Raw genomic sequence first — 144,179 nt, 5'->3', positions numbered from 1 at the left:
ATCATAGTGTCTAGGACAAGGGATTTGGGAGTCCTTCTGGATGATATTTGTTTTGTGAAGGTGGCTTTCTTCTGAGATCATTATGGAACCACATTGCGCGGCCATTCCTATGAGACAGAAAACGTGTTACTGTATTGTACTATTCTTGCACACTGTGGCTAAGAGGAAATGCACACTCACACGCAGGCTCACACACCTCCGTTTCTGAGCATCACTACCATGTAAACGACAGTGAATTCACATTGGGCTGCAGACATGTAGACGTGCCATTCAAGGTATAAATAGAGGAGGGTGGAGATGGAGTTCTGGCTAACAGGATGAAGTCTTTGCCTCTGGGGGCGAAGAAATTAGATTTTACCCACAAGACTCTCTGTTCTACTCAAAAAAGTGAAATGGTCCTAGGATCTTTGAGACCAGGGATTGGCATAGACTTTTCCGTAAAGTCTTCTGTAAAGATTTTCTGTTAGGTGTTGCAGTCCATGTGGTGTCTCTGACAATGACTCCGCTCTTAACCTTGTGGCTTGAAAGCAGCCACAGACCATCCCTAACTGAAGTTCCAGACACACTTGAATGACAGAATATGGGAGGAGATCCCATTTGTCCCATGGGTAGTAGTTTCCCACACCCCAGATCTGCAACATGATGGATGATGGGGGAGAGGGCTCTTCTTTTCTAGTGGTAGAGTGGGAATACACTAGGATCTATCTTACCTGACCCTGGTCCCTCCGTTTGAAAGGAGAAAAAGATGATAGTGAGATTGGACAATAATTAAGGTCTCAAGAATTCCCCCACATTTCTCTGTAGGCCTCGAGCTTCCCACAACACATTTGTCTGTGGTTGAATTCCAGGTAGGTGTTGTTTGGCTGAGTATGTTCCTATTGCCTGGAGGGTATATCTTGTGGGTTCTATACCACGCAGATGGTCATCTTGTTCAGGACAAGACCATGAGCATATTTAGGGTTCTCCTAGATTAACAGAGGATCTAGCACGTGTGGGTTTCAGGACGATTCTGATTCAGCCCTCAGCAATATTATGGATCACCTGGCTTCCTTGGCCCTCTGTAGCACTAACACAGGCTTGGCCTAGGCCACTTCTGCAGTTGGAATGGAAAAGCACCTGGCCTGGGTGGTCCACCCCATGCTTGGCTCGGCAGGCTGAAATATGAGGTTCCTCCCACCTCATTGGCTGGAGCCAGGTCACATGTCCATGGATGAGCCAATCCCTGGAGCCAGGGAGTGGAGCCATGGAGAGTGGCCCAGGTTGTTAGGACCTCTGTTGTAATGACTTTTCTAACGGCCATGGTGGCAAGATCTTCTGGGATGCATCTGTTAATAAAATGAATATTAATTTCTAATAGTAATTGGCTCTAAGATGCTGGCTTAGCACCTGGCACCTCAGTCCCAGCACCTCAGTACTACTGTAATACTCTGCAGAGACAATGGCTGGGAGTGAGCAAAGTGGATGGAAACTGGTCCGGAGTACACAAGGGAAGGGTCTGTGTGTGTGTGTGTGTGTGTGTGTGTGTGTGTGTGTGTAGGGGGTTGGGGAAAATAGCTCTGGCCAAGCTGTATCTCCTACTTACGTAGGTTCAAGAAGGTGTGGGGAATCCGTGGCGTTTCATTGTCCATCATTTTGCAGATGGAGAATATGCCTTTTGCATGGAGTATGGCAAGACTTGTTCCACGTATTGTCTCGCTGGTATGGAAGTCGGGGTGAGCAGCACTCTCCATCTGCTAGGATAGGTGTGGGAGGCTAAGTGCTATCAAGAAGATGTCTGGCTTTCGCAGGGCTCATTGTGAGCCGGCACACGGGATTGATGAGGACAGTTCACGGTTTTGTTCTCAGGATGGAGTATTGGAAGAACACGGTGCCCCGTGTAATCCCAGGCAGGGGACAGACCTGGAGTCCACTGTAGAGTTACTTCATGGGAGTGGTGGTGATTTGCAGCATCCACCTCATGAGATGTCTGTCCTTTATTGAGTCCTGGGTGTGGTTTCTTTGACTTTGTCCTAATGGCTGGAATTTCCAAGGAGTGGGGTTTTTTTGGCTTCACTGTAAGAGTTGGTCCACTGGGAGTGAGCAAGTCCTATTCTGCTGCTGAGAAGTGTGTCTCTAATGGTTGGAGTGTGTATTACAAACCCAGAGGTCAATGGTGAGGTGGTTACAGTGGTCAGCAGGCTATTGTTATTTGATGATTTTTAGGGGTGAATTCCATAGGATGAGACGTTAGATCCTATGGTTAGGGATCCTCATTAAGTGCCCATAAAGGGTGGTTTTTCTAGATTTCATATTCGATATCTTTTTATCGTTTCTAGTAGCCCTCTTTGAGCAGTGCATTACAACATTGCCTGCACTTTACCCATGTGTTGATGAGGTTTTGAGAAAGGAAAGTGTTGTCAGTGCTCCCACAAATTGTACACGGGAACAGCCAAATAATAAAATTTTATTTTGACACAAATTAGGAAATATCCTCCTGTGATTCTTAGTTTAAAGCAGGGGAGGGGGCCCTCTTTCAAGACTGGTAATGAGTACCATAGGCCTTCCTAGGAAACATTATCAGATTCTGTTGGAAACTTGGTCTTTGTTATTGTGGAAGAATCAGGAGTCGACCAGTTATTTGTCTCCTGTTTCATTTTCCATGAACATTTCCCCGATATTTGCTTGTGAAGTCATCCCAACTTTGGCAGCAGCTCACCCTTCTCTGCCAAGGGTATTTTTTTTTTTTAACACACTGGCACTTTATAGGTATGTTTGAGCCAAGACAAAAACGCTTCTGCGTGACTGGGAGACTCTAGGACCAGAATGCTGTTGGTAGGGAGTTATTGGGATCCTAAGTTCCAAACCAGCTCCTGATACCCAGACGAAATACATTTCAGATTTAGAAACTTTAAATAGAAATTTTGTATCCATGTTGACAACTGAAGAAAATTTGCCATCCCTAAACCTAACCTTAACCCCTAACTTTAACATTGAAACCTAACCTGACCTTAAAGCCCAAACTGGAACCCTGAATCCCAAATCTGAAATCAAGCCCAAAGCCTGGACTCTGAACCCAAACCCTGGATCGAAGCCTTGAACCACAAACCTAAACCCTAAACCAGAACTCTGAGTCATGAACCTTGAACCCAAATCCCAGCATGAACCCAAACCCTAAATTTGACCTTGAACTTTATCCTATAAGCCCTGAGTCTTAAACCCTAAATCATAAACCCAAAGCCCTAAACTCTAACTCTGTTTCCTTGCCCCTCACTGAAAATCCTCACCTTGACCCTAAATCCAAAGTCTGATCTAGAATTCTGACTGAAACCTGAACCTGAACCCAAATTCAAATCCTTCACCACACTTTGTTTATGCATTCACAATTGATAAATATTTGCAGTTTCTACCTTTTGATTCTTGTGAACACTGTTTGGGTTGGGGGCTAGGTTTCTGGTCTTGGATTGGGGTCAGGGCCAGGCTTGAGACTTAGTTGAGGTCAGAATGTGGGTCTGTACCAGGCCAGGGTCATGTTCGGAGCCACATGGACACTGAGCGGCAGGCTGTCCCTTCCAGCCTCCCCTTCTGGAGTCCCCAGTCCACTTTACTGAGGCTTCCTTCGTGCTTTTTCACAGTTCTAGCCAGGTTGTGGTAGAGTGTTGTAGAGAATTGGAATTCCAAATCCCTCCACTTCTACTGCACCCAAGACACGGGGGCCCCTGATTTAATCCTCCCACGTGTCTCTTGCTAAGATGTGGCCTCCTGCAAGGGCGAGTGGCCTCTCCATGTTAGGGGAACTGGATCTGGCAGGGCTTGGCCTCCATCCTGAAGTCTGATGTCCTCTCTCCTTCTGTAACATGGTGCTAATGTGGATGTTTGGAAGAGTCACTTCCTCTGCAGTTGTTTCAACGTGCAGTCAACTTGTTACGGTAGCACAAATGTGTTTTATCTCTACACTCAGACTCCCCAGCTGTCATTTCTTTACCACGTTAGCCACTTCAGACAGGATGCTTCAGTGCGTTTGACCCCAAACAGGGACAGTGTCCTGCAGAACCACCACATAACCTGAAATGAGATCATTACAAGTTCCACCTTCTAAAAAAGGCCAGAGGCCCACTTCAACTGTGTCCACCTGCCTGACTGTCTGAAATGTCTTCTACCATTCTCCAGATTTCTTCTGCTTAGGGTGAGGGTTAGGCATTAGAGGTTAGGAGATAAGGTTACAGTTGAGGATTTGGGATTAGGGTTAGTTTAGGGATAAGATAAGGGTCAGGCTCAGAGTTTGTGTTCAGGGGGTTAATGAAAGTAGGGGATTTCTGGGATGCACCTAGCTTTGCCTTCAGATTTCTCCTGCCCTGAAACCTTCCCAGGGTCCCGAATGGCAGTGTCCTTCTGTGTTGTATGTTTAGTCCTCAGGTATTGCTCAGTGGTCCGCACTCCCTGGGACATTAGAGGCAGACCCTTGGGGATGGACCTCTCAGAACACAACCTAGTGTAAGTGTTAGGGCCTAGAGCATGGCAGCACCAAAGTAAAGGTACATTTGTGAGCTTCCTGGGGTGGGGGAGGGGGGTTTGCAATAGGGCGTGGGTCAGGTTGAGTGTCAGGATCCAGATTTGTGTCCAGGGGTCCACTAAATGTGGGTGTCACCTCAGGTGGACATGCAGATTTCTCCTACGCTGAATCCTTATCAGATTTCCAATTGGCACAGGTTCCTTCTGGGTGTCAGGCAGAGTCCTCTGGTATTGCTCAGGTATCCCCAGCATGTAGGGCATGCATGCCAGGACTCTGGGGACAGAACCTCGAAAACCCAGCCTAGGGTTAAGGTTAGGGCATAGGGGCATGTCAGGCACGAACTGCCCAGGTGTTTCAATCTCTACTGGGGGATGAGCTGACAGAGAACATCAGGGTGAGTGTCAGGCTCCAGCTTTGTGTCCAGGGGGACGCTGAATGTGGGGGAGGCCTCAGATGGGCATGCATATTTTTCTCCAGCACTGGAATGTTTTCCAGAGTTCCAAAGGGCAAAATTTCCTTCAGTGAGGCTGGGTAAGTCCTCTGCTACTGCCCAAGTGTCCTGAACTCCTGCCCTTCGGAGCACGGCCACTGGGGATGGACCCAACCAAGAGTTAGGGTTAGGACCCAGAGCCATGGAAAGACGGACCTAAAGGTTCTTTTGGGAGTGTTCCCAGGGCTGAGTTGAGAGCATGGGTCAGGGTGAATGCTGTCTCTGGGTTTGTATCCAGAGGTCCACTAAATTTGGCCATGGCCTGAGGTGGGCATGTACGTTTCTCCTGCTCTGAAACCATTCTGAAGATCCAAATGGCATGGTGTCCTTCTGGCTAGCAGGCTGTGTTGTCTTGTATTGCTCCAGTGTCCCCAATCCCTGGGGATTAGAAGCAAAGCCCTTGGTGAAATTCCTCTCAGAAGCCATCCAAGGGTTAGCATTAGGGACTAGGGGCATGGCAGGTCCTCATCTGAAGACCCAATGGAGACCTGTCTGGGGGGCTAGTTGAGGGCATGGGTGAGGCTGAGTGTTTGGCTCTGGCTTTGTGTCTAGGGGTCCACTCAGTGTGGACATGGCCTCAGGTGGGCCTGCAGATTTCTCCTGCTATTCATGATTGCCGGAGTTCCAAATGGCATGGTTTCCTTCCGGGTGGCAGGCAGAGTCCTCTGCTATGGCTCATGTGTCCCCAAACTATAGGGCTTCTGTGCCAGACCTCTGTGGACAGAAACCTCAGAACTGAAACTATGGTTAGGATTAGGGCCTAAGGACATGGCCGGGCTGATCTGTTGGTGCTGTTTCCAACTTTACGGGGAGGAGACTTGGGGACTGAGATCAGGGCATGGGTCAGGGTGAGCATAAGACTCCAAGCTTCTGTCCACAGAGCTGCTGAATGTGTGGATGGCCTCACGCATGCATATTTCTGCTCCTCTGAATCCTTTCTGTAGTTCCGAATGGCGCTGTTTCCTTCTGGATGGCAGGCTGAGCCTGCTGGTATTCTCAGTTGTCCCCTATCCCTTGAGCTTTGAGGATAGGCCCTTGAGGATGGACCTATAAGAACCCAGCCAAGGCTTAGGGTTGGGGCCTAAGGGCATGGCAGGACCAATCTGAAGGCTCTGTGGAGAGCTTCCTGGGCTTCTGAGTTGAGGGTGTGGGTCAGGGTGAGTGACTGGCTCTGGGATTTTTTGGACAGGGGTCCACTCACGGTGGGAATGGCCTCAGATAGGCGTGCAGATTCCTTCCACTGTTCACCATTCCCAGAGTTCCAAATGGCCAGGTCTGCCGGTGCTCTACCATCTTTCTGGGGAGCGGAGTTGAGGAATTGGATCAGGGTGAGTGTCAAGCTCCTGGTTTGCGTCCAGGTGCAAATTGAATATGGGGGTGCCCAGAGGTGGGAATGCAGATTTCAGTTCATCTGAATCCTTTCTGGAGTTCCAAATGGCATGGTTTCCTCCTGAGTGGAAGTTGGAGTCCTGGGGTGTGGACCCTGTGGAACAACCGGCCAGGCCCAGGTGGCTCCCCTTAAGGCCCCTAACGCAGGAAGCAAGTTCACTGGGGTTTCCGCCAACTCACATGAGCTTTCTCCACATATCAACATTGATTTGGGTAGAAAGCTCATAAGAATTGTCCGGCACTGTGCGGCAATTCAGGTCGGGTGCACGGCTGGTGTGTAGAGAGATTTCTCACTAGGTATGTGTTGCGACCATCTGGGACAATGGGCCAGGCCACGCAGCTCCCCTGAGGGCCCCTGCTGAGGGGAGCTCTCCAGGGGAAGAGTTGAGGGAGGGGTCCAAGCTGAGTGTGAGGCGCCCAGTTTGTGGGCTGGGGAGGTCCAAAGATGGGGGTGGCCCAGGGGGCATGCAGATTTCTCCCGCTCAGTGGGTTTTGTGCGGCTCCAAACAGCATGGATTCCTCCCAGGTGGCAGGCAGAGTTGTAGGGTGGGGCTCAGGAGTCCCCAGTCTGGGGGGCTTGGGGGCCAAGCCTCTGGGGATAGACACCTGAAAACCCAACCTAGGGTTAGGGTTAGGATCTAGGGGTATGGCAGGCCTGATTTGCCAGCGCTGAGGAGGGCTCCCCAGGGGACCGAGTTGAGGGCAGGGTGCATCTGGCTCCTGAGTGTGTCAGGTTCTGGGTTTGTGTCCAGGGGGACGCCAAGCCTGGGGCTGGCCTCAGGGGGACATGCTGGTTTCTCCCATCAGAGGGTTCTGCGCAGCTCCAAATTGCGGGGCTTCCTCCTGGGTGGCTTGCAGAGATCTGGTGTGTGCATCAGCAGTACCCTGACCAGGGTCAGGTATCTGGGGACGGAAGCCTGGAAACCCAACCAATTGTTAGGGAGAGGACATAGGGACATGGCAGGCCCCACCTGCCTCTCACTGAGGTGGGATCCCTGGGGGGCTTTGTTGAGGATGGGGGTCAGGAAGCATGTCAGGCTGTGAGTTTGTGACCAGGGGGACTGTCAAATGTAGGGGTGGCCTCAGGGAGGCATGCAGCTTTCTTCCATTCTCAGGGTTCTGCGCAGCTCCCAATGGCATGGTTTCTTCCTGGGTGGCTGGTGGAATCCTCGGTTTTGCTCAGATGTAGCCAATCTAGAGGGACAGTGAAAGTGTGGCTTTAGACCCGTGGAGGGGTTGTGAGCTGCATTAGGAGACGCTGGAAGGCCCGGCAATGCCGGTTCACGCCACTGGAGGGAGCTGTGAGGTGCAGTGAGAGAGTCCTTGGAAGGCACAGTAATGCTGCTTGCCACCACTGGAAGCAGTGGCGAGCTGCAGTGGGAAACGCCAGAAGAGGAGTCAGTGCAGCCTGTTGGCTCTGAATGCAATGGTGAGGTGCTGGGTGAGAGACCCTGAAAAGTGAGGCACTGCAGCTTGGTTTTACAGGAGGGAGTGGTAAGCTGAAGATTCTCTGTTTCTCCAGGCTCAAGAGTGATGGTAACAACCGCTGGAGTTGGGCCCCCACTCAGCCTTGTGCCCCGTTTGCCCAGTTTGCTGGTAATGTGCTGTTGGGATGGTTCAGGAGGGTCCCCCCGCTGGGGGTCTGGAGCCGGGGCAGGGGTTGGGGGGAGGGTGAATCCCAACCCGACTCATGTTGCATTTGGAACCGAGGAGGCGAGTGTTTGTTTGGAAGAGTATATTTACTTCTCCAAAAAGGACAAGGGTATTGGTCAGCTTTTGAAGGAAGTTAATTACCACTTAAGAAACGGGGCTGCAAACACGGAGGCTGATGCTCAGCTGTACCCTCTCCCTCGGCTCTGCCCCTGGAAAGCTGCTCTGCTAGGGGGTCCTCACAGGAGCCACAGGAGCTCAGCTCGTGTTCCCAAATGGTCATGACACTCACCTATAGAGAAAGCATTCTAGAGCGCGGGAGCCAGCACAGCCCGAATCGTAGCCCAACGCTGGCCAGTTCTCACGAGCTTTCTGCTCAATACTGATTTGGGCAGAAAGCTCCTGAGAATTGGCCGACGTTGGGTGGCAATTCAGGCTGCACTGGTGGCCGCTGTCTAGACCACTTTCTCTCAAGGTGCATGTCCTGGCTCAAAATAGCAGGGTTTCTTCCTGGGTGGCAGGTGGTGACCTGGGGTGTGGCTCAGGGGTACCCAATCTGGAGGGCTTGGGGGTAGGTCTCTGGGGATGGAAGTGTGAAAACCCAACCTATGGTTAAGGTGAGGGCCTAGGGGCATGGCAGGTCTAATCTGCCAGTGCCAGGGAGGGCACCCCAGGAGGCTGAGTAGCGGGATGCATTGGCCTCATGTGTGCCTGGCTCCTAGAGGGCTTTCTCACAGGATTCGGGTCCTGACCACTCGGGACCTAAAGCAAGGCCCAGATGGCTGCCCTTTGTGCCCGCACTGCCAGAAGTGAGTTTGCTGGGGGTTTTCCGGCCAATTCTCACGAGCTTTCTGCCCAAATCAATATCCATTTGGGCAGAAAGCTCCTGAGAATTGGCCAGCATTGTGTGGCGATTCAGGCTTGTTCTCATGAATTCATCCATGGGATTGCAGTGGCTACTGTCACAACTTCAGCAGCATTCATCTGCTTGGTGTCCATCATGGTCTCCTTCATTCGCACCTTCTCTGCTGTGCTGAGGACCCCATCAGCCGAGGGTGTCAGACCAAATTCTTCACCACATGCCTACCACACCTGTTCGTGGTCACCTTTTTCCTCTCCACTGCAGGCTTGAGTTTCTGCCTCCCGCTTTCTGACTCCAAATCAGGTATGGACCTCATGTTCTCCATATTGTATATGGTGATACCGCCAACATTCAATCCAGCTATCTAGATATTCAGTTTACAGAATGAATCCATGAAGGCAGCTCTAAGGAAGGTGCTATCAAAATGAGAATTTGCCCAGAAAAAGATGTATGTAAAAGCCATTTTTAAATTCTAAGGAACCATAAAAATAAAAGCTACTGTCATTACATTTCAAATTATAAGAGTAAAGGCCTGATTTCCTCCCAGAACTCCCTTCTAACCTTTCTATTCTTCTCAAAATCTCATTCATCAAAATTTAATATATTATGCTACTAAGTATAGTGGCCTTGTTCCTCCAATTAAAGTGTTATTTTAAGACATCTTTTAGGATGTGTGAGAGAGAGAGAGAGAATGTAATAAGATTAGGGTTTGGCCAACATAATTTTAAAATTCATTTTTAAACTGTGGAAAGAGCTGAGATGCTCTTCAACAGACAAATGGATAAAGAAGATGTGGTCCATATATACAATGGAATATTACTCAGCCATCAGAAAGGATGAATCCCCAACTTCTACATCAACATGGATGGGACTGGAGGAGATTATGCTCAGTGAAATAAGTCAAGCAGAGAAAGGCAATTACCATATGTTTTCACTTACTTGTGGAACATAAGGAATAACATGGAGGATATTAGGAGAAGGAAAGGAAAAGTGGAGGGGGATAAATCAGAGGGGGAGATGAACCATGAGAAACTGTGGACTCTGAGAAACAAAATGAGGGTTTGGAAGGGAGGGGGGTAGCAGGGGTAAGTGAGACTGGTGGTGGGTATTAAGGAGGGCATGTATTGTATGGAGCACTGGGTGTTGTACATACACAATGAATCTTGGAACACTGCATCAAAAACTAATGATGTATTTTATGGTGACTAACATAACACAGTAAAAATTTTAATCAATAAATTAATAAATAAATAATTAAATAATTAAAGTTGATATTTAACAAATTCTTTCCAGACTGTGGTCAGATAGGCTGACAGTGTTTATGAAAGCACATTTCTGATACACATGTGTGCTTTCCAGTGGGCCTCCAACTTTCTTACCTATATTAAATATTCACATTAATTTCCCTTCCTATAAAGCATTTTTATATTTTCCTATAATTTACTCAGTCTCTAATAAATGTTGGGTGCATTATACACATTTTTCTTTTAACTCCATTAGGTAACTCTTCTAGCTTTACCACATTTTCCCCCATTCAATCGTTTAGGACACTAAATTTAGGAAAGATTCTTTTCTTGAGTCTTTTCAAATAAAAAGTAGTAAAGCTGTAATTAAAACTAATATTAGGATGACTGAAAGCTTCTTTTTTTGCCTCTACTTGTTGCAAATGTTTTGCCTCCCAGTGTGTGTGTGTAATTTGTATCATCTGTCAACATAAGTACATATTACTATAATTCTCTGAGATAGCCATCAGGCATCTGTTTTTCCATTACGATAGATGTTTGTATTAATGCATTTTATCTTCTGATACATAGAAGAGCTTGACAAGATGGTTTTTACAGAGTTAGGCAGGGGCCCTCCTAGGTCCGTGAAACAGAACAAGGATGAGTGGACAGGAACTGCTCAAACCTATGAGCATACGAGTCACAGGTCTTGTGGGTCCAAAGGCTTTACTCATTCTGGGGTAGTCAGTAGTAACTTTCTTCAGGAAGGACTCATAAGTAATAAGAGGACAAAATTGGACTGATTCCCTCAATTTTCTTTTTAAACTTTATTCATTTGACAGAGAGATCACAAACAAGGGAAACCACAGGCAGAGGGAGAGGGAGAAGCAGGCTCCCCGCTGAGCAGGGAGCCCAAGGTGGGACCCGATTCCAGGACCCCGAGACCATGACCTGAGCCAAAGGCAGATACCTAACCAGCTGAGCCACGCAGGTGCCCAGTACACATTCTAAGACCAGTGGAGATGAGCAATTGCTGAGTAATGGGGGAGTACTTTTTATATGGCTCTTTTATATAATCTCTTATATGGATTAATGGTTCTGTTTATAGTAACCTACACATGCATAAAGACATGAAGAATTTTTTGTTGCATATTTTAAAGGTCATGCATTTCTCTTCCAGTATAAAACTGGAATTGATGACAAAATCTTTATTAGTGTCATATTTTGCAATCCTGAAGCTAGGCCCAAAATTTGTGCGTGCGCGTGTGTGTGTGTGTGTGTGTGTGTATAATTTAAACAGATTCTTTATACATCTTGGATATCAGCCCTTTGTAGTGTCATTTGCAAATGTTTTTGCCCATTCTGTGGGTTGCCTCTTTGTTTTGTTGACTGTTTCCTTCACTGTGCAGAAGCTTTTTATCTTGATGAAGTTGCAAAAGTTCATTTTTGCTTGTGTTTCCCTTGCCTTTACAGACATGTCTTGAAAGAAGTTACTGTGGCTGATGTCAAAGAGGTTACTGGCTCTATGTTCTCCTCTAGGATTTTGATGGATTCCTGTCTCACATTGAGGTTTTTCATCCATTTTGAGTTTCTCTTCATGTATGGTACCAGAGAATGGTCCAGTTTCAGTCTTCTGCATGTGGCTGTGCAGTGTTCCCAGAACCATTTATTGAAGAGACTGTCTTTTTCCCACTGGATATTTTTTCCTGCTTTGTTGAAGATTATTTGACCATTGAGTTGAGGGTCCATACCTGGGCTCTCTACTCTGTTCCGTTGGTCTATGTGTCTGTTTTTGTACCAGTACCATGCTGTCTTGGTGATCACAGATTTGTAATACAGCTTGAAATCAGGCAATGTGATGCCCCCCAGCTTTTTAAAAAAATTTTCAACATTTCCTTGGCAATTTGGGGTCTTTTCTGGTTCCATACAAATTTTAGGATTGTTTGTTCCAGCGCCTTGAAAAATACTGATGGTATTCTGATTGGGATGGTGTTGAAAGTAAAGATTGCTCTGGGCAACATAGACATTTTAACTATGTTTATTCTTCAGATCCATGAGCACTGAATATTTTTCCATCTTTTTTTGTCTTCTTCAATTTCTCTCATGAGTGTTCTGTAGTTCCTAGATTACAGATCCTTTACCTCTTTGGTGAGGTTTATTCCAAAGTATTTTTACTTTGGTTTTGGGTGCTATTTTAAATCAAATCAATTCTCTAATTTCCCTTTCTACAGTTTCATTGTTAGTTTATAAGAATACAACTGATTTCTATGCATTGATTTTGTATCCTGCCACATTACTGAATTGCAGTGTGAGTTGAAGTAATTTGGGTGTGTAGTCTTTTGAGTTGTCCACATAAATTATCATGCAATCTGTAAAGAGAGAGAGTTTGACTTCTTCTTTGATTTGAATACATTTTATTTCTTTTTGTTGTGTGATTGCGTTGCTAGGACTTCTAGTACTACGTTGAACAATAGTGGTGAGAGTGGGCATCCTTGTCATGTTCCTGATCTTAAGAGGAAAGCTCTCAGCTTTTCCACATTGAGAATGGTATTCGCTGTGGGTTTTTCATAGATAGATTTTATGAAGTTGAGAAATGTTCCCTCTATCCCTATACTCTGAAGAGTTTTAATCAGGAATGGATGCTCTATGTTGTCAAATGCTTTTTCTGCCTCAATTGAGAGGACCATGTGGTTCTTCTCCCTTCTCTTATTGATTTATTCTATCACATTGATTGGTTTGTGAATGTTGAACCATGCTTGCATCACAGAGATAAATCCCACCTGGTCATGGTGGATAATCTTTTTAATGTACTGTTGGATCCTATTAGCTAGGATCTTGTTGAGAATCTTGGCACCAATATTCATCAGGGATATTGGTCTGAAATTCTCCTTTTTGATGGGGTCTTTTCCTGGTTTGGGGATCAAGGTAATGCTGGCTTCATAGAAAGAGTCTAAGTTTTCCTTCTGTTTCTATTTTTTGAAACAGCTTCAGGAGAATAGGTATTATTTCTTCTTTGGATGTTTGGTAGAATTCCGCAGGGAATCTATCGGGTCCTGGGCCCTGTTTTTTGGGAGGTTTTTGATCACTGCTTCAATCTCGTTACTAGATATTGGTCTATTTAGGTTGTCAATTTCTTCCTGTTTCAGTCTTGAAAGTTTATAGGTTTCCAGGAAAGCATCCATTTCTTCTAGGTTGCTTAACTTATTGGCATATAGCTGTTGATAATAAAATCTGATGATTGTTTCTATTTCCTTGGTGTTAGTCGCGATCTCTCCCCTTTCATTCATAATTTTATTAATTTGGGTCCTTTCTCTTTTCTTTTGGAATAGTTTGGCCAGTGGTTTTTCAGTCTTCTGTTTCATTAATGTGTTCTTCTCTATCTCTGGTTTCTAATTCATTGATCTCTGCTCTAATCTTAATCATTTCCCTCCTCATGCATGGGGGTAGGCTTAATTTGTTATTGATTCTCCAGTTCTTCAAGGTGGAAATAGGTTTTGCATATTCTGGATTTTTGTATTTTTTTGAATGAGGCTTGGATAGCTATATATTTCCTCCTTAAGATCGCCTTTGCCATATCCCCTAGGTTTTGGACTGATGTGTTTTTTAATTCATTGGTTTTCATGAATTGTTTAGGTTCTTATTTGATTTCCTGGTTGAACCCAACATTCTTGATCAGGATGGTCTTTAGCTTCAAAGTGTTTGAATTTCTTCTAAACTTTTTGTTGTGACTGAGTTCCAGTTTCAAAGTGGTCTGAGAATATACAGGCAATAATCTCAATCTTCTGGTATTGGTTGATACCAGATTTGTTACCCAGTATGTGGTCTATTCTGGAGAAAGTAACATGTGTGCTTGAGAAGAATGAGTATTCTGTTGTTTTAGGGTGGAATGTTCTGTATATATCTATGAGGTCCATTTGGACCAGTGTGTCACTCAAAGCTCTTGTTTCTTTGTTGATTTCCTGCTTAGATGATCTGTCTGCTGCTGAGAGTGGAGTTTTATGATCCCTTACAATTAACATATTCTTATCAATATGTCTCTTTGTTTAATTAATAGTTGCTTTATGTAGTTGGCTACTCCCATTTTGGGGGCATAGATATTTACAGCTGTTAGATCTTTTTGTTGTATAGACCCTTTGAGACTGATATAGTGTCTGGGCACCTGGGTGGCTCAGTGGGTTAAGCCTCTGCCTTCAGCTTAGGTCATGATCTCAGGATCCTGGGATCAAGTCCCACATGGGGCACTTGGCTCAGCAGGGAGCCTGCTTCTTCCTCTCTCTCTGCCTGCCTCTCTGCCTACATGTGATCTCTGTCAAATAAATAAATAAAATATTTTTTTAACAAAGACTGATATAGTGTCCTTCTCTATCTCTGACTACAGTCTTTAACTTAAAATCTAATTTGTCTGATATAAAAATGGATACCCCACTTTCTTTTAAGGTACATTAGCATGAAAGATGGTTCTCCATCCCTTCACTTTCAGTCTGGATGTATCTCTGTGTTCAAAATGAGTCTCAGGAGGAGATGGCGGAGGAGTAGGAGACCTAAATTTCATCTGGTGCCAAGAATTCAGCTACGTAGTTATCAAACCATTCTGAACACCTACAAACTCAACAGATCAAAGAAAAGAATAGCAGCAATTCTATGAATACAAAAGTGACCGCTTTCTGGAAGGTAGGATGTGCGAAGTGAATCCAAGGCAATATACTGAAAGATAGACCGTGGTGGGAGGGAGACCATCAGCTGGCTCCAGGCAAGTGACAGCAGTAGAGCATGAAATCAGAACTTTTAGAAGTTTGCTGCACTGAGGAACATCATTCTAGCGGCTAATCGGGGGGGGTGGAGCCCTCGCTGGGACAGTGTGGTCTCAGGTCCCTTGGGGTCACAGAAAGACTGGGGGTGCCTGAGTGTGGGAGGGTTCCCAGGTATTAGAGCAGGGAAGCCAGCTGCAAAGACAGAGCAAGAAGAGGGTTCTCAGCTCAGTGTTGCCATAAACTAGGATCCCTGGCACAGTTGGGCCACTGCTCTTTGAGGAGGAACCCCATAAGTGGCAGATCTGGGCAGACTCCACTTCCTTCCCTGCAAGAAGCAGTGTGGGATTGTGCTGCAGGAATCTGCTGAGTTTGAAGACTCAAACAGGTGGTGTGCCAGAGATAGAAATGCTCAGTCACAGGCCTAGGTGAGCATGGAGCATGGCCGGAGACCAGGGAGACAGAAGTGATTGATGGCTTTTCTCTGAGGGCTCACTGAAGAGGGGACCCCAAGTTCTCAGTTCCTCCAGGCTGGAGATTGAGAGACCACCATTTCCATTCTTGTCTTCCAAAGCTGTACAGAAAGCTTTCAGGGAAAAAAAAGCTACCAAGAGCAAACCCAAGAAGATTACTTAGACTGGCCCCTGGCAAGAGTGGTATAATTCCACCTAAGGCAAAGACATTTGAGAATCACTACAAAAGGCCTCTCCCCCAGAAGATCAGCAAGAACATTTAGGCAAGACCAAGTTTTACCAATCAATGAGAACAGCAAAACTCCAGAGCTAGAGGAATACAGCACATAGAATTCATGGCCTTTTTCCTGTGATTCTTTAGTCTTACAAAGTTAAATTCTTTTAATTTTCTTTATTTTTTTCTTTTTTCATTTTTTTGAATTTTTCCTCTTTCTTATTTTAACCAACATCTTATCAATAACTTTTTAAAAAATCTTTAATTTTCATTTTTATATTCATATTTTCCCTTCATTGTATTTAACTTTTTTTGTACACATATAAGTTTTTCTTTCATTAAAATTTTGGGGAACATTTCTTCTAACAGACCAAAATATACCCTAAATCTAGCATAAGTCTATATTCTAGTCTCCCATCTGATCACATTCTCTCCTTTTTTTTTTAATTTTTTCTTTCTTTTTTCAACCAACTTATCAATTCCTTTTTAAAAATCTTTTTAAATTTCCATCTTTACAGTCATCCTTCATCCCTTCATCATATTTACTCTTATTTTTGTATATATGTAAGTTTTTCTTTCTTTAAAATTTTGGGAGGCAGTTCCTACTAACAGAACAAAATACACCCAAAATCAAGTGTGTGGCTCTGTTCTATTTACCAGCCTGATCATATTTTTCCCCCTCTTTTCCCTCGTTTCAGATCTCTTCTGAGTTGTTTAGTGTATATTTTTTCTGGGGTCGTTGTTACCCTTTTAGCATTTTGTTCTCTCATTCATCTGGAGAAAAAGACAAGGTGGAAAAACTCACCTCAAAAAACAAACAAACAAACAAACAAAAAACCCCAAGAGGGAGTACCAACTGCTAGGGACCTAATCAATATAGACTACAGACGTTAGTAAGATGTTAAACCTAGAGTTCAGAATGATGATTATAAAGATACTAGCTGGGCTTGAAAAAGGCCTAGAAAAATACTAGAGAATCCATTTCTGGAGAAATAAAATAACTGAAATCTAACTAAGTTGAAATTTTAAAAAGCTATTAATGAGGTGCAATAAAAAATGGAGACTTACTGCTAGGATAAGTGAGGCAGAAGAGAGAATTAGTGATATAGAAGACCAAATTATGGAGAATAAAGAAGCTTAGAAAAAGAGAGATAAACAACTACAGGACCACGAGGTGAGAATTTGAGCGATAAGTGATATCGTAAGATTAAACAATATTAGAATAACTGGGATCCCAGAAGAAGAAGAAAGTGTGGGGTGGAATAAGGTATATTGGAGCAAATTATAGAGGAAAACTTCCCTAATTTGGGGAAGGAAACAAGCATCAAAACCCAGGAGGCACAGAGAACCCCCCTCAAAACCAATAAAAATAGGTCAACAGCCCATCACCTAATAGTAAAACTTAAAAGTCTCAGAGATAAAGAGAAAATTCTGACAGCGGCTCTGGACAGAGGACTGTAACCTACAAAGGTAGAGATATTAGATTGGCAGCAGATCTATCCACAGAGACCTGGCAGGCCAGAGAGGTCTGGCATGATATATTCAGAGAACTAAGTGAGAAAAATATGCAGCCAAGAATACTATATTCAGTTAGGCTGTCACTGAAAACAGGAGAAATAAAAAGTTTCCAGGACAAACAAAAACTAAAAGAGTTTGCAAATAGCAAACCAGCCCTACAGGGAATATTGAAAGGGGTCTTCTAAGCAAAGAGAGAACCTAAATGTAACATACATCAGAAAAGAACAGAGACAATATACAGTAACAGTCACCTTAGAGGCAATACAATGGCACTAAATTATTATCTTTCAATAGTTACCCTGAGTGTAAATGGACTAAATGCCCCAATTAAAGACACAGGGTATCAGAATGGATTAAAACAAAAACAAAAACAAAAACCAAGATCCATCAATATGTTGTCTGTAAGAGACTCATTTTAGACCCAAAGGCACCTCCAGATTTAAAGTGAGGGAGTGTAAAGCAATTTACCATGGACATCAAAAGAAAGCTGGGGTGGCAATTCTTATATCAGACAAATTAGATTTTAAGCTAAAGGCTATAATAAGATGAGGAAGGACACTATATCATACTTAAAGGGTCTGTCCAAAAAGAAGATATAGCAATTTTAAATAACTGTGCCCTTATTATGAACTCTGAGAAACAATACGAGGGTTTTAGAGGGGAGGGAGGTTGGTGGATGGGTGAGCCTGGTGATGGGTATTAAGGAGGGTACATATTGCATGGAGCACTGGGTGTTGTACCTAAACAATGAATCTTGGAACACTGCATCAAAAACTAATGATGTATTTTATGGTGACTAACATAACACAATAAAAAAAAAATAATAAAATATCTATGCCCCTAACATGGGAGCAGCCAATTACATAACCAATTAATAACAAAATCAAAGAAAAACATCAACAATAATACAATATTACAATATAATAGAGGACTTTAACACCCCCCTCACTGAATTGGACAGATCATCTAAGAAAAGGTCAACAGGTAAATAAAGGCTTTAAATGATACACTAGACCAGATGGACATCACAGATATATTCAGAACATTCAATCCCAAAACAACAGAATACATATTCTTCTCTAGTGCACATTGAACATCCTCCAGAATAGATCACATCCTGGATCACAATCAAGTCTCAACCAGTACCAAAAGACTGGGATCATTCCCTGCATATTTTCAGACCACAATGCTTTGAAACTAGAACTCAAACACAAGAGGAAATTTGGAAAAAACTCAAATACATGGAGGCTAAAGAGCAGCCTACTAAAGAATGAATGGGTCAACCAGGAAATTAAAGAATGTTAAAAATTCATGGAAAAAATTTCATAGAAACAAATGGAAATGAAAACACAACTGTTCAAAACATTTGGGATGTAGGAAAGGTGGTCCTAAGAAGGAAGTATATAGCAATACAAGCCTTTCTCAAGAAACAAGAAAGGGAAAGTTCTCAAATACACAACCTAACCTTATACCTAAAGGAGCTGGAAAAAGAACAGCAAACAAAGCCTAAACCCAGCCAGAGAAGAAAATTAATGAAGATTGAGGCAGAAATCAATGAAATAGAAACCAAAAGAACAGTAGAACAGATCAACAAAACTAGGAGCTGGTTCATTGAAAGAATTACTAAGATTGATAAACCTCTAGCCAGACTTATCAAAAACAAAAGAGAAAGGACCCAAATAAATACAATCATGAGTGAAAGAGGAGAGATTACAACCAACACCAAAGAAATACAAACAATTATTAGAACATATTATGAGAAACTATATGCCAACAAATTAAGCATCTGGAAGAAATGGATGCATTACTAGAGATGTATAAACTACCAAACTACTGGTATAAACTATGTATAAACTACTGAAACAGGAAGAAATAGAAAACCTGAACAGACACATAACTGGTAAGGAAATTAAAACAATAATAAAAAATCTCCCAACAAACAAGAGTCTAGGGCCAGATGGCTTCCCAGGAAGATTCTACCGTACTTTTAAAGAAGAATTCATATCTATTCTTCTGAAGCTGTTTCAAAAAATAGAAATGGAAGGAAAACTTCCAAAGACTTTCTATGAGGCCAGCATTACCTCGATCCCCAAACCAGACAAAGATCCTGCCAAAAAGGAGAATTACAGACCAATACCCCTGGTGAACATGGATGCAAAAATCCTCACCAAGATACTAACCAATAGGATCCAACACTACATTAAAAGGACTATTCATTTTGACTAAGTGGGATTTATTCCTGGGCTGCAAGGGTGTTCAACATCCACAAATCAATGTGATACACTACATTACTAAAAGAATGGACAAGAGCCATATGATCCTCTCAATAGATGCAGAAAAAGCATTTGACAAAGTACAGCATCCTTTCTTAAGACTCTCCACAGTGTAGGGATAGAGGGAACATACCTCAATATCATGAAAGCCATCTATGAAAAGACCACAGTGAATATCATTCTCAATGGGGAAAAACTGAGAGCTTTTCCCTAAGGTCAGGAACACAGCATGGATGTCTACTATCACCACTGCTATTCAACATAGTACTAAAAGTTCTAGCCTCAGCAATCAGACAACAAAAAGAAATAAAAACAATTCAAACCGGCAAAGAAGTCAAACTCTCTCTCTTTCTGCATCTTTCAAAATTAAATTCTGGTTCTTCACAAATGCAATATTCACATAGTTGTTGTCTAAAGACTGCTACCTCTGTTAAGCTAAAAATTAATCTCTTGGGGCGCCTGGGTGGCTCAGTGGGTTAAAGCCTCTGCCTTTGGCTCCGATCATGATCCCAGGATCCTGGGATCGAGCCCCGCATCAGGCTCTCTGCTGCCCAGGGAACCTGCTTTTCCCCCTCTCTCTGCCTGCCTCTCTGCCTACTTGTGATCTCTGTCAAATAAATAAATAAAATCTTTAAAAAAAATTAATCTCTTAAATTAACATTAGATATCCCTGCAGCCAGTGCCCAGGATAGGGTTTCTAGCCCAAAAAATAGTGCCAGAGAAAGAGTCTATTAATATTTGTTGGATAAAGGACACATTATAACTTCTATACAATCACATTTAATGACAATGTTGGCAAAAAAACACAATACAGAATCAAATCCAATGTTTCCACTTTCCTAAATTCCTTAAACTTTTTATCATAGGTAAAAGGCTCAGTTTTTACCGTTTTTCCCATTCTTTAAACAAGAAAATGAATTCCTATGCACACAATTAAGTGAATTCAGTTTTGAAAGCTCATTTTTAGCAAACTAAGTGCCAGGATTATGAATATTGTTATTTATAAAGCATTCCATACGTATTATATTAAAGCCATTGAAGAGCTGTTGTATATTGGCACTGCTAATCATAAAATTCATTCAGGTTGTAATGGACAAAAGGTAATTTAATCAATTCTTCAATTCAAAATCATTTCTATGGTACATCCAGCATGGCTATAGGTATTAGGGGATGATATGAAGGAAGCAAATATCATGGTTAATGTGCATAAGCCCAAGCCTGCAATCAAAATAAAGCCTATAATCTTGAACAAAACCGGAAACTTAAAATAGTGCAATGGCTGCTATAGATAGAATAGATTATGGGTTTATTGTTTACGCAGCCATTTCAAACTGCATCTGTTAGAAGACCTTGTGAAGGGCATTCTCAAAGGGAATTTAAGTAAATCATATTTGAAAACATGTATTAATTATTACCTGTCAGTCACTGATAACACACACACACACACACACACACACACACACACGGAAGTAAAGAAGTTAAAAGATTTGTCCATAGCCAACAAGTGGAGATGGAAGAATTCTTTTTTTAAAAAAGGTTTTATTTTTAAGTAAGTAATTTCTACATCCAATGTGGGCTTGAACTCACAACCTGGAAATCAAGAGTCTCGTAATCTGACCCAGGCAGGTATTCCCAGATTGAGGAATTCTTATCCTCATCGTTTATCAGAGGTTTTGTTGATTTAACAATTTCCAATTTTAGCCTCCATTTTAGATGGCAATATGACAAATTTTTTTTTAAGATTTTATTTATTTATTTGACAGAGAGTTAGTGAGCACAAGTAGATAGAGCGGCAGGCAGAGGGAGAGAGAGAAGCAGGCTCTCCGTTAAGCAGGGAGCCCGATGTGGGGCTCAATCCCAGGACCCTGGGATTATGACCTGAGCCAAAGACAGCTACTTGACCGACTGAGCCACCCAGGTGCCCCTCTACTATGACAAATTTAAATGACTCTCTGATCAGTAAAACTTTACTGTGTCTTAAGATATTAAAAACTTTGGGCACCTGGGTGGCCCAGTTGGTTAAGTGTCTGCCCTCGACTCAGGTCATGATCCAGGGGTCCTGAGATCAAGCCCCATGTTGGTCTCCCTGATCAGCAGAGTCTGCTTCTCCTTCTGCCCTTCCCCTGCTTGTACTCTCTCGCAAATAAAAAAATAAAATATTTTAATAAATAAAATGAACAAATAAATGAATATAAATAAATAAATAAGTAAAATCTTGGGTGCCTGGGTGGCTCAGCTGGTTAAACATTAGACTCTTGATTTTGACTTAGGTCATAATCTCAGGGTCCTAAGATCAAGCCCATGTCGAGCCTGCTTAAGAATCTTTCTCTCCCTCTCCCTTTGCCCCTTCCCACCCAATAAAAAAAACAAGATATTAAATGTTTCAAGAGAATCCATCCATCTTGATTCTCCAGATAATGTAAAGGCTACTAAAAGTCCATAATCCTTTTAATTATGAAAGATCTCCTGGGTTAATATCGTTGATATGTTAGGTTGGTAAATTATCATTAACTTGCCTGATTCTAATTCTCTGTAGCAGAAGAAAAATGCTAAACCAAACTCCACTAAATGCTACCTCATCAAATGCTAATTTCAACATTTTAAAAGCAAAAGTTGAGAATGGCACCCAAAGAAAATTGCATTCCTGGTGCCCTCTAGTGGGTGTAGATGGTTTTGAGAATCACTTGCCAAGTCTTAGTGAAACCTGCCACAGAGGAAGGAGACATTCCTTCTCCTTATGCTCAGTCCTCTCTCCTTTTTCCTCCTTTATTCTCTGGTCCTGTCCAGTTTCCCAAGATGTACTAATGATGTCACTTAGTTTTAAAACAAATAACACTTACCGTTCTCTTACTTACAGAAACAGGTGTTTAGTTATAAAAACAGCCACGCCCATTCATGTACAAACTGTGTTTGGCAGCCAGAGATTGTATGTTTCCCCACAGACCTGAAAGGCTATCTGATACTTTACAGAAAAAGCTTACCCATCTTTACTTTATGAGCATATCACTAGTTCTGAGAAATGCTTGACAAGGGAGGGATGATTCCTAGTTGAGTATGTTTGGGAAACTGCCATGAATGCACATGAGCAGTAAAGAAACCTCTAATTTTGTTTATATAGTCGGAGAACTTTTCTTTCTTTTCATCTAATATCTATTAACATCCTACTCAGTGGGAAACATTCTGGGAAATACCGTTTTATAATATTGTGCTTGAAGACTTAAGTCTTACTACAGTTTTGGTGTTGGTTTTTTTTTAAGATTTTATTTATTTATTTGGTGCAGAGAGAGAGACACACAGAGAGAGAGAGACAGAGATAGAGATCACAAGTAGTCAGAGAGACAGGGAGAGAGAGAGGGAGAAGCAGGCTCCCCACTGAGCAAGGAGCCTGATGTGGGGCTTGATCTCAGGACCCTGGGATCACGACCTGAGCCAAAGGCAGATTCTTAACCGAGCCACTCAGGCACCCCATTATTACAGTTCTTATCAATCTAAGAGGAAATATTCCATCCTGGTACATCTATAGTCATTTACTTAAATTACAACCAAACATTTTATTGAGTATAATTTACTTTAAAATAGTTCACCACGGGTGTGTGGGTGGCTCAGTTGGTTAAGGGTCTGACTTTTTTTTTTTCAAGATTTATTTATCTTGAATAGATATCAGGAAAGAGAACGTACAAGCATGGGGAGCTGCAAGCAGAGGGAGAGGAAGAAGCAGACTCCTCACTGAGCGGGAAACCCAGTGCAGAGCTTGAAGTCAGGACCTAACGATCATGACTTGAGCCAAAGGTAGACGCTTAGCCAACAGAGCCACCCAGGTGTCCCATAAGCACCCAACTCTTGACTTCCACTCAGATCATGATCTTGGGGTCATGGGATGGACCCCTGTGACAGCTCTGCCTTCAACAGAGAGTCTGCTTGAGATTCTCTCTCTCCTTCTCCCCTTCTCACTGTTCTCTCTAAATAATCTTAAAAAGAAATAAAATAGCTCACCAAAGGGTGATAAATAAATTAAGTTCATTTTAACCATCTAGGAGTAGTTAAAAAATATCTGAAGTTCCTAACCCAGGGGTAGTTATTTAGCCATTGAATAGCTTGTCAGTCCATAATCCAAAAATGGCTACCCAAACCTTTCAAGTATCAGCTGCCTCACTTAGCATGGGAGAGTATTACCGACATAAAGGTGATATAAGTGGTTCAAGATATGTGTATTGGCTAGAAATATTAAGTATGTACAAGTTCTTCCACAATTACATGGAAAGGTATAAGAATCTTAATAGGCCAGTAGCCCATACCCCCTGGAGTGACAATCTCCGCTTAGGACAAAAATTCAGTCCTGGTTCAGGCCACTTAAGGGAATTCTGTCACTGACTCCAATCTGAAGATTAGCTGAATCTTGCCACTCATCATCACATCTGCACTGAGTGAACATTTCTGCCAAAAAAGCAAGGAACTAGAACTTCTCCAAGCATCTAGGAATGAGGCTTATAGCCGCCTTATGAATGTGCAGTATTTGTACACGCAGCAGAATTCATTGTAATGCACCAGTCAACAAATAGCATGAGAGGAAGGAAACCCTACGCTAATATGAACACATATTAGCGTGCCTGGAAGGGACCCATTTATGTCTGTTTGTCCCACTGTGATTATTAATAGCGCCTCCTTTCAATCTCAAATTATCTCATTTTGGGTAAAGACTTACATGGTCATCCTATCTATAATCTCTAGCAGAGACTACAAATACCAGCCCAAAAGAATCCAGTTACTGTGAATAGCAAAACTGGAAACACCCAAATCTAGTAAAGATCTGATAGTTACTTATGATCAACAGCCAAGAAATAATAAAGTGACAGGCAAGCTGGGATTGAATGTTACCCGCAACCCCACTGTTCACTTTAATTGAGCAAACAGCTATTGTAAACTCAATTTTTCTTTCAGTATCCTTAAGTAGAAAATTAATCTTTGAATAATTTGTCACATTTTAGGGGCATATGTTTAAAACACTGGCCTAGTCACTTAGAACTTTTGAAGAAAAATAATTTCCATGATGTGACCAAAAACTATACAGAAACAAACTTAATAAAAATCTGCATCCAGACACAGTGCTTCTCAGGCTCCCAAAGGCCATGTTTCCAAAAGTGTACTGTACAGGTCCCCTCTTCAGTATCAGGGCTTGTTAAAACCAACAAACAAATAAACCTCAACAACAAAAACAAGATTCCATATTCAAACCAGACCAACAAAATTGATCTAGGCAGGTAGACCACCAATCTCTGGGGAAGTATCCTCTGGAGTTACATTTTTAGTAGTAAACGATTAGGGCTATACACTTTGCAAATCACTGCCCTATTGAGTCCTAAAGCCTGGAATATTCCAGAAGATGCTTCAGCTCCTGGTTAACTGCAATGTGGATGTCAGAATACTAAACTTTTTATGGTCTATGTCCGTACCCAAAGATATGCTGGTAAATGTCTATCAAATTGCAGGGGAAAAAAAAAAAAAAAAAAAAACTTTAAAAGCAGATATAAAGTCTTCATAGCACACAACTGACAAATAATAAAAACGGCAATGTTCTATATTGCAAATTCCATATAGCCCAGTGATCCTTACATAGGGCCCTTGTTGAGTTTTGCCAAGGTCTTGGACAACCAACCTATCTTGCAATTAACAAATGAAAATAATCCAGTATGACCGTTGATTGAGATTTTTGTTTATGTGAAGGGGGAAGAAAAAAGTGAGAAGATATGCTAATCCTCACCTGATGTTGTTCATCAATAACTTGAGCAACTTCTTTGCCGATCTGGCCAAATAGTTCTCAGATCCTGGAGGAATAATACTTCAAGTATTTGTGCTATTCGTAATTTAACAGCTACCTTCATCTAACGCTTTTAAACTTAATCTGCATTATTAACATTTTCTCCATTGCTTTCAAGATCTAGAGTAAACAGCAAAAAATCAATACATCAAGCCCTAATATGTAGTATTTGATGCCCCTGGGGTAAATATTCCACTACGGGCAATTCCAATTGCCAGTGCCAGACGTCACTGAATGCAGAGTTGGGGACAGCAGCACAAGACCCAACAGTGCAAGCAGCAGTGTCAGAGAAGTGCACAACCCTGCTCTTACCAAGAGCTGTTTTGCGCCGTTTTGAATCCTCAGTGTTTTTGAATGAGGTCTTTTGAGCTCTCCTCACTTCCGTGCAGTTCCCCCTAGAGGGTTGCTGGGATGCAGAGTAGAATAAACTATGGCAGCCCCCTCAGGCACAGGGTCTGCTCCACTGGCTCCAGACTTGGCCAAGCCTGGCTCCCTCCAGCCCACACCACAGCCTGTCCTCCTCTTGCAATTACAGAGGCCTCCCTTGGAAATGCCTCCTCCTCATCCTTTATCTGCCATGTACCAAGGTTCTGTAGTAAAATTAGATGTGCCTCTCCCAGCTAAATGTCCCTTCTCTGGTTAAAAAGTTATTTTGAAATCAGACTTTCTAATCAACAGGTAGTAATAGTCTTCAAAGGATAATGCTCCTGGAATGTTTACTGAAGCAAGACATTCTGTTTAAATGCAAAACAGAACATTTCATTTTTTTGCCTTTCACAAAAACATCTAATTCTCAGATGTGTCCCTTTCTGCCACCAAGTACAGCATAATTAATTCAATCACTAAGGAAGGGAAGAAATGCTGAAGTTAAGAAAGCGGACTTCTAGCACAGCTTACAAATCAAAAGAGAAACATGGGGGAGAAAGGGGAACATGACATGCAAACTCTTTTCTTGAGGCCAAATAATCCTGGGAAGGAGTAATAGAATATTACCAAACAGGGTTGACCCTAAGCAAAAGTCTGTAACAGGCTAAGTTTTTCTTTGGCCCATTCAGCCCCTTGACCCCATTTCTGCTCCTCCGGCGAGCACCCCTCACCTCCCTTCTAAGTAAAGTGTTTGGGTCCCATTCCAAGTAAAGCCTTGCTCCCACAAGGTGCTTATACTTGTGAAGTACTACTGATTATAGTAGGTTATCAGGGTATTTACAGGTATTTGCATTTAAGTAGGTTATTTAGTAGGTTGCAGTACAGTAGGTTATCAGGGTATTTACAGGTATTTGCATTTTAATGGAGTCTTCTGGAAATCAGGCTTAGGGGTATGAATCTTAAATGGAGAAATCTCAGTTGAGATTGAAAGTTCTTTCGAGACACAAGATTGAAAATACTCAATGCTCTTCTAAGTAGCCAATTTGTAAGATTACTCCTGTTAGGAGGCATTTCCTTAGCTGCCTGATGAATGGACCCTGTCCCTTGTTGCTCCACAAGGCCCCACTACAAAGCCTGTCTTTAGAGCTCTGTCAGATCACTTGAGTACTTTCACAGTTAGGGGAGAGACTTGCTTGTTTCAGAGTGACTTCAGATGGCCCTTAAACCCTGAGTTCTCTTACCGTCTCTCCACAATTCCTTCTGGATTCCTGTCTTCCCCACCTCCACTCTCTACAAAGGCTTAGAAGTACATGCTTGAGGCGGCTTGTTGACCTTCAGTGCTAAACTCTCTATTTACAGATAATTTGAAGTTACTAGTATTCTGTCTAGTTATGCCAGTAGTATGACTTAGGTGTAGCTTTATTTGTGCTTGGTGATTTGTATATTTAATTGCAGATGAATGGAATGATTAAGATTTTGTTAAACACCATTATCCTAGAGCCACCTGGAAAATAAACTCTGGTTTTGTGTGAAAATATCTTTGTTTTCATTTCATTCTTAAAAGGTGTATTTCCTGAGTTTAGAATTCTGGTCTAACAGCTCATTTCTTTCAACGCTTTAAAGATACCAACCCCATTTTCTGGTTTCCATGATTTTTGACAAGGAGTCTGCTATCAGTTGTGCTACCAATTGTCTTCTGTATTCAAGACTATATCCCGTTTTTAAAATTCCCAAGAGTTTCACTATGTGGCCTCCGACACAGTTTCTTTACATTTATGTTGTTGGGATTTACTTATGTTCCGAATCTGTAACTTGATGTCCGTCTTGAAAAATCCTCAGAAATTCCCTTCAAATACCACCTCTGCCCTACCCTCTCTCTCTCCTCTTTCTGGGACCCCAAATAACCATAAAACTTTTTCACTGAAACCAGTAGGTCCTTTATCTTCTTGTGACTATTTTTCCAAACTTTTGTCCTCTTGCTTCAGCGTACCTGATTTCTCCTGACCCGTATTTCTTGTTTCAGAGTGCATCAAATGTAAGGCTCTGCCTCTCAGCTGCTTCCTCCTAAGTAGATAAACACTCCCAGGGCAAATTAGCTCCAAACGGTGGTCTCTTCTCTCTAGACTTTCTTCTCCTAGATTCTGGTCCACTAATAACGGACTATATTGTTAACATTTTGTTTTTAGTAAGCTGTTTTCTTCTCTCTTATTTAGACTCTTTACTTTTCTTCGGCTGGAAGCTAAATCACCTGGTCTACCATACGCAGCAGCGCAGTCTGCCATGTGGTTATTTTCAACAGTTCAGTAAGCATGATCTTCCTTTTTCCCAGGATATAAAACAATTATCCAAATCTGTAATGGGGCATCAGACATGACACATCTGAAGACAAAATTCATTTGCTTGTGTAAAACACAGCCACTGAGGACTGTAGGAACAAAAACTGTACTTCATGTTTTCAAAAACGGTACTTCAAAGTTTTCTCAGGAAATTGGCTTGGCCTGCTATAATATGGTTGGCATTCATTTTAAATAAAGACTATGTTAAGTCCTTTGAATTAAATAATTCTAATAAATCTATACAGTGAATAGCATGTCTTTATTCTATTTACATTTGTTATAAATATAATACATTTCTGAAAAGCTTATTTTTAATTAACTTGAGTAGATTTATATTTTAAACAGATCAACTCAATTGTTAAAGTTACATAATAAAGAATATGATAATTTAAATGACAAAAAATTTTCATATTGTGAAATAGTGCACCCTATGCTGAGATGAATGAAGGAAAAAAAAGTCAAACTCCTTTCAAAACTATATTCAAAGCATCAGAAAAAATTTTTTTTCTTTTTACAAAGTTATGTATAAGCCATAGGAACCACCAGATACTGAAGTATGAAGACTCTATAACCAAAGGTCAAAACTGATTTTAGAGAATCGTGTGAAGCAAGACAGGAAAACTTGTATTTAACACTCTATAGAACTTCACAGTAAAGCTGGAATTTACAGACTAATGGCTTAACAGGAGTATTGCCAACAAGGCCTTTCCTTCCTCGGAATCATCTGGTAATATTCATATACCATCAGTAAGTTGTAACAGCAGACTTAGACACTGATTTTTAAGACAGGGCTTAATAAGGTGCGTGGAAATGTTGAAACTCTGTATTATGAGGATGTAAATTATTACCAGGGTTCAAAGAAATACAAAAAAAAAGAATGTAAGTAAGATTCTCAGTCCAACGTGCTTTGCATCATCAACACATTACAAAAAGTATTTTGCAGCGATCCGAAACCAAGCTCCATAACAAGTTAAGTATTTCAAATACTGCTGTTAAAACCCATTCAGTAAGATCAAACTGATTCTTGTGGATTTCAGTACAAATGTGCAAGTTGTCACACATTATTAATGATGATCAGGGCAGGCATGGAGTTTTGCTGACTTGTTTCAAACACTGTAACTTGGTCCGATAACTTGGCAAATACCCTAGGCGTTCCAAGGTTATAAACCCCTGTATGCACAAAGCATGCTTTCAGCTGCAAACTGTGAATCTCCTGGCTTTTAAGCTGAAGTTTGTATTGTGTTTGTCCAAGCCATGTAAATGATCCATGGATTTCCAATGCTTCTGGACTATGTGGGAAAAGGAAAATGGTAAGTTAGAGGGGTTTCTTTATAAAATTTTTCCCGAGGTCCCAGTAACACAACCCTTTCATCTAGAGACTCTACTTGTAGAAACTATTTCATGAAGCCAACTCTTTATTAATAATGACAATAATGGCAATAGGTAGTATTACTGTTGCTATAATAGCCGACATTTGTTGACCTTTACTATGTTCCAGGCACAAATGTTAACTCAATTAATGCTCACAACAGCAGCTAGTAAATGATGGAATCTGATTTCAAACCTCATCTTTTAACCAACTGGTTATTCATAACTAAAAATAGTTTGTATATGGGAATGCTAATAATACTGAAACTGTTTATAATGCTGAAAAATGGAAAGCAACCCAGTATCTACCAATAAGGCGTTAGTTAATTTTTGACACACATAATCAATCACACACAGAACATGTCTGGATTCCAAAGAGCTGCCCCAGATCCTATTTGGGGTTTTATACAATAATAGTCTGTATACATTTCACATTATTTTTCTAAAAAATCCAAAAATTTTTGAATTCCAAAAAACATCTAGGCCTTAAGATATCAGATATGGGAATATATGGACCCTGTATTTTTTTTTTTTTGTTAAGTATTATTTTATAAATCCAAAAAGAAACTTTAAAAAAAAACTTCCATTGCGAACTTGCTGATTTTCAATTTTAGAGTTCTTTTATCACCAACAGGTTTCATAAAAATTTTTGTCTCTGATAAAACAATTTGCTTTTTTTGGAAATTGCCTGTCTTCCTGTCACTATTGTAATGCTGAGACAATCCTTTGTGACTCCTCTGTAACATTTGTGTTATGGCAAACACAAATCCAGGGCATACCTGAGTAAACTTTTTCTATCCATGTTAGATCATTATGTACATAATGATGTACTAAATTGTACTAAATGTACTAATCGTTACCTTGTTGTTTTATGCCGAAGATCAACTATTACATCAACATCAGCCTTAGAACAGTTGGACAGTAAAAGGGTGACTGGTACTAAACAAAGGCTGTGGAAGGAAAATAGAGACGTTAAGCTGTGCATTTTCTTTTTAAATAAACTTTCTTGAAAATAATACAAATACCTAAAAAGCTCCTTAAAAACATTTAGATTCAAGTAAGGCAAAAAACTGAGTTCCAAAATTAATCAAGACACATTATTTGTGTAAATAACAAGGAAAACATGTTCCTAAAATACCTGAATGCTAAGTATCAGAATATATAAATCTACAAAACCATTTTGTTTCCATTTATTAGAGCAACTCTTAAAAAATAACCAAAGTGTTTCTCAGTGGTTATTTCTCAAAATGAAAGACAAAAGTTTATAAATAATCTCAACTAGGAAAGAGCAATGAAGAAAAAATAAATCATGAAAATACCAACAACTAATCCTGTTTTAGGTTTCCTGAAAATTACTTTATCTTGAGAACTTGGCCTTGACTGACATTTGCTTTTCTACCAAATCTGAATAAAAGCCACCATGTTTTGGAGAATGTGAAAATTACTTCTATACAACCAATTATGAGGAAGTCCTTTTTAAGTGGACACATTTACAGGTAATCCAGTTTCTGACATTGCTTTATAATTAATACACTACTAAAGCATTATTAAGCATAGAAGAGACAGTGACAGAAGAGGACACATAAACAGACTGGTATAAATTTCAAATCAAGAACATAATAAATGAAATAACCTAGGCATAAATGAGGCCTAGTTACACACTATTATTAATACTTTATAAAAAATAAAGAGATAGTAAAAAAAAAATGAAATATAGCAACCTTATAGGTTCATGCAAAATAACTTGAAAATTCTGCTGAGTGTATTTAATGCTTTCAAAAATTTTATAACCTCTTACTGAGAAATATTTTCCAAACAATACTGTAAATAAGATTTCCCTCAATCAAAAAGCTCAGATAATTTCAAAAAAAGCATATCCCTCAGTTGTGCTGGTGCTGTGCCCTTACCTCCCCCACAAACTTCTCACAAGGAAAGGAGGGCAATAGACTGAGTAGGTTTCCAGTCTGAAGTACCTCCTTAAGTTAAATCCAATTGCTTAATTTATAACACAAAGCAAAACCTTAGGAACTTCTGGTATTCTGTTCCCATTTGCTCCTCAAATGTCAAATTCTCTATGCCTTATCTAAAATGTCTCTAGAAATTAAACATCTAGATATTTCCTAGCCCCAAACCAAAGTCATTATCTTAATTCCTTCTCTTCCTCCACTCACTGTTTCAGTGGCTAGCACCCCCAATCGATCCCAGCAAACCTTAGGGATCATAGTAAGTACTTCTTAACTGGGAATGGGAGCTACTGCCTCACTTGTCCCCACTTTCAATTTTCTTTTATTCTTCACAAACTCCTATCAATTCTTTCTCCCATACAACTCTGAAAGCTAGTTACTTCACCTGATTTTCTTTTCCTTACAAGTTCAAGGCTGTTGTTCACTACAACAGCCTCTGGAAAAGCACCCTGATGTAAGCCATTCTTCACATGGACTGTGTCTCATATCTGACCTGTGCTTCCCACCTGAACATGGACCAGAATCAGCTGGTGGGCGTGTTAAAAAAAGAAAAAAAAGACTACGGGCCCCACTCCCAGTTTTGGTTCAGCAGGTCTGGGGTGTGACTCAAGGATTTGCATTTTAACAAGTTCCCAGATAATGCTGAGGCTGCTGGTCTGAGACCACATTTTAAAAATCACTTTATTCGACAGACTTTCAAAAGTGCTAATCTGATGAGCCACACACAGTACCTAGAAACCAAACTGCTGACAACTATCCCTGCCCCACCAGATTTAGCATTATTAAAGCCATGGGTTCTACATTAGACTAAAGTTTAAATATTAGCTCAACAATTCTGTATCTCAGTTTTTTCAAGTGTAAACTAGGAACAGTAACTGCACCTACTCTTGGGCTCGTTATGGTGATTAGGTAAGATCAAACATGCTAAGTGCTAAGAATAATGCCTAGCACATGTTCAAAAACTCCACAAACAACATCTAATACGACTTCTTACTTTGAAAGCTATGGCGGCTAAACCCAGATGGTTCACATCTTTGTTATCTCTGGTCACACTGTCTTCCTCATATTCTTAATCCTGGACAGTCTGTATACTACTGCTGTAATCAAACCTCCTACTGTCCCATTCCATCCCACAGGTCTATATTACATGAAGCATACTCCTCCAGGTCCTCAATTTCTTCTTTTTATGCTTCTATATCTTACTTTAACTGAAATTTGGCTGAGTACACAGCTTCCTCTATAGCCCTCTTGACAACAAATGCGGCTCCTCCACCATCCTCCACATCTCTGGTCATAATGTATCATTAACGTAGTTCTCAGTGCCACCTCCTGATTTCTTCCTCCTATCTCTTCTGTCAAAACACCCATTTTTTGGTCATAAACTTCTCCACAGTTTTTCTTTTTTTTTGTCCTCACACTGACCTACTAAAACCAGCAACAGTAACTCAGTACAGCAGATTCTTTGGGGGAAGAGGAAAGGATGAGTATTTTGAAGTATCTGAGGGAAACACTGCTTCCCTTCACATTCGTCTCACGCGTCTGTGAAGCAGAAGCGTACCACCTCGATGAGAAACACTGCTCTAGGCTTCTCTTCTGTATCATCTCTTGGCTTCAATTATTAAAAGCTTCAGCATGCATCTGCTTTCCTCTTTTTAATCCTGAGTCTTGTCATCATGTGGGCAACTTTATCGTCTAAGTAGACCACTCATTCAACATCGTCTCCAGGTTAGTAGATGCGGAACTCAGCCATCTACCTTCTAAGGCCATGCTGTGATTTGGTTTTTAGCCACTTAAAATAGCTACCTCTGAAATAATACTCTGTCACTCCACTCTCTAACAACTATCTCCCATCTCTCCAGCTCTCTCACTCAATTATACTTGTATTCTTAGTGTCACAGGGATGACCAATCACTTCGGCCCTCTATTTCAGTGTTTCTCAACTTCAGTTACTGTGGCCTAACTACTGGTTAGCAGTTATTCACTCCCCTCACCCTTCCCACTGGGGGACTGTGGATCCTCCTTGTTGATTGTGAAGGTGAGGCTAACTGGCCAATGGAATAGTAATGTCTTTGATGCAAACAAAAGCCTTAAATGTGCTCTCACAATATGGTTCACATTTGTACTCAAGATATGCCAGGAGAAGAACATATCCAAGGAGCTGCTGCCCATTTGGACTAAGCCCAAAATATATATGGTGCAGACATGAACCCACCCACAGCTTAAAGATGAGCTTCAAGCCAAAAAGTAGATGACCCGCAGATCCATGAGTGTAAGAATGCCTTGCCAGGCTATGGACTTCTGGAAAGGTTTGTTATGAAGCATTACTGTTGCAACAATGACTGATATGGATGCATGCTGCTATCATCTGAGGACTTCAAAAAAATAAGATGCCTGGGATCTACTGCCAGAGATTCTGACTGAGCTGGCATTGAGCACTGGGATTTTCTAAAAATTCCCCAGGTAATTCTAATGTGCAGCCCAGGTTGGAAAAAACTGCCACTTTTTATCCTTTTCTAACCTGTCTTGTTTTCATATACTTCCATGTAGTTATTATTTAACTCTGATGTTTTATTTTCAATCCATTACTCTACTTTAGCTTGATCATCTAGGAGGTATGCCCCTTCTTCACAGGCATGTAAGATGAATGGGAGGTGAAGTGATGATCAAACTTGTCCTGCTCCACATACTTCCCTGCACTGTCTAGCTTCTATGATTCTTTTTAACCCCAATAGAATCATGTGGAAAACTACTAAATGCCCTTGCCTCTAAAGCACAGCCAGGGTTTTAACTGCTAAGGTTAAAAAGAAGCACTGTGGAATCTACGATATTTAGGAAGTACGTGAAGCAGGACGGGTCCAGTGAACAAGAGAGAAAGTAGAACAATCGGTTAAAATGAAACACCAGGGAATCAAAACTGCTCATGGAAGTTCATGAAGTCAAGACAAATTCAACAGAGATAAAAAATAAAATTTTTTCCCTCAACTATGGCTGCACTTTAGAGCAACATTAAGACCTGAACAAAAAGGATTTTATAAATAACTTAAATGGTTAAAATTTTTAAAAATCTGGCAACAATGTTGGTAAAGGTATGGGGCAAAGGGAATTCCCATATACTGCTAGTGAGATGTACAAGTTGGTTAAACTACTTTGGAAGAATTCCTAGATAAGTATGCCCCCCCCCCAACAAAAAAAAGCAAGCACACATACACCAGGAGATTATACACAAGATTATCACAGCCGAATCCAAAATAGCTCAAATAGGGAAATAATCCAAAAGTCCATCAATAGTAGAGTAGATAAATAGATAAATTGTTCCGGCATGTTCAAACATTCATAAGGCAATGGAAATTCTATTGCTTCATGCAACGGTTGACAATTACTAACATATTATTAAATGAAAGAAGCCGGATGTAAAAAGAATATGCTCTATAATTCCATTTATATAAGAAGTTCAAAAAATGCCCTAAGCAAATCAAAATATAGTTGTGTATTTGGTTGGAAAAATTATAAAGAGAAACAAACTGACTACAATATTGGGGGCACACGGGATAGTAACTGGGAGGGAATACACAGGGGGCTTCTGTGATGCTAGCAATATTCTATTTCCTCAATAGAAGTGGTTATTTTGGAGTTAAATTTGTGGGGGGAAAAAAAAATCACCGTAGTCATACATGTTGTTTTTGAACACTTTTCTGTGTGTTAACCTTAACAAAGAAAGGGTTTAAAAGTGGTTAACACCATTTAAGTTACTTTTTAAATATGTCTGATGTTAATGCTATCAAGGTCTTAATTTTGCCCAGCAATCTGTGTGTCCTTAGCCAGCTTCTTCTAACTCTTCTCAGAAGTTACCCTAAATTTTATAAATAACTTAAAAACTTCTCAAAAATGTTCTTTCCTTTATTCTCTTATCACCTATATTACTTTGAGTAGCTAACCTTGCTCCTAGAAATACTCCCTAAAATGGAAGCAATTCATAGTGTGTGAAATGTTTCTCCCTGATTTCTTCTCTCCTTGTTTCAATAGTACGGAAGTCCCTTCTGCAGTCCAAAGCTAATCCCATCATTCTTTGGTATATCTTTCCATCTATTAAGGATTCTGTTATTCTCCCTGTATCCCATCATTTCCTTTAAGACCATAAACATAACCAAATCTTACTATTAAGAAAACAATACTGAGTGGCTATTCCCAGATCCCTGTTCATAGCCCAGCTTCCTGGGTGGTCCACGCTAGTAGACTGCACTTACTTACCTCCCAATCTCTCCTCAACCTATTATATCCTGATTCCATTCCCATTATATAGTAACATTCTTCTAAAAAACCACTAATAACCTCTTCATTGTCATATCCAATAAATTTTTTCATCCATTTCATCCATTTCTGCAGCATTTTAAACAGTTAAACCATTTTTCTTTCCTTGAACTGTTCTCACTCAGCTTTTGAGTGAGAACTTTCGCCTCCTTGGTCTTTTCTTCCTAATTACTTCTTAACTAGCCTTCTTTGTGGATTCCTTTTTCTTCAGCTTTTCTCTCAGATGTCATTGTTCTGCAGGTCACTGTTCTCTTTTTGTCCTATCCCACACCATCCCCACCCTTATCCAGGGTGAATTTTTCACCAGAATTCATACCTTCAATTATCACTTCAAAGTCTTGTTCTAATAGACATCTCTCCATCTTTTCCTATACCTGCAAACTAGCAGCTTTTTGAAGTGTCATCTGACTTAGGACTTCTTGTTTTTAGAAGCTTAAGTTTACATAATCAAGCTACTTACCAAAATTGCAAATACAGATGCCCCTTGAAGAACACAGGGGTTAGGGATGCCGACCTCCATACAGTCAAAAATCTGTGTACACCTTCTGACTACCCAGAAATTTAACTACTAATAGCCTACTCCTGACTCAAAGCCTTACCAATAACATAAACTGTCGATTGACACCTATTTGCTATGTTATGTGAATTACATATTATATTTTTATGATAAAGTGAGCTGGAGAAAGGAAAACGTTAAGAAAATCCTTAAGAGAAAATACATTAACAATACTGTATTTACCAAAAAAGATCATGTACAAGTAGACCTACATCGTTTGAACCACATTGTTCAAGGGTCAACTGAACATGATTCTCCAAGAAGTTTAGCACTTAGCACTTAATAAATCTTAGTAATGTTGTCTAAATTTGAACTGTTTGACAAGTCTATACTCTAGTCATTTCTTACATTTAATTTGTGTCTAAAACAAAACCAAAATGATAAAATACTTTTTCTTGGTTTTGACTTACTGATAAACCTGCTCACCTAGAGGAAACATTCAGCAACTGAGGTGTCGAAGGCAATATCCACCTTTAACCACAGCTGTAGCATACAGTAATCATAGTAAAGGGTAAATTATTTAAAAGCAATTTCCATAGACTCAGTATTATTCTGAATTTCTTCTTCAATACTGGGGTTAATGCCCTTGTTAAAATAAGTAAGTGTGTGCGTGTGTGTGCACACATGCACTGTAGAAAAATTTTAAAATAAACCTCAGACCTTTTTTGATGAAATGGATGATTAAATGATTCTGGATAGTGAAGACTTGTTTTAATGAGATTAGAAAGCTGCTCTACTGATGGTCTTAAAGGAACTGTAGTGTTTTCTGGCCTGAAAAATTTTAATAGTTCCATTTCTGGTGGCTCCTGAGAAAAGAAAAAAATATATTTGACAATAAAAACACTGTCTTGTTAAAATATAACATATACAAACAAAAGAAGTTAAAACCAGTTGAGATAAAGGAAAGCATGAACAATACTTTTTCTGCTCTTATTTACACTAACAGAATCATCTGTGATACAACTTGTATTCCTAAAGAATCTAGGATCAGAGTCATTTATTCATTCCCTATTTATTATGTGGAGTTATATTTGAGTTCTGGCAACTTCATGTATTAGCTCTGTGATCTTGGATAAGGTATTTAATACTTTTAAGACTGAAGTTCCCTACTTGTAAAAAGGGGTTCATAATTTCAAAATCTGTTGTCGTTCTCATTTGGTAAAATTCCTTATTACTTAGTACTTAAGCCACAGACACTGAATTGTATAGTACTCGCTTTAATTGTTGAAGAACTAAAATTGCCTTAAAACTTCATTTTGAAAATAGACTGCTGTGTTTTATAGATTATAGTACTTCATCTGTATTAACTGAAAGTTAAAATGCATGTAAAAGTCTCAATATAGTCAGTGTCAGGCACACCATAAACATTTCAGTATCATTATCACCTAAATGAAAACAGAGAATATCGCCCCCTTTCTACTATTATCTTCTTTAAGCTTTTTTTCTCCATTTTTCTTTACCATCCAGGAAAATTTTGATTTTTAATTTCCTGCTAGCCTTCTTGGGATTTTTGATCTGCACTAGGGATTGGCTACCTATAGCCCATGGGCCAAATCCAGCCTGCTTCCTGTTTTCGTAAAGGAAGTTTTATATCCATTTGTTTATATACTGCCTATGATTGCTTTTGGACTCCAACAACAGAGATGAGTAATTAAGACAAAGACCTTCTGGCCAGCATAGCCTTAAATATCATCATCTGGCTACTGACAGAAAAAGTTTGCTGATCCCTGATGTATACAGCTGTAAAAGCAAGAACTAAATTTGCTTTTGATTTAGAAGTCAGAGAAAAATAACTAAACGTTTACTTTGGAAGAAAGAAAAGAAGAGAAGCAGAACTTCTGGGGAACTAGTTATGTTCTATTTCTTGATCTGGGTTCTGGTTATACTGGAGTGTTCTTCGATTTGTGAAATTCAGAGCTACTCAACTATTCTGTATTTACCTTATACTTTAATAGAATGTTTAAAAAATGCATTCTTGTTTAAAATATTCTAAACATAAAAAAATAAGCTATTGTTTGAGGCTTCTAAACTATACTAAATAAATTTCCATATACCACTTAGCAGTGAAAAACACATGAACAATGGCCACAGAAGAATATCAAAGACCTGAGCTAATTTACTGAGAGAATATTTAAAAGTTTCCCCCCTCCCAGCTTAAAAGTAGCAAAAAGTATTTTCACAACCAGTGATAAATATTTGTCCAGTAATCTGACAGGATCTGATTCATACCTTATGACAGTTCCACCACAAGACAGGCAAGGAGTAAAGAACTATTATCTTTGTCTTATAAGTGAGTAGTATGTTATGTAAGTAATTTGGTCATCAATCTGAAAGTCTTTGGGTTCCAAATTTATTATTCACAATATTATGAAACTGCTTTATCTCCCAAGCTCAGTTAATCATATAAAGAGAATAAAAAATATTTCAAAGGTGAAATACAGAGAAATAAAAATGATATGCCATTCATGGTATATAAAATGACAATATAACAAGAATAAATTTTATAGAAATCACTTTTTCATTTTCTAAATGCTAACTTTGCCAATATTTAAGATGTTCCAAATTATCAGAAATTATGTAACATACATATACGACTAAAACTTGAGACTTCTGTATTAATCAAAGGTGAAGAAATAATTTTTTATTTAAGAAGTAGATTTGGGGTTAAATTTGATATCTTCATTAAAACTAATGTAATATTACCATTTGTAACCACTGAAGTAAAAACTGATTCAAGTTGGAGAACTGCCAATGGATGCTAAAACTAGTGGACCTAGGTTTGATAGGAAACCAGACATTTACAAAGGTCCAAATTATCTCCCCACAAATTACTTATTAGAAAAGGAAAGGAAAAACAGTAACTATACTGCAGAAAAATATGGGGATACCACCTTAATCAAATGATCCATCAATGATAAAGAAACAAATTAATAGCAAGTGCTTTTTGATATAATACACTGACAAGGACATAACATCAATTCTGTAGTATTCCTGCCAAAAAATGTATAATCTTAATCTAATCATGAGGAAACACAAGAAAAACTCAAAAAGGCATTATTTTATATTAAAATAAATAGCCCGCGCTCTTCAAAAACGTCAATGACAAAATGACAGGTCAAGGCTCAGAAACTGTCCCAGATTAAAGGAGACTAAAGAGACATGATAAGTAAATGTTAATACATGATCCTGGACTGGATCATGGGTAGGAAAAAAAAATTGTCAAGCATATATATGATATCTGAATATGGACTACATATGAGTGCAAACTTCCTGAATTTAATAATAGTGTCTGTGATTATGTAAGAATTACCCTTATTTTTCAGAATACTCAGTGAAGTAAACAGGGGTAAAGAAGGATGTCTGCAATTTACTTGGGAGTAATTACTTGGGGATGATTAAGAAAAAGAAAAATCAATGTATACATAAATAGAGAAAAAATGATAAAGCCAAGAAGGTAAAATGCTAAACACTGCTGAACCGCAGTGAAAAGTAGAAGAGTCCTTTATTCTATTCTTGCAGCCTTTCTGCAAGTTTGAAAATTATTTCAAAATAAAAGTTTTCAAAATAATGAGAAAGCTTGAAATTGAGATCCAAAACTCATAAATACAACACGAGGTCACTGTTCAAATTACTGGATGTGCTTAAAGTTTGTTCATATATACTATGAGAACTTTTTGGTAAGATGAAATAGTTTCTCATGAGAAATCAGAAATCACTGTATTAAGCACTATTACCAGCTGCTGCACCACTCCTCGGGGCATCATTTACATTTTATGTTTTGCCCTCCCTGGAGTTCTGCAGTAGTATTGGCATGGTCCCCTTCTTCTCAAGCAAATTATCTTTTTTGCAACTATGAATTCTAGATTCAATATAGAATATTTATTAGAAACCTCAAGATCACAAGATCTTATTACTCTTACGAGATGCTAATAAATTTTAATTTATGCCCAATTCTCCTTTTAGTGTTCTGCGACCAACCCCACCACTCAAATCTCAATATAAAAGCCTGATCAAACCAGACCCCTTCAAAAACCCAAAAACCAACCAAACAAAAAACTCCGCAATTCACAAGATGACCCAAAGAAAACTCTTATTACCTGTTTTTGAGGACATGAAAAGGCTTCTTTTCCTATAGTGTGAAGAATAACATGATGCTGACCTTCCAAAATAAGCTGCTTACTATCTTCCACTACGTAAGCCTAAACATACAAAGCACAAAAATGTTAACTTTCTTGGCAGTAACCTCAAAAGGAATGAACGCAATATTTGATAGAAGGTAGAAATATTACAGCTACTTAAAAATTATCAACACCATGGCTGTGTCAGAATTTCTACTTTTGTATATTCATTCAATCAATAAAGAATCTATCAAAATCCATTTTGCCTCAATGTAACACAGTTGGCCTGAATATGTTAGGGATACATCTTAAGATCTTTTTAAATTTTTTCTAAGAGAGCTCTTAAGAAACTAGCCCAAAAAACAGTGCTAGAACACAAGCCTTTTTGTTACTGGACTGCCAATATACAGGCAAAACATTTTTTCTCAGTTTTGCTTCTGAAATGCTTCAGGGTTTATCACCTAGTAGAACAAAATCCGTGAGTACAGTCATCAATCTTCTACGTGGAAACGTCACACCCTTGGATATCTTAAACATAAGTACATACATTTAAAAAAAAAAGATTGATTTCATCTATATCAAAACACTGGGCCCAGCATATGACTCATCACTGTCTTGAATGCTTCTGTTCCAGAGAAAATGTTATATGTATACAGCTTTGATATACTGTTATCATCACATTATGCAAATGCAAAGGCTTAAAAACTTTTTGTCAAGCTCAATTTTTTTTACTATCAGATTCAACAGACATAAAATCTCTCGGGCAAAATGCTATAGAAGTTTTAAAAGTTTTCATTTCATTATTTTCAATTTGTGATTTAATCATGGCTAGTTCTGCCACCCACAGACCACACTTGGAATAGTGCTGCATGAAGACACAGGACAGCCTGGGACCTGCTCAGTGCACATTAACACACAGCCCAGCAATGCTGGAGTTAAACACCTGCTGGGGTAGGCCTTTAGTGGAGAGGATGAATACTGAAGGGTAAGGTCTGAGACATATCCTATGTTTTTTCCAGTGGTCTCATGGGATTGAACAAAAATCACCCAAAGCCTTGTTGAATTCTCTAATGTCTTCTCCTCTCTGCTTAACTTTTTAAAACAAATCTTTATATTTTGTTAAGACTGGTCAGGAACTGTTTTGTACCCCTTTTCCAATTATTTTTCATAAAAATATTGTCTGTCCTCTCCATTTTTCTTCTACATCCTATTTTATTGAAAGACTACCATGCTTCCTGTTTCCTACTCCACAACTTAAATGACTTTTTAAGTTTCCTTTCATGTGGTGTGTCATTTTTGCATTATCTAGAGACCTCACTAAAGAAAATCTACCACTTTCTCAAATGAGATTTGATAACCTTATCTTAGATACTAGTCACTACCAATTTAATATCCTATTCTTTATTCTATTCAAACTTTCATTTTCTGGCCAAGGAGCCACATAATCTTAGCGTTCTTCTTCATGTAATCAGCAATACTAATAGTAGTAGGCTGTTTTTTCCCCCAGCCAAAGTAACTGTGGAGTACAGATACATTACTCAAAATCTTGTCTCTGACATATTACAAATTGTTACATGGCAGAAATCTGGGGAGTGCAGCCACATATCCCAAGGATCTAGTATACTTTTAATGAGGGGTTCGTTTACATTAAGGAGCAATATCGCTGAGCCTGAAAATAGAAGCTTCTTGATTTCTAAGCTTTAAGAACATTTAATTTCAAGCTAAAAATGTGTAACTGATCTTTTTAATAATAAATACCTAAATCAATGAAAGTATCAATTTTTTTAAGCAATTTAATTGAAACTCATGCAAAAAGATAAAGAAAAAAAAACTCACACCAGCTTGGTTTAAAAAAATGTTTATTTGAAAATGTATGATATAATTTAAAAAAATAGAATATCTGAAACAATTTAAAAATACGTGTATTGATCATCTACTATGGGAGTATCTCTATGTGAGTCCTTGTTTCAGACACCAGGAAATCAAACCTTTCCATACTATTCAGGTAACTATCCTTGGACAAGACCCTTAATTTCACTGTAGAATTGTCTTTTAAAAAGTAATATATAATTATACATTACATGTAACATAATTTATATATAATTACAAATTCTTATAATATATGCATAAAATACAAAAGGGTGCACTGTGAAAAACAAGCCTCCTTTGTATTATAGTAAGTAACTTCAAGGAAGACTAATGGCTAAACCATCTCATTCTGGTCTGCCATGTGCGGATCTTATCTGGATATGATTTTTAAAACTTAAAATATTTTCAAATACTCTGGAAAAGTGAAAACAAACCCAACAAAAAGATAATAATTCAGAATTATTGTTAATTTAGTTGGGTGAGATAAAAATACTCTGGGGTTATTCTTAAATAAGAGAGTCCTCATCTGCTAGAAATAAATATGGAAGCACTTAAAGATAAAATATTATGTTATTTTAAAAAATACTACAGCAAAAAATAAAGGAAGGTAAAAATAAAAGAAAACAAAGGAGAGGGGCTAATGGAATAGATGAAAAATGAAGAGCAACATATTAGTGACCATGGAGCCTGAGTAATGGGTACCTGAATGTCCATAAATGTTCATAGTGCTATTTTTTCTTTTTTGGTGTTTGAAAATGCCCATAATAAGGAGTTTAATAATGATACCCGTTGTCATGGAGCTTATCATATCTACAACATTTTCAGTACCACTAAGAAGTAACAATAACAAAGAAGAAAGTTATCTAATTTGAATGAATTCTTTTCTAAGTAAAAAAGTCATTACGGGGTGGGGGTGGCACCTGGGTGCCTCAATAGGTTAAGCTTCTGACTTTGGCTCAGGTCATGGTCTCAAGATCCTGGGATCGAGCCCCAAATCAGGCTCCCCAATCAGTGGGGAGTCTGCTTCTCCCTCTCCCTCTGCCCTTCCTCCTGCTTGTGCATGTGCACTCTCTCTCTTTCTCTCTCAAATAAATAAATAAAACCTCAGGAAAAAAAAAGATTTAAAAAATCATTATGGGGATGGGGGGACGGGTGAGCCTGGTGGTGGGTATTAAGGAGGACATGTACTGCGTGGAGCACACTGGGTATTATATGTAAACAATGAATCTTGGAACACTATGTCAAAAACTAATGATGTACTGTATGGTGACTAACATAGCACCATAAAAATTTTTTTTAAAAAGTAATTATGGAACTGTTAAAAAAAAGGTATAAATACTAAAACTGAAAATTTTACACAGAAAAATATAAATATCAGCTTACATTTGTTCTTTAGCTTAAGGCTCAAGTATCTACAAAGCAAGGCTTCTGAAATAATTTTATAACACATACCTTCCATAGTACGACAATATTCAAATCCACCTCACTGCACTTCTGAATTAATCTCACAGCATCCTCTACTGACTGTTTTTCTGCATGCACAGATGGCTGGGATTGTGGTTTCTTCAATTCAGAAGATAAACTTCGATAAAAGAAGTCTGCACATGGACTTGCTGAGCTTATTATCTGTTAAGAAAAAATCACTTACCTACATAAATGTTTTCAACTAAATATACCCTGCCAAAATGTATACTTCTCTCTATATTTCTATATTAACTAAAAGGCTAATTCAATCATTTCTTGTCAATGTGTCAGTACAGGGAGGCTGTAAAACACTAAGACAGTTAAACACCTAAAATATTTGGTACAAATTACCCTGAATCTTAAAGTTGCTATCTCAAAATAATTAAACTACACTGCCATGACATTAGTCCAAGTATTGAGGGAAGGTAATGGATAGTTCTAAGAAAATGAATAAAAAATAAATTGCTGAAAAGTAATATTCTTTGTACTATTAAAATAACAAATACCTCAAATACTTAGAACATTAGACAACATCTAACAAAACAGAATGCAAATGTAATTGCTAATCTTAATATGGCTTTTATACTTGAAGGGAGAGAACATGAGAAAAGAATTTTAAAAAAATTTTACATGGAATTGGAACTACAGGGATTTCCTTTAATGGAATATTGTTTCATAGTAAAATCTCTATACTTGTGATTCCCTGCATTATAGGCTATGTTATATAAATGCTAAGTTTCAAGTTAATTATTAAATAATAATATGTAAGTTTTCGCCTTTAAGAGTGAACTATTTTCTGGTAAACAATTGTTCCAATAGGTTTCTCATTAACCTATAGTGCTTGGTGAGTTCTATTTACTCAACCAGATTCATCAAAAGGGAAAATGTCTTTGTTTCTGCTTTCTTCAACAATACTATACAAAATTATTTGACAACAAATACAGTAAAAATTACAATCTTAATATAATTTAAGGGCCTTGATTTATCTCTAACGATTTTAAGTTTCAAAAAGAAATGAACAGAACAAACAACTGAAATCATGAAATCTAAATTCAATCATTCAAGAGGCACAATGTGGCTCTATTTGGAAATTACTGGGCTTTTGGTACTCTGGGATATTTCTAAATAACTATTTCTTCAAATAGTCAAAAGACAGCCACAAAGAATGTGGGAGATGAAGGCAAATGATAAGAGAAATACGAAAGTGTAAGAATGTCTAGGATTATCAAAGAAAAAAATACAAAGAAGAAACAGTAACTGAATCAGTAGCAATAATAACAGTAATAGGGCACAACTACATGGAATTTTACACCCTTGGTCCAATGTTTCTCAAAACAGATCACCAGATCACCTCTTCCGATTATCTCCAGAGCTGGCTGAAAATGCTTCCCCAACTCTAAAACTGTGGTTCATTACATCTTGGGTGGTTTGGGAAGTCAAAGCCCTCATTTTTACAAAATTTCCTAGATCAACATCACCTAGGAACTTATAACAATTCATTATACGTATTTTTTAAGTAAACTCTGTGCCCAATGTGGGCTTAAATTCATGACCCCAAGATCAAGAATCACATGCTTCACTGACTGCATGAGCCAGGTGCCCCACCATCTAGCAATTTAGACCCTCAGATCCCACCCCAGGCTAAGTGAATTAGAATCTGCATTTCAACAAGAACCCCAAATGACTCATACGCACAGTCTCTAAAAGTTTGAAAACCACTGCTCTAGGTGATTCTTACAAATAATTAAGTTGGACTATCACTGTCCTAGACAACATATTTAAAATCCCTCAAAATTTTTTATTTGGATGTCAGAACCATATGAAACACCAAAATCTACATGATTATCATCTTTATATTCCACTCTGACCACTTTCCCTAATAAATAGGTTCCCTTGTATAATCCGGTTTCATTTTTTAATCCCAAGGATTATACTTTTTACCTGTGATATCCTCAAAAGGAAGTTAGTTTTAAATAACTAATTAAAATGGTATAATCCATATAGCTTCTCCGCTTTGTTTTAGAACACGAAGGTAAGTTGTAAATCTGAACAAAGCTGACATGTTCATCCACAAAAGATTCTGTGGATTACAAAAGCAATAGTTTCGCCAAAATAGTGAGATATTCTAAAACTGTGACTTTTAAAATCAAATGCTATTGTGCTTATTTGCATACCTGTTCATTTCCAAAGATGATATCTGCAAAGATATATTTTTCTGAGAACTGTGTGGCAACTAAAAAACAGGGGAAAACAAACTAATCAATATCATTGTCATGAAATATAAAATGACCCTTAGGAAAGTGTGAAAATAAAATGAATTTACCTTCTTTTTCCCTACATCGTACTGCCTTGAAGCAAAATTTTCCCTTCTCTCTACTAGCAAGTTTGGCATCTAGAAAGAAAAGAAAAAATTTCTAAGACCTTTCTCAGCTGCTTTCTCAGGGTAAAACATAATTCATTATTCAAACTTCCTTAAACTGAAAAATAATTCATAGTTACAAATAATGTTTAATGAAAAACATCTCTTTTCATCTCCATAAAGCAAATTTCATTCAGCTCTTAAAAAGGAAGAAATTCAATTTTCTTGAAATTCATGTTCGTGCATGCACGCATGCGCGTGCGTGTGTGTGTGTGTGTGTGTGTGACATTACAGATAAATAGAAAAGTTTAAAAGATCAGAACCTGGGAACCAGGGAGCCCACATTCCCATCACTCTACCATTTCTTCATTTCCTTTCAGTATTTTTTCATATATATGATTTATATCAATATTAGTATATGCACATACTGTCCTATGATGCATTTTTTCACTATTGCAAACACTCTGAAAATGTTAATGTATTTTAATGACTAAAAAATAGTCTGTTATAATTTAATTCACATTAAATCTACACTGAATTTCTCTGCATTAAACATAACCTTGCAATACACTGCTCTGTTTTCAATGTATGGATTTTCATGTATTTTGAATTAATTTCTTTGTATAAATTCCAAAAGTAAGGATTACCAATAGACTAAATACGAGTTTAAACATTTTCGTATTTTTTGAAATACACTGTATAATTCTCCAGAAACAGCAAATATCATTCTGCCAGCTTCACTCCACTCTTAACAAGTACTTAGCATTCTCATATTACTGCCAGGATAATAAACCTAAAGAAATATTCTGGAAAACAACTTGTCAATATATTTATCACAAGTATGTATATTCTTCTGTTTGAGTGTTATATAGGTATGGAAATACATGGAAAAGTCAGTCACTATAGAGGTATCATCATCATACACAGAGAAACAGCCTACCAATGGCAAAGGAAACCAAAAGAAACTTCCATTTTCTAGTCTACATGTTTCTGTATTGTTTGAAATTTTGAAAGTAATCATGTACTTAGGCACTGATTTTCCAACTGAATAAAGAAAATGCAAACAGAAAGATGTGGAAGGAAATAAAAAGATGGAGAAGAATGGATTAAGAAAGGTAATTTGATTTACAGTCAAATAAACTACTGAAAACACAACTGAATGCTTAAAAAAGTTAATTATTATTTTTTGAAAAGGTACCAACAATCTTATATGATATTATAGTACTACTCTGATACTCTGAAGCCATGAAGATATGAAAATTTACTATGAAGAGGGAAAAAGTCACAAACCTACCTTTGTTTTCAGAGAGATTTACAGATTTCTGTAACTTCCAGTGTTTGCTACTACTTGATACTTGTACTATATGGAATTCCTTAACACCTGCTTCACTCTATCAAAAAGAAATAAGAGTCATTTAGGACTTAGGAGCACAAACTTAGAGTATAATGAAAACAATATTCTGACACTGCTACCAATGTAACATAAGATGAAATTTTTATTTTGAAATAAACAATATACATTTCAGAAAGTTTAAGTTATTTAAATTCTTCCTTAGACATTCTTAAGAATGCTCCACATCGAGCATGGAGCCCAATGCAATCTTGAACTCACCACCCTGAGATCAAGACCTGAACTGAAATCGAGAGCTGGATGTTTAACTGACTTTGCCACCCAGGTGTCCCCTCCTTAAACATTCTGAAAACAGAGAAGTCAAGATTTTACCCAAACTATATTTAACTATAATGTACACCCCATGGCAAATTTTAGAATATTGAACAGTATTCAATTATTAAACCCTATCATAATGAGTTACTGGAAGTATTTAACAGATCAAACATTATTTGTTATCAATTTTTTTTTTTTTAAGATTTACTTACCTATTTTAGAGAGAAGAGACAGAGTGTGTGTGTGTGTGTGTGCAAGCGTCGGGGGGAGAGGCAGAGGGAGAGAGAGAGAGAAGAGAAACTTAAGCAGACTCTGCCCTGAGCATGGAGTCTGACAGCAGAGCCTGGGCCTAAACTAAGAATCAGAGGCTTAACCAACTGCACCACCCAGGAACACCTTGTTGTCAATTTTGAATCAAAACTGTAACATTTTCTTTTAATTTCTTCTAATCTTTCTGAGGTATCTCATTCTCATTAAGGTAAAGACAAACAACAAAAACAAATCAGAATCCCAAAATATAGCCAATGCACATAAAGTTAAACTGTACATAATTTTTTATTCTCCTGAATGAGAACTAATTTGAAATTATTAAAATCTTAAAATTTTAGGAACACCTGGGAGGCTCTGGCAGTTAAGCCTCAGGTCATGATCCCAGAGTCCTGGGATAGAGTCCCACATCGGGCTCCTTACTTAAGAGGGAAGCCTGCTTCTCCCTCTACTTGCCACTCCCCCTGCTTATGCTCTGTGACAAATAAACAAAATCTTTAAAAACAATAATAAATAAAATCTTAAAATTTTATTTTTACGAATGTTACTTTCTTTGAAGATCACCAAAGTATTAGCAAATACCTTAAAAAGAAGCAACCTTACAAGTTTATGAAGCCAAAAGTAAAGGACATTACAGACTAACACTTCAAATAAGTATTTGAACTAAATCAACCTGAAACTAAGATGCTATTTTAATCATGAGATCTCATTCCCTTAATATTCAATTTTATATTTAGAGTATTTAAACAGGAATGGTGAAAGGTCTGAAATGCTTATATGAAGAAAATGATACTCTCAGAAATGTGTAAGTGAATGTTATCAATTTAATATGGAATGTGAAATCCTAACACAACTCTGTAAATTTAGTTATATCAATAGATTCTCAATGGTTGAGACAGAAAGCACTTTATCTCTGTGGTACTGAATTACTCACATCTAGAGCTATGTATTATCATATGAATATATTAATACCACCAGATCCTTTTTAGACCTAAAATTATAAAGCTAATGGAAAATTAAGATGTTTTCACACTGTTATATATGAACATTCCTAAATTCCTAGCTTATGCTATCTTGTGGGGGGAAAAATCCTTTACTAAAAATAAAGCAAACCCTTCAAATATAATTAAAAATAAAATTTAGTTTTAAACCAACTTACAGTATTGGTATTTTCCACATCCACAAAGACTAGCATATTGCCCCCTCGGCCCTCCTCATCTTCAAGAGAATTACTTCTGCAGACAGTGGCTCGTACATTCAAAGATCGGCTGGTACAAATAACTGCGGTGTGTCTTAATATTCTGTGCCTGAAGAAATACAAAATTGCAAATTTAATGGAAGAACCTCTCCATTTCTTATGATTCTCTAATTCCAAACAAAGCTTTTAAAACCTAATTGCTCCCAGGGCTATTTATACTCTAAAACAAAGACAAAAACAGAGTGTAATACAGTAAAATTATCTAGTTAGCATAACTTCATTTCAATTCTTTCTTCTCAATTTGGAAGGAAACTAATAGTCTCCCAGACTCCAGGCATGTCTGCTCACTAAACTCATCAGTATAGCACATGAAATAATTTTCATGTAACAATGTCCTAATTATGCTACTTCTCTGATAGTGGTTCCAAAGCAACTGATCCCTTATCAAGTAAACCCCAAACTTTCACCTGGCCTTGAAGGCCCTCCACAACAGAGCTTTTTACATTTCACTATTAATTCCCCTTTACTACTTCTTTTTTCTAATATTATCTCCTAAATTTCTTTTTTTTTTTTTAAGTACAACTGAAATACAATGTCCTAGGAGTTTCAGGGATAAATCATATTGATTCAGTATTTGTATACACTATGAAATGATTCCTTTGTTAAATCTAGTTACCATGTCATCATACAAAGCTTTTGTAATATTACTGACTATAGTCCCAATACTGCAGATTACATCCCCATGACTTTAGAAATGGAAGTTTGTACCTCCTAATCCCCTTTACCTGTTTCGCCTGCATCCCCCCAATCCCCTCCCTACTCTGATAACCAGCAGCTTCTTCCTTGTGTTTATGAGTCTGCTTCTGTTTTGCTTTTTTAGATTCCACATATAGGTGAAAAAATATGGTCTTTCTCTGTCTTATTTTACTTAGCATATACCTTCTAGGTCCACCTGTGTTATTACAAGTGGCAAGATTTCATTCTCTCCTATGGCTGAGTAACATTTGTATGTGTGCGTGCGCACACATGCCCCATCTTCTTCATCCTTACAGATGGGACACCTAGATTGCCTCAGTGTCTTGGCTATTGTAAACAATACTGCAATGAACATAGGGGTGTATATCTCTCTTTGGATTGGTGGTTTTGTTTTCTTCAGATAAATACCCAGAATTGGAACTGCTGGATCATATGGTAGTTCTATTGTAGGTTTTTTTTTACTGTTTTATGTAGTTCTATTGCTGTTTTCCATAAGAAGCTGTACCAATTCATATTTCCACCAAATGTATGTGGGTTCCTTTTTCTCTACAACCTCACCAACACTTACTATTTTGTCTTTTTAATAACAGCTAATCTGACAAGTACGAGGTAACATATCATTGTGATTTTGATTTTTCATTTCCCTGATTAGTGATGCTGAGCACCCTTTCATCTGTCTGTTGGCCACCTGTAGGTCATCTTTTGAAAAATGTCTTAGATCCGCTGCCCATTTTTAAATTTTTTATATTAAATTGTGTTAAGTTCTCTGTATATTTTGGATTATAACCCCTTATTCAATGCATGATTTGCAAATACCTTCTCCCATTCAGTAGAATGCCTTTTTGTGTTGCTGATGGTCTCCTTCACTGGGCAAAGGCTTTCTAGTTTAGTGTGATCCCATTTGTTTTAGCTTTTGTTGCCCTTACCTGAATAGACCCCAAAAAACCATTGCTAAGATCAATGAACGTCAAAGAGCTCACTGCCTATGTTTTTTCCTAGAAGTTTTATGCTTTCAAGTCTTACATTCACATCTTTAATCCACTTTGAATTTATTTTTGTGTATGGTATAAGATAATGGTCCAGTTTTTCCAATATCATTTATTGAAGAAACTATCTTCTCCATCACATATTCTTGCTTCTTTTGTCATAAATTAATTGACCACATGCACATACATTTATTTCTGGGCTCTCTATTCTGTCCCATTGACCCGTGTGTATTTTTGTGTCAGTCTCGTACTACAGTGATTACTATAGCTTTGTTGCACAGTTTGAAATCAGGGCATGACAGCTCCAGCTTTATTCTTCTTCCTCAAGATCACTTTGGGGTCTTTCGTGGTTCCATACAAATTTTAGGATTCTTTGTTCTAGTTCTATAAAACATGACATTGGTATTCTGATGAGGATTACACTGAATCTGTAGAGTGCTTTGCTTAGTCTGAACATTTTAACAATATTAATTCTTCCAATTCAGGAACACAGCATATCTTTTCATTTGTTTGTGTCATCACAATTTCTTTCATCAGTGTCTTATAGTTTTCAGAGTACAGGTCTTTTACCTCCTTGGTTAAATTTATTCCTAGGTATTCTTTTTTATGCAACTGTAAATAAGCCTGTTTTCTTAATTTCTCTGATACTTCATTATTACAGTATAGAAATGCAATCAATCTCTGTATGCTAATTTTGTATCCTACGACTTTACTGAATTCATTTATTAGTTCTAACAGTTTCCCCTTTACTTCTTTTACACATTTTTTACACTGTAACCAAACTAATTATACTCCGTTTATAATTCCTAATTTACAAATCTTCATTTACATACAGTCACTCCCTGGAATACCCACTACTTTCTTGCCCATCCCCCTTGATATCCAAATTCTGAAATCCTTACTTTCTTTGGAAGCTCATTTCACCACTACTGTATTCCACAAAGCCTTCCCTGACTGCCTCGGCCAGAGTATGCTCTATTGTCTTCTGAAGGAGAATTAATATTTACTGAGTATCTAAAATGTCCCCCATTCTTATAAATACTGTTATTTTGCCCTCACAATAAGTCTTATAAGATATTTAAAATACTCCATTAATAAATGGAGTAACAAGGGGCACCTGGGTGGCTCAGTGGTTTAAAGCCTCTGCCTTCAGCTCGGGCCATGATCCCAGGGCCCACATCCGGCTCTCTGCTCAGCAGGGAGCCTGCTTCCTCCTCTCTCTTTCTCTCTCTCTCTCTCTGCCTACTTGTGATCTCTGTCTGTCAAATAAATAAATAAAACCTTATAAAAAATGGAGTAACAAAATCATTCCTAGTTAATTTTATAAAAATGATAATGGCATTATCACAAATAAAATAATTGCTGTTTAATAATATATAGGCCACCAACCCTTGTGAGCACCAAGGTTTGATTTCTTCGGTGAGCCTCATTACAACCCCACCCTAATCATCTGTTCTACAAATACATACTTTTTTCCCCACACATTCTTAGGAGTTAGGAGAGAGCACAAGGGTTAAGAAAAGGTGAAACACAATAATTTTCTTCAAACAGGATGACTATAGCAGGTTGTCTTCATATACAAATGGTACCAGTGAAGTTCATTATTATGTGATAACTTTGGCCAGAGTACTTGATTTTATTAAAGAATCATGAAGTTTGTAAATAAAAGCCACTAAAAAGATTAGGTAGCCTCATTTTTTGTACTTTTGGCTACTTAGAACTTACATTAGGGACAGGCTCAAATATAAACATCATGCATAATTTGGAAGGGGATAATTTCTTAAGAAACAATGATATGTTAACAAATATCAAAATGTTTATTTGAATTTGTACATATACATTAAACACAGGTTAAATCTAGAAAGTTTTATAATACTCACCGTATTTTAGGCTGCTTTTGAACACTTTCATAGTAAAACAAAAAGTTAATTTCATGGACACCTTCTTCATCTGGCCCACGTAACCACATTGGTAGCTGAACTGAAGCTCCAGGTAGAAGAACAGCATCAGGAAGGGGAACAGGAATCACCTCCGGCTGACTCCCTATGCCAATGCCAAAGTCTACAGAGGAAGCTGATGATACGAGTGCTGTACACACAGAGGTAGAATCTGTCACAACAGTCTTGTAAGCACTACAGTTCTCAGAAGCTGAGGGACTTAGTGGTGTTAGAACAGCTGTGTTACCACCAAAAGTAAAGAACTCTGGACGTTTAGAAACAACCTTCAATCCAGTAAGAGGACATTTGCTGACGTTGACAAATTCTACATATGCTTTTCGGATTTCTCCACAGAGGAGCCCTGTAGGAAAATGTATAAAGAACACCTGCATTGGAGGGAAAAAATATCATTATATTGTCTGTTAAAAATTCCAAACCTCTAGTGAGTAACAATTTAAGATGCTATATTTCTTTACTAAAGGTTTACAATTATTTTATTAATTCTCTTTGATATCTCCCTGAATATATGGCAATTAACACTCCATTTTACAAAAGATGAGAGATCAATGCTATTCAGTAGCAGATTGCAGTTATGAATTAAAAATAAAACATCAGTGACAAGTGAGCTATGAACAAAACTTGGCCAACTGTGTAGACTATGGACAAGTTAGTTACAAGTAATTTAACATGGCTATGTGAATTAACTATCAGTTGAAAAGTCCTTATTCAAGGTCAACTTCAAAAATAATTCAACTATTTTTTACACATCATTAAGATGCAAAAATACACCAGAGATCTTTTAAAAGGAAACAATGTACAGATCCATGATTCCATATCCATAATTTTAAAACCTAAAAAGCTCTGAACAACCTCAAACTTTTAGTAACTCACATGGGAGTTAAACCTGATCTGACTTAACCTTTCCCATTCAGTATGACATTCATGTGGTTCATTCACACAATATTAATACGCCTGATTTCCAGATGCTACCACAAACCCAGTAGGGGTTACATAACACTTTGGATATAAACACACACACACACACACACACACACACACACAATTTCTAAAAATTAAGGATAAAAAATGATTTCCAACACACATCTGGCCTCAGGATTTCAGATAAGTGAATGTGAAGCTGTACTGGAGAAGGAGAAATATGGGCTAACAAAATCACCAAGTAAGTTATTTGCACTTAAAAGATACTTAAGCGTAAATGTCAGATACTGACAATATCTAAGAAAAAAGGAATAGAAAGGTACAAGTATAGAAAAAAATGTTCTAATAAAGTTATGGCTAACAGTTCCACAGGAGTTATTAAAATCTAGTGGAAATACTTATGTTTCTTTTTTTTTTTTTAAAGATTTATTTGAGAGAGAGAGCAAGAGAGCATGGGGGTTGCGGGGAAAAGCAGCCCCCAACACAGGGCTCAATCCCAGGACCCTGGGTCCACAACCTGAGAAGAAGGCAGACACCTAACCAACTGACCCATCCCCAGAAATACCTATTCTTCTTAATCTAAATTTGAATGGATATTCACTATGGCCACAGTCTTAAGAAGCAGATAAATTCTGCAGACATCAGAAGCTTTAAAAACAGGTATGAGAAAATAAGGAATTAATGTAGAAATCTAAAACACAGGTTAAGAAGGAAAAAAAAAACAGGCATAGGGTTATATTAAAGACACTGACTATGTACTGATTTAGCCAGTGTCAAATAAATTTAGTCAAATAAGTTAAAATTTGTGAAGGAATGTAAATTTTGAGATAATATGTCAAAAACAGTTGAAAGAGTACTACAAAGACACAGTAAAATACGCAGACACATGAATACCGTCAAGGCTAAGGCATTAGTAAAATGGGAAGGGTGCTGGAATTAGCAGAATAGTGATGCATCATGTGTAGATACTCTGTAATGTACCTTCAGAACAAAAATTTTACTAAATATTGGCTCTTTAAGAATAAGCAGTATATCTAGCCTTTACTTCAAACACACAGATGCTAAAAGTCCTTTTGGTGACAGCTTCAAATTTAAATGGCAAATAAGATTAAGACTCAGGACTCTCATTTCCACTAATTTATCCTGAAGCTGTGAGTGTGTGAGTAGAAAATGATAAGCATAAGGTCATTCACTATGGTTTTATCGGTTAACGGTGAATGACTGGACACAAATCAAATGTCTACCACACAAGTCTCACTGAATAATATATACAACATAATGCCTATATACACAACATACACACAACATAATGCTTACACCATGGGGACTCAAAGAGGATTGCTCTTCTACTTTTGTTTTTTTAAGATTTTACTTATTTATTTGACAGAGAAAGAGAGAGAGAGAGCTCACACACAAGCAGGGGGAGTGGGAGAGGGAGAAGCAGGCTCTCCTTTCCAAAAAAGCCATTAATTTTAATAAACAAAGTCACTGGTTTTAATAAAGTGTTTCTTAAATGTATTTTCACAATTTCCATTAATAATCTGAGGTTTATATATTATAACCTGGTTGTGATTTTTCTTTGTGAATTAGATCTATTTAACCTAGCTTAATAATAATTAAAAAGTATGATTCAATGTAGTATAAGTAACTTCAAAGTCTAAAATTAATAGACTGAAAATATTATGACCTTATAGATAATTTATTAATCCATGAAATTTTAAAAAGTGAAATACCTCCAAGAGCGGCATTTCCTCTGTGATAATGGGATCTAAACGTCGATCAGGACCATATTTAATAGATGTTTTCTCTTCTTTAGTATTGTTAAGTCGAGGACCTTGAATTTCTAAATCCTGTCTCCCTCGGACTGACATACTCAAGGAATGTTTTCCTGAAACAAAAGACAATCAATGCCCTAAAATAATTTGATGTGTTAAATGACACCAATTTAGCTTAAATACTATAGCTTTCAGATTATTTATAGAAAAATCCTAAACAATTATTGAGTGGCACGGTTAATCAAAGAATTAAGTGTATTTTATTTTTATGTTTAACCACACCCCTATATGTGGATTAATTTCTCATTAGGATTTATTTGTTTTACACATACAAAATACATTAGAAGGGAATAAATTTGTTTATTTTTGCAGCAATGGCAGAGTTTAAAATAACCCAAATAACCTAAGTGCCTTTGTTAAGGTACATTAAACCTATATTTAAAACACTTAATTTTCATTCCTTTATTTACGGAGACTTAATTATTAGTTTTGTATCAGTTTAGTAATGCTATAGTTTTACCTGTGTGACATCCAGGAAGAGCACCAATGCCATCTACTGTCATGTAGCCCTGAATAGTGCCAAGATTATAAACAACTCCCAGAATATGCAGCTCCCCTATGTGATGGGGAAAGAGCTTTAGTCTTGCCTGTGGAGATATTTAAGCCACTCTTATTATGTTTTCATAATATCTTAAATAGCGCAATACCTAAATTTTGCAATACTGTAAAAATATAAACTCATGACCTAAACTTTTGAATAATCAATTAATTTCTTATTTTGAAAAGCATCTTCTTCAAAAGAAGATACAGGCTTGGATCTTCATTAACACTTCAAGTCAACAAAAAAACAAAATATTCTGGTCAAGCAAATGTTACATGAAATTACCACACTGACCACCTCCAAAAAAAGCAAAAAGTTTTCATCAGGCTTCTTTGGAAATTAACAAACCAAAGACCTCTGCAAATCTACTCTTTCCACCAATTTCCTCTTATGCAATTCCTGTTTTCTAACCTTCCAAATTTTAGCTTTTAAGAAAACTAGGCTATAAAATAAACTGAATTGATTTTTAAATTTGTTTGCATCTTACTTTTTGAAAGGCTTAAGACAAAAAAAACAATAAAATAGTTACCACTTTAGATTCTTCACTATTAATTAAAAATTCTGAAATAACTTCGGTTCCAATCATTACAGGTTCACCTGTTACCTGAAAAATAAATTATTTTGTAAAATATACACTCCAATAAATAAAGTACCAGAATATTAACATTCCTATACATCAATACTTAAGAACAATAACAATAATTATAGTTAGCATTTATTAGGTTCTTCCTATGTGCTAAGCAATAAGCAAACTTTCACACCTGGAGTAAAGCCACGCAGTAGCAGAATGCGTGCTATATACATTTTTTCATTTCATTCAGTCCAATTCAAGTGAGGGTGGTAAGTGAGCTACTCAAAGTTGCAGCCACCAAGAGGACAAAACTTCAACAAATAAAAGTTCAGTTACTAATCATCAACAGTGGCTGAAATGGACACTTAATCTTGCAATCAGAACAAATTTCTCCATCTTTTACTCTGATTAGCCTCATTTTCCAAATTAGCCAATTATAAAAAAAGTAATGACACCTAAACAAGACACACAAAAGACTGGTAGCCAATAAGGGCTGTAAGAGAGAGCAAAAAAAGCCTGTGTCCTCCAATTCAAGGACTTGTGTAAGAGGTCATGTAACAAAGCAGAGTTAACTAATTTACACTTGGGCTAAAGCTGGTCCTCATAAACACTGGTTTACTTTTACCATGAAGTTAGTTACTTCACACAATAAATAAAAATTACATTTCCCTAAATTCCAGGTCAGCATCTTAATCCATCAGCAGAAGCTCATGAAGAAATCCAAAGAGTTTGAAACTTACAGGAAAAAGTATAACTTAATTATACAAAATGAAAATTTTCACTCAATTTTAATAAACCTCCTTTAAAATCTAGCAGTACACAGACTAATACACTTAAAAAGCTAATGGATCTTTTAAAAAAAACTTTCCCAAGAGTAAACAGTTTATAGACTTCTAATTTATATTCTAGGCATCTAAAAAACATTAGAAAAATTCAAGAGGTTGCTAAAATTCCAGTCAGAGTATGAGCCTACAAAATCTCAATCTTTCAAACTATTCACAATGAGTATAAATAATCACAAAACACCTTTAATGGACTTAACCGACAAGACTTTATATAAGGCAATCCTTAAATATCAAAATACTTCAAGAGAAATAATTTATACTAAAGTTAGTATGACATACATCTTCTTTCAAGTTCTCCCTCCATAAATCAGTGCCAAAATGTTGGGATATTTCCCAGATATTTCCCAGATATTTCCCAAAATAACATTTACCACATTTCTAAAGTATATAGCAAGGTAGTATAAAAAAAGTAAAAGTTATATAGTAAATATTGGTGAATAACCTAATAAATGGGTGAAAAATGTACCATCCCAGTTATTTGTTATAATCATACAATCAGTATGGTACATATTATGTACATACATACAATCAGTATGGTAACAAAATATTTATTCAAGTCATTGCTGTTTCAAAAATAACTTATCTCAAATAAACAGCTTATTAACAGAAATGACTAAGAAAAGAAACAGATAATGTATATATAAAGACAATCCACAAAAAGGAAATACAAGAACTTCAACTTCACCAGAAATTAATGAATGAAATGGAAAATAACAAAAAAGCATTTTTCTTACCTATTGAATCAGTAAGCTTTTTTTTTTTTTTAATAAGTAAGAACACTTAATGCAGCAAAGATGACATATGCAATCCCATGTGCTGTTAGTGAAAAGCCTATTGGTATGACCTTTTGGGAAACTAATAGAGTACTAAAATACTTATTCCCTAAAATGTTTTAACTTCATGCCCAGGAATCTTTACTATAGAAATCATCAGGATAAAATACTATAAACACAAATTTTTACCATTGTATGATGATGATAGTAAACAAAAGGAAACTTCTACAACAACTATCAGTGGAGAGATACTAGAGGAGCTTACAGGTCATCCACGGTGGAATATTATACAGAAATGAAATATTGAGACATTTTACTATCAAAATATGCATATGAATCAACACAATAAAAAAAACAACATACGCAATATGAAAGAATCCCATATATGAGAGAAAATTTAAAAATGGAAATGACTGGGAAGATACAGAAAAGCATTAAAGTGGTTATTTCTAAATATTGAGAAGACAGTTTTACTCTTCTTTATATTCTTTGTACACTCAATTTGCAACAATAAGTGTATGTCATACTTTTTATAACTACGGAAAATAAGCATAAAAAAGAATAAGTATAGCTCACTGAACAGAAAAAATTGAAATGTTAGCAACTATTACTGAAACATGCTTATTACAAATACCTTTTAATAACTTACTAGTTCTTTAACTTCTTCATTATCCTTTCCACTACTATCTTTGGGTTGAAACTTCCACAGCAATGACAAATCAGTCAACAAAAGTGGAACCTTCAAAGGATTTCTAAAAGCCACTTCCACTGTTATTGGTTCTACAAAAGAAAGGCCTAAATTAATAACTAACAAATCCCACCTATTACCCTATGCTTCAATTCTCTAAACACACCTTACTTTCACAGCTCTGTATTTCTGCCTAGACTATCCCTTACCACCTTGTACATGTCCATGGATTCAGTTTTAAAATGACTTCCTCTAGGGGAGCCTGGGTGGCTTAGTCAGTTAAGCGGCTGCCTAAGCTCAGATCATGATCTCAGGGTCCTGGAATCAAGCCCCACATCAGGCTCTCTGGTCAGCAGGAAATCTGCTTCTCCCTCTCACTCTCCCTCTATGCTCTCTCTCTCTAATAAATAAAATCTTAAGAAAAAAAAAAAAAAGACTTCCTCTAGAAGATTTCCCTCCAATTTCTATGTGCTAACAAATGTCATTCTCTTTGTATATTCCAATAGCACACTATATGTACCAGTATCAGAGCCCACAATGCCTAGTTTTATACACGCAGCTCACTAAGTTATGTTTCCAAATTTATTTTTTCATGCCTTCCAGTCTATCTGCTGTAAGTAAAACAAACAAAAAACCATGAATAAAAATTCAAGTATATCACCTTCTACAACTGCCAGTGGAAATCTTGAGTTATCTGAGTAACTATTCAAACAGTATTGTGTGGGGTAGAAATTGGTTGGAATTACTCCTCTGTTAACCACAGCTACAACCTGTTCTTCAAGTTCTCGCCACTGCTGAGAGGACTCAGAATCATACTCCTGATCAAGACTTACATGAGTGGCTGCTTGCTTTTCACCTAAAAAAAAAAGTCACAATTAAGCACATGTATACTAACACCTGCCCTCAAATGAGACATATTTTAAATAAAAATCCAAGGTAGCCAAATAAATATATATACATATACACTCACTCGTGCCTGTTTAATTACCTGAGAGAAAAATATTCTCTTACTAACCCTAGCCTAAATGGAACTTGACTTATAATATTCTTGTTCTTTTCTTCTTAACACTGAAAGAATATATTTTTCTTAATATTTCACAATTTCATATAAAATACTTCAAACATACAGAAACACACGGAGAATAACAAATATTTATACACTGAAATTTAACAAAATGTCAATGTTTGTCATAAAATCCCAAATATTCTTTATGTTACAAATAATTAGAGTCCTCTGTGTAACCCTCCCAAATCCTATTTCTCTCCTTCATCTCCACTAGCACTTCTTGCCAGAGCTATTCCAAAACTGAAATACAGTTTTTTCATCCATATTTTTTACTTTGCCACATATTAGTGTATACATAAACAATGTATGCATAGTATGAATTGGTTTGACACTAGAAATTTATATAAATGGAATTACATTTGATTGATCATTCTGTAACTTTTTTCACTCAACATTATGGTGTATTATCCATACTGAAACATGTAGAACAATTTCATTCATGTCCTACAGCATGAATCCATTACATAAATATGCCAAAATTTATCAATTCATCTCCTCTATCATTCTAGTATTTTTTACTATTAAAACCAATCCTGCCATAAACATTTTCATAAATATACATATATATTTTTTTTAAAGATTTATTTATTTATTTTAGAGAGAGAGAGGAACAAGTAAGGGCAGAGAGAGTCTCAAGCAGACTCCGTACTGAGCACAGAGCCCAAACACACAGCATGATCCCAGGACACTGAGACCACAACCCAGCCTGAAACCAAGAGTTGGACACTTAACCAACTGCACCACCCAGGCACCCACTGATAAATATTTTTAAATTTTATACTAAATCTCAAGGAGAAACATATTAATAAGTTCAAATATAAGAATGCTTAGAATTCCAAAGTTTACTTTAACATATTTACACTTTTGGCTCAGTACGCCATTCTAAGGCTCAATCCTAAGAAAATAAGCCTGTATTTTAAAAAGTCTTACAAGAAGAACAGAATACTGGCAACTGTTCTCTGCTACTATGTATATTTGAAATTTCTATAACAAAAAGTTAAGAAAACAAGTTTTAGGGGCGTCTAGGTGACTCAGTGGGTTAAGCCACTGCCTTCAGCTCAGGTCATGATCCCAGAGTCCCCGGATAGAGTCCTATATCGGGCTTCCCCTGCTCTGCAAGGAGCCTGCCTCTCCCTCTCCCTCCGCCTGCCTCTCCCCCTGCTTGTGCTCTCTCTCTTTCTCTCTGTCAAATAAATAAAATAAAAATCTTTAAAAAAAAAGAGTTTTATCCACAAAAATGTCCATCAAACATAACTTTATATAAGGAAAAGAAGGAAACAGTCCAACTATTAGCAAATATTAAAGCAAATATTAAAGTACTTCATTTATATGTATTGAATAAAGTATCTTACAGCCATTAAAAATGTTCAGTAAGACTATGTGAGAAAACCCATTATAATTGTAGCTATTTTGTTTTTATATTTAGCTTTTAGAGCTGGAAGGAAAACCCTGAAGTACTGGTTATCTTCAGTTGGCAGGATGGTAAGTGATACAGTACAGAGTTATTTATTTTCAAATATGCTTTAGCAATTATAACATCATTTCTTAAATAAAGAAAAAAAACACTTAAAAAAATAGTCACTATGCAATAAGGCCAAATAAAATTTACAAACCATCCGCTGGTCGTCTGTCATGGCCAAAGAAAACACGTGTTGCTGAACTGTTAATATACGGTAAAGGTAGCTGTGGTAAAGGACCATCTGGTGATAGCTGACTTACATTCTAGGAGAAATACAGAAGAAGAATTTTTTGAGAAAACTCCACTTTCTTTATATTTGCCTTCTCATTTTTTAATATGTAAGGAATTAAAAATATGTTAAGCAAGAATATTAAAATAATTACTAGTTTTACTTAATATATCAGCCATAAACTTTTAAATAACATTTATTCTAGCCAAGAGAATCTTCCTAAAGTTCCTCAGCTAATTGGCTCTCTTTGGATGTGAAAACTTCCAAATACTATTGTATGCACTTTACTTCCTGTGACTCTTTACAGCATCCTATCTGTCAAAATTCTAACCCATTTGATCTCAAATTAATAAAGAATGAAAGCATTATTTTCTGCAGGATAGATAAGATATTCATTATTCACAAATCTTGAAGAAAAAATTTTTAAATTTGAAAAAATTCTAAACTTAAAAAATTTTAAAGTAAGTTTTTCCCTAAAACAATGTTTTGTATTTTCTAACCTCCTGTCTCAGTGAAGTATTTTTCCTTCCTATGAATTTTTCTGGGTTAGACTATAATATGGCCACTTCCCATAGTCACATACCTTTTCATCTTTCATAGGGAAAAGAAAGGAATGTACTTTTTCCAAAGGATGGTATGAGGACCCAATATGTCATAAAATTTGTTATGATTCAAAAAAAAATAATAATGAAGGAGCCTAGAAAGTCACGGCATCTCTTCCTTTTTTTTCAAGTTCCAAGAATAGGCACAGATCAGATGTTTATGGAATATTAAAATTCCCTTTTAAAGATCTGTAGAAGGGCAATGGAACTCAGATCTATGGCCGAAGGGCATAATGCCACATTTTATTATGGCACATAATTACATAAATTCTAAGAAAACCATTTTATTGAACTCCTACTAAAGGAGTTTTTTTTATTATTATTAAAAATAATGACTTAAATTTTAATATCTACTACTAAAAACAAGTATTCACCTTGTAAACATAAAGATACTCTCTGAGGAAGGCCCCTTGTTGAGCAGCAGATTGTTTACTTTCATTGATTAAAATATGCCTAAAAGCAGACACAGCATTGTCCAGTTGCCTAAGGGTATACGACTGGCGGCCAATAGTGAAGTTAATATGGTCCTCTGCAAGAGACCAGCCTTTTCCCTTGTAAACTTGCATGGCTTGACAGTAACAGCGTAAAGCATGCTTTTTCTGAAAGAAAATAAACAAAAAGTATTAAAATCCAAATTTCTCTTGAACTAGAAAAAGTAAACACATACATAATCACGAACCTGGTAACTGGTGCTTCTAACAAAGACTAGAATGATGAAACAATGAAACTAACATTTATGAAGACCCCTTTGCAATTATTACTAAAAAATAAGAGGTCCTGAAGCAGGCAAGTGACTGCTTTGTCCAAGAGCAGGAAGACTAAGATGTCAAAAATAATCATGACTTTATGAAAAACCATCTGGGAGTTTTCAGAGAGTAGCATACAGAATCATAAATTAGGTTGTTATTTTATAACTGAGAACTATCTTACTGATTGTGTTACGGTCATCTCTATACCACTGCACTGGGCTGAATGCTAACTAAACTACGATTTCATTTGGTAGTAAGAGTATGGTATATTCTTTTCTTTTGCCCACTGCTACATTCTGCCACACTTGTGAGCAGATATTTGGCATTAATTGCCTATTACTGACACCCTCTGAACTCAGACAACCTCTATCTTAAAACTGGGATTTGGTACGAAGGAAGAGGCTTCACTCCACTAACCCTGCTTCAGAGTATACTCTTGTACCTAACTCCCCTCTCCAGGGTAGATTACAACTTTGTATCCTGTAGAGCCAGAACTGCTTGTTTTTTTTTTTGTTTTGTTGTTTTTTTTTTAATGTTTTCCTGGTAAAAAATTAAAGCAAATCAAAATCATCTGCCACTTAATAGCATGCAATTTAAGAACTCAGTCTCTCTTCTGTGATATTCCTACAAAGATACCCAATCTGAATCTCATTGTGAGGAAACACCAAACACCAAACAAATTGAGAGACATTCTATAAAAATAATTGGCCTGTAATCTTCAAAAGTATCAAGGTCATAATGTCAAAGGATCCTTCTGAACAGGATCCTTATGCTATAAAGGATATTTATGGGACATTGGTTGGATTAGCTAGTGATACTGTATCAGTATTAAGTTCTTGATTTGATTGCTGTATTATGTTATATAGGAGAAAAAGTCTTGTTTCTAGAAAACGGGAAATACGTCCTGAAATATTTGGGAGTAATGAGGCACCAGGTAGATAACTATCAAATCACTCAGGTAAAGTTTCTGAACTGTACTTAGAACTTTTTTATAAGTTTGAGATTGTTTCAAAAAAATTTTAAGTGATATTTCTTGATCTCCATACTTCTTTTAGTAAAAAGGAACACAAACATTGAGTCTTAAAAACTGAGATACAAGAAATAATATGTCAAAATATTGAGTTCAAGTGCATTTTAACGATTTCTTGGAAAAGCATCTAAAGAGATCTAAAAGGTAACAAGGATTTAAAGTCTGCCTTTTAAAGTAAAAATTGAAATAGGGGTATACTGTGTCTAGGGGTATATGGGACACAAACACATACACCCTCTCTAGCACTTTCTTCAATTATTTTTACCAATTTTAATCTTTGGAAATGCCAATTCCTTTTTTTAAATTCCTTTTACCTGTTGATAATTCTTACTGGAAAACTAACGGTAAAAAAAGGAACTATTAAAAAATGCTGGGGACAAGAAAAGCAATTTGGCACAAACTCTCAAACAGAGAGGACTGAGAAATGGCCTTTCTATATACACATAATCTTCTCTAACATCCTCTAATCTCAGCCAACAACACACATTTTAATGGAAATGTCATAAAAAGTGCTGCTTCTGAGGAACAACTTGTCCTCACTGACAACCATTTTTGTTCTATGTCCCACCTTCCAAGGAAGATACTGTTCTTGACCAACTACAATAGGACATATATTTATTTTTCCAACAAAAGAGCATTTCTAGTTAAACTTTTAGTTTCTATATACTGTCTGAGAAAGAGATTTTCTGGATGCAGGGTTATATACAGAATGGTCACAAAATACAGAACTAGGTACCCTGGAATCACTAACTCCACGAGATAACTAGAGTTAAAGATGATTACTAAGAGGGTGCCCAGGTGGCTCAGATGGTTAGGCATCTGCTTTTGGCTTTGGGTCATGATCTCCAGGTCCTGGGATCAAGCACCATGTTGGGGGGGGGGGGTCCCGGCTCAGCAGGAAGTCTGCTTCTCCCTCTCCCTCTGCCGCCCCCTGCTTGTGCTATCCCTGTCTCTCTCAAATGAATAAATAAAATCTTAAAGAAAAAAAAAGATGATTAATGAGCCAAATAGTAAATGTATGTCAACCTACTACAAAGGTAGTATTTTTAATTTGCATGTATTTCCTAGAAGTAACATGTCCTATAATCTCAGAAGATGAAATATGAGTGGTTGTTTCCAATTCCAATGACATCATCATGTTCATAAATGAAACCATTCATAAAAGTGGACAAAGATGTGGAAAAGGATGACTTATTTTTAATAAGAGACAATGGACCATTCCTAATGGGGTATTTAATTTTCCTCCCAAGCAAAGGGAACCACATGCTTATTACATTTTGAATAAAACATTTTTAAATGACAATAAACAATGGGATAACATGTTTCAGATGCATTTGCATTTACTATGGAAAAAGAGCTGTGAGAAATAATACTTTAAAATTTTGTTCCCCTCTAGAACCTGAGAAATTCTAGTCGATGGAGTGTATCAATTATTATAAATTGATATATTAAAAAGATATTTAATTTTAGAAATATTTTTATAGTTTTGTATCTAATATAAAGCAAATTCACCTATTTTCTAACTTGCCAGTTTCCAAAAATAGAAGGAGGAACCCAATCTTGAAATACTTTTTTAAAATCATGGCATTTTCACATGAAATTGAGAGTAATTTTTGAATGCTTTGGTTTCTTTGCACCGTTTTAATAACATATAATTTAAAATACTGACATGTTTGTTTAGCACAGACTTTGAAAAACAGAAGTATGTTCATAAAAATTCATTATTAACCAAATTTTTTTAAGTCCTCGTATTTCCCTATGATATAAAAAACTCCTTAAGAGGTAAGACTATGGTTTTACGGTACATACTAAGCTTGTATAGTTCCAGGAATTCAGAGATGATTCTTCAATCCATACTTACTTATCTATATTTACAGTAAACCATGACTTACTGCTGCTACCACTCTGCCTCTAACAATTCTCCCTCCAACTAATAATTAAAGGGGCAACTGGGGCTGGAGAATCGATCTAAAATAATAAAGATCTCTCCAACCCAACTGCTTCCAGGGAAAAGAGAGACAGGATTTCTACTCATTAAATATTTAGTAAATATCATTATAAGGCACTCTGAGAAATAACAGAAGACCAGAACTGAAGCAGAGAGCCCAACCACTGTAAAGGATAATTAAAATTGCTTAAATGCATTCAGTATATCCAGCCCTTCATATGTATGATTTGTTTTATCCCCACAAAAATTTGGGCAAAACTCCAAAATCCCAAAATAAATACAAAAACTGAGGCTCAGAGAAGTAACTTAAACCCAAGTCAAGTTGTGAGCAGATCAAAATTAAAACCCACATTTATCTAAATCCAAATCTCATGCCCTTACCAATACAACACATTACCTCAGAACAAAATTTGCTTCCATTTTTAAAATTAATTTTAAAATCATAAAAAATTGATGAATGGCAAACATTTATAAAATAAATAATAACAAAAATTAAAATAATTACTTTTTTTTTTTTAAAGAAAATACACTCACCTGCCCAGCTTTACTAAACCGATGGCCTGCCAATATCATATGAAATGCATATTTTCTAACCATGGGACTCTTCATGTTTATAAAGCAATGTGCCGCCTGTTCCAAAAGAAGTGCACTTCGAAGATCAGAATCCTATTGAATGTTTAAAAAAAAAATAAGGTTAGTTTCACAAAATTAAAAGCAAAAAGATAACTGGTAAAAACCATTTACTTTCTAAAAATAATATATAGCATATTCACTATTTAGCATAAGAGTATTTGAGGGCAGAAATCAAAGGGCAATCCAATCTTGATGATTCTTTCTTCCAGTAAGCACAAATTTTTCTCGAAATCCTTCAAAAAAGTCCCTACTATTAAATATTTCCTTTTGTTTTACATAAAGCCAAATGTCTGGTTATAATATGCAGCGTATAATAAATCTCTAAAGAAATGCAATCCCTTTTCAAATGGAAAAAAAAAAAAAAAAAAAAAAGTACATAAACTGAGAATACAGATATACTGATTAAAGACAAACCAGAAAGGAGAGCACAGAAAACAACAGATTCACACAATTTCTTCAGGAAATTGATCTGAGATATCCAATAGCATATTTCCATTTACCCAAGAAAAAAGGGGAAAATAAAAGAGAATGTATGTAGATTATGAAATAATCTAATCTCTGCTTTATCCTCTATTAAGTTTACTGTATGTAAAAGCAATTTTCAATTTTTGCTTAATTCAAGAATACCAAAGTGACTGCTTTTCATTAAGAAGTTCAGAAGGTTTCCCCTTCAAAGATTATCCCGGCTATTAGCATTATTAGTAAATGGTACAACTCAAATTAGTTTCCACTTCAAGGGACTCTTACATTAGTGTCTACAAAAACCACATACTACATTTACATCCTCATTCATAAGGACAACCTTTCAAATGAAAGAGCCATCACCACTTTACAAATAACAGAGAAAGTAGTGAAGGGTGCTGATCAAGTATCAACAACATTTTCACCAAAACTTTCTCTAGGTTTTCAGCTATTCTCAAGCTGAACTTACCATGCCCTTCCATGTGTTCTGCTGCCATTATTTTCCCCAGGGAGAGTTGAAAACAGAAAACATTTACTTTAAATGCAATAATGTCAACAAATTATAGTTACATCAAAAAAGTGCTCATAGATCATAGATTATTATAACTCATCTTTGCAGCAATCACAAAATTAGAGTAGAAACAGATCTGAGGAAACAATCTAAAAAGCATTCAGTAAATGGTAGATATTATTACCTAGTTCAACTCCCCTATGACAAAAACTTAATGATCAAATGTTTCTGTCCAAGTAAGATCCAAAACCTAGTTAAGTGGGAAAATCAGGAATGTACAATTGACAAACAGTTCTTATCCAAGGGTTAAGGGAGCGAGGGAGTGCATTTTTCATTTTTAGGAAAATGTTTTCTTCTTTAAAAAATAATTTTTTTTCCTTAAAGAATAAATGCTTGAAGAAAAAAAAAAGGTGAACATCTTTCTGCCCCATTCCATGCCTCATCTAACTTGCCAGACTAACTACAATCACCAGCGTGGTGGTGGTGTCATTTCTCCCTCTCTATATTTGTGCTTTTATGTCAAATATATATAGTTTTCTAAAAATAAACATAATTTTTCATACAGAATATTCTTTATCTCATTTTTTGGACTTAATATAGTATCAAGGACATCCTTCTAAGACATCTATACTTATTTCTTTTAAAGCTACACTGTATTCTGTTATATAACTATTCCACAATTTGTTAATAGGTCTCAATTGACTAATTTAGTATTGCTATTAATTAATATTGACTAATTTAATATCATACTTTTACTACTTTTGTTACTATAAAAAAGTGCTTTGATAAACATCTTTATAAAACCATTTTTGAGTAATTATATATTTTTATTAGACACATTCCTGGAAGCAGAACCACTCAGTTACTGAAAGCTATATATACAGTTCAAATTCTAATCAACAGAGCCAAACTGCTACCAAAAATGTAGTAACAATATATAATCTCATTCAAGAGAATGAGAGTATATGTTTTCCACTTTACTCAGCCAAAAATTACTTTAAAAAATTTTTACCTCTTTCATTAAAAAAAGATGACACTTTGCTCCTCAACATACATTTAATAGTAAGGGTGGTAATCTCTTCATACGTTTAAGGCTCTTTGTATTTTTTCTGTGAATTGATCATTTATATTCTTTTGTGAATGGGTTTTTGTGATTATGTGGTTTGTAAGAGCCCTTTGTACACTTAATCAGTATTAGGCCTTTGTCATACATTTGCAAATAGTATTTCCCAGTTTTGACATGAATGAGTTTTTTCAAGCATACTAACTTTTGCCTCTACAGCTTCAAGATACTGCGTCAAACTATGAAAGAATGTTATTCCTAGACTTTTTAAAAAATGCTTTCCTATATATTCTGGTGTATATAAATGTTTCATTTTTTCATATAACTTAATCAAGCTATAATTATATTACCATGTAGCAAGTAAGCTAGGAATCCAACTCCAAATAGCTAGACGTCACAATACCATTTAGTGAATAACCTAACGTTCTCCACTAATTTTAAATGACACCTAATTATATGTTATATTTAAAATCTCATTCTACTCCATTACTCTGTCTTATCACTGTAAACAGTTTTAATTTCTGTAGCCTTATAATACAACTTAATATTTGGAACAGGTAATTTCCTCTAAATACTTCTTCTGTTTCCAAATTTTATTTAGGCTTTTCAATAGCATTTCAGTCTTTTTCTTAAAGTGCTATAAATTTATTCCTAGTATGTATACACAAGCACATGCAGTCACATACAGATATAGAGCATAAATACATACATATTTTTTTAATTGCTTATGAGGCTTCATTAAACTAGAAAACTTGGAAGGGCAGCAATCCTGGGCATTCTAATTAAGATAAGGAACATGCCTTAGATATCTTCGATGGCATATAAACGATTCTAATGTACAATCTAATTGAGACCAGCACAGTAAACCCTCAGCACTGTCAAATTTAGTACTCAAGGGCTGACCAATTTAGGAGACCAGGAGGTCCATAGCATGTATCATTTCAGCTGAAGTAAAATTTCACTCTTGCATCCATATGGCAGTTGTCTGAGAAAGAACTGATTTGCTGAGCTGAATGCCCTACTCCCGTGACTCCTGCAACTTTGTTCTTCTGCAGTCCCTGTCTCTTACAGTGACACCTACAGTAGAAAATATATTGCTTTAAACCAAAAAATAGCCCTGAAAAAAAATGACAACTGCCCTCAGTGTTGATGGAAGAAAAATGAAAGAATTTCACAAAGTGACAGTATTATCTAGAAAGCAGAGGCTTTTAATGAGTTGAAGAATAAAGTTTTATTTTAGTGTTAATTCATATCTATGATATGACAAGTCTATTACATATGCTCTACAAAGAGCTAAGAAAAAAAATCTGTGATACTATTTCAACAGGAATTCCAGCCTATGAACTTTGCCTGTAACCCAAGAGATAATTTTAAAAACTGCTACATTAACTTGAAACATGAGGATAAATATCGGGGAGGGGGAATCATCTGAGGTAGAGGATTCAATAAATACTTCCATAAAAACACAATGGATGTGGGCACTGGTTGCACAGACTTAAATAAATCAAATCTCAAGGATGGCTTTCAAATTTTTTCCTTGTGTAACTGAAGTTAGTAAGAAAGATGCTATGAGCTGATCAGTTCACCACAGGAACAGTTCCTCCCAAGGTGGAGAAACTTGTAAAAATTGCTATTACTACCCCCAATAGTAAAAAAAACTCATTTACTGTGTTTTAATGCAGTAACAGACAAAGGGGCTATTAAGACCAGAATAAATGTTCAGCACAGAAACAGACACAGCAGGGAAAAAGTATCACATCTTAAGCACCAAATTCAAACATACTGTCCTATATGGTGGTGACTGTGACGTGTTTTATCATTACTTGGGTTTGCTCTGTCATCCTGAGAATCCCACCACATAACATGAATAAGATCCACTTGCCTATAAATTTACAGTCCAAAAAATAAAGCCAAAGTACAATTCTGTGCACCCAGACCTCATAGCTATCTTTTCCAAAACAGTGCTATCAAAAACCTAGGAAATCTAATTCACTAATATCAAGAGTATGTAACTCCGTTCCCTATCCACAAAGCAAGTGCACTTTTCACATATTATAAGCCTTTTTAATTGATAGAATGCATACAAAAATACAATTAGTAGTTAAAATTTAACATAATTTTATACACACTATACCCAGTAATCTTTACTTTCAATTTATCTGAAAGGTATAGCACAAAAAAACCACAGGAATGACAATTTCTAGGGAAATGTACCACCACTCATCCCACCTCTCACCCCCAAAACAACGATTATAATAAGTTTCTTCAAATTTGATGACAAAACAAACCATCCAGGTTTGAAAAGTGAAAACAAACTTGGAAAGGAAAAAAGAATAATGACAGAAAATACAAGGTTGCAATGCAGACAGAAGAATTTGCTTCAAATAATTTTTATTCAAACTCCTAAAACCATAAATTGCCTTTACATTCACTGATAGTCCTTAGATTGCACTTGATCTTAGCCAAAAGGCCAAGAAGCTATGATAGTTCCTTGATTCAAAAACAGCAATATATTCAAACTGAAATTAAGATTATTTATTACAATACAAAACATAAACACACTCAAGAATCTATAATCAGCTCTACTAAATAATTTATGTCTAGCAACTGTTCATTTTGGTCAATGTCCATGCAGTATCAATTACCTGACACTATTAATATCATCCCTTAACCTAATTAGCTATCTTACGGAAATCTTTTAGAATAATTAATGGTTCAGTTCAACAAACATGTAAATTACACACCATGTGCCAAGGCCAGTATCAGGCACTGAGGATAAATATGCAGAAGACAACACAATTTCCTCCCCTCAAGAACTTAAATATAATTTCCAATATGTGACAAGTCAGGTCTTACAGCATTATAGGAGAGAGGAAGATAGATACTTAGGATAATCTGGGGTACTGAAGATGACTATCAGAAGGACATGACTGATATAAGGACTAGTAGACAAGGGAACAAAGAGGAAAAGGTCCACAGTCCAGAAGGACATTACGGACATGAACCAAGACAGCAGGAGGAAGGATTTAAAGAGGCGGAGGAGGTGGAAAGGGAAGTAAATTATTTGGAGATACAGAAAGAAAACATGGTTTAAGAAATTAAAAGAAAAACCTGGATTACTGACAGAAGACTACAGGCACATCTCAGTTTCTGCCTTGGCAGATGAGAAACTAGCTGGTTATAATTTTAAGATATGATCAACAAGATATGCAAGTTTATGACTTTAGTATAGGTATGTTGTGAAGTTGCTTTGGAAGCACCCAAATAAGTAAGTCTAAAAGGCAGCTCGCATTACGAATCTAAAGTTCAAAGAGAAGTCAGTGTTGGAGATAGATTTAAGAGTGAAAATCATCCCTAAGAAATGATCACCCAAAAAATGTATAGAGTATGGGACGCCTGGGTGGCTCAGTTGGTTAAGCCGCTGCCTTCGGCTCAGGTCATGATCCTGGGGTCCTGGGATCGAGTCCCGCATCGGGCTCCTTGCTCGGCAGGGAGCCTGCTTCCTCCTCTCTCTCTGCCTGCCTCTCTGCCTGCTTGTGTGTACTCTCTCTCTCTGACAAATAAATAAAATCTTTAAAAAAAAAAAAAATGTATAGAGTAAAAAGTATAGTGATCCAAGGATTAAAACCAGAGTGTATTAACATTTAAAAGGCAAACAAAGGAAGTATTTGATTTTGTTTTTGTTTTTTTCCTCAGGTATTCATATAAAAAATCTGTCTTTAGCCACACTTATTAAAAAAATCACTACCATTCTTTATAGGTCCAGAGTTGACACAATTTAGTAACATCTGCTATGGTGTACATATACAATGGAATATTACTCACCATCAAAAAGAATGAAATCTTGTCATTTGCACAAACAAGAATGAAAACTAGAGTGTGTTATGCTAAACAAAGTCAGTCAGTCAGAAAAAGACAAATATCATATGATCTCACCCATATGTGGAACTTAAGAAACAAAACATATGAACATAGGGGAAGGGAAGGAAAAATAAGATAAAAACAGAGGAGGCGGCAAACCAGAAGAGACTTTTTTAACTATTGAGAACAAACTGAGGGTTGCTGGTAGGGAGATGGGTAGGGAGATGGACTAAATGAGTGATGGGCATTAAGGAGGGCACTTGCTGGGATGAGCACTGCGTGTTGTAAGTGATGAAGATGATGACGGAGGAGGAGAAGGAGGAGGTGGTGGCTCTTCTGGAACTTTCCATCTACACACAGTCTTTGGGGCACCCAAATGGCTGAGTCAGTTAAGAGTCTGACTTTTGATTTTAGCTCATGTCGTGATCTTAGGGTTGTGAGATGGAGTTGTGAGATCAGGCCCCATGTCAGGCTCCACACTCAGTGGAGAGTCTGCCTGAGATTCTCTCGTTCCCTCTCTCTCTGTCCCTCCCCCCTTGCTCTCTCTAAAATAAATAAATCTTTAAAAAAAATTTTAAAAACACACTTTTGCCCTTGTTTAATATTGGTGTATTACCTACCAAATTTTATCTATTAGATGCTTTTACTACCAATCAGATTCAAAGTAGGAAGAGAGTAAGTTAGATACTATAGAAGTAGCTTTGAAATTGAGCCCTAGCCAACAATCCATCCCCTTAACTAGACCTTTGAGTTAACAAGGTCAGAAACATCTGACCCTAAACCACCTGGCATGCTGACATCAGATGTTTATTCTTTGAGATTAAAGCAAATGTGCAAATACTGTTGGCCAGTTTGGAGATGGGGTAGAAAAGTAATACATTACATACCTATTAGTGATGCAAAATAATAAAAATAATATCTGCTGTAAATTTTCAATAGCAACTATAAATGGATTGCTTTTTCCTCTTCTAAAATATTCATAACAAAGGTTATTTTAAATGCTTAAGATGATGTTTTTACAAGTTCATACTAATGAAACTAAGATTAAAAATTCCTTAATAATTACTCACTTTAAGTATCAATTTAATATTATAATGATGCACATACATGTTGCTTTAAATATTATTATATGTAAGAAAATAATTTCATTTACAACTGCACTAGGAATAAACTTAACCAAGGAGGTGGCACAGCTGTACTCTGAAAACTATAAAATGCTGATAAAAGATATTGAAGATGACCCAAATAAGTGGAATGATATTCCATGATCAGAATTACTATTATTATTACTATTACTATTATTAAAATTACCATACTTCCAAAGCAGTCTACAGATTCAATACAATCCCCACCAAAATACCAACTGCATTTTTCACAGAAATAGGGCAAACAATACTAAAACTTATATGGAACCACAAAAGACCCCAATGCAATCTTGAGAAAAAAGAACAAAGTTAGAGGTATCACAATTTCAGATTATAAAACACACTACAAAGTTGTAAAAATCAAAACAGCATGGGACTGGCAAGAAATGAGTCACTCTGACCAATGGAACAGAGTAGATCTAGTCCAAAAAGAAATTCATCCTTATATGATCAATCCATCTATGACAAAAGAAGCAAGAATATATAACAGGGAAAAAAGTCTCTTCAATAAATGGTGCTGGGAAAACTGGAAAACTACATGCAGAAAAATGAAACTGGACGACTTTCTTACATCATACACAAAAATAAGCTCAAAATAAATTAAAGACCTAAATATAAAGACCTAATGTCATAAAAATCCTAGAAGATAATACAACAATTTCTCTGACATTGACTGTTAACAACATTTTTCTAGATGTCTATTAAGGAAAGGGAAACAAAAGCAAGAATAAACTACTGGGACTAAATAAAAATAAAAAGCTTTTGCACGTTGAAAGAAACCATCAGAACAAAAAAGGCAACCTACTGACTGGGAGAAGATATTTGCAAATGATACACCCAAAAAGGGATTAATAACCAAAGTACATAAAGAACTTAACACCAAAACATAAACAATCCCATTAAAAAGCGGGTAGAGGACCTGTATAGACATTTTTCCAAAGAAGACACACAGATGGCCAACAAACTCATGAAAAGATGCTCAACATCACCCATCATCCGGGAAATGCAAATCAAAACTACAATGAGATTATCAACTTGGACCTGTCAGAATGGCTAAAATAAAAAAGAAATAATAAATATTGGCAAGTATGTGAAGAAAAAGGAATCCTCGTGCCCTGCTGGGAATTCAAATTGTTATGGCCACTGTTGAAAATAGTATGGAAGTTCCTCTAAAAACTAAACTGTAAGTATCATATGATCCAATAACTCCACTAGTGGGTATTTACCCAACGAAAATTAAACCACTGATTTTAAAAACTATATGGACCCTTATGTTTATTGCAGCATTACTTACAATAGCCAAAATATGGAAGCAACCCAAGTGTCCACTGATAGACAAATGGATAAAAAAGATGTGGTTTATGTATCTATATATAACAGAACATTCATAGCCATAAAAAAGAATGAACTCTTGCGATTTGCAACAACATACAGATGGTCCTAGGTGGTATTATACTAAGTGAAACAAGTCAGACCAAGAAAGACAAATACCATATGACTTCATTCATATGTGGAAACTTAAAAACAAATGAATAATAAAAAGCAGAATCAGACCTATAAATATAGAGAACAAACTTAGGTTGTCACAGGGAAGGGAATAGGGAAATGGGCAAAACGAGTGAAGGAGAGTGGGAGATAAGAGGTCTCCAGTTATGGAATGAATAAGTCACAGGGATAAAAGGCAGCATAAGGAATATACTCAATGATCCTGTAATAGTGTTGTATGTGAAAGATGGTTAACTACACCTGTGGGGAGCAGAACCTAATGTATACAGAAGTTGAATCACTATGTTGCACACCTGAAACTAATTTAATACTGTATGTCAGCTACACTCAAAGTAAAAAATTAAAAACCAAAAAAGAACTTAAGTAGATCAATATTGCTATGCATAAGTCAAAATCTAATTCATAAAAGATGTACATGTTTGTAGTTAATGTAGACTTAAAATAGAGAAATAAATTCATAAAATATTTCTAAAATACATTTAAAATTAATTCAACAAATAAGTAGCCATATTGTAAATTCCTAAAAAGAAATTGCCTTCTACTTTCATGTTTTGCATACACTTTTAAAAATAAGACATTTTTTTAAATTAATGAAACATTACTAAAGTAAACACTACACATTTTCAGTACCTCGCTAGTCAACCGTATTAGGAGAGCTGCAGCCTCTGAATATTTGCTTTGGCTTTTTAAGATTTCAGCACTAAGCAATACACATCTCTCAGCCAATACCATATTCCTAAAGACAAAAAAGACAAGAAAAATATAATTAGCACTACAGTAAAACTTTAATACATCACAGTAACCATGTGTTCTCACAGAGGGCTGTATCTGCCACCAGAATCTCCAAATACATTCTAGAACAGACTGTAAGGTTTAAGAGGTGGGATCCAAAACTGGCTCCATCACTTATTAGCTGCAGCCCTAAGGCAAGTTAAACTCTTTTTTAAGTTTCATTCTCCTAATCTGTAAATGAAGACAGTAACAGTACCCACCATTTCACAGATTTGTTACAAAAATTCAGTAAGTGTGTAAATTATTTTGGCCTAACAGCAAGTGGTGGGCACACAAAAAATGTTAATGATTATTAGTACTGTGTTGTAAACGCACTGCTATTACTATTATCCCTATTCCTTAATATTATAAGAGAATGAATTACCTCTATTTATCTGTCTTCCAACCCACCTATGCTACATAGAACAGTCAGAAAAATCTTTCCGAAAAATAACTTTTATTATGTCAAAGGATCTACACAATACTCAAGAATTCTCCATTTGCTACTACATAAATAACTACAGCTTAGCAATAACAGTAATAAATGAGAATGAGGTTTCCACAAAACACTATTTCACATGCACCCTGTACTCTAGCCAGGGCTCTATTCCCTTTCACCAGCGATGATGCATCCAAAACATTATTTCTGCCAATCACAATTCCTGAAATGTCTTCATGGCTGTCAAATCCCAACCACCTTTCTTTCAGATCCATTCTTCAAAAATCCTATGAAACCTCCTCTGACCACTTTCTGGATCAGTCTCCTCAGAGGTGGTGAGTTCTAACTCCTATGGAGTTCTGACAGAGTTCATTATGTGTATAAAACACTTTTCATTTTCTTCCCTGGACTACTATTTAACTCTTTGTGCTCTACCTATTTAACAAAAAAAAGTTCAAAATGGCTAACCCTTGGCTTAACAGTTAATTTAGGTTAGAAATGTCCACACAAAAAGATCACCCTCACTATACCATATAACCTCAGAATTACACATAACAAATTCCTAACCACAAACCCAAACAAAATAGAAAGAGAAAGGACGTAATAAAACACTAGTTTTAAAAATCACCTAATCTTATCTCTAACTGTATTAACTTGATTCAGGAGCTTGTTTAAATTTAAAGCATGAAAAACAAAAAACCATTTATACCTAGGAACAATATGAGTGTTAAGTTTACCTCTAAATGGATAGAACATAAACATTCTAGTCACCTACTTGCAGATATCCCTGTACGTCTGGATTGCCGTGTCCATGTAATGCGCAGGATATGGCCGAGGTGCTCCTGGCTGAAGGAAAGCTGACACTGCTGCCATTTCCTAAAGAAAAAGACATTATTTGTACTACTTCAAGAAGAGAAACAGTCTTATAGTTAAGCATTTGGAAGCCTACAAATTGGACTGAAGTTTGCTGATGCTTTTTATATATGCATACATATAAATTTCATGGATTAATGCAAACTTGAAAAATGTATTTATATACTTTTAGTTTTTAAATTATCGAGTCAAATACCAAAGTCTGTCATTCAGTATTTAAATAGCACTTTTCAAGAAGACCTGATAAACACTTTGAGTTATGGTATATACAACTAGCAATCCACCTAGCTGAAGACTCTGCCACCACCGTCTCCCTGTTCTTCTCTATCCCTCAATGAGTAAACAGACCCATAGACAGAGACAAGGCAAAGTACATCTTTTCTTAATCACTAGCATCAGAATATGACAGCAGAGCTCACAACTTACACTTTATGTATTTTAGCTACTTACACACTATTTTACATCCTATACCATACAAAAGGCACAAAAACCTATTTCTTAGATCTATATTACTGTTAATTTTCTAGGTCTTTTTACTTGGCTTCTAAAAGCCATTCTATTGTCGATGTCTATGCTTTTAGTTAATAATGCAAATAATATACAATGGTGCTAAAGAATTTAGAAGTGAAGACTCAAATACAGGGTTTTGGCCTTCTTGGTAAAATATACTACTATGACCTCTTATAGACCAAGCTTCAAAAAAATTTTAACTAGAAAAAAAGAACCTTTTGTAAATTGGGAGGGGTGGACTTAATGCCAATCCACTTTTAGAATGAATAAATGTATTTGTCTGCAACATTTTTTAAAATAGAAAAACATCAGATAATTATCTAAAAATTGGGAGAATGATTAAAACCTTTAACCTGACAAGCTATAGGTTCCATGATAATATAAACTGCATCTGTTTCAGAATGCATTTCTATCCTTGGTGTCCAACAGTATTTGCTCTAAAATTTAATGAATTAGCTGAATGAAAATATAGTATATCCATGTGACAAAATATACTACAGCCCTTAGCATGTTTTAACTACTTTATATTTTAATATACATAATAAATATACATATGCTTCTACATGATACAAAAAAGCAAATACATATTGAATATTTGGCAGAATTATATATTGTACAGAAACACTATTTACTATATACAATATATTACATATTAATACATGAATAAAAGGGTACTGAGACTATATGATAAAATACTATATTGTACAGAAACACATATTTGCTATATACTAATTATATATATCATAAAGCAATACATTAATAAAAAGATACTAAGAAAAAAATCCTGTAAGAAAAATATGTCCCCAAATTCTACATTATTTTCTAATTTATTACTGCAAGAAATATTAAATCAATATACATTCAAACAAAACTGACATAATTTCTACAGATCTGGTGAGAACATTCAAAATGATCACCCCAAGTTACCCTATGGTGTTCAATAATCCATTAAACCATTAAATCATGTCTTAACAGTCTTTGATATGGATTAATACTTTTTACAAAGATTTTCATCAAGGAGTGATCTACTTACCCTTCAGTTAGGTAAGGTAGTTATGACAGATTAAATACAAAAATATATATATTTAAGAACTCTTATTACTGGGGGAAAAAAAAAAAAGAACTCCTATTACTGGGGAACCTGGGTGGCTCAGTTGGTTAAGTCTGACTCTTGATTTTGGCTCAGGTCATGATCTCAGGGTCGTAAGATCAAGCTCTGCGCTGGCGTGGAACCTGTTTAAGATGCCCTCTCCCCCTCTCTCCTCCCCTCCAACTTGCATATGTATGCATGCTCTTCCTCTTAAAAAAAAGAAAAAAATCTTATTACTGGTTTTGCTATGATATATATTTTAACTTAAAATGATTATAACTAAATATCTTCAATTTTTAGCTAAAGAGGCAGGCAGTACGGTGAAAGGAACAAGCCCTGAGCTCAGCTGTTGCACAGGCAGGAGCTCTTTCCATCTGTATGCTCAAAAAACAAAACAGAAAACAACTGCCTACACTTTGGTGCACTCGGACCCCTTCTCCGGAGTACACACCCAGTGTACTTGCACAGTTCTTGGCTCAAAGCAGCTGCACTTCTGTCCATGTCTACTTTACGGCATGTCCACTGGTTAGGAGCTACTCTCTCCTCCACCTCTACTTCCAGCCAGTATTTACATGTTGGTTTTGTGTATGTTTTTTATTCCCTGAGGTAACTTCTAGCCATGCTGGAGGAGCCTCACTACATTACATAGATCTCACAAGGTACAAACACACTTTATGCTTTTGTTTGTAGTCTGGTTTCAAAGATACATATATATCTTTTTTTTTTTTTTTAAAGATTTTATTTTGGATTTGACAGAAAGAGATCACAAGTAGACAGAGAGGCAGGCAGAGAGAGAGAGAGAGAGAGAGAGAGAGAGAGAAGCAGGCTCCCTGCTGAGCAGAGAGCCCGATGTGGGACTCGATCCCAAGACCCTGAGATCATGACCTGAGCCGAACGCAGCGGCTTAACCCACTGAGCCACCCAGGCGCCCCAAAGATACATATATATCTTAAGAACTGTCCCAACCCTAATTTTCTCCAAAGCCTTTTGTTTTTAGGGCAGTTTTTATAGACTACAAGAATTTTCAGGTATTCATATATTATGTTATAGGAGATATGACTTTATTTTCCAGTACATAACTATCTTCTCTCATATAGTTGCTACTAATACCTCTACCTAAATGGTTTAAATATGATATTTATTAGAATGCAGATAAAAATGAAAAAGCTTATATACCATAAAACCACAGAAATCTTTTCTCATACCTTTATGAGATTCTACGTCTATACATTCAATTAGCAGGTACACAATGTACAAGTTAAAAATTCATACCTGTGTTGTAAAGTATTTATGAAATAACACTGAGTATTTATGATTTTATATCCATATAGTCATTATTTTACACTGTAATATTTAGAGTATATTATTTAGACTATAATGAAAGATTACAGAATGTCTAGCCAAGGACAATTCATGTAAGTTTTCAAGTACTTCAATTCATAAAGATTTCAGTTCCTAAACAAGGTTTTCAAAAGTTAGCAGGCGTTTTTCATTAAAAATAGTAGAGAAATAAAAAAATAACTTTGCTATTTTAGTTTTACATTGTTATTTTAGTTTTATACACATTTATTAAAACAAATGCAAAATAAATGGCAATTATTAAACAAATGTCTAATTTCCAGTGAAATATTTACTCTTACACATTTTTGTTCTTCACATTTTTGTTTACAAACATATATTTTTAAAGTGATTATGTAGAAAGGAACAGTGTTAATTTTACTCTTTTCTACAAAGAGAAAGCAGATTATGGATACACGTATGACTTTTAAAGAACTTAAAATGTTGTAAGGCATACAAGTATAGAAAATTCTTTCTGGGAGGCACCTGGGTAGCTCAGTCGGTTAAGCATCCAACTCTCAATATCGGCTCAGGTCATGATCTCAGGGTCATGAGATGGTGCCCCACATGGGGCTCCCTCTGGGCATGGAACCTGCTTAAGATTCTCTTTCACTCCACTCTCTACCCCTCCCCCCAACTCATTTTTGCTCTCTCCAAAATTTTTTTTTTAAAAAGCCTTTCTGACACACAAAGGTTTACATATCAACTATAAAAACTAACACAGTTGTGGCTTATAGCCCTTTATATACAAAGCAATGTGCTAGGCACAGCACAAGCCTTATACCATATCTAACCCTATGCCATCAGGATTCCCATTTAACAAGCAAAAAACCTGAGGCTTAGAGATGTTCAGTATTTACCTCAGATGATAGTCTGTCTCACACCAAAGTACATATTCTTAACTGATATATAGTCATACATCAAAAAAAAAAAATTGTTTAAGCAATTTTAAAGTATTTTTCAATAGGCCTAAAACCATCTGCTAAAAATAAACTACACTCAACATAATAACTGAAATTCAAATTAAATTTTGCATACACAAAATTAGAAGGTACTAACTTGTGAAAGCTAAGACATCAACTCTCATATATGACATATTTAAATATACTAGTTTGAGGAAAATCCATCAATTCAGCATAAACTAATTCAAAATCTATAATGCATTACATCCTCTTTGAGTACGACTTCATCCCTAGGTATTTTGCTTGCCATTTCATAAATAGAAACTTCTAAATCATCTATGATAACAGAAGTAAGAAATTATACTATTACAGAATACCAACCAAGGCACCAGCTGCATAAAGCATTGCTTGATCATTAAGAAAATCTTTCTTTGCAGTATGATAGCAACTATAAGCCAAATCATAATGCTGCACCAAAAAGCATAAGTCAGCCATTTTTCGGATCTGAAGCTCTGGTGCTTCTGGCGGATACCTGTAAATATAAAATAAGTTAAGAAAGTATTTTATAATTTATGACCCCTAAACCATTAAATACTATAAAATGTCTAACAAGCTGTTCAATTGTCTAACACATTATGAAAACTAATCTGGTCTTACAAGAATTCTATCTCCAACAAGAGACTGTTATTTCTCAGAGATATTTGGAAACAAATTATATTTATATAATTTATAGCCCTATAACTGGGAACTTCTCAACAGCAGGTAAGCATTTTCTCCGTGGTCAAATTATGAAGTAAATGGTTAAGTCTGAGTGACTAACTTTATATATAACCATGAAAAACATAAAAACCCAAGATGAATTCCATTTTCTCCTAAAACAAGATTTTATATTAATGACAACTGTCTAATTGTATGCCATAACTCAGAATCGCTAGACCATAATATTTTAATTCAGATGAGTTATTAATGAATACTTCATCTAACTCCATCTTTTTACAAATAGGGAAAGAAACCCCAAGCAAGGGACTTTCCCAGTTCTTTTTTATTTTTAGATATCTAATTACCTAATGGTTTAAAAGAAATTTTTAATGTAATTAACTTAGAGTCACTGGTCTTATCTACCTAAGTTTTAACCAATATGAAGTTAAAAAACTAAAACAATAATCCTTTTTTGCCAGACATCACAGAGTCAAACACCAGTCAGTTAAATGCAGGAAAAACAAAAACAACATTTTACTCACAGCAGTCCAGATGTGTTTTTCAGTTCGTTAATGCCTTTTTCTGGAACTTTACTGCCACTAAACCATTTTTTAGTTGCAGAAAATAGAGATCGACTTAAACCTTTTCTTGATATTAGCTACCAAAAAAGATTGTTACAAATGTGAAAAATTAGTATTTTATTTTTATAAACAAAAGAATTCTAAATAATTAAAAATCTTTAAAAGTGAGCAAATATTCCTTTTAGTAACACTGATTTAAAGAAAATTGTTCAATAAGCTAGCAAAATCCCTAGCGTAAATGAGTAAGTATCTTCCAGAATTTAACAGTATATCATCACTAATAGTGACACCAATAAATCCTAATACTGGTCTACCTTTTAAAAAAAATTAAATATTTTTAAATAACTTATACTACAATGTTCCCAAGTTTACTCTTCTCTGAAATTAAAAAAAAACTAATCCAAACAATTAAAGCTTACCTGATCATTTAATTGCCGAATTGTTTTTTCTATATGTGGCAAAAGGCCCCGAAATGTGAACTCTTGTATAAACTGTCGAATTCTATCATGATCAGTAAGAGTTAAACATGCACCATGAATAATTCCAGTATTTGCTTTCTTTGTTTCATGTAATGATGAAGCAAATTTTACATGATCTGGGCCATCAATGCTGTTAGAAGGGTCACTGGATGAGTCCAACTGAAGTGGGTGAGCTCTAAAGTTATTTGGTAAGCCATCTACTGAAAAACAGATCTTTCTTTTACTCTCAGAACCAACAGAAAATTGTGATATTACTACCATACTGCTAAAGAAAAAAAAGAACAATGTTGAAAGACTTTATCTTTCTGTATATAAGTCTAAGGTACAATAACCTTAACATTTTCCCTCCTAAAATTACAGGAGTTGAATTAACACTTGTTACAGATAGTAGAAATTTAAAGATTCATGTAAATTAAAGAAAAATAGTGTTAAAATAATACACTTTAAATAACACAGCTAATAAGAAAAATTTTTAACAAAAGAAATTTCAGAGATATCACTATCAAAACTATAATTTAAAATACAAAAATAAAGCTCTCAAGATCATGTCAACTTTGGGAATAATTAATGCTGCACATAGTATCTTCCCCCTTGCTTTCTACAAATTGTTTAAAAGAAATACATTACTCTTACAAATTTTTAAATGTCAAAAAAAAAGTGAAACTCAAATGATTCAAAAAATTCTTCAAAAAAAAAAATGAATCTCCCATTTTCTTTTTTTAATTATGAAAATTTCCCCCATCTTTTATCTGTAAGGATTAGCATGCTTTGAGAACACTGCATATTTTCAATCAAAAGAGGAAACTTAAGAGAAAGTAGCAAGACCTTTGACTTCGTTATCTAATCCATCCAATGAAAGCAAGTTACTATCAGAATTCTTATTTGAAGTTATAGTACAAGGGCCATCTTCATAGGATTCCTATCAAAATAAAATAAAAAAGCATTAGCAGTTATAATTTATTAATCATGTTTAAGATACTACCAAATCCATCAACAATTTCTTGCTATCAACCTTGCTATTTTAGCAAGATACCTTGTTTTCAGTCCTCCAAATTCTTAACTTCTTCCATATATATCATTCCAGTCCACACCTCCTGTATTCCTAACTTCCCTATCACATTCAATCTATTACCCAAATTCTTCTGAATCCAAATGATCTCTGTTTTCCTGTTTATATATGGTAAGCACATGCCTAAATAAGTACCTGCAGAAGTGTCTGAAATAAGAAATAAATGCAAAGAGAGATGGACTACCAGTCAGGAAGGGGTAAATAAGAGGGATGGTGTGGAATCTCCTGGGTCATGGATACGGTGTTTACAGGCTGGAGTAAATTCTGAATCCACCATAGGGTAAAAATACCAATACGACGTTTATCTGTACAGAGGTGCTGGTTTCCCAGTCAACAAAAAAACTTAAAATTAAAATACCCAGATGAAAAAAAAAAACAAAAAACAAAAAACAAAACCCAGACTACTCTATGAGAGTAGTAAATCTGAGGCATTGTGCCACGTGTCTTACTTTCAGGGAAATATGTAAGCTGAAACTTAACAAGATAAAAGTGATCGGGACGAGAAACAGTCTGAAACCACCATTCAAGAAAGAGTTAAAAAAAAAATTAGGTATAGTTAGCCTGGGAAAAAGATACAAGGGAACATGAGAACTCTAACTATCCTATTTTGAAAGTTGACTAAATGAAAAACTGGTCCCAAAGGACCAATGAATAAAAGCAAAGGGAGACGACATTTGGTTGATCCTCCAGCTGGTGAGACACGGAACAGGTCACTTGAGAAAAGAGTGAGCACGGATGAGGTTGTTCACAGGTAAGGACATTAGATTAGGGGGTTAGATTTGATGAGCTTTAAAACTATCCTCCAATCCCAGGCTTCACTATAGAATTTCTGATACCTCTGCCTTCTGTTAAAAGTTCTCAAATTGGACAATCTGACTTCTGCTTCCCTTCCTTAGGATGACTGGACTCTAAATTCCTATTTTCAATATTGTTCCTATTCTGAGTGTGCCCAGAAAGACCATATTTTAAAATAAAACTCCTTCATATTCAATTTGGTTCTTTTTTTCCTCACTTTTCCCCATCATTACCTTAAAGTAACTATCAGTATAGCACTATATCTGGATCAAAACTTTCATATATAAGATAGAAAAATAAGGGAAATAAATAGATTAAACAATATTTATATTAGGACATCAAAAATTAATCTATAACGGATATTTTTTAAAAATTAAAGAATACACATGTAGTTTAAATGTACAAAATATAAGTTTTCCATTTCTTTACAAAATCCCCCTTCCACAGAGAAAACAGTGAACTCTCGATTATCTTGAACTAAGCATAGGAAATTGGCATCTGACTACTACCAGGTGGCATACAATTCTATCTAAAAGTTTGATAAATCATGAAACCTTATACCTACCCACTTCAACCAACAGACGATTAACATTAGTCTAGAATTCTAGATTAAGAAAGGAGCAAATTAGGAAGAAATAACACTTCCTGAAAATTCAGAAGGAAAGGAAATCAAAGGAAAGTTAGGGAAAAAAGCCCACCCACCTAAAAAGTATGAGCTCCAAAAGGTGGCCATAAGAACAGCAAGTTGAAAATGAAGGAAGGCAACCCCAGAGCATGTGGATAATAAAGAATTGACTGTAAGCATTCATAAGGAATTAAACGTGCAAGTAAAAAATTCTATTCTCTACAGTAGTCTAGCCAATCTAATTCAATTCTTACGTAATTCACTTTTCACCTTTCAATAAAAGATCTATCAACACTGATATTATATACCTGAAAAGAGTACACATGAGGGATTATGTGTTAGTTAAAACAGTATTAAACCACTGAATTAAGAGCTCACATGCTGATGGATCAGAACTAGCCACATTCCACAAAATAAATATTAACAATTCTAGTTAAATGAAGACATAAAAAAAATTCTCTAGTGATATCAATATGCCATAAAACTGAAATACAGCTTTTGTGGTTTGCTTCATTGTTGTTTTTCACATATACCTGGTTTTGAATACTATTTTTCTGGAGATACTGACTCCAAGGATCTGGTATCTGTTCATCTGATGCTCGATTAGATGTTCGAGAATTAATTTTAAGTAAATAGCAACCCTGAGTTCCATATTTCTGTTTCATTTCTTCATAAATTGATTCAGCTCTAAAGTAAACAATGGAAAAAAGGTTTGTAGTAAATGGAGAGCATACCTTAGGCAATAATAGATAGTAAAGTAATGTGAAAAAAATCCCCAAAAAAGGCAGAACAGAAAATCAGAGATAAAATAGTAAAAATATTAAAACAAAGATCATGATCCTAACTGAAATTTAGCTAGCTTAGATAACCTTAAAACAGTTACCAAATTGTGCTTCATGGAATAAAGTTTTGCAAGATACTCCTACATTATTCAAAGAGAGGGTTCTGGTAGTCAAACTAGTTAGAGAACCACAGTAAACAAAGCCAGGAGACCACGCCCAAGCCTCCTGTTTGCAAATAATATGCACTGTGAATTTCCCAAAAATGGCTTCAAATTTCTAGATCAGGAACTCTTTCAACTCTGAGAACCAGGCTTTGGTTAGTAAACTTTTGGGAATTGCATCTTAGACAACAAACATTTATCGAAAAAACTAAGCGCTAAGCAGAAAAGTATAGCACCCCAAAACTTCAAAAACATCTTTCACTGCCCATAGTTTACCCTTCCCCTACTTGTCTTCAAAGGGACACAGTTTGAAGGAATAAAGGAGAAAAAGCTGAAGATTTTTTTATTCCATAGGTTTTATTCCATAAAATCCACCTTTTCTTCTTGCAAAATTTTTAACAGCCAGTTCCATGAGTTACATCTCAGATGCAACAAAAAGCATTTTTATTTCCATATTTTACCTAAACTATTAAAGTTAGTAGGTGAAAAGATAATTCAAGTGATAAGACAGCCTAAGAACCAAACAGCATATTCTGATGAAAAATGAAATTTTAGTACACACAGCTAATCTAATTCAAATGGTATCTTTTTTTAGTCAATTAGCCATCTAGTGCAAAAAACAAACAAAAACCCAAAACCCAGAAATCTTATATCGTATTCAAATGTAGAAGATAGTACTACACAAACAGCAGGCCTGACAAACTTATTAAATCATATTCATATACTATAAAATTAAGACTGAATAAGTTATAAATTTGTATAAACAGATATATGTGTATATATGTATATATACTTAAGTACAATAAACTGCTCACTTTACCAATGATACTGCTAAACATTCAAACAACTGATCTAATATCTGAATTACTTAAATATCCTAGTTATAACTATTCAATATGAAAGATATATACCATATTCAACTGATAGAAACTAATTTTAATAGTTCAAATTATTTCTATTTATACAGGAAACTTAAAAAAAAAATCCTAAATAATAATTATTCCGCAGAAAAATTTTTTGGCTATAAAGGAAAATTTAAGGGTGCCTCGCTGGTTCAGTCAGTACAGCATACAACTTTTTTTTTTTTTTTTAAGATTTTATTTATTTATTTGAGAGAGACAGAGAGCATAAAGAGGGGGAGCAGCTGGCAGAGGGAGGAGGCAGAAGCAGACTCCCCACTGAGCAGGGAGCCTGATGTGGGGCTTGATCCCAGAACCCTGGGATCATGACCTGAGTGTAAGGCAGACACTTAACCGACCGAGCTACCCAGGATCCCCAGAGCATGGACTCTTGATCTCAGGGTTGTAAGTTTAGGCCCCACACTGGGTACAGAGATTACATAAAAGTAAAATATTTTTTAGAAAATGAATAAAAATAAAAAATAAAAATAAAGTAATATTTATTTAACAGATAAATGGTATGTGCTCAGAACAAGGGCAAGAAACGATTTGACTGCATTTCCTAAATGGCATTGAGAAATCACAATAACAGCTTGAAACAAGATTAATTTGACCAACATCTTGAATCAAAAAGTCAAAATAAACTCCAAAATAAAACTGCACATTTTTCAAGACTTATGTTTAAAGGTAAGTTTATATCATTTGTTCCAACGATAAAAGGACTATGGCAACTCACTAATAATGATTATTAAAGGGCAGTAAGAAAGAAATGTCTGGATGTTTCTGAGACTGTGAAAATATCAAGGCTAAAAATATAAAGTGACAAGAGGGTGAAGAGTGAAAAAAGAAGTACCTTTAAAAAACAGTCAAGAAGTGAAAAGTAAGAAAATAACTAGGAAGGAGAAAAGAAAAAAATAGGAAATTTAAAGTAAGAAATAACAGCTAAGACCTATAGGTATAAAATGGCAGGCACTTTTGTACAAAGATTGTAGCAACAGAGAAATATATATTGAATGGGAAGTCTGGATATCCATACGAAATCTATAATAAAATGACTTAGTTGTCGAATATAACTCTGGAGTAAAAGATAGAGTTAAATATTTAATGAATAAGCTTTTACTTTCTTAGATCAAAAATACATCTACAATTTAAACAAGCCAGTCCAAACCAATGTTTAATCATTTAACAGGGAAAATTTTAAATTAAAAAAAAAAAAAAAAAAAGCTTACCTCTGTTCATCTCCTGCACTTACATCATGTAAAAGTACATAATATTTAAGTGTATTTGGTATAAACCACTTGGGGTAGGAATAGTCACTGTTGTGCTGAATCCGATGCTGTTCTTGCGATAACTTTGAAAACTGTTCCACAGGTTCAGCTTCACTAGATGATGCTACCAACATACCTTATAAACCACATTAAGGTAATTACCACTTATCACTAAATGATAAATATTATCCTATTAAAATAAAACTTAAAGAAGATTTTTCAAGCTAAAAAAATCTGATTTCTTAGATTTTTCACTGCAAACACAAAATAATTCCTCCAACATTACCAAATAACTCAAGGTTTTAAATCTTAGTTTTTTGCTAACAGTTTTTTAGGTCATTTATATACACACATACATACATAAGGGAACCCATGAACATAAAAATAAACATATCAAACTATACATCAATATCCTCAACAGCTCTGCTGAATCCTGTTCCTCTCCAATCAATCATCTCATTGCAATTTCATACTATATCCTACCTCTCAACTTCTCTCTGCAACTTCATTAAGAAAACTAAAAAGCCATAATGGTCAGAAGAGGTTAAAAGCTGTAAAACAGGTTACTAGAAAAATGGAAAACTATCTTTAAATATGAGCTTTTGTATAAGTAATTAATTTTGAGGCAATCAGCAAAAGCAGTTAACACTGACAGTTTACCTTTCCTCTTCGTAAAACGCTTAGAAACTCATTAAATGTGGAATATGTGAGCTGGAGAAAAAGGAGAAACAATAAGCAAGCCCTCAGTATTCTTACTTTGTACTAAAAAATTAATTTATTCTAACCAGTCTTGTATCTAGGATGCCATTTAAAAAAAAATTATCAAAAACTTGAAGCATCATCAATAAAAAATTTCTCCATTCTCCATGTCCTCTCAACAATTTTGCCTTCATAGAACTATTTCTGAGACTGATAACTTCGAAAACATTTCATTTTAAGAAAACACAAAGGTCAAAGGATACATGCTAAATAGTGGTTCAGAAATTCATGATCTGATGCTGGCATCGACTGAAGAAAGGTCTCTCTATAAGACTCAAACCATGGAGTAGTAGCTAAAATGAACAATATTATATAAAATAGTTAAAATTGCTCAATAGAAATCAATTTACAACAGACAGTATTTTAAATCCATACTCCTAGAAGGTGTGAAAGATAACTCCCAGAGGTAAATAAGCACTTTCACTTGTACTTAAAGATATAAAACATTTTTCACCTCTTCTTTAAGATTTACATATATATGTATTTACAAAAATAAAACCAACTACTTCTAAACTTATACAATGCTCCCAGAACCTACTTACCTATTAATCCTTTAAATACTTCCTATATGAGTAAAAAGATTCTGGAACTAAAGTTTTGTGCTTCTGCCACTAGTCACGTTGTCACAAGTGGCTTTCTTCATATAAATATCATTTTTCAATCATTAAAATATTTTAATATGAAAATTTAAAAATACTACCTTCTTCTATCTCAACAACTCCCTTGACAACTATTTTGAGGAGATTATTTCCATTCAAGTCTTTTCTAGAAAAATCAGCAAAAATCAAAATATTCTAAAAAGATGTTTATTTATGCCCAATTTTTAAATTTTAAACTTTTCTAACACCAGAATGGAAGATTTTTTTAAGTAAACTGTCCTCTTTTAAACTATACTCCTTTTAACCCTTAGTATATCAAGAAAAAAGTCACTGTCATTTACCATTGAATCTAAATAATCCTTGATATTTTATTGTATTTTTTATTTACTTTTATTTATAGAATTATGAATAAAGGCACAGTAAAAAAACATTATTAGAAATTTAAGTAAGAGTTTAAACATAGCAAACTCAAATTTGTTTTCCCTGATTTAAAGACATACATGCCTCAATTACACAATGTCCCTTGAATACAACTAACTGTTCAACGGTCATTCATTAACTTGGAACACACCCATCTTGAAAACACTGATTCCAGATTCAAATACATCTCTAAGTTCTAGTTTATCATTACTTCTGTTCCTTCTTGCACTTGCATCTTGAAAACTTTGATGGCTCATAATTTGCTGAAGAGAAAAAGTTCATTTTATTTGCTCCATCACTACAAAACATCATTTTTAGACCTCTAAATAACAGAAGATCAATAAACCCAGTGAATTTTTCATTTCTACGTCATCTAATCCCTTCCAATCCCCTTCATACATGCACCTACCTGCCTATCTGCTTCAGCATTTGTCCACGTATGAACTGTATTAATTAATTTTGTTATACAAACACCATATAGCATGAAAAAATACTGTGACATGTCCTTTAACAAAAGAGAATGTTCTAAGTTCTTGTCTCAAAATACTGTGTGAAGTCCTTCTTGTTAAATTACTGAGTAGTTAGATGAAAATGGTGTATTTCTTTTTTTGTTCTTATTCATACATTGCTCACTTATTCTTGAGCTTGAGAAAAATCTGTATTGGATACTGTTATCTGAAGACTCACTGACTAGGATTTCGGTATATTTTTAAAATTCTGATTAATTCCATCATTGTCATTAGAGTTTAACACTATGTCTTCCACTAAAGTCAGTAGTCATTAGCCACATATGACACCTGAAATGTGGCTTTTCTGAACTAAGATGTGCTGCAGATATAAAATACACATATGATTTCAGATAGTACCAAAAGAAGAATTTTACAAGGATTACACGTTGAAGTAATATTTTGTACATACTGGGTCAAATAAAATATATTCAAATTAATTTCACCTGTTTCTTTTCGCATTTTTTTCTGGTTTATTTAATTTTCTTAATAACCTCTATTTCCAACATGAAGCTTAAACCCACAACCCCAGGACCAAGAGTCCAGTGCTCTTCCACTAAGCCAGCCAGGTCTCCCTCTCTTTACATACTTTATTGTATTTACAAAACATTGAAAATGACTTATGTGGCTCATATATTTCTACTGGGCAGCATTAGTCTAGAATACTGCTGTTTCATTGTATTCACCTTCTGATTTATCTATAAATGAAAAAATGTGTTTTCCATTGTCTATTTTCTTTCTGTTGCCAATGTGGACTAAAAATGAAAAATTCTCAACTATGCTCAATGAAAGAAAAAAAAATGAAGACAAAGACAGATTACAAAGATGGTATGTTCCAGACTTCTTTTATACCTTCTTAAAGGAAAATACAGTATTTTGGTCAATGTGAAATTCATAAAGGATGATAAAATAACAGTGACTATTTCACCACTGCAACATCTTTCTATACAATTTCACCATTCTTCTACTTTCTTGTAGCTTGGTGTAATTGATAAATAATTCCTAGGACTATGAAAAACAGTAAAGGAGTTCAAGATACTAGAGAAACTAGAACACTAAGTTCCTATTTTCTACGAGTCATTTTTAAAATAATTGCCACTATTGGGGCGCCTGGGTGGCTCGGTGGGTTAAGCCTCTGCCTTCGGCTCAGGTCATGGTCTCAGGGTCCTGGGATCGAGCCCCACATCGGGCTCTCTGCTCGGCAGGGAACCTGCTTCCCTTCCTCTCTCTCTCTGCCTGCCTCTCTGCCTACTTGTGATTTCTGTCTGTCAAATAAATAAATGGAAATTAGGGGAAAAATAAATAAATAAATAAATAAAATAAAATAATTGCCACTATTTTAGAGTGTTCTTTATGCTTTTTGTTCTTAAGTAAAAACTTAAGAGAAAATATTACAGAATAAACGGGGCACCTGGATGCTCAGTCAGTTAAGCGTCTGCCTTCGGCTCAGGTCATGATCCTAGGATCCTGGGATTGAGCCCTGCATTGGACTCCCTGCTCAGCAGGGGCCTGTTTCTTCCTCTCCCTCTATCTGCTGCTACCCCTGCTTATGCGCGTGCTCTCTCTCTAATAAATAATAATTACAGGTACCTGGCTGGCTCAGTCTGTAGAGCATGTGACTCTTGATCTCAGGGTCTAAGTTCAAGCCCCACACTGGGCCTAGAGCTTATTAAAAAAAAAAAAACAAAAACAATTACTAAGTCCTAAAAAAAACAAAATGATAAGAATAAACTAAGCCAAATATTTGGCTTTGAAATGAAGAAGTGAATAATATTTAATCTTAATACTGTAAAGAGTGAATGTTAACCAAAAATTTTGAAAACTACACTAGGAAGATGGGGAAAGAAGAAGAGGGAATAATTAAGCTAACTTTTCATCAATTATAGGGCACCTGGGTGGCTCAGGTCATGATCCCAGGGTCTTGCGCATCAGGCTCCCTACTCAGCAGGGAGTCTGCTTCTCCCTCTGTCCCTCCCAATACTGGTATTCTCTCTCCTTCTCTCTCTCAATCAAATAAATAAAATCTTTAAAAAAAAAAAAAAAAGAACAAAAACTTCAAAAAAAAAATCATCTATATTGAGAAATCAATAAATAAAATTTAAAACTAATTAAGCCATAGTTAGCCATATACAGATATTACCTAAAAACATAAATCAGGGATGCCTGGGTGACTCAGTTGGTTAAGCATCTGTGTTGGGCTCTGGTTACAATCCCAAGGTATTGGGATCCAGTATCGACCGCATCGGGCTCCCTGTTCGGCAGGAAGTCTGCTTCTCCCTCTGCCTGCCGCTCCCCCCGCTTGTGCTCTCTTGCTCAACTCGCTCTCTCTAATAAATAAGTAAATAAAATTTTTTAAAAATCTAAAAAAAAAAAACAAAAAACACTACATCAAGGGACACTTAGGTGGTTCAGTCAGTTAAGCATCCAACTCTTGATTTCGGCTCAGGTCATGCTCTCGGGGTTGTGAGATCAAGCCCTGCATTGAGGACCACACTGGGCTCTGCACTGAGTGTGGAACCTACTTGAGATTCTCTCTCTCCCTCCCCTTCTGCCCCTTCCCATGCTCGCACTCTCTCGCTCTTTTACTCTCTCTCTAAAATAAATAAATAAATCTTAAAAACAAAACAAAACAAAAACCACTTAACTAAATACCAGAGGAATTGGTGGGGGAGGGGCGCGTGGGTGGCTCAGTCAGTTAATCATCTGCTTTTGGCTCAGGTCATGATCCCAGTGTTGGGAAACTGAGCCCCGAGCCTGGCTCTCTCTCAGTGGGGAGCCAGCTCCTTCTGTTTGTGCTCTAACAAATAAATAAAATCTTAAAAGAAAAAAAGGAACTGGTAGGGCAGAGACTCAGGGAGCACATCATGGTTTTTTCTGGTCTTTTCAGCATTTGATCTATGTGCACACCTATCATTTCAATAATTTTTTTTTTCTCATTTCGATAAATTTTTTAAAAGTAAAAGGTACTATGATTTCAGAGGTTAGGAAGATATTTGCAGTATAAAAAGAGACATTTTGTTTTTTAAATATGATTGCTAAGTCCACTCTGTACCCCTTAGAATTCTGGCATATCAGATAATGCCACATCTCTGTCATAATGCATTATGATTATAAGGTATTATAAATTAGAATGTATTATGACTACTGATTTAGAGGTTTATCTCCCCACCAGATTATGAACTCATATAATGTCTTATTCATTTCTATTATTGTGATGCAAGGTACATAAAAGGAAATCAGTATTTGTTGTATGAATCACAGAAGTGTTAAAGACGCTGGGAAACACAATCACAGGATTAAATTTCTAGGAAAGGCCTTAAGAAAGAATGTAAACAAATTCTCTTGAATTTGAAACCAAGTCTTAATAAGTGACTTATCCAAATTATCCAATTAACTAATGACTAAGTAGTATAAAAACTTGAACATTCTGGCATTTATTGTCCTTCACATTTCAACATGAATTTCCCATGGTAACAGGAAAACAACAGGTCAAATTCCAACACATACTCCCAGAAATATCCAAAATTTGTCTTGTGTTAAAACATATTATGCCAGGGGGTGCCTGGGTGGCTCAGTGGGGTAAAGCCTCTGCCTTCGGCTCAGGTCATGATCCCAGCCAGGGTCCTGGGATCGAGCCCCACATTGGGCTCTCTGCTCAGCGGGGAGCCTGCTTCGCTTCCTCTCTGCCTGCCTCTCTGCCTACTTGTGATCTGCCTGTCAAATAAATAAATAAAATCTTAAAAAAAAAAAAAAAAAAAACATATTATGCCAGGAACTGCTCAAAATACGTTAAGTTAAAATTCAGATTCTTTTAATGTGTAAAAGATAACCATAATATTCTAAACTTAAAATACTCGAATTAACTTTTGCTGGAATTAAAGCTAATAACATAGAAAGACATCTAAACAAAATAATTCTACAAACATTTCTAACTATATAAGTGAGACCAATTAACTTTGTGACCTAAAAGACATTACTTAAATTCTCTTTGAATGTTTAAGGAAATCTTTAAATATGTGATTAGGTGTTAAAATATTAGATTATAAATTATACCAACCTAAAAAGGTTATTTATTAAGTTGCTGAAATATCCTGATTAGATGATGTACTTTTAATCTTTTCCCTCTAAAGGTCTATTCCATGTCTCTAGTCTTTTGCATTCGAGAAGAGTCACACCAAACACTGCCAACTCATTTTACATATTAATATATTTCACCTACCAATCTTACTAAGAAAATACCATGTAAATCAGATTAATAAACACTTTAAAAAGATTAAATATTTATTCACATATTATAAAAATTTCTTCAACTTAAGAGCTGGATAAAAAATAAACTTAATGCTTTAGTATTACTTATGTCATAAAAAACATTTTTTGTCTACTGCTAGTTCTTTCATTCAAGAAATATTTATTATGCATATGTTTTAGACATTATTTTAAGCCCCAGAAAGAAAATAAAGAGCCAAAGTCCCTGCCCTCATGGAGCCTTCTATTAACTTTTTAAGGAGAACTATAAAAACATTCTCATTATAAAAAAAAAAAAATGAAATCATGTAATTCATAGTTGGCTGCCTACTTGACTATAACCTCCGTAAAAGCAAGTACTATTTTTTTCCACAACTGTATTCCCAGCCTCTAGCACCCAGTAGGCATGTGTTTGCTGAATGATTTCCAAGATACAGAACTGCTTTTCTAACAAAAGAAAACTTCACTTAAATAATAATTTAAAAACTTATTACATACCACTGATGTTGAGGTCATAATCTCCTGCTGTAATTACATTAGCTACTAATCCTTCCGCAGGTTGACTGCCAGAAACAACATCATTCAAAAGCTTCCGAATGGCTCCAGGCTGAGGTGGTTGGGTGATAATGTTGCTTACTGCTATCTTCAGATTTTTTATTACATGGAGCTGATTATTAGGATCTCTCATATGAACTTAAAAAAGAAAAAAAAACCTGAAATTAATTCTATGCAATACATAACAACCCAAGTATAACAACGACAATAAACAATTGAGTTAATACTTCACAAAAAGAATGCTCAAATCAGAAACCAGAGGGGACACCTGGGTGGTTCAGTCAGTTAAGCATTTGCCTTTGGTTCAGGTCATGATCCCAGGGTCCTGGGATCAAGTCCTGCATCTGGCTCCCTGCTTAGTGGGGAGTTCCTTCTCCCTCAGCCTCTCCCCCTTGCTCATGGTTCTTCTCTCTGTCAAATTTAAAAAAAAAAAAAAAATCTTTAAAAAGGGAGGTGGCACTTGAGTAGCTCAGTTGGCTGATCATCTGCCTTCAGCTCAGGTCAAGATCCCAGGGTCCTAGAGTCCTGGGATCCAGTCCCGTGTCAGGATCTCTGCTCAGCAGGGAGCCTGCTTCTCCCTCCCCCTCTGCCTGCTGTTCCCCCTGCTTGTGCTCTCTGTCAAATAAATAAAATCTTTAAAAAAAAAAACAACCAAGAAACAAGAAATTCCAAATGGAACAGCTGAACAGTCTTCCACAAATACCACTGACTTAGAACACTTCCTTATATACCAAAAGGACTAGCAAGACAGTCTAACCCCCCACAATGCTAACTGCTCGCAACTTTCTGATTGTGGGTTCTTCCCTTCTCCCTATGTTTGGAATCACCAGGGACCAATCCCCATCAATACCAAACCCCTAATTCTCACCTCACCCTCAGGCCAGTGCAGGGTAGTGTGACCTGTGAGATCTATGGTACCAATGCTGAAAACAGTAAAAGAGAAGAAAGGGAAATTAAGTGCTGCCTGTGGGCTTCCTCTGCTTCTCCTAGCATACTGCCTGCATTCCCAGCCCTATTCCACAATCAGAAAGTCAGTGGCCACCCTGGTCCAGGATGTTGATAGTGGGGAGGCTGTGCATGTGCTAGAACATGAGGTATACAGAAACTCTGTATTCTCTGCTCAATTTCACTATGAACCTAAAACTGCTCAAAAAAAAAAAAAAAAGTCTACTAAAACAAAACAAAACCAACCACAACACGCAGATCCCTTCTCCAACCCCAATACCTCCTGACTCCTCCAACTGCTATAGGCCTTGCCTTGGCCTATAGGATTTATAACCAGTGGTTCAAAACTTTTGAGAGAACGGATTTGCAGGAGACTGTAGCAAGAAGACAGTGTCCACAGTGCACAGTAGGAAATGCGAGCATATTTTTTCACATAAATATAATCAGACAAGAAGATTAGTTTCCAAAATAATATTAAAAGCACTCCATCATATTAAGGACTCAACTGTCAGAGTCAGACTTTCTTTAAATCCTAACCTCCCACGTGTTAACTGGGTTATCCTAAACAACTTTTTAACTTGTCGATGCTTCAATTTCCTCATCTCTAGCATGTAAATTCATGCCTCCTTCACGGGTTTATTTTTTAAGAATTTAGATGAGCTATTTTTAGATGAGACAGTAAGTATAAAGCAATGAGTACCACACCCGCCACATACATAATTCTACAGATAGGCACTCAAGAACTGATGAAAGCAGCAGGTATCACAAATACTATTTCAAGTATGGCATGGATCATTCTATACAAATAAAAGGCGACTTGGAAAACTGGCTCTGGGTACCTACCCGTAAAAAACTGACACTTTTTCCTCAGGGGAGAATCTTTATATCAAGCTTTTAAGTTCAGGCCTGCCTGTATTTTAAATAAAGTTACATCAAATGTCTTCCTCAATTTCCTAGATGTCTTCTCTGTTGACATCTAATTTTTAAATTAACAAACATAATCTTGTAAAAATAGTATATATGGGTGCACCTCAGTGGCTCAGTCGTTAAGCATCTGTGTTCACCTCAGGTCATGATCCCAGAGTCCTGGGATTGACCCCAGCATTGGGCTCCCTGCTCAGCAGGAAGCCCGCTTCTCCCTCTTTTACTCCCCCTGCTTGTGTTCCCTCTCTCACTGGCTGTCAAATGAATAAAATCTTTTAAAAAAAATTAAAAATAAAAATAGTATATAGGTATAAATATGTGCACTTGTAAGACTACACATATAGAAAGTATACATGCAAATTCCATTATAATGATTGCCCACGATGAAAGAAACTTCAAATGTATGTTTGATTTCTTGTTAAAGGAAAGGAAAAATTACAATGTAAATATGACATGAAGATTAATATTAGTTGGTTCTGCACAGTAGGGAGCTGGGTAGTAGGAAATTCACTTCTCTCAATTCTTCATTGTTTTCTAGTTTAAATAAACACACGCAAGCCTCTCTCCCTAATTAAACTTCAAAGACAGTCCAACTATGAAATAGAAAAAAATGAAAAATACAAAAATACCGTGTTGTATTACTGATATTTTAAGAAGCTATTGTGTAAGTATTCTCCCCAAAGTTGGTCTATAATTGTCAAATAATGTAAGTAGCTAGGTGTGTATTAAATGTCTCTCAAAATTTTAAATTGGTTAATTATTTTTTAGTATTCCTAAGTGTTAACCCCAAAAAAGACATTCTAGTGGTACCTGCCTGGCTCAGTCCATTGAGCACCTGACTTTTGGTCCGTGGTGGGGAGGGAGGGGTTGTGAGTTAGAGCTGCACAGTGAAGGTAAAGATTACCTTAAAAAAAAAAAAAAAAAAAGCATTCTATTTTTGCCCTTTGTTCAGAGGTAATTTATTAGGTATCCTACTAATAAATCCAGAAATGAGTTAACAGATGTGGCAGCCAGCTTCTGAAATGGTCCCCAATGAACCCATACTTTATGTTATATGTACTCTTGTGTAGTCCCTTCCCACATCCCAGGGTTGGCATATGTGACCAAAGAACACAGCAATAACAAGGGCATATTACTTCTGAAATAAGGTTACAAGAGTACACTCCTATCATGGGTTCTCTCGTCACTCCCTTTGAGAGAATCTAACTGCCTCACCATGAGGAAACTCAGGGAGTCTGTGGAGAGTCCTACAGGGCACAGAACAGAGGTCTCAGGACAACATCTAGTGAGGAAATGAGACTTGCCAACAATCACAGGAGTGAGCCTGGAAGCAGATCCTCCAGCCCCTGATGACTATGGTCTCGGCCAATAGTTCCACTACAACCTCAAGAAAGATCCTGAGCCAGAGCCACCCAGTTAAGCCACTTCAAGATGCCTGAAAAACTGAGAGATAATAAATGCTTTTTTCCCCACCAAGGTGCTAAATTTTGGAGTGATTTGTTATACAACAATAGATAAGTAAAACATGGGAATATCACAAAACTAACCTAATAAAAAGGAAGATAAGAGCTAAGAATGATTAAGAGAAAAGCTCTTAAAAAAATCACAGAAAAATTCAAAAGCTTGGCTTCATTAACAGTACAGGATCACAAAAGCTGACTTTATAGATCACATAACACCTCAATTTCAAAATAAAATTCAGCTCTGTTACCGTCTTAATTTTTATGTTGCCATATAATTTCTTGAATACTGTTATTATAAAGTAACATTTCCCAGTATGTGCAGTTCCATGGAATACTCTTTCCTCAAGCTAGTTAAGAGCTGTTTTAGAAAAATCAATTCCATATAAATTTGAGAAGTATAGAATTAAGTTTTTAAAATGTCTCTTTATACCAGGTCTTCCCGGAGCTTTTAATACGTTAAATGACACTGTAATTCTCCCAAACACATTTATTAGGAAACTTATTTGATCACAAAATTCATTTCCAGAGAGTATATAACACTTCGGGTGTTCTATGGAATATATTTTAAAAATGAAATAATGATATCTTTTATGTTTTTACCTAGCACAAGAAACTTCACCTGTTTTATCTCAATTGCTGGGGAAAAAAAAATCCTAACTTGTACAAAAAATGACACAAACAATATATACATGTATCTAAATTTTGAAAACTTGGCTTGAATTTATCATTTGGTACTTGAAGTAGTTAAGACTGATGAAATATTTTTTGATGAATAACTTTTTAAAAGAAACTTAAGAAAACTAGAGGCAGTGAGTATCCTTCAAAGGCCCTTCAGAAAATATTCAAGATTTACATAAAAACTACATTCTATTCTTTTTTAAACCCTTAAATAAATTTAGTCAATTTAAAATAATATATACCTTTTGAAAGCAAAAACCAAATACTTTCAAAAGCTGGTGTTTAAGTGAAATTTCCTTATAAATGTCTGAATGATGTGCTGAAAACCGCTCAGAATTATTGAAGAACTATCATTATGACAGCAAAAACAGTGAGGTTTGGTTAAGTAATACTATCACCATTATTCGTTGAAATGGCTGGCCAGTGGAAATTTCTCAAGCAGTATTATGGTTACAAACTTTGTGTTGAAATGACACAAATATATTCTTTAAATCTCAAATATAATGAGACTTAAATGAGATCTAGCATAATGATCGTAAAATTATAACACTATTATTTAATATAAAGAAATACTTGTTGGGTTTAAAAAAATTTATCCAAGGAATCTAGAATGGTTCTCCACTGCCTAATACATCAAGGTGTATTTGAGGTGCTACACATGCACGGCATTCAAATTTGTTTTCTCAACCCTCCCATTACAGCTTTACACCATGTTTTTCTACTGACATCTTAAAAAAGAAAAAAGACAAAAAAAAGTCCCCTGGAAATCCTCAACAGTGTACATTGCTACCTCCGTAGTCAAAGCAAGGTTTGACCTCAAATACCTGCAGGTCAGAAATGGAGTCCAATTTTTTTTAACATTCCTTTCTCCTTCTAAGGAAATTTTAGCTGTTGTGGTTAGTTGTATTCTTAAATTATGTGCTGAAGTTATATTCTCATGCCTCATTGCCTAAAGATAAGCTAACTTAGAAGAGTCCCTACACTTGAGACCAAAAAAAAAAAAAAAGTAGCCTTTTCCGGATGGCAAAGAACCCCAAAATTAATTCACCAGCAAAAAAATTAAACCACAGAAAAATTAAGTCCTTTTCACCGGATTGCTAATACCACCACCAAAGTCTATGTCTAATCATTTTAAACTTTGAAATGGCTATCAACTCCTACTTACCCTTAAATACCAAACAATTCCAATCTCCCCAATTTGCTACCCTTGCACAAGAATCTGTCACTGTCATACACTTAACAATTAGATATGAAATCCAAAATCTCTTTCCTAGAATTCAAGACCCTCCCTTGTCTAGGAATCTTCCCTTAACTATCTTACACTCTGATAGGGAAAATTTCCTCACTGTTCCCCAACCACTCAATCATAATTTATACCTTTTGCCCATGCTGTTCTAACTTCATTCCCCTCCTCAACAGGGAATGCTGGCGCTTTTCCTTTCCATCAACTTTCTACTTAACCATGAAAGTCCAATTCATTGTATTTCTTCCCTAAATCTTTTGCAGTTTACAAAAGGAAATCAGAATGCTGAAGTGAGCCCTTACTCACTGCAGAAGGCAGAAGCCAGATGTGGCCATTGGGTAACTGAAATGTCTAGTCCAAACTAAAATATAAATAATAAAAATGTTTAAAAGCATACCAAAGTTCAGACTTGGCAACAGAAAAAATGTAAAATACAAAGATGTTATATACTGATTACATGTTGAAATGCTAGAATTTTGGAAATATTAAAACTAATTTCACCTGATTTTCTACTTTTTTTTACAGTGTGACTATGAAATAATTTAAAATTGTGTATGTGAATACCATTGTATTTCTACTGGACAGCACTGTTCTCTAGTGTGAATAAACGATCCTATTGCCAGGAGATAAGATGACTTAAGAACCCCTTGAGTCACACCGCCTGTTTTTAAATCTTTCCTACGTTGAATACTGTGGACAAATTAACATCTCTATGCTTCAGTGTTCCCAAATTTAATATGGTGATAAGTTAGCTACCTCACAGGATTCAATGAGAACTAAAAGAGAAAAGCTAAATACAGCAGGTATCAAGTATTAGCATTATTATTCTTTATTAACAAAGCAGGAAAGGGCATACACATCAAAGTCAAACAGATTCTCACATTTTTTTTTTTAAAGACTTTAAGAATGTAGGGCACTTTGTTGTTCTTGTTGATTTAGTGCAACACTGGAGGAGCTGAGACTGATGGCTAAGGTACAAGCTGAAGAAATCCAAGGGTTCCCAAACTTTTTTTGGACAGCTCCTGCTCTCCTTTAAATAATAAAGTGAACTTATGGAGCTATTCTCCCAAAGAATACACACCTGCGGCATGTAAATACATAAATTTATGGCACAGCATATTTTGTGGAAAAATCATCATAACCAAATAATAATCATAGTCGTTCGACTGACAGAGCCTTGTTACAGAACACTTCATTTTATACAGACCTTAACAAAGAACTTCACCTATACTTTATGCTCTGTTCACAAAGAAAGATATATTATTGGTTAAATACTCAGGAGTTTTATTATGCTTATTTCTCCCTAATAAAGAAACTAAAGGTGGAGAAAACAGGTAACTCTTAAATAAAAGACACGTTTCTCTTGTTGATTAAACTTTTTTATCTGAAAAACTAAATTTTAGGACTTTTCCATTCCTATAAATCTATTCAACACCAACTATCTAGATTAATCACAACTTGTCCTTACTTTCTCGTCCATCAAAGCTATTACAAGTTATTATTTTCGTAAATTTTTTCGGAAGAGATTAAGTATTATATACCTACTAAAATGTTTATATTTTCAAAGAAAATACATAAAATAACTGATGAGAAGCTTAGAAAGAGTAAGGCCCCATTACCCGAAGAATGTGATATTCAAGACAACTTTGAAAGTCCAGTTTAACACCCAGAGGAAGATGATTCGTCTTCTTTAGTAAGACCTCATCGGTCTAAGAGGCAGCATCTTCCTACCTTCACTCGCCTTGCAACTTCCTAATTCCCTCTTTATGGCCGTTGGAAACCGTCTCAACGCCCTTCTCCGGCGCTCGTGTTTTTCTTTAGACTAGTTACCGAGCAGCCCGGCTTGTCCCGGGAAGAAGGAAAGTGCCCAGAGTAACTGGAGGTTAGGACCGCGCAGTCTTGACAACCTCGCTCATGGCCCCTCCCCCAGCCGCCGCCGGAGACACCGCGGGGCCCCAGCCCCAGACGCCACTCTACCTGCTCCAAGATGTAAACATCGCCCTTTTCTTCCCTGCCCGCTCCCAACTTCCTTCTCCCGGCCCTGTTTGAGGGAGCACAGTGAAAAAGGGAGGAGACCACATACCCTCCGAAGTGAGGCGAGAGAAGGGCTTAAGCAACTCCGCGAAGCTAAGGTGATTGAGACGAGTGAGCCGCTCGGCTTCGTCGCTGCACAGAGCGGCGACACAGGGGACGAAGGAGTCCGGGATTAGCTCCTGCACTGATTGCACACACTGGGCCATCGCGGCGGCGCCCGCCCTCCGGCCCACTCTCAGAGGCTGATCCTGCGGCTGCAGCAGCTACTGCCGCCGCCCGCCGGCCTAACCCGGCCGGGCGGGGCCCCACACTGAAGCCTTGAGACCCACAGAAGGAACAGACGCCGCTCCCTCGGCTCCCGGCCACACAGCACCGACCCCTCCCCGGCACCGCCGCTCCTCAGGGCTCGCCCCGGCGTCCTCGCATTACACCCCGATAGCTGCAGACGCCGACAATCGCCAGTTAATCCTCCCGACGGCAAAACCTTGGTCACTGCCCGACCGGAACCGCCATATTGAGGCCGAACCCTGACCCACCGGCAGTACCCGTCCCGGCAGGCCCCGCGCTCGCCCCTCACGTGACGGTATTAAAGGAGGCGATGGGGGCGGGGGGAAGAGCCGAGGAGAGGGAAGTGAAGAGCGACAGCGGCCGGTAGGAAGGCTGGCGCCGGAAATGGTGCGATGGGTGGGCCTCTACGGGGAGGGGCGGGGCTACCAGCGCGATGGGCGGAGCCAAAGAGGAGACGAGCCACTCTAGGCCCGGTTCTCACACTGGCGCTTGGCAAAGCCAAGGGAGGTGCTAAGGGCGAGCGTATAGGTCAGCGTTCGAGATCCGTGCAGTCACAGTGGAGGGGGCGCTCGCTCGCTTTACGCGCGAGCCGGGTCTGTTTGGAGCCCCAAAGGCTCTCCCTAAAAACAATAGGCAAATAATGTGGCTGTTCGCTCTGCTTCCCGAGCTCCGGGTAGAACAGCAAGGGGCACCTGCTCACGGAAGAGTGGTTCCCGTGGCGCCGGCCTGAACAGAGCTGGTATCGCTTGAACGCAGCCATGCTTTTAGAAACGGACTACCACGAACGAACGTGGACTCAACCAGTGAGCAGAGCTGTGTGCTCTTGTGGGTGCTGCAGTTAACGCGAGTGTAAGGGGAAGCTGCGCTGCTGTAGAGTGTGCTTGCAAACGTCCGTGTCTTTCGTCCGCAGCCGCGTCTCCTTTATTTCACTATGCTGGCAGGTTTTCTTCGGAGCCATGGAGGTGTGGGAAGCCAGTAATTACTTATCAAATGGAGTCCTAAACTGGCTTCGGTTCTTAGCGTTCCCTTTTAGAGATTGTTCCTTTACATAAATAGAAGTGAATGAAAGGGATTCTACTATCGTGTCACGGAATTGCTTGAATTCCTTCTGAGTTGTTTGCCAGAAACGTAAAGCAAGGAAAAATACAATGCTCTATCGCAGTTTTATGGTACCTTGATTTAAAGGAGGCTTCCCCAACACGGGTATCTCAAATCGTCGGATCATTTGGCGCCTTGAGGTTTTTACCGTAGTAAGAACTTAACGACAGGCAAGAGGTATCCTTCCTCCTGTAAATTGAGATGAGAGGTAGGAAAGGACAAAAGGACGTAATGACTTGTCAGCTTAGCCGCAAACCAATTTAGAAAAGATAACGGGCAACTTGAGGATTTGGAAATTCATTTTAAAACTATTTGTGTCTGAGCGCCTCTTGGAAATTCTTCTTGTATCCCCAGAGTACACGTTCCCTTTTGAATACCTCAGATCTCAGTTCCTTACGTGAGAATCCGTACAAGTGAGTATGACTCAAGTTAACGTATTTTTCTAGTTAAGAGGGCTCCTCGGTGCACGCATACTACTTTATTTAGCACTCAGCTCAAAGTAAGAGTTAAAAAGGCGACATACTTTTTACACTAAAGTTAAAACTCGTTGTATTAGCCTCTCTGAGAAGGACTTTCAAGAGTAATTTAGCCCAAATGAATTTTTTTGAGATAGTGGACTTTCAAGAGTAATTTAGCCCAAATGAATTTTTTTGAGATAGTCACATTCAATAAAATTCATCCCTTTAAAGTAGACATTTCAGTGGCTTCTATTATTTTTGAAGAGGAACAACAATTGCTTCTATCTAATTCCAGGACATTGTCATCACCCTAAAAAGAAGCTTGGTACACATTAGCAGTCACTCTATACCCCTCACCTTTCCACCCCTGGAACTCACTAATCTACTTTCTGTCTTTATAGATTTACTTATCCTGAACATTACATATAAATGGAATCATACAATATGTGACTTGTGTCTGGCTTCCTTCCTTAGCATAATGTTTGGAAGGTTCATTCATGTTGTAGCATGTATCACTATTTCATTCCTTTTTATGGCTGACCCTAAATGGATTTTTGTCTTATGCATTGACTTTATAGTCTAACACCACATTCACGCATAGGGTTTCCAGTGAGTAACTCACTGTAAAAATCTATTTCTTCCCTAATCTCTCCTGGTCTTCTAAGGTGTTCATCTTCTAAGATGTTCTCATCTAAAGGTTAATGCTGAGTCACTGCCACATCTGCTTTCCAGGCTGCAGGAATGGAAAAAAGAGAATGGAAAATCACATGGTTTAGGATCAAATTGTATTAATGGCATTCAATAATTTCACTCACATCCCACTGGCCTCAGTGAGTCTCACGATCACACATATCTCCAAAAGAGACTCCAAAACATAGTTTTCTCTTATTAAACGAAGAGGAGAGGGAATATTATTTAAAAAGTCAAAGGTGTCCACCACCACACTTTATTAGGAATGAGGTATCCTGCAGAATGTATTTGTATGGGGTCCAAGATACCACACATCTCTCATTTCTCTAATTCCTCTGGACACTGTCCCATTTTCATCACACGTCCTCTGGACTATTCACTGTGTCCAGGAAAAGTGAGATGCTATGGTTGTCCAGGCTTTGGCCATTTGTCCCCCCTCAAATTCAAGAGGATAGGGTCTATCACTAAAAGAGAGGCAACTTGTTGGACAAAAGAGTTAACAATAACACAAACAACTAAGGACCTCTTTTTCAATATTAAATATGAGAAGCAGCTTCCTTCTCTCCCCAAAATAAGAGAATGCCATAAAATTTATGCTAAGCCAATGGGCTTATATTTATCTCTATACTGTGTTATCAAACATTCATCGATTGTTTTATTTTGTATGTGGTATTGCCAGTCTCTTCTGATGGCTGGTGAAGTCAAGTTTAAAGAACACAGACACTGAAGTCAGAGAGGGGGTCCGAAAATAGTGCTACCACTTGTGGATAGAAATAGTATCACCATTATTGGTCACTATCTACCAAGCATAATTTTTTATATTCTCTGCTGCTTCTGCTTCTCACATAAACCCTGAGAAGTGCATGCACTGCCAATTCTCAGATGTAAAAACTGAATCACAGAACAGTTATTTAATTTCCCCAAAGATAATCACACTGGAGTCAGGAAGAGAACCAGCACAGTTTAACCCTAGAGATGTGATCACTAGGATAAATTGTTTTTCCTTGTTTTCTTCCTTTGAAAGCACCTACAGAAATTTAGCAAGAAATCTGTGGATTTGACAAATCACTTATATTTTCTGAGCCTCACATTCTTTACCTGTAAGCTTAGAAAGTTGGGGCTAGAAGATTTCTTGTATTCATTTCAACGTGAAGATCTGAGAACCTATTATTCTTTCCATTATTATTAAATTTCATTGTGTCAACGGTAGATGGCGCTATTGAGTATTGGCTTTAAAACCTGGTTAAAAAAACCACTCTTAATTACATAGTTGCATAGTTATCACATAGGTAGTAGTAATATCACATAGGTAATAGCTACCTGTATATCCGAGTGTGGGAGGTCAGGGGATACCCAGCATATTTATACATTAAAAGTTTTTTAAGCTCAAAGCTTTTACATTATGGGGGCACCTGGGTGGCTCAGTGGGTTAAAGCCTCTGCCTTCGGCTCAGGTCTTGATCCCAGGGTCCGGGGATAGAGTCCCGCATCCGGCTCTCTGTTCAGCAGGGAGCCTGCTTCCCTTCCTCTCTCTGTGCCTGCCTCTGCCTACTCGTGATCTCTGTCTGTCAAATAAAATAAATAAAATCTTTAAAAAAAAAAAAAAGATTTTACATTATGTTTCTTTAAAACTCGAGGAAGGGGGTGCCTGGGTGGCTCAGGGGGTTAAAGCCTCTGCCTTCCGCTCAGGTCATGATCCCAGAATCTCAGCAGGGAGCTGGCTTCCTCCTCTCTCTCTGCCTGCCTCTCTGCCTACTTGTGATCTCTGTCCAATAAATAAATAAAATCTTTTTAAAAAAATTAAAAAAAAATCTAGGAGGAAAAAATGACTTAATATATAATCCATCTATTGGCCCCCCTTTTTAATTTTATTTACTGCACTGGAATGTTTTAAAATTATTTATTAATGTTCTAAAATTAACATGACATCCATTTCCTGATTATTTTAAGGGTAAATCATAGCTACAATTTTTCACTCCAAAGCCCATAATTCTATTTTTTTCATTTATTTATTTTTATTAACATATATTATTTGTTTCAGGGGCACAGGTCTGTGATTCATCAGTCTTACACAATTCACAGCACTCACATCGCACATGCCCTCCCCAATATCCATCAGCCCCCCCACCCCATTTCTCCCACCCACCTCCTCTCCAGCAACCCTCAGTTTGTTTCCTGAGACTAAGAGTCTCTTATGGTTTGTCTCCCTCTCTGGTTTCATCCCATTTGATTTTTTCCTCTTTTCCCCCATGATCCTCTCTGCCTGCTTTCTCAAATTCCACATATCAGCAAGATCATATGATAATTGTCTTTCTCTGATTGACTTATTTCGCTTAGCATAATACCCTCTAGTTCCATCCATGACATTGCAAATGGCAAGATTTCAATTTTTGATGGCTGCATAATATTCCATTATATATATATACACCATTTATCCATTCATCTGTCGATGGACATCTAGGCCCCTTCCACAGTTTGGCTATTGTGGACATTGCTGCTATTAAACATTGGGGTACACATGCCCCTTCAGATCATGACATTTGTATCTTTGGGGTAAATACCCAGCAGTGCAATTGCTGGGTAGTACGGTAGCTTTCCTTTCAACTTTTTGAGGAGCCTCCATACTGTTCTCCAGAGTGGTTGCACTGGCTTGCATTCCACCAACAGTGTAAGAGAGTTCCCCTTTCTCCACATCCTCATCAACGTCTGTCACTTGCTGACTTGTTAATTATTATCCATTCTGACTGGTATGAGGTGGTATCTCATTGAGGTTTTGATTTGTATTTCCTTGATGCCAAGTGATGTTGAGCACTTTTTCATGTGTCTGTTGGCCATTTGGCTGTCTTCTTTGCAGAAAAGTCTGTTCATGTCTTCTGACCATTTCTTGTTTGGATTATTTGTTCTTTGGGTGTTGAGTTTGATAAATTCTTTATAGATTTTGAGTACTAGCCCTTTATCTGATATGTCAAGTGCAAATATCTTCTCCCATTCTGTCCGTTGTCTTTTGGTTTTGTTGATTGTTTCCTTTGCTGTGCAAAAGCTTTTTATCTTGATGAAGTCCCAATAGCTCAATTTTGCCCTTGTTCCCGCTGCCTTTGGGGATGTTTCTAGGAAGAAGTTGCTGCGGATTGAAGAGGTTGCTGCCTGTGTTCTCCTCAAAGACTTTGATGGGTTCCTGTGTCACATTCAGGTCTTTCATCCACTTTGAGTCTGTTTTTGTGTGTGGTATAAGGAAACAGTCCAGTTTCATTCTTCTGCATATGGCCGTCCAATTTCCCCAACACCGTTTGTTGAAGAGACTATCTTTTTTTCCATTGTCGAAGATTAGTTGATTATGGAGTTGAGGGTCCACTTCTGGGCTCTCTATTCTGTTCCATTGATCTATGTGTCTGTCTTTGTGCCAGTACCATACTGTCTTGATGATTACACCTTTGTAATAGAGCTTGAAGTTTGGAATTTTGATGCCACCAGCTTTGCTTCTCTTTTCAACATTCCTCTGGCTATTCAGGGTCTTTTCTGATAACATATAAATTTTAGGATTATTTATTCCATTTCTGTTGATGGTATTTTGATAGGGATTGCATTAAATGTGTAGATCGCTCTGGGTAGCGTAGACATTTTCACAATATTTGTTCTTCCAATCCCTGAGCATGGAATGTTTTTCCATTTCTTTGTATCTTCCTCAGTTTCTTTCATGAGTATTCTATAGTTTACTGAATACAGATTCTTTGTCTCTTTGGTTAGATTTATTCCTAGGTATCTTATGGTTTGGGGTGCAATTGTAAATGGAATTGACTCCTTTATCTCTCTTTCTTCTGTCTTGTTGTTGATGTATAAAAATGAAACTGACTTCTGTGCATTGGTTTTATATCCTGCCACTTTACTGAATTCCTGTATTAGTTCTAGCAGTTTTGGGGTGGAGTCTTTTGGGTTTTCCACATAAAGTATCATCATCCTCAAAGAGTGAGAGTTTGACTTCTTTGCTGAATCAGATGCCCATAATTCTATTTTATACTTATTATAGGTATTTAAGCTCCATATACATCTTCTTTAATTAAATCTGTAGGTAAAAAATCTTTTATAATTGTTTTTCTCCCTTATGCTTCTAAAATAAGAGATAATATTGATGCTTGCTTTTTTTACTATTTACTTTTAAATTATGTATTTTTACTTCCCAAAACTGGGTAAAAATGTAGCAATAATCCATATTATACTCAATGGTGAAATATAAGAATCATTTACTTTAAAATCAGGATAAAACAAAGATATCCATTATCACTGTTTCTATTCAGTACTTTTCTAGCTTTCTATAAGAGCAGCTAAAGAAGAAAAAAATAAGCAAAACTTATAGGATTTCAAAAGGAAGAAACAAGGGGCACCTGGGTAGTGCAATCAGTAAAGCTTCCGACTCTTGGTTTTGCCTCAGGTCATGATCTCAGGGTCATAATATCAAGCCCCATGTCAGGCTCCAGGCTCAATGAGGTGTCTGCTAAAGTTTCTCTCTCCCTCTCCCTCTGCCCTTCCCTGTGCTAGCTCTCTCTCTCTAAAATAAATAAATAAAACTTAAAACATAACAAAACAAAAAAAGAAAAGGAAGAAACAAAATTGTACTCATTTTAGGGGTGCTTGAGTGGCTTAAATGGTTTAGAGTCTCAGTTTGGCTCAGGTCATGATCCCAGAGTCCTGGGATCAAGCCCTGCATCGGCTCCCTGCTCACCGGGAAGCCTGCTTCTCCCTCTCCCCCTCCCCCTGCTTAGGTTCCCTCTCTCATTGTGTTTCTCTGTGTCAAATAAATAAATAAAATCTTAAAAAAAAAAAAAAAGAAAAGAAAAAAGAGTTGGATGCTTAACTGACTGAGTCACCCAGATGCCCCTAGGAGGGACAGATTTCTTAAGCAAGATTCCAAAAGTGCTTATCCTAACAGAAAAGATTAGTAATTGAATTTAAGATCTTTTTTTCATCAAAAGACCACAAAGATAGCAAAAATACAAGCTACAAATGTGAAAGATACATATCTACACTAAAGAACTATGATTAATAAGAAAAAAAAAGGAAACAATACAATAGAAAAATAGACAAGTGACAGAAAGTCATTTCACAAAAGAGGAAACTTGAACTGTCAATAAACATTTAAATATTCTCAAGGTTAAAAAAATGGGCGAAGGGGCCCCTGGGTGGCTCAGTTGGTTAAGCAACTGCCTTCAGCTCAGGTCATGATCCTGGAGTTCCAGAATCGAGTCCGGCATTGGTCTCCCTGCTCAGGGGAGAGTCAGCTTCTCCCTCTGCCCTTCCACCATCTCATGCTCTCTCTAACTCTCTCTCTCTCTTTCAAGTAAATAAATAAATAAAATCTCTAAAAAAGTGGGGTGGGGGGGCAAAGGATATGAATAGAGTTCTCCAAAGAAAGATAATAGTCAATAAGCACATGAAAGGATGTCCAACATCATTAATCATCAGCAAAATGAAAATCAAAGCCATACTAAAATGCCACCTCACACCCACTAGGATGTCTATATCAAAGAACAAAGAATAACAAGTGAGACAGGGATGTGGAGAAATTTGAGACTTCCTATACTGCCACTGGGAAGGTTGAAGTGGTGCCGTGGTCTGGAAAACAGCTCCTCAAACATTGAGTTTCTCAGCTACTAAACATAGAGCTACCATATGATGCAGCACTTTTCCATCTAGGAGAAATGAAAATGTATGTCCACATAAAAATTTATATATGAACATTCATAATGGTATTATTTGCAATAGCCAAAAAATAAACAGTCCCAATGTTCACCAACTGATGAATAAGTATATACCATGCAACAGAATATTATTATTAATATTACTGATACATGCTACAACATGGATGAACCTTAAAAACATGCTACCTGGAAGAAGCCAGTCATAAAGGACCACATATGATTCCACTTATATGAAATATCCAGAATAGGTACATCTATAAAAATAGAAAATAGGTTAGGGCTGGGGGGGCAGAAGTGGCGGGGAGGAGTGGAAGAGTTGGAAGGTTATGGCTATGGACTGCCAGGCTTCTTTTGGGGGGTGATAAAAATATTCTAAAATAATTGTGATTATCATGCATAACTCTGTGAATGTGCTAAAAAGCCACTGTATTGTATGATTTAAGTGAATGAATTGTATGTTATATGAATTATATTCATATAATATAATATATATGTATATATGTATATATATTCATATAATATATATAATATATATGTATTATATCTCAATACACTTGTTACTTAAAGAAAGTGCAATTGCAATAATTTGCAGTTAAAAGATTAGAGATGAGGAAAACCATTACAAGTTGTGTTGTAAAGTTTGATAACAACAAAACCATAAATGGAAAGAAATTCTAGTCATGGTTCTTCCACTGTTTAGTTCTAAGATCTTGGAATACTAGTCACTTAACCTTTATGATCTCAAGAATCATCTCCTGTAGATTAAGGGTTGTATGAATGCTAGTAACTCATGATTCTAAACAATGGTTCTTAACTTTTAAGATCACAGCTGATAAACATCAGAGGCATTCTGGTGTAAATCAGGAACAAAGTACTGTTAATTACTACTAATATTTAGTATTATTCTGAAAATTTGGGCAAATGAAATAAAAATAAGTAGTATAAATATTGGGAAAGAAAATCAGGTTGTTATATACTCAGAAAACCCAGACAATTTTGCTGAAAGAAAAAAAAAAAACCTCTGAGAATAAAAGTATTCAACTCCTAAGTTCATATACATATACATATATATATGTATATATATATAAAACATTCAAATCCACACTCCTGAATTAGGAGGTTATCTCAAATAATGAAAATTTCAGTTATTTTTCAAATATTTGGGATTCTTTTTTGATTTGTTTCTATTATTGATTCATAATTTAATGCCATCGTGGTCAGAATATACTTTGTATGAATGTATAATTTTAAATTATTGTGAGTTGGTTTAAGGCTCAGAATATGGTCTGTTTTGGTAAATGTTCTGTGCATACTTGAAAAAAGTTATGTATTCTGCTCTTGTTGGGATGATGTTCTCTAAATGTTCATTAGGTAACTGATGGGTCATGTTCTTCAAGTCTTCTACATCTTTGCCTTGTATTCTTATATCTGTTAAATTTATCTGTTATCTTATTATCTGTTTATTCTTAGGGCTGCTGTAACAAAAGATTGTCACAAACTGAGTGGCTTAAAAACAACAGAAATTTATTTTTGCATAGCTTTGGAGTCTAGAAGTCCAAAATCAAGGTGTCAGCAGGGCCATACTCCCTTTGAAGGCTCTAAAAAAGACTCCTCTTCTCCCCTTTTCCAACTTATTTTGCATACTGACAATCCTTGGCATTCCTTGGCTTGAGGCAGCTGTAGTCTCTGACTCTGGTATTACTTGGATTGCTTCTCCATGTCTCTGTGTCTTCAAATCTCTCCCTCCTTATAAAGACACCACTCATTGAATTTAGGGCCCGCTGTAATCCAGTGTGACCTCATCAACTTGATCACATCTGCAAAGATCCTATTTCAAATAAGGTCACATTTATAAGTATAGAGGTTAGGACTTCAACACATCTATTTTGTGGATGCTCTTGAACCCACAAAATTGTCCTTATATCTATTCTTATATCCTTACATCTATCCTCATAGAAGGATATGTCCCTCTGTATCTTTAGACTTAAAGTGAATTTTTGTGTTGTATATCTATTAATAATTGAGAGAGTATATCTATAAATTAATAATCAGAGATGGAAATCTCTGACTATAACTGTAGATTGGTCTATTCCTCATTTCAGTTCTACCAGTTTTTGCTTTATGTAATCTGAAGCTCTCTATTTGGTACATTAACATTTAGTATTGTAAGTCCTCTTGATAAACAGGCTTCTTTAGTTAAGAACGCACACTTGTCATTGCTCCTATCCAGCATACTACTGAAGGTCTTAGTTAGTATAATAGGGCAAGAAAGAAATATATGGTTTTTGGATCACAAAGAAAAGTAAAATAAGTCATAATTTGGCAGATGCTATTATTTAGAGAGAAATTTATATTATTATCATAGAAAACTTATTTACAACAGAAAAAGTTCTACACGTTTGCTAGAAAAAAGATAAAAAAATCAATTGTGCTTTCACATACCCGCAACAGATAACTAGAAAGTAGACATTTGAAAAGTTACATGTTTCTTAAAGATTTTATTTATTTATTTGACAGAGAGAGAGATCACAAGTAGGTAGAGAGGCAGGCAGAGAGGGGGGAAGCAGGCTCCCTGCTGAGCAGAGAGGCCGATGCGGGGGCTTGATCCCAAGACTCTGGTATCATGACCTGAGCCAAAGGCAGAGGCTTAACCACTGAGCCACCCAGGCACCCCAAGATACATTTTTCAATAGCAATTAAATATTTGACCTCATTGGAATATATATAGTATATATTTGTGTGTATGACATACACAGAAGTTTTAACATGGAAGTATATTTTGAAAAAACTACAAAACTTTATTGAAAACTATTTTTTTGAAAAGCTAAATAATTTTAAAAGAATACTTAAGTAAATAGATATACTTTGTTTGTGGACTGTGAAGATGACAGTTCTTCCCAAATTAATCTGTAAATTCAATTCTAAATTTAAGAATATGAGGAATCACAAAAGAAGAAATCAGTAAATTTTTACAACTTCAAAATTTAAAACTCTTATTTAGCAAAAAATATAATATTCAGAAAATAACATGAGAAGAAGAAATATTTGTCATAAATATAACAAAAAGCAAATATGCTTTGGGGTGCCTGGGTGGTGCAGTCTGTTCAACGTCAGACTTTTGGCTTAGGTCATGATTGCATTAGTTGTGGAATTGAGCCCCATGTCAGGCTCCACACTGAGTGCAGAGTTGGCTTGGACTTCTCTCTCCCCTTCTCACTCTGCCCCCACCTCTCTCTAAAATAAATAAATAAATCTTAAAAAAAAAAAAAGCAATCATGTTTCTCATATGTAGTTTCAATAAAACCTTTCTATGAGAAACATATTTGCTTTTTGTTATATTAATGATAAATCTTTCCTCCTATCTTTTTGTTCTTTTTTTTTTTAAGATTTTATTTATTTATTTGACAGACAGATCACAAGCGGGCAGAGAGGCAGGCAGAGAAAGAGAGGGAAGCAGGCTCCCTGCCGAGCAGAGAGCCCGATGCGGGGCTCTATCCCAGGACCCCGGGATCATGACCTGAGCCGAAGGAAGAGGCTTTAACCCACTGAGCCACCAGGCGCCCCTATCTTTTTGTTCTTATGCGTCTCTCAAATCAGTCTCACTTCTTTCCATCCTCAGTTATTGCCTCACTTTCCTGTTTTATTATACCTCACCTCAATTTTTCTTTTATTTCTATCCATAACTTTATTTTTATTTATTTTTAAAATTTCTTTTCAGTGTTCCAGAATTCATTGTTTATGCACCACACCCAGTGCTCCATGCAATACACGCCCTCCACAATACCCACCACCAGGTTCACCCAACCTACCACCCTGCTCCCCTCCAAAACACTCAGTTCCTCAGACTCTGTAGTCTCTCATGGTTCATCTCCCCTTCCAATTTCCCCCAACTCCCTTCTCCTCTCCATCTCCCATGCCCTCCATGCTATTCCTTATGCTCCACAAATAAGCGAAACCATATGATAATTGACTCTCTCTGCTTGACTTATTTCACTCAGCATAATCTCTTCCAGTCCTGTCCATATTGATACAAAAGTTGGGTATTCATCCTTTCTGATGGAGGCATTGTACTCCATAGTATATATGACCTCAATTTTTCAAAAGCCCTTAATTTCACTTTCAGCCTCCAGTCTTACCCAGCTTCAGTTACATTCTCTAGAGTGAACTCTCTAAAATGTGTATCTAAACATGTGATTCACTTCCATAAAAATTTTCAGTGGCTCCCCATAATCCAAATCCCTGGCATGACACATTAGGATATATTTTCACCTCACCTTTGTCCTCCTACTAGTCTCTTGCCCCCCAAATGCATTCTGCTCAAATTTCACCTTCTCATGAGATAGAATTCTGACTTTAAAGTTTAGCAGTAACGGGTACTTCTACATGTTTCATAGCATACTTTAGTATAGAATCTATCTCATTGTAATATAATCATTTGTCTTCTTATTTGTTCCCCCATCTAAAGTTTTAGTTTTTTGAGAGCAAGTACATAGTAGGCACTCATTTCATCACCCATGTAAGATAAACAAGACACGGATATAAAGAGAGAAATCATGGAAGTTTTACTTGGCAGCTCTGTAAATTAATATCCCACTTTTGAAAAGCAATTTAGTGGCATGTATCAAGAGCTATGGAGGAAGTGTTCATAGTTCTGCACAAATTGGTTTAGAATAAGGCCAAGAGTCCTTCTGTAATCATAGCATGACTACTCAAAGTTTGAACCATATAGGCTGCTCTCCATGGTTCTGAACTATATTTGACCATCAAGACACAAGTTCACTAATATCTCCTGTGTAATCTTTCCCCAGATGTGAAGCAGAGTAGGAAAGAGAGGTAATAAGAAAGAAATGTAAAATACAGATGAAGAGAGGTTGTTACAAAGGCATACTTAGAGATTAGATTAGAAGAAGGAGATTTATTTTGAGATTATTTTCAAATAGTTTCAGCTGCAAAATTCCACTGTAAAGGAATCACTGCAAGGGAACCAATAGAATGAAAAGACAACATATGAGATGGGTGAACATATTTGCGAACCATATATCTAACATGTCTTACAACTCAATAGCAAGGAACTTAATAACTAATAAAATGGGCTAAGGACTTGAATAGACATTTCTCAAGAATATATATATATATAAACAATCAACAGGCATATGAAAAAATGCTGAATGTTACAAATCATCAGGGAAATCCAAATCAAAGCCAGAATGACTATTATCAGAAAAACAAAAGACAAGTGTCAGCAAAGATATGAAGAAGTTAGAACTCTGTACATTGTTGGTGGGAATGCAAAATGGTACAGCTACAATTGAAGACAGCATAGAAGTTCCTCAAAAAATTAAATACAGGGGCGCCTGGGTGGCTCCGTGGGTTAAAGCCTCTGCCTTCAGCTCAGGTCATGATCCTGGGGTCCTGGGATCGAGCCCCGCATTGGACTCTCTGCTCAGCGGGGAGCCTGCTTCCACCCCCTCTCTGCCTGCCTCTCTGCCTACTTGTGATCTCTGTCAAATAAATAAATAAAATCTTTTAAAAAAATTAAAAACAATTACAATGTGATCCAACAATCCCAGTTCTTGGAAACTATACTAAAAAATTAAAATTAGGATCTTGAAAAAATGTTAGCACACTGATGTCCCACATAGCTCTATTCATATTAGCCAAGATATGGAAATAAACTAAATGTCCATTGACTGATGAATGAATAAAGACAATATGGTATATACATAGAGTGGAATATAATTCAGCCTTAAAAAGAAGAAAATTCTGCAACATGCAAAAATATGGATGAATCTTGAGGACATTTTGCTAAATGGAATAAGCCAACCACAGAAAGACAAATACTGCATGATTTCTCTTACATGAGGTATCTAAAAATTCACAGAAGTGAAGAGTGAAGTGGGGGTTGGCAGGGGCTTAAGGAAGAAAGAAATGGGGAGTTACTAATAAATGGGCATAAAGTTTCAGCCAAGCAAGATGAGTGTGCCCTAGAGATCTGCTGCACATATGGTCATTAGTAATATATGGCACACTTAAACATTTGTTAAGAGGACAAGATCTCGTGTTAAATATTCTTAAAATAAAATTTAATGTAAAAATAAAATAAAAATGAAGTTGTTTGCCTAATAGTACAACCTTGAAATATACAAAGCTAATATTTGAAGAATTAGGGAAAAAACAAATCTTTTTAATAATTGACAAAACAATCAGAAAAGTGTCAATAAGGTTATTTACTATTTGAATAAGGCAATTAAAAAAATTGACCTACCCATTACATAAAACATAGTACAAGAAAATACAGTCCAACAACTGTAGAATACACATTCTTTGGAAATACACATAGAAAAATTATTCAGATAACTCATATGCTAGGTCGGAAATCAAGAAATCAAATATCGGGGACCTGGGGGCTCAGTCTGTTAAGCGTCTGCCTTCAGCTCAGGTCATGATCTCAGGCTCGTGGGATGGAGCCCTGCATCAGGCACCCGCTCTTCAGGAAGCCTGCTTCTCCTCTGCCCTTGATCCTCGCCCCCTGCTCATGATCTCGCTCTCTGTCAAATAAATTTAAAAAAAAATCAAATATCAAAGATTACAATCATAAAGAGTATATTCTTTATTGAGAAATTAAGCTAGAAATAAATAACAGGTAACTAGTGAATCGACAAATCCATGGAGATTTCATACTTATAAATAACTCCTGGCTAAATAGAATGAAATTTGAAAAATTCTGAACTAAATGGTAAGGAAAATATATCATCTTAAAGTTATGGAACTCAACTAAAGTAGTGTTTAGGACATTTGAGACTTAAATATTTAAAAATAAAAGAAATGCTGGCGGTCAACTATTTATGCATCCACCTAAAGGAGCTAAAAGAAAATTAGCAAATTAAATCTAAAGAAAATAAGAAGGAAATAATACAGATAAGATCAGAAATCAAAAAAATAGAAAATAAATTAGGGTAATTCAACAAGACAAAATGTTTATCTTTGAAGTTTTGTTTTTTTTTAAGATTTTATTTATTTATTTATTTGACAGAGCACAAGTAGGCAGAGCAGCAGGCAGAAGGAGAGAGAGAAGCAGGCTCTCTGCTGAGCAGGGAACCCGATGAGTTCGATCCCAGGACTCTGGGATCATGATCTAAGCCCAAGGCAGCCGTTTAACCAACTGAGCCACCCAGGCACCCCTGTCTTTGAAGTTTTTATTAAGTCTTTTGCAGGGTTGCCTGGGTGGCTCAGCCATTAAAGTTAAGCATCTGCCTGCAGCTCAGGTCTTGATCTGAGGTCTTGGGATCAACCCCCACTTTGCATCAGGATACCTGCTCAGTGAGAAGTCTGCTTCCCCCTCTCCCTCTGCTACTTCCCTGTTTGTGCTCTCTCTCTCTCTGTTTCTTTCTCTCAAATAAATAAGTAAAATGTTTAAAACAAACAAACCTTTGCAAGGTGTAACAAGAAAAAAGGTAGAAGGTGCATATATAAGCATGAAAACGCAGACAAAAATATGTGAAAGACATTAAAAAGATAATCAGAGAATGAATTGTGTTAATACATTTGAATATTTACATCAAACGAACAAATCCTTTATAAAATGGGAACCAACAGAAACAGAATATGTGTATAATAGTATACTATTAAAGAAACTGCATCTGTAATTTTAAAAAAATTCTCACAGAGCAAACTCAAGTCCCAAGTGTCATTATTAGTAAATTCTATCTAAAATGTTAGGAAAAAATGTATCCTAAACTCTTCTAGATAAGTGAGAAAGAATACTTCCCAACTCATTTTATCTAACCACCATAACATTGATATCAAAATCTGACATTTATAAAAACAAGGAAATTCTGGTTTATTCACAAACATAGGTGCAAAAATTGTAAATAAAATGTTAACAAATTAAATACATATAGATAAAGGTGTTGACACAATAACCAAGTTGGGTTTATTCCAAGGAACATAAAGTTCATTTAACATTTGTAAAACCAGTCATTGTAACCTACCACAGTAACAAAACAAAGGAGAGAAATTACTCAATAATTTCAATTGATCCTAAAAAACATTTAGTAAAATTTAATATCCCTTCTTATGAAAATACCTATTGATGCTAAAAACTCTCAGCAAATAAGGAAAAATGATATACTCTATCTGATAAGAAGTATTTACCAAACTCCTAAAGAAAATATATTTGATGATGAAATACTCAAAGCCCTCCTGGGAAAAAGAAAAGGATGTCCACTGTCACCACTTTTATTCACCATTTTACTTGATATAAACTATGTAATTAAGAAAAAAAAACAAGAGCCACAAAGAATGGAAAGAAAGGATAACACTCATTATTCACAGGTGATATAATTGTGCACATGAAAATCAGAACATTGCAACAGAAATTTGCAGAACAACGCAGAATATAATTTTTGCATCAAAAAATCAGTAAGTGATTTTAACAAGGTCACTGGATATAAGGTCAGTATATATAAAAATCACATGTATTTCTATATACTAGGAAAAAAACTGCATAATACAATCTAAAAAATTAATAAAATGTTAAAACAATGTAACTTACAGTTTCATCAAAAGACATCAAATATTTAAGGAAAAATATTAATGAAAGCTATGCAAGACTTATATTCAGAAAATAACAAAACATCACAGAGAAAAATTAAAGAAGATTCAAATAAATCAAGGTTGGTTAATAAATCAAGGTTATAAATCAAATAAATCTTCATGGATTTGAGAACTCCATATTTTAAAGATGACAATTCTTTGCATATTAAAGAAAAATTTTTGCAGAAATAGAAAATTTAGTAAAACTGGTTCTAAGATGTATATCAAAGGGGTGCCTGGGGGCTCAGTTGGTTAAGCACCTGACTTTAGATCAAGTCATGGTCTCAGGCTCCTGAGATCGAGCCTCACATTAGGTTCCCTGCTCAGGGGGGAGACTGCTTCTCCCTCTCCCTCTGCCCCTACCGTGCTCATCCCTCTCTTAAATAAATAAAAAATATAATAAAACAGGGGTGAGTGGGTGACTCAGTCAGTTAAGCTTCTGCCTTCAGCTCAGGTCATGATACTGGGGTCCTGGGATCAAGCCCAGTGTCTGGTTCCCTGCTCAGCTGGGAGCCTGATTCTCCCTCTCTCTCTCTCTGCCCCGCCTTGCTTCTGTGCTCTCTCTCTCAAATAAATAAAACCGTTAAGTAAATAAATAAAATACAAAAATGCAAAATATAAAAATATAAGTATAAAAAAAGATTTTGTCATGCTATTTAAAAAATAATAATAGTTTATATCAAAAGCTAAAGGGCTAAGAAAAATTCGATATCAAAGAAAGAAGACAAAGTTGAGAATTTACACTATTAGATATCAAAACTAATGTTTAAATACAGGTATAAAAACAGTATGGTTTTGATTCAAACGTAGAAAATGGATCAGCGGATCAGAACACGATTTTCAAAAACAGACATCAAAAATCAATGCCAGATGCTCATACTTAAACGTCTAAGAGAAAAAAAAAACCCTTTTTTAAAAATATAACAGGAGAATATGCCGAAGACTTCAGGATATGCAGATTTCCTAAAGCATAACACAAGACATATACCGAAAGAGATTACTAAATTGGACTTGACTAAAATTAAAATTTCTCTTCAACAAATATACTATGAAGAGAGTGAAAATGCAAATCAGAGAAGAGGAGATGATATTCACAATATAGATGTATGACCAAAAAAATCCTTGTATCCAGAGCATATTTGGAACTTCTACAGATCAGTAGGGAAGACCGACAATGCAATTTTTAAATAGGCAAATGATTTGAACTGGTGCTTCACCAAAGAGGATATCCAAATGCCTAACAAGCAAATAAAAGGGTGCCCCACATCAGTTGTCACACAACATACTGGCTAACATTATGCCATTGCCAGTTCTTGGGTGTTAACAATAATCAGGAGTAACTGGAACTCCTATATTCTGCTATGGGAGGTTAAGGAGATTCAACCCCATTGGCTATGGCTGCTCTTTACACCTAGAATTCTGGAAGCTAAATCCACTACTGGCCCGCTTATCTGGACCAGAACCCTGAGAGAAACCCTATATCTCATTTACGTAATAAAGCCAAACACACTTTTACAGACCCAGCAATTCCATTCAAATACATATTGAACACATAGGGATATATGCATCAAAAGATTTGTACAAGAAAGGTCATGGGAGGGGCGCCTGGGTGGCTCAGCGGGTTAAAGCCTCTGCCTTCGGCTCCAGTCATGATCCTAGGGTCCTGGGATCGAGCCCCACATTGGGCTCTCTGCTCCATAGGCAGCCTGCTTCCTCCTCCCTCTCTCTCTGCCTGCCTCTCTGCCTACTTGTGATCTCTATCTGTCAAATAAATAAATAAAATCTTTAAAAAAAAAAAAGGGTCATAGGAGTTTATTGATAATAGCTCTAAACTGGAAAAACTGAAAATGACTATTGACAATGGAATGGATAAATTGGGGTATATTTGTATGATACAATAATATACAAAAGGAATGAACTAATCCTACATGTACAAAGACATACTATATGATTCCATGTTTATGAAATTTTTTAAAATAGGCAAAATTAACTATAGTGACAGATGTTAGAAAAGTGGTAAACTTTGGTGAAGAAGCTTCTGGGTGTTGGTAGTGTTCCTGATCTTAACGTAGGGAGCGGTTGCGTAGATGTATTTGTTTATAAGAGTTCAGTGATCTATAAGTTTAAATTTATATGTTTTCCTTGATATTTTATAATTTTACTTTTTTAAACATCCCCCAAAACACACGTCAAGGTGACATAACTTTTTTCCAAGATTTTCCCTACAAGTTTTATAGTTTTTAGCTTTTATGTTTAGATGTATGATCCATTTCAAGTAAACTTTGTAAATGGTTCAAGACAGAGTCAACATTATTTTTTTTCATAAGGATATCAAGTTATTAAAACATCATTTGTTAAAAGTACTTCCCTTTCCTACTGAATTGCCTTGGCAACTATGTAGAAAATCAATTTGCCATATATCTGACTTTCTAATTCTGGAATCTATTCTGTACCATCGTGATTACTCTAACTTTATAGTAGGTCTTGAACTCAGGTTGCTGAAGTCGTCCAATTTTGTCCTTCTTGTTTTAAAATTACTTTGTTCCATAGCACCTATCAATAAATATTCCTAGAATGAGCATTTGAAAATTTTTACTTTGGATATTCAAAGTCATATTTTAGAATCAGCTCATTAATTTCTGCAAAAAATAACCCCACTAGAATGATGTTGGGATCTTTTGCTTCTCTACGTCAATCTGGGGAGAACTAAGAGTTTAGCAATATTGAACAGAGCATATTTCACCATTTATTTAGGTCTTTAATTTCTCTCAGCAAAGAGACTTCCAGTGAGAGTCTTGCATATCTTTTAATTTATTCCTAGGTGTTTAATGTTTTGTAGTAGTATTGTGAATGAAATATTTTCCTTTCCAATTTCCAATTGTTTGCTACTAGCATATAAAAATATAATTGTCTTTTGTGTATTGACCTTTTACCTTATGACCTTGCTAAACTCCTTTATTTCTAGCTGGTGTTCTTTAGCATTTTATAAGTAAACAATCATTTTTTTAAAGATTTTATTTATTTGACAGAGATCACAAGTAGGCAGAGAGAGGAGGAAGCAGGCTCCCCACTGAGCAGAGAGCCTGACACGGGGCTCGATCCCAGGACCCCAAGACCATGACCTGAGCCAAAGGCAGAGGCTTAACCCACTGAGCCACGCAGGTGCCCCAGTAAACAATCACTTAATCAACAAAGATAGCATTATTCATCGCTGATTTTCATGTTTTATATTTATTTTTCTTTCCTTAATGCAATGACTAAGACTTCCATCACAAGGTTGAATAGAGGTAATGAAGAAGAGTGTCCTTTACTTGATCCTGAACTTTAGAAGGAAAGCATTCACTATTTAACCATTGGTTGTGTTCATGACTCAGGTGTTAAATGAATCACGAGTGCATATTGAGATTGATCTAACAATTTTTCCGCATCTGTTGAAATGATGTTATTTTTATTCTCTATTCAGGTAACATGGTGAATGATACTGACTTTCCAAATGTTATACCAATTTTTCATTCCATGGTAGAACTCTACTTGATCATGATATATTTTCCTTTTTGTGTATTGTTGGCTTTTATTGACTAATTATTAATAATTTTTAAGTATTTGTTCATGAAAGATGTTAGTCTTCAATTTTATTTATTTTTTATATTTGTCTGGTTTGTGGTTATGCTGGCCATATAAGACAAATCAGTCACTGTTTTTTCTTCCTCTGTTTCTAAAAGAGTTTATGTAAGATTGGTGTTATCTCTTTCTTGAATATATCAGTATTCACCATTGACACTGGGGCTTTCTTCATGGAAAGGTTTTTGATGAAAAAGTCAATTTCCTTAATAGATAGGTAGTTCTCTCTTATCTCTATTTTGCCTTCCATGGTTTTGGTTACCTATAGTCCGTTGCAGTATGGAAGCAGATGACCCTCTTTCTGACATGGTCAGAAGGTCAGTAGTAGCCCAATGTTATGTCACAATGCTTCCATCACTCATCTCACTTCATCTCATCACACAGGCATTTTATCATCTCACATCATCATGAGAAGCATGAATATGATATAATATGATATTTTGAGAAAGAGCAAGAAACCACATTCACATAACTTTTGTTATAGTATTAGTGTAATTGTTCTATTTTTATAGCTCTTGCTAATATCTTGCTGTGCCTAATATGATTTAAACTTTGTCACAGATGTGTATGTATAGAAAAAACAGGAGATATATAGAGCTTGGTACTATCCTCAGTTTCAGCCACTATGTGTTTTGGAACATAGACCCTGAAGATGAGGGGACTACTGTATAGCAGGATTGAAATATTATTTCATCTTCATCAGTTTTAGTAAGTTATATTTTTCTAGGAACTTTTCCATTTTATAGAATGCATCAAATGTATTGGTAAAATGTTTTAATAATATCTTCTTATTGTTACTTCAATGTCTATAGGATCTATGGTAATTACTGTATCATTCTTATTATTGATGGTACTGTATTATTTCTTTTTTCCCCTTGATTACTTTTCTAAGGCTTGATGATTCTAACCTTTTTAGCATTACTAGCAAATAATGTAAAATCAACTCTTATATTTATTAACTTTCTCTCTTGTTTGAGGTGTCCTATTATGTTGATCTCTGCTCTTTGCTTTATTTCCTGTCTTCTACACTTTTAGGGTTTGCTTTGCCCTTCTGTTTTTAAGGTTGTTAAGGTAGAATCTTAGATCACTGATCTTAGACCTTTCTTCTATTTATTTATTTATTTTTTTAAGTTAACTCTATGTCCAACGTGGAGCTCTAACGTCTCACCTGGGGATCAAGAGTTGCATGCTCTACCAACTGAGCCACTTAGGTGCCCCAGACCTTTCTTCTATTTAATATAGGAATTTAAAGCTATAGGGTTGTCTGGGTGGCTCAGTTGGTTGAGCATCCAGCTCTTGATTTCAGATGGAGTCATGATCTCAGGGTTGTGAGATCAAGCCCACATCAAGCCTGGCATTGGAGCTTCATGCTCAGCAGTGAGTCTGCTGGAGATTCTTTCTCTCCCTTCCCTCTGTCCTCTCTCCCTGTTTGTGTGTGCACTCTCTTTCTCTCTCTCTCTGTCTCAAAAAATAGAACTTAAAAAAAAAAAAGAAAAAGAAAAAGAATTTAAAGCTATGAATGTTTCTCTGAGTACTGCCTTAGTTGCATCCTTCCCAGAATGGCTATCTTGTATTTTCATTGTTACTGAGTTTGAAATGTTTTCCAATTTCTGTCTTTTCTTATTTGATCTATGGACACTTAGAAGTTTGTTTTTTAACGTCTTTTTTTTTTTTCAAAGATTTTATTTATTTAGTTGACAGAGAGAGGAGTGCCCGAGCAGGCTGAGCAGAAGAGGGAGAGGGAGAAGCAGAATCCCTGCAGAGCAGGGGGAGCCCAATGTGGGACTTCATCTCAGGACGCTGGGATCATGACCTGAGCTCAGCAGTTGGTTAACCAACTGAGCCACCCAGATGCCTCTGTTCTTTAACTTCTAAATATTTGAGGTTTTCCAAGTAGTATGGATTGAGCATTTGTGTCCTCCCAAAATTCATACATTGAAGCCCTAACCTCCAGTGTAGCTATATTTGAAGATGGGACTCTAACAAAGTAATTAAGGTTAAATAACGTTTTTAAAAAAAGTTAAATAAGGTCATAAGGGTGGGGTGCTGATCCAGTAGGACTAGCGTGTCCTTCTATTTTTTTTTAAGTATTTTATTTATTTATTTGACAGAGAGAGATCACAAGTAGACAGAGAGGCAGGCAGAGAGAGAGAGAGAGAGAGAGGGAAGCAGGCTCCCTACTGAGCAGAGAGCCTGATGCAGGACTCGATCCCAGGACCTTGAGATCATGACCTGAGCCGAAGGCAGCGACTTAACCCACTGAGCCACCCAGGCGCCCTAGCGTGTCCTTCTAAGAGACATCAGAGAGCCCTCTCACCTCTCCTCTCTCTTCTCATGCATCCATATGAGGACATAGTACAAGTTGGCTATGTACAAGCCAAGAAGAGAGGACTCACCAGAAACCAAATTTGCTGGCACCTTAATCTTTAAGCCACCTACTCTATGGTATTTTGTTGTAGTAGCCTGAGCAACCTAATATACCAAGCCCTCGTTTGTGATTTCCAATTTAATACTTCTGTAGTCAAATAAGCATTTTCTACATGATTATGATTGACTCATTAGATAGTTTTTAATGAGTCAATGTCTTTGAGTCAATATTCATGAGTAAACATGAATTTGAAAAGAAATTTGAAAGGTGCAAGGAAAGAGAACAACTCTGTAGTTGTTAGGTAGAGTTCTGTCAGTATCACTTAAGGTAGTTGATAGTTTAGTTCACATCAACTATGGTGACAAGTACTTTGAAGAGGTTTCTGATATTTTTATAAAGTGTCAACTAATAATTGATTTGCTCTAGTTTTTTCATTTCTATGTGCAGTAACTCAATCTCTCGCTGATAGGTGATTTTAGGTTTTACATTGGACTAAATCCAAGGCATGCATATTGGAAAACTGGGTCCTCTTGTCTAAGACCTTTCCTCTTCTGAGACAAATATTTAGAAATCCATGTGCTAGCCTTGCTCTCTGCTGATGGACAGTAGTGACACTACACTATAAAGTTTTGGTGATAGCATCTTAGAGTAAACATCTTAAGAATAGCAATACTTTTTAGACATAAAATGGAAATGGAAATTTTGTAGAATAGTGAAATGACAGGATCTGAGTGTCCTGAGTGTCATTGGGGTAAAACACTTTCATAGCACTTCCTATTATCTATTTTAAGGGTCAAACACTGATTATTTTTAACACGGTAGAAAATTGAGACAATTGTTTGAAAAATTCAATTCTCTCTTCATATACTTTTCTTGCTGATGCCCCAGTTTCCAAAATGAAGCAAACAAAATAAAACACAACCAAGTTAATCATAGTTATTTGTACATATCAGACCAAAGGGGTCATTTGGTTTGAATTATATGGTTCGCCTTCCCCAATTAATCCTTCTACCTTACCTATGTATAGATAATTGTCTTAAGGTTGCTAGCTTAGAAAAACAAATGAGTGCATTTTCCAGAAGGTATGATGACTCAAGTGACTCATTTAAACTCACCTTGGAATAACTCATCTTGCATTTAAAGCTGCGTACAGAGGCACCTGGGTGGCTCAGTTGGTTAAGCAGCTGACTCTTGATTTCAGCGCAGGTCTTGATCTCAGGGTGGCGAGATTGAGCCCCACATCAGGCTCCATTGCTGAGTGTGGAGACTGCTTAAGATTCTCTCTCTCCCTTCGCAGCTCAACCCCACCACTCATGTTGTCTTTCTCTCTCTCAAAACAACAACAAATTATAATAATTTTTAAAAATAATAAATAAAGCTATGTACATAAAACACCAAAGGGTACAAGTGTTAATAGTATCTGTGATCCAAAGTTGTCTCTGGGTATTTATTTACTTTTGCCCACATGCTATTGCTTGCATGTTTATGCAGTGCCCTAAAGATTATAAGAAGACTGAATTCCTGGTATTGTCTTTGGCTTTCGAATCTTGGGCAAATCTCTTAATCTACATATACCTAAATTCTCTGATATTTTACAATAAAATTCTTTCAGTAGGGCATTCCCAAAGGCCCCAAGATCTAAAATCCTTTCCTAATACTTCAAAATATATGGTAAGATTAAGGAAATTTTTGCTTGAATCCTTAGAATTCCAAGTAGAAATCTCTGAAAAAGATAGCTACCACTTACAGAGCATTTACCAAAGGCTAGACACTGTTCAGAGTGTTCTACATTCATCAGTCCATTGAAAATTTACAGCAATTCTAAGAAGTGGGTCCTGGTATTAGAGAAACTGGTTCACCCAAGAAGTACCATGTAGCAAGTGGTAGGATTAGAATCTAAATTCTGACAGACTCTGACTCCACACTCTTATTTGTTAGGTGCGATACCCCCTTTCTGTTGCCCTGAATCTATATCATAACTTGTATTTCAGGTTTCTCCTCAATAAATTCTTGATAAATGAATCTGAATAGAATTATTATTATTATTATTATTATTATTATTATTATTATTTTAGTGAGAGAAAGTACAAGCAGGAGAGGGGGAAGGCAGAGGGAGAGAGAGAGAATCTTAAGCGGGCCCCACACTCAGCATGGAGCCTCACGCAGGGCTGGATATCATCACCCTGAGATGGTACCTGAGCTGAAATCAAGAGTTGGACTTGTAATGGACTAAGGTACCAAGGCCCCCTCTAGGATTCTTAATAATGTATTTGAAAAATAATAGAGTTGGCATTTTCTAAGTACAACTACAAGGTATGAAAAATATTGATTTGAAAAAAACACTCAGCATTTCTGCTTTCATTGAGGAATCACTGGTACAAACCTTAAAACCATAAGAAAAAAAGTTTATTAGAAAATACCAGAATAAACTTACAAAATACATCTTGGACCTGCTGTTCATGTCTTTAAGCTATGGCAGCAATGTCCTGGCCCAATTCCCCTCGGGACAGAATTTTGCAGCACAAAACTAATTCTAACCTTCCAAAATACGCAATGGGAGAGAATAGTGAAATATGGGACATGATCTTTTTACAAGTTACTACAAAAATAAAATGCAGAGGTATTAGTGATATCCACTAAATTCGTTGGCCTTACCAAGACATTTGATACCCTGAATTTTGCAGTCATTAGTCAGGTTTGGGATTCCAAAAATTTCAAGACTCTTGAAGTTTCTACTGTGTTATATCTGGTCCCATTAAATGACAAAGAACTTTGAAAAATAGTGTTTCAAATACCATTCAAAATACTACACAATTCAAAATAGTGTTTCAAAGGTAGTATTCAAATATAAAGTAGTATTTTTACCATCAGAATCAGTGGGCTTCTCTATTCTTCAATACCAATGGCTTGAAATCTGAGACTCTACAATTCTTTCATGCAGCTTAAATACCTTCTGGAAAGGAAAGGACTCTTACTCTGTCCAGTCTCCTTGCATGGATCTGTGCTTACTCTCACTGCTCTGCTGAATGCTGAAAACCTTGCTTGCAAAGGCCCTGCCAGTCGTTCCTGTCTCCTGCAGAGCTCCACCCTCCTAGCACGCACCTCCCACCCCCACTCTCTCTTCTTATGCCATATGCCCTCTTTGGCTTCGTCCTGTCACCTACTCCCCAACCCTCACTCAGGGCACGCATCCATGAGTGACACTTGATGGAGTCACTCCGCCCACACACAGGATGTGATACACATGGGGTGCGATTTTCATCCTCCTCCTCAAAGTCAGGGAGCATTTTCCAGGCTGATTCTCTGAAAATTGATAACAGGTTTTCTTCCAGAAAATTGCAGGGCAAGTTGAACTCAATCTATTTTAAGGAAATCCTCTTAAAGTTTCGATTCTTAAAAAGCCAAAAGACTGCTTTTCTGGCTCTGCAAGTTATACATATCTTGAAATTATGTCCTTGAGGTCCTAAGATGAGATATTTTAGAGTACTTCTGCTTGGCAATACACATCAGAAATATGAATGAGGTCACGCACAACATTGCAGTCAGTTTACTGCGAATAACATGGTTCCAAAAAAAACCTGAGGTTCTGTACCAACTAGTACCAGCTAAAGCTCTTCAAATGTCTTGCAGAATTGTGTGTTCCTTGATCAGATTCTGGGTTTCACACTGACTGATCAAAGGGCAAGGAAGGGACATAAAAACCTAATATTGAAAATAGAATTAAAAACTACAATATTCCAGGCAGGTGATAGTTTAGCCTCTGCTTGGCTGCCCCCGGTGATCAAGTACCAAATTGAAGGTCTAATCCACATCTGAGCTTGAGCTGAAACATGCCTCCTCATGACTTCTACCCTTTGTCTGGATTTTGGTTTCCAGAGCAATATATAGCAAAAATACTATTTCCTTTCACAAATGCAAAGACAGCCAGCTAGCTACTGTGTGCCCTTATAGTCTGCTCTTCTCTAGACTAAAAATATACACCTCTTTAACAGTCCCATTTAGACATGGTTTTAAGTTTCTTTTCCATTTTCCCCTGCTTCTCTGAGAACACTTTCATTTGTCTGTATTACTCTAAAAATGCTGTGTTAGAATTGAACAGCATTCCAGTTGTGATCTGGTCAGTACAAAGTACAACACAATGATCATCTTCCATCCTTTGGAGAGTATACTTTTTTTATGTATTTATTTTTAAACTTTGGGGGTTTTTTTGTTTTTGTTTTTGTTTTGTTTTGTTTTAGTGATCTCTACACCCAACATGGGTCTCAAACTCACAATTCCGAGATCAAGAGTCACATGCTCCTTTGACTGAGTCAGCCATGCTGCACTCCCCAAGAGTATACCTTTTTAATGTCATTTAGCACATAGGAATTTTTCTAAAAATAAGGTTTAGAACAGTGACTGTCATGTATGTTGCAGGCATTCCAGAAGTATTTCTAAATGTTAAAAGAATAGCCAGCATATGTTGCTTATTTTGTTTTTCTGTTTGTGTGTGTGTATGTGCGTTTTAAAGAAAACTTGCAGAATATACAGTTAAAGATTATAGGACATTTAGTTTTGTGTCCACCTTCTCAGTATATTTGATATTTAGGTTTAACATGGATATTCCACACTTTTTAAGGAATGGTTACATTAACATCCGCAAGCATTTTCACTTAATTTTAAATCAGTCTGTCAGCTGCTCAGAAGTGATTCTTGCCTGCACAAAATTCCACTGGATAGGATTTATTCAGAGCATGAATATAAGAAGAACTAAGACCACCCACTGTATGGTGGCAGCACTTACAGATATCATGGGCCTTCTCCAACAGAACATGGGGGTATTATTGGGGAAGTATCCCAAATAGAAAGCTGGCACAATCTATTTTCTAATGTAAATATAGTCACGGATTTACTTATTTATTTTTGAGCAGAGTAGATGTTTTCTGTAGTAATGAGAGGGATCAGGAGCAAGAATATCCTTCTCAAAATTCACATGGGCCAAGACTGGACAGAGTTAAGGAAACACCATTTTGTCCAGGCAGATTATTGCTGGGAACAGGATGTAAAAATTATTTGTGCACCATCATATCTCCAGCAGTTGATACAATGCTTGGCAAAGAGCAGACTCTCAATAAAACTTTGGAAAGTAAGTCAAGAAGGAAGGCAGGGGAGATAGGCTTGAGAGAAGTTTTCAGGATTACTATGAAAATTTAAAATACCAGAAAAAGACCCAAACACTTGTGCAAAATGGGACCTCCAAAATCAGTGTCCAGCCTCCTTATTTTAGATATGGTAACTGGAGACATGGAGGAGTTAAGTAACTTGTCTAGGATGACGACTAGCTGTTACTGCATCACTCCTTGATGTCAGGACTCGGCTCTTAAGCCAGTGCTCCTTAAGTAAAGACCAGCAGAGCCGCAGAAGGAATTATTAAGGGAAGACCCTGGTTCTTGCATTCTGGCCCCAGACTGTTTACCTTAGCATGTCCGGATTGGAGGAAACTTGAGAAGCAGTCTTAGCCCTCTTTGTCGTATTCAGGGCTAGACAGAAGGAGATCAAAATCCTTAGCACTCTCAAAGACTTAGCACTCTCAAAGAAGACAGCTTGCCAGTAGAAGCTGGAGGCCATGACAACGCAGATGAAATTGTGCTTCTCCCTGCACTGGTGCTGGAAGAGGTTCACGGTATCTCTGGAACACAGGGAAGAGTTCTGCAGCCTGTCTTTGGGAAACCTTTGGTTAAATGAGCTTCACTGCAGAACTTTTTATACTGGTATGAGTTTTGAATCTCCAAAAAACAAACTGGTTCTCAGACTTTTTCAAACTTTTTTTTAAGATGTAATGGACTTGTTCTCCTAAGGAGTAAACTCAGGGACAATGTTTTTCCTTTTTTTTTTTTTTTTTTTCTGTGACTTCAGGTGGTGGGATAGATTTTGTGTCGGAAACCAGTACACACATGCCCGTGAATGTAACGCTGGCAGGAATGTTTTGGAAGATGATACTTAGCTCTTCTGTAGGTGCTGTGCCTGTTTTCTATCCTGCTTTTCTTGCATTCTAATGAATCCTGGACTTTCAAACCCAGTAAATGGATTTCACAACCTCCCTGTGGGTCACAATCTACAGTTGTAAACACCTGCCCTAATGAGTACTGGTGTGTGATTTAGTCATTTCTCCTTCTCTGTATCCTTTTCTGCTTCCTTCTATCTGTAAGCTGTGCAATACTGTTGACTGAATCAAAGATCTACCTGGGATGGATCCAAATAACAGAGTGGGGTCAGATAATTCTCAGCATTTTCATTATGGTTATATTGAAGCATACTTTGAAGGAAATGTAATTCAGAAAGCCTGGAAACAGAATAAGCGTAGTATCAAAGAGAACTCAGTGTCATCTTTCGACCATGAAGTGAAAAAAGAGGATCTATTCAATGAATAAAAGAAGACAAGGAATGTTGTTTTGCATACAAAAGGGATTTATATATACATCTATATGTTTGGTGTGCATGGAGTATGCTTGGTAAATACCCCATAAACTGGCCACAGTGATATGCCGTTGGTGGGTGTTACTGTGGGGGAATCCTTATTTTTCACTGTGTGCCCTTTGGTACTATTTTAATTGTTTTTTACCACAAACATGTATTACTTTTTCAAAATTCCTAATGTGCTACTAGCTGGATAAATAAACACAGTTTATGAGAGATGAGAAAATCTGAAAAACCAAGATCACACAAAAGTGTTGCTTTTGTAAGCTGCTGCTAGTGATGATATCTATGGGAAATGAAAGAATAGCTCTAGGTTCAAATCTTGAAGGCGTATGTATATGCTGTAGTGATTGACCTTATTAACAAGAACCATCTCTGCCTAGGGTACCTGTTCTCTCTCTACCTCTTCCCCCAACATATGGCATTACAAAAAAAATATAGGAAGAGGGCTCCAGATATATTTTCTCAGGATGATGCAGGTTTTCCATTTTTGCCTAACAGAGTAGAAGCAACAGTGACAGAGAACCGAGAAACGGAAGAGGAGGACTGCTCTGCGGGCAGAGATTCTGATACAGTGAGTATTAGGAGTCTTGGAATCAATTCCCTTTTCTGAAGCTTCTGAGATGAGACACAAGAAAAGGGAAGCACGACAGTCCCCTTGAGAAACACACACACACACACACACACACACACACACACACACACACCAAGACAAAACAAAAACAAAAAACGAAAGATCATTTCTGCTATATATATCACAGACATATGAACTGCTTATAAAAGAAAAAGGTTTATTTTTCTCCTTAAGATTGTTAACCTGGAAAGTAGGCTTTCTTTTTTTTTTTTTTTTTTTGAAAGTAGGCTTTCTTAAGTGAGATAATGCATGTAAAGAACAGTGCGTGGCTCAGAATATGGGTAAGTATAAGCTATTATTATGATTTTTTTTTAGGAAACATAAAAGAACAGTTGTTATGTAGATGAAACAATTCTATAAATGATGGAGGGATGGACTGGAAGATCTCATATTTTTATAACTTAGATTTCTGAATCTAAGAATGTTAGTTTTCCAGACAGTGAACCAAGTAAATACTTGAGAGGCTACAAGGTATCTAAATAGCTTCTGATACTAATTCCAGTGTTGGCAGAGGGGGTGGGTCCCCACACCATCAAGCATTTCTTGGGACCCCAACTGGATATCAATCAATTCTGACATATCTACAAGGAGATAGCATCAGATCCCGCAGGTTAAAGGTTTAGTCCTACATAGACATTACTGATGAACTCAAAGGCCAGTGATGATAGATTCCGCAACCAACTAGCTTCCTTAGGCGCTTTCGAAAGTCATTTCATTAACGTAACAAAAGACACTTTAATTGCCCTTTTAGCTTAGAAAATCCCAAGCATTTTAGGAACTCGGCGCAAGCAAGGGGGATAAAGAACACATGCATATTTCTTGTTATAAATCACAATACCACAGTGACCAGTTTTTTTTTTAATTAATGATACAGTCCTATTTAAAACAGCTGTGAAGAAAATGTGCAATTGGTTTAAAACTTGTATCTAAATTGTCATCAGTAGCAATTTAGCAGCAACATTATTAAAAGTACATCTTCACACAAATATGTACTAGGCAAATATACCTATGACTGTTTTCCATTTTATTTTGTTACTTTTTTTTTTTAAGATTTCATTAATTTGAGAGTGAGAGGATGAGTGGGGTGAGGGGTGAGAGGAAGAGGGAGAAGCAGACTCCCTGCTGAGTAGGAAGCCAGACATGAGACTCCCAGATCATTACCTGAGCCAAAGGCAGCCACTGCTTAACCGACTGAGTCACCCAGACACCCCTTATTTTGTTTTCATTTGCAAAGTTGATGAATACCCAAGCACTGATCCCCGTCTGGGTTTAAACTCTGCTCTAAATGCTTGAATAATGTCCCAGATTGTGTCTCTTTTTTAAAGCAACAGCCTTTCAGCCTAAAGTGAGTCACTCATCCAACAGATGTGGGTTTCTAAGTTGACAAAACCTGCGGACACAATCAGCGATCCTCGTTTCCTTGAGAGCTTCCAAACCTGCGTAATCCTATAGATAATAAGATAATATTGTCTTTTATCAAGTTCCCTCCACTCCCAAGAGAAGAGTTTCTTTCAGTAAATATACCATACTCCTATTTTAGAGGGCAGCAAGAAAATTGGTTTTCAAAATGTTCAGTTCAAACTGGCCCAGCATCCTCTGGGGGTCCCTCCCTCCCTTGAGTGCAGCCCCCAGATGCCTCATTAAAAAATATATAGGCATCTTCAACCTTATAGTACCCCTTTCAACAGGTTGTCTAACTTCAACTTTGTGTAAAGCTAGTGAAAGTGGGTGGGTGGTGCAGTGAGTGAAGCGTCTGCCTTCAGCTAAGGCCATGATCCCCGGGTCCTGGGATAGAGTCTCACATTGGGCTCCTGGCTCAGCGGGGAGCCGGCTTCTCCCTCTCCCTGCCACTCCCCCTGCTTGTGCACTCTCTCTCTGGCAAATAAATAAATAAAATCTTTTATAAAATTAAAAAAAATAAAGTTAGTGAAAAGGAATGTACTACTTTATGGGACCTCGTCCCATTTTCAGGAAACTTAGTAATTAGAAGACCTTTGCTAACGTTCCTTCTAATGTTCCTTCTAAATGTGCCCATAGGTGCTTATGCAGACCCACGTGTCTTTTGAAGAAAACCAGAGTGAGCACGTCTGCCGTGCAGGTTGCAGCTTTTCAGCTTTATGGAAAGAGCTGTGATATTCCTTTCCACCATCTTTGTCTTTTCTTGGGCTCCTTCAGGTGGGAAGAAGTATGCATTAGAATTTACTATAAATGTGAATCTAGTTGTACTTAATCTACTTTATACAGAGACTCAACAACCAAAAAAATCTCTAAAAGACATAAAGAATTAGAATACATTTGCAACCTAATGGGAATTTTTCCTTAAAAGAGGCGTGTATAATCTGTTCTTTTTTAGCAGGTAGCCTTGGGTGGCGGATTGTTTTTAGTGGAAAGGAAATAAAAAACATGGTGTGGTGCCTGGATGGCACAGTTGGTTAAGCGTTGGAGTCTTGGTTTCCACTCAGGTTGTGAGCTCATGGTTGTGAGATCGAGCCCCACGTCAGGCTCTGTGCTCAGCGTGGAGTTCTGCTTGCGGTTTTCTCTTGCCTGTCACTCTTGTGCTCTGTCTCTCACACACACTCACTCAAATAAATCTCAAAAAAAAAAAAATAACGTGGGAGCTCTGAAGTTTTGACAATGAGGGCGATAAGTTTTATGGGGTACATAGTTCTCTCAGATGGTCCATCAGATTTTTAGGTTTTTTGTTTTTTGTTTTTTTTTCAAATCATAGAGAACGTGCACACAAGCCGGGCGGGGTAGGGGGAGTGGCAGGAAGAGGAAGAAGCAGGCTTCCCGCTAAGCAAGGAACCCCATGCAGAACTCCATCCCAGGACATTAGGATCATGACCTGAGCCCAAGGCAGATGCTTACCCTGTCGAGCCACCCCAATGTCCCCAAGTTTTGAGTTTCCTGAAGGCCAGGACTATGTCTCATTCTACTTGGTATCACCAGTGCCTATTAAAATACCATGCACAAAGTTTTAATATTAAAATACCATGCACAAAGTGCCTATTAAAATACCAGGCACAAAACCTCTATAAATACTTATTGAATTGAGTTTATTTGAATTTCCAGAAGCAGAAAGACCACTGAAAAGCAATACAGACCAAGAAAAGGGGACTGAACTTACTTCAAGGAAGGTCTTTCAACTGGAGTCTTCTGATCTGATCTTCCTATTTAACAGAAATACCGTCAAGGAGATGAAACTATACTGATAAGCCCTTTGGCAAACATATCTAGGGACCAACGCCCCCCCAACCTTAAAAACTCTGACTTTTGAAGTATTAGTATTCTGATCACCCAAAAGCCATGGCATCATCTGTGTCCTAACTGACATTCTTCCCCTTCAAGTCAATGTGCAATTTTAATATGGCCTTCTAGGGAAAGTGCTTTTACCTCAAGGAGAAAATATAATGAGAGGCAAAGATGTCTTGGGAAGTTTTGGCATCAAGTGGTGTCTAAAACTAGGAGTCAAAAATAAATAAATAAATAAATAAATAAATAAATAAATAAATAAATAAAACCAAGAGTCAGAAAAACCCAAGTTCTTTGTTTGTTTGCTTGTTTCTTCAGGTTTATTTCGGTAAAATTGACCAAAAAATTATATTTAAGGTTTACTGCTTCATTTAAGATACTTACACTTTACAAGAATCACTATAAAATGCATATCCACCAATTCACTTAGCTTTTAAAACCCAAGTTCTTGACTTGGCAGAGATGACGAGACCCCCAGGAAAAAAGCTGGGGTGGGTGGGGAGTTGCTTGGGAGTCACAGCCAAGGCAACACTGGTTTGCTGGAACTCCCCAAAAGCATTCTGACCCAATGACCTACTTCGTGCAGGGCTGGGAGTGCTGTAAATAACAGCACACGTGGTAATGGAAGAGTTCTCTAAGTGCAAAGCACCGTGTCTATTGTGCTCTTATATGAGGACTCTTTGTACCTTAACCAGGTAATTGGTTAACCAGCACTCACCCCATCCCATGGGAATGTGGCTATTTTCTCTGAGTAAAACACTGACTAATCTTGGTATGTGACCCAGTCTATTCCTGTGGGAAGGGGGTGGGAGATTTTGACTCAGCTGACCACAGGAGTCTACCCAGAAGGGCAAAAGACAGTGTCCTCAGGTAAGGCAATCCATGTCTGGGATATCTGTTGTTTGGTGGTGACCTCTACTCACCAACCAGCCTGGATTTCAGTGACAGGCTCTTCTTGGCCCTCAAGGAAAAAACAAGCAAACTTAAGGCAAAACACCAGTACAAGGATAGAAGGATGGTTAGTTAGCCTAGACTAGTACTGCGTGAGGCCTGTTTCCTTAATGTAAATATAAATAGCACCCCCTTTCATCATCAAGAAGTTCCAGCTAGGGACAACAAGTGACAATCATGTCATTCTTGGCATGGAATTCTTGGAAGGATACCAGGAAAACAACTTTTGCAATAGCAACCAAGGCAGAAGCTATCTTTAAAAAAAAAAAAAAAAAACTGGGATAAAGGGAGCCTGAAATGGAAACTGGCCCAGGACCACCCGTGGGAGCTTGAACGGACTGTTCTTGAGGTTACTGAGAATCTCAGAGTCAGTACTAACAACATCCACATCAGAATAGCAGTATGGGTCCGTGTCCTTATTCACAATGACTCCTGCCATCCTTCAAAATGCAGTGGGGGGACATAATTTTCCTACATCGTGTTTCTACTGTCTGCCTCATAGCTGAGAATGACTGGTATTTACTGAGCATATTAAAGTAGTGTTAACTATGCCTGAAGAGGAGAAAGTTTTGCACTGGGTATTCTTTCCAAATCTATGGGCAAGACCCTGTGCTGCATCTTACAGAGACTGCAAGTTGCTTATAATCTAATTGGAAAGTTAAGTAGTTACAAGTTTTAAATGGAAGTCTATGGCAGCAATAGAAGAGTTATCACAACATAGTGCCCTGTTAACAGTCAAACCGGTTGTGTTAGCTGTGGTTTTTATGACAGTTCCGAGGAGTAACCAGTTCAGGTTGAGATGAAAGAAATTTTATGAAGGAAGTAGGACTTCCCATTCATTAAGGACGTATTTCTTGTCTGACATTTTCGCATGTGGATTCTAATGTCTCAGAACAACCTTGTGAAATGGGTATTAGTATCCATAATCTACAAGGGAGGAGACTGGGGATTAGAAGGTTTAACCAAGTTGTTCTGAGTAACTCAGCCCGGAAATAGAAGAGAAGGCTTGAACCCATGTGTCTGCAAAGGAAAACAAAAAACAAAAAAATTTAAAAAAAAAACCTACTTCTTCTGTGTCTCCCCTATTCTCCATACCCGATGACAATACTACCTCACTCTGACACCAAAGGGGTGGGTTTTCCATATACCCACCAATTCTGGGATACCACCAGGGTGTCCCACAATTTTACTCCATCCTGATGGTATCAACCTGGGCATACTATCAGATCCCATGAGTTAAGTAAGGGCTGTCAAATGACAAAAATAAAACAATTTAGTGACAAGTTTGATGTCCTTTATGCACTGGAAAGCAATCCATGGTTGGGGGAGTCCCATGCTTCCCAAGTGGTGGAGCACTCTTCCCAAGGGCTGTTTGGGAGAGAGCGGTTTTTAGAAAATGTTAGAAAAGGCAACGTGAAAACAGGGTTGGCTAGGAGGTCAGGGATTTCCTTATAAGACTAGCAGGTCCATCAGAATCAGGAAAAAGTATTTGCCTTAAGTTGATTGGTTGAGGTCACATATCTGACCTTATTTAGAACAAAGAAATAATTACAGTTTCTTGGCAGTTCAGAATTGGCTGGCTGGATATACAGCGATTCTGGACAAGCAAGCATTTACAGGGATCAAAAATTATCCAAGTTTTAGTTGCTGATGTGGCAACCCACGCAAAAGCAGCTCCATCTTGGGCCTAGCAGTTTTATTTCAATAGGTCTCAGTCCCACAAGACTGCCCACCCCCACGCCCTCTCCCCTTGCCAATCACAAGTCCAGCTTGCTACCTTTGCTTCTGACTGACCAGCTACAAATTGGAACTTTCCACAACCCCTCCTCAGGTTTGGTTAATTTGCCAGAGCAGCTCACAGAACTCGGGAAAACAATTTATTTGCTAGATTACTGGTTTATTTCAAAAAGATAGCAGTCACGAACAGCTGGATGGAAGAGATGCATGGGGCAAGTTATGTGGGAAGGGGTGCAGAGCTTCCCTGCTCTCTCTGGACACACCACTATCCCCAAACCTCCATGTGTTTACCAACCCGAAGGCTCTCCAAACCCTGTCCTTTTAAGCTTCCATGGAGACTTCATGACATAGGCATGATTGATTAAATTATTGGCCCCGCAATGGATTCAACCTGCAACCCCTCTCCGCTTCCTGGAGGCTGGAAGGTGGGACCAAAAGTTCCATCCTGTAACCATGGTTGGTTCTCCTGGCAACCAGCCCCCATCTCTAGAATAACACATCTGTATTTATGTCACCTCAATAACACAAGCTCATGTGTGGTTGAAAGGGGCATGTTATGAATAACAAGACATTCCTTACAGTATTATGGCTCCCGAGCTATTTCAGGAATGAAGAATAAAAGACCAAATGGTATGACAAAAGATGTTCCCAGTGCTCCTCCGATCACTTAGGAAATGCCAAGAGCTTATGGAGGTCTGTGAAACGGAAGCAAGGATGAAGACCAAATCTATATTTCCCATTATAAATCACAGTATCATGGTTATCTTACTTCAACATTTCTATTTTTTCCCAGCAGAAGGGTCACAAAATCCAGTCAGAGGCCTCCAGTCAGTTTGAACGGTGTGAACAAGTACTAGGAGATCTAAAAGTTGATGGAGATTTCAGGAAAGTAGAAGGGTGGCATCCCACCAAAAAAGTTAAGTAAGGAGCACTTAAAACGCCTTCAGAAAGTAAGGATTTTGTAAAAAGTCTTTAAGTAGCAGTCCAGAGGACACTGGGGCTCCTTTCACATTTTGGGCCTGACCCTCCATCCCTGCAGCCCAAGGTGGGGCATGGAGCTCAGGGTCCTGGGTTGTCCACTCAGGTTGCGAGGCTGGGGCAAGGTAACTGCTATGGAAAGAGGACACAGCCTAAAATTAGAAGGAGCAGATAAACTGCAAATTAGGAAAGCAAACAAGAGACACTAGTGTCATGGACTGCAAAGAACAAAGGCTTTAGAGTCAATCAAGTTTAAAATCTTGGCTCTCCCACTCATTATATGCATGACCTTGGCCGTTCACTTAACATATCTCAGATTCAGTTTCCTCATTTGCAAAGTGTACCTACTTTACCATATACTTTGTGGTTGACTTCCCCAAATTCTTTTTATCTCAGGTGATCCATCTAAGGCAATGATAAGAATCCCATTCTCCTTGCTATTGATTGGGCCAGGGATTATGGCTAAGGAGATATGAAAGACTATAGACTGAAATGTGTCCCCACAGAACTCATCTGTTGAAGCCCTCCCCCACAATGTTTCAAAAAAGCATATAAGGAGCCCCCAATACCACCAGCACCCATTCCATATAACCAGGGAATTGAGCTTCAGAATACAGCAGACATACAATTGAGTAGAATTGCAGAAAGATGGAAACAGAACCCTGATAACACCTTGCCTGAAGCCAATACCGCTTTTGCATTTTTTAAAATACAAACCAGTACAATTTCTTACTGCTTAAGCAGGCTTGAACGAAGGTTTATTATGAGGGTAAAATCAAATAATGAAAATAAAGACCTTATTCCAGCATGTGATACATAAAAATAATGGCTATTATTATTTTAGGCAGACAACTAATTTGTAAGTCACCCAAGTAGTGGTTGTGACTGGGAGATCTACCTGGATATAGAGAAATTTCCTATCAGTGAGCAAGGGTTATGGTGCACAGAACCACTATGGAAAAGGAGAGAGCCCTGGAGTAAGAGTTGACCTAGGATTTGCCTCTTGCAAAGCAGATTTAGATTCTGGTTGATAGGAAACCAGCAGAAGGAACAAAGTAGAACTAAGATAAATGGTCTACAGTCTCCTTCCTAATTTCCACTTTCAGCTAGTTTTCCTACAGTCCTAGCAAATCAAACAGCCGGCTCTGCTTTAGAAATTTCCTGAAGTCCTTTCTTTACCCTCACTAGATTTCCCATTATTAGTCTCTCCAGAGTTTGCCCTTCTATAAACTCTACTCTCCTGTTTAAATGTTTGTACTACTTACCCAGGTAAAAAATTGTAAAAAGTAAAGGAGCTCCTTTAATTCTTATTCAGTTGTATTTTCTTTAGATTCAAATGGCTCATTACAGATTTAAAGCAAAAACAATAAAACATCTGAAAATTATTTCAAAACCACATTGTTTACTTGATGGTAAGCAGCTTCTACACAAAACCAAAGTCTCCAGGAAGATCGTTGCTCTAGGCCACTGGACAGCTCTTCCTTGAATTGTTGTAGCTGGTAATTAAGCTGGTATACATGGTAGGATTGTTAGTGTTTTCTATTTTTGTCAGTTGCTCTTCTAAATTCTGAAAACTGTTCAGGCCTTGAACTACTTATGAAATCATTTCCTTGTTTTTAAGAAGCATGTAAAACAGATTAAATTAGCTATTATGATCCTAAAGCAAAATTTAAGGAAAGGGACAGGTTTGACTGCAAGGATATTCAGTGCAGCATTATTTATAATAACAAGAAAATAACCAAACGTCCAGTAATAGGGAATTCATTAAATCAGTTACAGTCCATGCGTAAAATGCCATGAAAATGTGCAGTAAAACTATACAAATTCTCATGTGTCCATAAATAACAATATGAGCAAATAAAAATATTCTATATAATTATATGTATTAATATGGAATCGGTGATAGTAACCAACAGAGAGAAGGGTACCTATTAAAAGTGTAGGTAAGGGGCGCCTGGGTGACTCAGTCGGTTAAGCATGTGACTCTTGATTTCGGCTCAGGTCATGCTCTCAGGGTCATGAGATGGAGCTCAGCATTGGGTTCGGGGCTGTGCATGGAGCCTGCTTCGGATTCTCTCTCTCTTCTCCCTCTGCTCCCCACCCACCCGCCTACACTCACTCTCTCTCTCTCTCTCTCTCTCTCTCTGTCTCATGAATGAGTAGGTTAAGATATCAGGCAAACCACACTGTATTAGAGAATCAGAACAGCCCTGCCAGGGTATACAGCCGCAGCAGCCAGCAAAGGGTGGTACGATCTGACAAAGAAGGTACTGTGCGGCAGTGACGGTGCCCCATGGGAAGAGATTCAGCTGCAAGCGTGTGTGGGAAACAGCTTCAGGCTGCCAGTGTGGCTGACGAAGGACCCCGGAATCCCTGATGCTCATAGAGGAAGGGTGGAAGAGCTCCCACATCACTGACTGCGGGTCTGAGAATCAGTGAAATTGTTAGTACATTTCCATGTGCTTGGGAACAGGTAAGGCTTTGGAAAACTCAACACGTTTTTACTTTTCCCATAAGGAACGGTTTATCAGGACACGACATAGCTGACATTCATACACCTGAAAAAGCAAACCGTTTTCCATCACTTTCAAATAATTTAGAAGACTTCATTTGCTTTAAAGTTATGTTGACATTAATATTATGATTCCATTTCTCAAAAACTCCCTGTATTCCTGCAATTTTTGCTAAGTATACAGATGGATGAGAGAAGAAAAGGTTGCATTCCAAGCAGAGCTCATTTTAAAAGTATCAGTAACTGTGGAGTTGTTGGGAGTGACTAGATACAAGGAACCTCCCCTTGCTATTTAACAGATTCTCATCATGTTCCTATCATGTTTAAGACCCGCTAGATATTAGGTCTATTAGGTTGAATGAGATCGGGTACCTAACTGGGAGACAGACAAAGCACTTGATAATTATGTTTTAGGTAACCCTTGAGATTAATGATTTCAAAATTAACATTTCTGAAATGAACAATGAGCCATCATATGATAGTGATATAAGTAAGGCCAAATAACTGATTTGCTAATTGTTCCTCTCTGCTGCTGGTAAAATCCGTCAGCCTTACTCTAGAATAGATCATCTCCCTTAAGCAATTTTTTTAGGCTAAAGGTACAGTTGTGGATTGTTGAGTGTGACTGGAGGAGATCAGCTTGCAAATTTCTCAAAATTCATCGGTGCTTTCTATATCTTGCCTCTTCAAGCAGTTGATCCGGTTAAATTGCTAATGGGCCAAGAGATGGATCACTGCCCAACATCGATTGCTCCACTTTCCCATTGGCTAGCAGCCCAGGGCTTGAGAAACTGAGACCTCTGTAGGGCTATACCCAACCTGATAAACCCATCCCCTTTCCCAATCATTAATTCGGGATCTCAAGCCCACGCTATTTAGATCATTCTTACTTTAAGTCTAGATTTGACTTGATTCAAGCCAATAAGGGAGGTTTGTTGTGGGGCTTTTGGGGAAGTATTTTTTAATATCTCATGACCATTCAAACTCCAGGTAATTCTACGACCTGGAAAGCCTACCATCCAGAAACAGGTTCCTTAATAGATATATATCCTTTAGGAGAGGATTTCTGTGTTGATGTTCACCCCAAATATAGCCAGAGAGGACACTGAATAGAAGAGTTCCTCCCAGAGGACAGAACTTGGGCTCAACAAAGGCAATAGAAAGGGCAGTCCCCTTGGGAGCACAGCTTCAGCTGTAAGGTCACATAACTGGTAAGTGTCCATAGCCAGTGTGGCTAACAAAGGACCTCACCCCCGTGCATGGCCTGGAGCTCCTGCTATTCCCGCCCAACAGGAGAGGATATGTGTTTGGAAATGTGTGTTGCTGCCCAGTCCCCCATTTTACAACTTTTTATAGTTGTCATGTTCTTTGTACACTGAGGAGGGGGGGGTGATTTATAATTCAGACACGGGCCGCCTGAGGAGCTATAGCCGGAATTCATAAAGAGGACAACACAATGCCCGGCTTGCTGAAGTCGGTGCTGATACCACAGCTCAATGTCTTTGGGTTGAGCCCTCTCTTAAGTTGGTCCCGTAGGAAGACATATGTGGTGGTTGCTGGGAACAGCCCACATCTCCCCTCCATGACTGAAGCACTCGTACCCAGAGTCATGTCTGCCAGTGGCTCACAGCCAGGTCTCACCCTAGAAATTGTCCTGCCTCTGTGTCACACCTGTCCTCAGGGAAAGCCTGCAGCCAACATTCCTCACAGGGAGTAGGGAGGTGGAGGGAGGAGCAGCACAAAATCTTCAAAGGACAACGCCCTGCCCACCTCTCCCTTTGGGCTGGGCGACAGCTGCATCACGGTTCAACTCCTTCCTCTGCGCAATCCCCAATCTCACTCCAGGGGTTGATTGCAAAGTACTGCGGGTTAACGTGACTCTACCTAAATTCCTGCCTCAGAGTCTGTTCCCTGGGAATTCAACCTCCGGTAATAAATGATAATGACAATAATGTTAGCTTACTATGTACCCGTCACTCTTCAGAATGATTCACGTACATTAACTCACTTAACCCATCATTAACCCTGTCTTACAGAGGAAGAGAATGGGGCACAGAGAGGTTCAGTAGACTGTCCAAG

General features: G+C 37.0%; 1 protein-coding gene, 1 long non-coding RNA gene and 1 pseudogene across 6 annotated transcripts; 1 reads left to right on the top strand and 2 right to left on the bottom strand.

Annotated features, from left to right (window-relative positions):
* Nucleotides 1-28,086: 28,086 nt before the first annotated feature.
* TRAPPC8 (trafficking protein particle complex 8) lies at nucleotides 28,087-103,385 on the bottom strand. 5 transcript variants are annotated; one of them, XM_032859688.1, is made up of 29 exons: nucleotides 102,820-103,385; nucleotides 95,427-95,621; nucleotides 89,362-89,451; nucleotides 88,361-88,535; nucleotides 85,823-85,976; nucleotides 83,626-83,719; nucleotides 82,741-83,000; nucleotides 82,283-82,398; nucleotides 81,423-81,573; nucleotides 77,104-77,204; nucleotides 75,749-75,854; nucleotides 66,472-66,603; nucleotides 62,585-62,809; nucleotides 61,534-61,642; nucleotides 59,516-59,710; nucleotides 58,816-58,946; nucleotides 56,507-56,581; nucleotides 55,897-56,023; nucleotides 55,335-55,489; nucleotides 52,606-53,048; nucleotides 48,945-49,092; nucleotides 47,147-47,243; nucleotides 45,817-45,885; nucleotides 45,668-45,726; nucleotides 43,482-43,655; nucleotides 40,140-40,241; nucleotides 36,703-36,848; nucleotides 30,075-30,164; nucleotides 28,087-29,135 (listed from the first exon to the last, which is right to left on the bottom strand). In XM_032859688.1, the coding sequence occupies exons 1-29, from the start codon at nucleotides 102,974-102,976 to the stop codon at nucleotides 28,901-28,903; spliced, it is 4,311 nt and encodes a 1,436-aa protein (XP_032715579.1). In that variant the 5' UTR covers nucleotides 102,977-103,385; the 3' UTR covers nucleotides 28,087-28,900. The 5 variants fall into 5 exon arrangements, with proteins under 5 accessions (XP_032715579.1, XP_032715580.1, XP_032715581.1 ...); XM_032859689.1 differs by having other exon boundaries at nucleotides 82,741-82,997; nucleotides 102,820-103,384; XM_032859690.1 differs by having other exon boundaries at nucleotides 103,307-103,375.
* On the bottom strand, nucleotides 70,937-71,088 carry LOC116868996 (annotated as a pseudogene).
* A 29,172-nt stretch (nucleotides 103,386-132,557) lies between the features above and the next one.
* Nucleotides 132,558-136,167, top strand: LOC116868906. The gene is made up of 3 exons (XR_004382912.1): nucleotides 132,558-132,610; nucleotides 134,708-134,845; nucleotides 135,743-136,167. It is a non-coding gene; the product is annotated as an uncharacterized LOC116868906 (long non-coding RNA).
* Nucleotides 136,168-144,179: the final 8,012 nt, after the last annotated feature.

The sequence above is a fragment of the Lontra canadensis genome, unplaced genomic scaffold (assembly GCF_010015895.1).
Source record: "Lontra canadensis isolate GAN:19392208 unplaced genomic scaffold, GSC_riverotter_1.0 scaffold17, whole genome shotgun sequence".
Taxonomy (NCBI): Eukaryota; Metazoa; Chordata; class Mammalia; order Carnivora; family Mustelidae; genus Lontra; species Lontra canadensis.
Note: the sequence above shows the minus strand (reverse complement) of the source record. Positions and strands in the feature narration are given on the sequence as shown.

Coding starts and splice junctions, on each gene's coding strand:
- TRAPPC8 (XM_032859688.1), bottom strand. CDS start 102,976: ATGGCCCAGTGTGTGCAATCAGTGCAGGAGCTAATCCCGGACTCCTTC. Junction 95,622..102,819: donor CTCTCGCCTCACTTCGGAGG/GTATGTGGTCTC, acceptor TTCTTTTTTAAG/TTCATATGAGAGATCCTAAT. Junction 83,720..85,822: donor AAAATAGTATTCAAAACCAG/GTATATGTGAAA, acceptor TTATTTTGATAG/GAATCCTATGAAGATGGCCC.